Genomic DNA, 128,218 nt, shown 5'->3' with positions numbered 1-128,218 from the left:
TTGATCAGTGATATATATGGCTTGATCTTTCATACAGTTTCTGATCGAATTTGATCATGATGCAAAAATATAACATTTGTTCTGTTTATGCAACCATTTATCTTAAATATTGACTGAAACAAGATTCAAGAAAGATATAATGTTCGTTTCGTCTATATTACTCTCAGTATCCTTATTACAAGATCGATCAACGAAACTTTTTTGATCAGCAGCTTCAACGTAGTTACAAAAGAAGAAAATTAAGACTTAACTGTGGAAAAATCGCCAAGAAAAGATTCCAAAAAAAAAAAAAAAAAAAAAACCAAGAGGACGAGCCCATGCATGATCTTGATCATATCTTGATAGAAAACTAGGGTTTTGGGGTGGAGAAATCGCAGTAAAAAGTAACCGAGGAGTCAGGGTTCTCGTTATGGCACGGAGACGACCCAGAAGGAGGAACAAAACCCTTTGGAAGCATGGCTGAGAAAGACCTGGTATTGAAGTTCTTGGCGTTGTGTTTTCTCTTCATCATCTCCCATCTCTTCTTTCTGTTCTTGTTGAATTCTTTATTATTGTTCAACAAGAACGGTCTGGTATTCTTGGTGTACAAAACTTGGTACTGAGTGATGGGTGTGTTTGAAGGAGAAGAAGAAATTCTGGGTTGGATTTGATCAACGGAAGAGGAAGTACTGCAAGAAAAGAAAACAAGGAAGAAAAAGAGAAACATTAGCGAGGTGCTAAAGCATTTCAAGGTTTGATTTTGATGGAAACCCATGAGAGCTTAGAGTTTTTGGATTGTGGTGAATTTGTAGTGAAAGTTATAAGCACCGAGATTGACAATCGGTAATCCCAACAGTTTTTGGCTTGAGATCGACAACCAGTAGGTGGAAGTATTTATATATAGTGAATGACTGTAGGTGAAAAAACTATATCTTAAGTGTTAATTTGGTATTAAAATAGGTGTCTCAATTTCAAATTTTCATTTACACTAATATGTATTTGGTATGTATTTCACTTATTCTATACTGTGTATAATCTTATGAATTAGAATATTTTAATTAATAGCATAAAATCAGTATATTTTCAAGAAAATATCAAAGATATTGGTAGAATTTGAGGCGAGCCTGACTCCTCACCCAATAAGATCTTGTTGAATGGAAGGATTGCCTCCTCTTATAAACTAGTAGGTTTGAACGTGTCTAGTCGGTGTGAGACTCCAATACTCCTCCTCACAGTCAAGCCCATATGTTGGGTCATGCCTGTTGATGGAGGTAGTTGCTAGCTCTAACCCCTCACTTGTTAGTCAAGCACTCAACTCAATTGAACCTGGGCTCTAATACCAAGATAAAATTTGAGACGGGTCTGACTCCTCACCCAATAAGACCTTGTTGAATGGGAGGATTACCCTCTCTTATAAACCAGTAGGCTTGAGCGTGCCTAGTCGATGTGGGACTCCAACAGATATAACTGACTACTTTATACATGTGTGATCTCATATTGTAGTATATATATATCTATGATCGAAAGTGTCCAGGTCAGTTTGCACACACCTCGATTAATCCCTAAAGATCCTGAAGTTAACGACTGAGTAAACCCTCCAGTGGCTACTCTTATTAACAACCGAGGAAAATCGAAACTCAAAACCTCTTGAGTAATATATGCAAAAGTCTTTATCGTCCCACCTGGACACCTAGTAGATGGTTAAAGGTATATTGTTGCATACATTTAAAAAAAAAAAGTTTCATTCACATTCAAATCTTTCACCGATCAATGATTACTCCAATTTGAGTTCGGTCTCTTGTAAAGAATATTTTAAAATCAAATTCATGTTTCACGTAAAAGGATTTGAATACTAATGTTGATCGTACATATTATTTTCCAACGCTTCGTTTGTTATATTATTATTGTCAATTAATCAATCACTCGAATCTACATCGATATCTTAGATCTAAAAATTGAGAGAATTTGAATACTGATATCAAACCACATTTAATAACCTAAACATTTTTGTCAAAAACGTATTCAATATACTTAAATTTCTAATCAATCATCCTAAAAATCTACATCTTAGATCTAAAAATTAAAGAGATTTGAATACTTATGTCAAACCCATATTTAATAACCTAAATTTTTGGTTAAGACCATATTTAATACCTTAAATTTTTTTGTTCAAGTGATTATTTAACTTCCAATGGTTGTTAGTACATTTTAGTTTAGGATAAAGGTATTGGAATAGAGTTTTGAAAGGAAAAAGAGGTTGGTGAAGAGAAAGTTTTGACCCAACAGAAAGAAGAATTTCGATTGGGTCTTGCTTGAGGAGAGTGTAGGATCTTGTAGGTGTTTGTGTGATGGTTTTGTATTGGGGGTTGGATTTGGTGAGTGGAGAGTGAAGCAAAAGAGCGAGAGAGAGCTACGGAAAAAAGGAGGGAAGTTGTTTGATAATTGTTCTCAACGACATTTTGCCGGTTAAGTGATTCACATAGGTCATTCGAATGTGTTTTTGGCGAAAATTGGTGAGCGTGAAACGCAACATGGATTTTGAATCTACTGAATAGACCGTGAGTTTGTTCGTTCTGTACGATTGCTCCATCAAATTGGATTATGGGGCCGTCGGTGGAGAGCCCACATGCGAGCATGGAAAAGTGAGGCTGAGATTAAAATAAGTCTGAATTTTTCAGGCCTGGATTTATTCTAATTCTTATTTGAAAGTTACAAGGTCAAGCCTTTCTCATGCCCAATCAATAATTGCCCCAACCCATCGGAATAAGTTTGGCTTTATTTGACGTAAGTCATTTTTAAACTATTATATCCTCCAATTTAAGCAAATTCCTTTATAAAATGAAAATGAACAGATTTTTTATTTTTCTTTTCTACTTTTTTATCTTTTATATGAGGATTAGAGCTAGTAACTGCTTATGAAAGTCTGGCTCTCACATTTTATATATAATTTGACATAATTTTTAAATCATTATTTGTGCAGATCTTTTGGACAACCAGATTCGTGTCACTTGTCCTTACGCCATCTAAGATCTGACGATTAAGCTCAACCCATGTGTCCCCCCACAGGCAAATGACATCAGTAAGCTCATCAATACTAAGCATGGGTGTTGAGACTTAAGTATGGGGGAGTCTGACTCATATCCGAATTACGTGGGATAGCATGTAATCCATCTTTAAAACACCACTCCCAACCACTGTCAGAATGAGTGTAATAAAAGAGATGTCCCCTTCTTTTTGGGAGATCAATTATTCACACAAGAATTTACTTGTTTTTCTCTTTGTTTACTTTGTGTGTAACAAATACAAAACAATAATATAGCAGTGGACGTAGGCTTGATTCTTATCGGTCGAATCACTTTAAAAATCGTCTATGTTCTCTTATCGCCTCTTTACTAATCTATTCCTAAGCTAATTATTCTTAATCATGACACATCTTGACCAATCCCTTCAAAGGTCGACTAGACATCTCTAGTTGTTGCGTTTTGCCTAACAACACATAGATTGATGCATGAATTGGTATTAATCTAAATGGTTTTATCATTTCTAACATATATGGGTAATAAATGCAAATACATTCAATCTTAGACATTTAAATTATTTTGACCCAACCTCTTAAAACTTACCCTTCTTTGGTCCACCTTTATCTACTATATGCATGTAAATATGATTTCCACGTAAAATTTGTTTCTTTCCACCCTTGAAAGATTATCATTATAGTATTATTTTTGTATTTGACTAAAGAGGGCTACTACCTTTGACATAGATCCATTTTATTGATTCGTGTAAACAGATTACAAGAAGAGGTAGCTAGCTCGTTTCATAAATTCTACAACATTGCATGCAATGGAGTACACGCACGAAAAGATGCGTAATACATAAACAAGAGCCCTGCAAACGATGCAATTTCACATGCTTATGACCAATTTTTTCGCCCCAAGTCTCCTGCAAGATCAATCGATCATCACCACATACAGCTCCAATTGAACAAGCCAATTAAGAAAGCTTTTTATTAAAGATGTCAAAAAACAAACATCTCTATGACATATCTCTCCATTCGTAGTCTGCCCTTTATAATTAATGCATTGAACTTAGATTTTTAAAAGTAAATTAATCATCTTGATCAGTGATATATATGGCTTGATCTTTCAATACAGTTTCTGATCGAATTTGATCTGATGCAAAATATAACATTTGTTCTGTTTATGCAACCATTTATCTTAATATTGACTGAAACAAGATTCAAGAAAGATATAATGTTCCGTATTCGTCTATTATTACTCTCATTATCCTTTTACAAGATCGATCAACGAAACTTTTTTGATCAGCAGCTTCAACGTAGTTACAAAAGAAGAAATTAAGACTTAACTGTGAGAAAATCGCCAAGAACAGATTCCAAAAAAAAAAAAAAAAAAAAAACCAAGAGGACGAGCCCATGCATGATCTTGATCATAGGAAGAAAACTTTCAGCTCCTAATGAATGTCAATTCTCTTTCTTGGTTTCCTAGTCCAAACCCTCAGACATGACTGTTATCTTAGAGAAATGAGCATGTCAATTTCATTGGTAGCAAGTGTGGAAACAACATTAATTTTACATTGAAATTTATGTGTGAACGAGTAGAAACTTATTAGAGAATTTTTATCAAATCTACATAAAACTTAAACCAGGCTCCTTTTGTTAGCTCCATCTGAATGTCAATTTGTATTTTTCTGTGTCTGATTATCTACCTCAGGCATAAAAATCTCGTCCCAGAGAGTCTTCAAGTTGATTTGTAATATCTGACAGAACATTGTGGAGAATTTATTATCCCACATCATCAATCCTGTCACTTCTAAGTTTTAGCAACTAATGGATGAATGATTATCTCAAAATTCTCTTCTGGTCTGGCCAGTCTCCCACATCAACACCTTCATTGCAACTGAGCAGATGTCACAGTCTTCATTCCATAAGCCAAATGCTGAACACTCTGTATATTTAGCTATCTATTAAGTTAGTATTCCTGTCAGGAGAATAGCCAACTCCTATAATGGTTGATTATCCATGAAGTTTGACTCCAGAAATCATATCAGTCCTCAATGAATTCAAAGTGCCCCTTCTATTTTTTCTGAATCATCTTTTGATACTTTGCCATCACTAGACTGATATCTCCAGACTCCAAGTGTCTTATAATCCCAGACAATCTCAGATATCTGATCTTGAGGCAAGCTCAGGCCTTTACATTTTATTGACTTATGCAGGTCACAAAAGAATTTTGGGTCTTGTAGTCTGATATACTCGTGCAATATCCGCTCATGATCCGGGATCCAGTTCCTAGGAAATGGTGTGTAATCGCATGATGGAATCAATGACATGTGTGAGAACTGAACACCTTCAATTGCATCAACAAGTCCTATCCTCAAAAGATCAGAATACTCAGGCGCAGAATTGTTAGTGCTCTCCCTCAGAGGATGGCTAAGATCACGAGAAGCTATCTTGTAAACTTTGGCACGAGACTTCAGTCTATACCTTGCAGCATAAAGTTTAGCCAAAGAACTACGAATTACATAAGCACAAAACCCAACAATTTTCTTTCTATTATCAGCATACCGGTACCAATCAGCCATTGTTTCAAGAAACTTATTCATCTGTGAATTACTATGAGCTTGACTTGAGTAAAGCATAGGATTACAAGGCAATGGCTCAGGATCCTTATCACCCTTGACAAACTGAAGTGACCTAAATCGGCGAATACATTGCTGCAAACTAGCAGTAACCGAAAGCAAAGTTCCTACACCCTTCTCGCTCACAATTTTACCTCCATTCCCTGTGTACCTAAGTGTAGGGTGTATCACTCTCCTGCAAATTATATGATCCAAGAACTGAATTCCCCTAGTTATATGTTCAATCTCTAGTTTTGTATTATCCAACCTTATTCCAAATTTTCTCTCACAGAACTCAATTATTTCCTTCCTGATTTCCACAGCATCCTCTCTGGGCCCTCGAATACCAATCAGAAAATGACCCCCATATCTAATATAATCCATTTTCCTTGTCTTCTCCCTCCCACTCGATGGAACAAACTCCGGCCAAGCGGGGTTATGACAACCATCATTTATCGAATCTTTCCATATTGAATCAAGCTTATTAGGCTGAAAAAACTCAAGTATTTTCTCCTCCATCATTTGATCCAATTCATTAAGACACACATTAGCAAGTAAAGGACTCAAAATCCCACAATGACAATAAGACGGTACCTTAGCAGCCTCCTCTGGCGCAAAATTAAAAAACGTTCGTAACCAATAAGGGTCTGGTTTTGGCTCATTGTCTTTCAAAATCTTCTTCTTCGTAGCACCCTTTTTCTTCTTCTTCTTCTTCTTCTCCTTATGCAAATCTTCATTACCATCATCACTCCGAATCCGATACTTACCCGATTCTTTAAGTCCCAATTTGACTAAATTCAAGATTTTCTTATCTTTAACAGCCTTTTCAACACAACTTAAAATAACATCAGATGGAACATAAGCAAGAAGTTCAGTTAAATCACCTCTCAAAAACCACAAGTAACCAGCAAAGTTACCCCTAATAGTTCTTATAACCGTATGAGCATTTCTTCCTGGCCGAAACGCGTGAGATTTCCCCGAAAATCGGGGCTCAAAAACCGGTTCAAGCACCATAAGCAAGACCTCCTGAACCACCCGGTCCTGAAAACACGGCTCGTCTGACTCAAGAATCGCTTTAAGTTTCGTTTTCGAGACGGGTTTCGTAAACGGGGCGTCGTTTGGATTCCGGATGAGTTGGTGAGTTTTGTCGTGCCATTTGAAGGATGAGCGAAGTACGGATCGTTGGAGAGAGAGGAGAGAGTGGATAGTCTGGGAGTGAATGGCATTACGAGGAGGGAACGTGCCGGTCACGTGAGCGCAAGCTCGTTGGTAAGCGAGAAGCCAGATATCGAATTTGGAGAGGAAGCCTGAGAGGTTTGGAAAGGAAAAAGAGGGTGGTGAAGAGAAAGTTTTTACCCAGACAGAAAGAAGAATTTCGATTGGGTCTTGCTTGAGGAGAGTGTAGGGATCTTGTAGGTGTTTGGTGTGATGGTTTTGTATTGGGGGTTGGATTTGGTGAGTGGAGAGTGAAGCAAAAGAGCGAGGGAGAGCTACGGAAAAAATGGAGGGAAGGTGTTTGATAATTGTTCTCAACGACATTTTGCTGGTTAAGTGATTCATCATAGTGTCATTCGAATGTGTTTTGGCGAAAATTTGTGAACGTGAAACGCAACATGGATTTTGAATCTACTGAATAAGACCGTGAGTTTGTTCGTTCTGTACGATTGCTCCATCAGAATTGGATTATGGGGCCGTCGGTGGAGAGCCCACATGCGAGCATGGAAAAGTGAGGCTGAGATTAAAGAATAAGTCTGAATTTTTCAGGCCTGGATTTATTCTAATTCTTATTTGAAAGTTACAAGGTCAAGCCTTTCTCATGCCCAATCAAATTAAATTGCCCCAACCCATCGGAATAAGTTTGGCTTTATTTGACGTAAGTCATTTTTAAACTATTATATCCTCCCAATTTAAGCAAATTAACCTTTATAAAATGAAAATGAACAGATTTTTTATTATTTCTTTTCTACTTTTTTATCTTTTTATATGAGAGATTAAGAGCTAGTAACTACTTAATGAAAGCCTGGCTCTCACATTTTATATATAAATTTTGACATAATTTTTAAATCATTATGTTGTGCAGATCTTTTGGACAACCAGATTCGTGTCACTTGTCTTTACGCCATGCTAGGATCTGACGATTAAGCTCACCCCACCTGTCACCCCCATAGTAGATGACATCATCAGTAAGCTCATCAATACTAAGCATGGGTGTTGAGACTTAAGTATGGGGAGGTCTGACTCATATCCGAATTACGTGGGATTATGCATGTAATCCATCTTTTAACAACCACTCCCAACCACTGTCAGAATGAGTGTATAGAAAAGAGATGTCACCTTCGTTTTGGGAGATCAATTATTCACACAAGAAATTTACTTGTTTTTCTCTTTGTTTACTTTGTGTGTAAAACAAATACAAAACAATAATATAGCAGTGGACGTAGGCTTGATTCTTATCGGTCGAATCACTTTAAAAATCGTCTATGTTCTCTTATCGCCTCTTTACTAATCTATTCCTAAGCTAATTATTCTTAACCATGAACACATCTTGACCAATCCCTTCGAAGGTCGACTAGACATCTCTAGTTGTTGCGTTTTTGCCTAACAACACATTAGATTGATGCATTGAATTGGTATTTAATCTAAATGGTTTTATCATTTCTAACATATATGGGTAATAAATGCAAATAACATTCAATCTTAGACATTTAAATTATTTTGACCCAACCTCTTAAAACTTACCCTTCTTTGGTCCACCTTTATCTACTATATGTATGTAAATATGATTTCCACGTAAAATTTGTTTCTTTTCCACCCTTGAAAGATTATTCATTATAGTATTATTTTTGTATTTGACTAAAGAGGGCTACTACCTTATGACATAGATCCTACTTATTGATTCGTGTAAACAGATTACAAGAAGAGGTAGCTAGCTCGTTTCATAAATTCTACAACATTGCATGCAATGGAGTACACGCTACGAAAATATGTGCGTAATACATGAAACAAGAGCCCTGCAAACGATGCAATTTCACATGCTTAATGACCAATTTTTTCGCCCCAAGTCTCCTGCAAGATCAATCGATCATCGCCACATACACCTCCAATTAAAGAAAGCTTTTTATTTAAGATGTCAAAAGTAACAAACATCTCTATGACATATCTCTCCATTCGTAGTCTGCCCTTTAATTAATTAATGCATTGAACTTAGATTTTTAAACGTAAATTAATCATCTTGATCACTGATATATATGGCTTGATCTTTCAATACAGTTTCTGATCGAATTTGATCATGATGCAAAAATATAACATTTGTTCTATTTATGCAACCATTTATCTTAAATATTGACTGAAACAAGATTCAAGAAAGATATAAAACTCAATGCGTGATCTTCAATTTCAATCTTCCGTATTCTTCTATTATTACTCTCAGTATCCTTTATTACAAGATCGATCAACAAAACTTTTTGATCAGCAGCTTCAACGTATTTACATAAAGGAAGAAAATTAAGACTACTGTGAGAAAATCGCCAAGAACAGATTCCAAAAAAAAAAAAAAAAAAAAAAACCAAGAGGACGAGCCCATGCATGATCTTGATCATATCTCTGATGAAAACTAGGGTTTTGGGGTGGAGAAATCGCAGTAAAAGTAACCGAGGAGTCAGGGTTCTCGTTATGGCACGGAGACGACCCAGAAGGAGGAACAAAACCCTTTGGAAGCTGGCTGAGAAAGACTTTATTGAAGTTCTTGCGTTGTGTTTTCTCTTCATCATCTCCCATCTCTTCTTTCTGTTCTTGTTGAATTCTGATTATTGTTCAACAAGACGGTCTGGTATTCTTGGTGTACAAAACTTGGTACTGAGTGATGGGTGTGTTTGAAGGAAAAAGAAATTCTGGGTTGGATTTGATCACGGAAGAGAGTACTGCAAGAAAAGAAACAAGGAAGAAAAAGGACATTAGCGAGGTGCTAAAGCATTTCAAGGTTTGATTTTGATGGAAACCCATGAGAGCTTAGAGTTTTAGGATTGTGGTGAATTTGTAGAAAGTTATAAGCACCGAGATTGACAATCGTAATCGCCAACAGTTTTTGGCTTGAGATCGACAACCAGTAGGTGGAAGTATTTATATATAGTGAATGACTGTAGGTGAAAAAACTATATCTTAAGTGTTAATTTGGTATTAAAATAGGTGTCTCAATTTCAAATTTTCATTTACACTAATATGTATTTGGTATGTATTTCACTTATTCTATACTGTATATAATCTTATGAATTAGAACATTTTAATTAATAGCATAAAATCAGTATATTTTCAAGAAAATATCAAAGATATTGGTAGAATTTGAGGCGAGCCTGACTCCTCACCCAATAAGATCTTGTTGAATGGAAGGATTGCCTCCTCTTATAAACTAGTAGGTTTGAACGTGTCTAGTCGGTGTGAGACTCCAATACTCCTCCTCACAGTCAAGCCCATATGTTGGGTCATGCCTGTTGATGGAGGTAGTTGCTAGCTCTAACCCCTCACTTGTTAGTCAAGCACTCAACTCAATTGAACCTGGGCTCTAATACCAAGATAAAATTTGAGACGGGTCTGACTCCTCACCCAATAAGACCTTGTTGAATGGGAGGATTACCCTCTCTTATAAACCAGTAGGCTTGAGCGTGCCTAGTCGATGTGGGACTCCAACAGATATAACTGACTACTTTATACATGTGTGATCTCATATTGTAGTATATATATATCTATGATCGAAAGTGTCCAGGTCAGTTTGCACACACCTCGATTAATCCCTAAAGATCCTGAAGTTAACGACTGAGTAAACCCTCCAGTGGCTACTCTTATTAACAACCGAGGAAAATCGAAACTCAAAACCTCTTGAGTAATATATGCAAAAGTCTTTATCGTCCCACCTGGACACCTAGTAGATGGTTAAAGGTATATTGTTGCATACATTTAAAAAAAAAAAGTTTCATTCACATTCAAATCTTTCACCGATCAATGATTACTCCAATTTGAGTTCGGTCTCTTGTAAAGAATATTTTAAAATCAAATTCATGTTTCATGTAAAAGGATTTGAATACTAATGTTTATCGTACATATTATTTTCCAACTCTTCATTTGTTATATTATTATTGTCAATTAATCAATCACTCAAATCTACGTGATATCTTAGATCTAAAAATTGAGAGAATTTGAATACTGATATCAAACCATATTTAATAACCTAAACATTTTTGTCAAAAACATATTAAATATACTTAAATTTGTAATCAATCATCCTAAAAATCTACATCCATATCCTAGATCTAAAAATTAAAGATATTTGAATACTTTTGTCAAACCCATATTTAATAACCTAAATTTTTGGTTAAGACCATATTTTTAATACCTTAAATTTTGTTGTTCAAGTGATTATTTAACTTCCAAAGGTTGGTAGTACATTTTTGTTTAGGATAAAGGCATTGGAAGAGGAATTGGGTTTTGTCCTTGTACCATATAAGGTGGTGAGGGTCGAATCTAGACACATGGTAAGTGATAGGGGTGTTCAAAAGAACCAGTTGGAATCGGAACCGGCGGGTACCCGGTTCCTACCTAGAACCGACCTTCAACGGGTAGGTTCCAGTTCCAAAATTTTGGAACCATTACTATGCGGTTCCGGTTCCAGTTCCTATAGTTAGGAATCGAAACTGTAACCAAGAACTGAGATTAATATAAAATAAAATTAAAGATTAGGGGAGTTAATAAAAACCTTTGTAGAAAAAGTAATGTGAATTTATTTATATTTATATTTCATAACATTTAAAGTAAGTTGGTTTGACTTTTGAGAATCTACCTTTACAAAGTAATGGAGTTTGTAATTTTAAATTTTAAATTTTATTTTTGTTAACAATTGCCAGGGGGTATTTGTAAGTTTTTAAGGGTTTTTTTTACCATTTTAAAGACTTTTGGGTGGTTATGAAATTTATAGGGTACCTAGAACCGGAACCGAAATTGTTGTTACAAGGTCTGGTTCTGGGTACCTAGGAACCAGAACTGTCGGTTCCGGTTCTGGTTCCAAATTTCAAGGAACCGTCAGTTTCGATTCCGATTCTGATTCCTTAAAAAAATACAGGGTACCCGGAACCGAACACCCTTAGTAAGTGGAGGCATTGGAGTTTGGACAATTTTGTCCTGAAAATGCGTCTCTAGATGATGACGGTATCATTGCATTATATAAGCCATCAAATCTTTTCTCTTAATCCATATAGGACTTTGGCACCAACATAGTGCATTGAGTGAAAATTGCACAATATATTTTTATAGGTTTACAAATACAATATAACCCTTTGACTATTGGGCGGTGGCGAGTCTTCCGATGTCATCGAATGTCAAACTACGTCGTAACAACTCATGTAGAAAAAAACAAAAACGACAACGTGCGAAGAAAGTGCAACCAAAAACTCTCGCTTCGATCTGTTTACTAATTTACTTTACATGAACAGGACTTTGACTTGAAAAACGAACCAAACAAACCGCCGATTCATTTCATCTCACGCAATTGGCTCGCGTGTTTTTCCGCAATTCACGCGAATCATTTCCCCGCTCGAAGTAATTTTCCCTCACTTTCTCGCCATCAAAATTTTCCGTCAAAACTCTGATCCAATAGAAATTGGATCAGCAACATTAACATTTCTCATTTCGTGCCGTCTTCGCTCTGCCTCTAAATTCGTTAAAAGAGCGGAGCAGAGCAGGTCCACAAACCCTAGCTTGATAATTTAATCGAATATGTCGAAGCCTCTGCCATATTCAATGAAAGATGTTCACTATGATAACGCCAAGTTTCGTCATCGATCTTTCTTCAAGGTTTATAACCTGATCTTGATCTTCGTTTATTGATAGGATTTTAGTTAATCGAGTTTGATTTAGTTTTTTATTTTTATATTTGTTCGATGATTGATTGAATTTTTTGAATTACGTTATTGGTTAGCTTAATTTTGATTGTATTGTATGATTGCAATCGGTAAATTTGGATTTTGAGTCATTAAATGCCGTGCGATCGATCGATTGACACAATGTGAGGTAATGGAGTTTATAGATTTATTAGATTTCAGGTTTTTATTTTTTCCGGTATCTAATTTTTATACTGATGAATTATCTATCTAGCTTGCCTTTGTTCAAGAACTAGAGCTTATAAGTGTTAATCTCAGTTAAAAGTAAAACATCTCCAATTAAATGTGAAAAAAAACATCTCCAATTAAGTGTGAAAAGCTTTTTCTCAACAGTCGGTGTCTGCTGCAAAACTTATTATGAATCAATAATATTAAAGAGCTTGACATTATCTTTCCAGGAACTTTTGAGCCCCATTTTGGATCTTAATTAGTTGCACCTTCTAAATATTTTGCTAAGATTTGACTAAGAGGTTTTAAGTCTACTGACCTTAATGCTATGGTGTGTTTACCAAAGCTGTTGTTGCTACTTTTAAGCCGGACATGAAGTCAATTGGTCATCAAAAGGCATGAAATAAAGGCCTCAAATTGCAAACAAATCCCCAAAGTATAAAGGATACTTTTAGCTTCGCTTTTGATGTTTTTTTATCCTTTTTCCCCCCCTTAAGAAGTCACTCTTATTGTTTTGATGTATTTGCAATACTTTAAGGTTGTGTGACAATTAAACTTTTTACATTGAAATGACTCGTCTCTTACATTTTTATTTTTAAAAATCTCAGGTGATCACTCAGAGTTTGTTTACCAGTAACTTAAAGCGTGATTGTGTTAGTTGTAGTACAGGAAAGTTTCTCATGGTGTTAATGATTTTTGGTTTAGCTTATCTTATGCTGACACATGCAAGTCCTGCCATTTCTGTTTCAAATGGAGTAGCAAAACGTATTACAACTAATGATGAAGCTCAGGTCACAGTTGGTAGCACCAGATTTGAAAGATTTTGGAGAAAACCACCAAGGCTTCCTCCACGATTTTCACCAGATGAAAAAGGTAAGACTAAGAATACAAGTGTGAGATCGGAGTGGATAGATCAACAACAAAAAGTGAAGGAAGCTTTTGTTCATGCATGGTCTGGTTATAAAAAATACGCAATGGGTTATGATGAGCTTATGCCACTGAGTAAGCTGGGAAATGATGGGTTAGGAGGTCTGGGTGCCACTGTTGTGGATGCTCTTGATACTGCAATGATAATGGGTCTTGATGAAGTGGTTTCTGAAGCTGGTTTATGGATTGAAAAACACCTTTTAGATAGAATTACTCATAAAGGCCAGGTTAACTTATTTGAAACTACCATACGTGTTTTGGGTGGTCTTTTAAGTGCATATCATTTAAGTGGGGGAGAGCAAGGGATGAATCGGACTAGTACAGGACCCAGACCAACTGTTTATCTAGAAACTGCAAAAAATTTGGCTGATCGTCTCCTATCTGCATTTACTTCTAGTCCAACTTCTATTCCCTATAGTGATGTTGTTCTACGGGATTCTTCAGCACATCCAGCTCCAGGTGGATTGAGTAGTACGTCTGAAGTCTCCACATTGCAGCTTGAGTTTAACTATCTCTCTACTGTTTCTGGTGACCCAAAGTATGGCATGGAAGCCATGAAGGTTATGGAACATATTAAAACTCTCCCAAAGGTGGAAGGCCTGGTTCCTATCTTTGTAAGGTATAGTCATTCACTTTTAAGATTTATCATTATCATTACTAATCCCTTCTTTGTTTTTAGAATTGGATTTTCATTTGTCATTTCTTTCTAGATTTTCTGAACAGTCCTTTTCAGTTTTCCATTGGCAGTGTTCAAACTATATTATATTATAAAATATGACTAATGTTCAATCTCATGTTTAATGTTTTATCAATTATGAATAACTGTTTACATTTGTTTCTTGTGGTGCATGTTATTAGTTAATGAAATTTTTTGTTTATTGATATCAACACTTATGAAATGCAGCCCTCAGTCTGGGGAATTTAGTGGAGAAAATTTTAGACTGGGATCTCGTGGTGACAGCTACTATGAATATCTAATCAAAGTATGGCTTCAGCAAGGGACCAGTCGTAACATTAATTTCAAATATCTACATGACATGTATGAGGAAGCAATGAAGGGTGTCAGACACCTCCTTGTCCGGAAATCAATCCCAAATGAATTGGTTTTTGTGGGGGAATTGCCCTATGGATCAGGAGGTTCTTTCAGTCCAAAAATGGATCACTTGGTAAGTGCTACTTAGTATACAGTTATTCACGTAGCTGGTTAGTTCTAATACCTATGCTGTAACCCTTTGAACATTTAAAATTAAAAGAAGATGGCTATAGTTATTCTTTTCTCATTAATTGGCTCTGGTTTGTGAACTCAACTTGAAGTTCCTAGAATTCTATAACTGATGTGCATTTACTTAAAGCATTCATGTTGGTGCTACCGGAAGATGAAAGCAAATAGCAATTTCTCAGCCATAGGACATAAGTTGTAGCTTGTACAATATGACACATGTTGAAATTTTGTATGAATTATAGTTTCTATTGTCACATTGTCTGTGTTAATACACACACACACACACACACCGGAAGATGAAAGCAAATAGCAATTTCTCAGCCATAGGACATAAGTTGTAGCTTGTACAATATGACACATGTTGAAATTTTGTATGAATTATAGTTTCTATTGTCACATTGTCTGTGTTAATACACACACACACACACACACACACACACACACCCGCACACAGAGGATATCAGGCCATGAACCATGTTGTAGCCTTTCCTGCTCCTTAGAACCCAGGCTGTCCCAGTGAGGGTGGGATTTGACGTAAGTATTTGGTTAGACACCAAGAGACCTTACCAGCTAAAACAGCTAGCTTCTTCCATCAGTGTATCATATATATAACCAAGAGTATGCTTTCTAGATTTCTACCATGCTGTTTCTGCCTTACTGATTTGCAAACTGTCTTCATCATGATTCATGAATTTCGCAAGAGATTTAAGATTGAGCTGCTGCAAGTTGTTCTAAAAATTTGTTCTTGACAACCCAGTGTTCTTATTTTTTTATTTTTTATAGTTTTGAAGTTGCTGATCATTGTCACTCCTCCCTGAAAGTAACTATTCACATTTTTTTCTTTTTTTCACATTTGAGATTGTGAGAATAATATTTCTTGCTTGCCACTTTTACTGATGGAGTACTATGAGAACCTAAAGAGTGGTTGCATAAGCACCTCTTCTTGGAGTGATCATAATTAAGATTTAAGTGGAGAAACAATAAATTCATTGTTTGTTTACATTTTGTTCATTGCTAAGAAGCTTGAGCAATAAATTCTCCTAGAGATGAATAAATTTTGACATCTGCATTGCATCATATTGTTGTGAAATTATCGTACTTTTTAATTCGGCGAAAAAATTATTTGGTGGTATAGAATCCTTTTTGGTGTTTTTTGATTTATGGCAAGCATAATTGTTTCCATATATATACTAATACATCATAATATTTATATGATTATTGTTGGCATTGTTGGTAAACATGGTACGTGTCATTGGAATGAATTGTAAGCAAGCTTATGCCTTCCTAATTTAAATACTTCTATTGTCCTCTTCAGGTGTGCTTCTTGCCTGGAACTTTGGCACTTGGTGCTACTAAAGGCATCACAAAGGAAAAGGCTATGAAAGACAATTTGCTTACCTTTGAAGACCTGGAAAATTTGAAGCTTGCAGAAGATCTGGCCAAGACTTGCTTTGAAATGTATTCAGTAACTTCCTCTGGCCTTGCTCCAGAAATTGCTTATTTCCACACAGAGGTTAGTTTTATATGCATAATTTGGTTTGTCGTAATTGTTTTAGGATCTTGTTGATATGCATATGCTTCATGAATCTTTACACCTCTTCTTTTACAACATTTCAAACTGTTACAACTTTGCATTTTCTTTCACAGTTTCTGATATCTGATTCTAAATTAATCAGGAATATTATGAAGGTGGTCTTGATGGTGGGAATAAGAGCTCGGAGTACGTGAATGATATAATAATTAAACATCTGGACCGACATAATCTATTGCGTCCTGAAACTGTTGAATCACTGTTTGTCTTGTATCGTATAACAGGAGATCAAAAGTATGTTTATAAGATTCTCAGGAACTACATTTTCGTGTATTATTCAAATTGATGCTGCAGACCACACAACACACGTTATTGTGTTTGTCTGTGTATAGCAGGGGTTTTATTTAAGTTACATTTATTTTTTGATCTAACCAAATATATTATACCGCAGATACCGAGAATGGGGTTGGCAGATTTTTGAAGCATTTGAGAAATACACAAAGGTGGATTCTGGTGGATACACTTCTTTAGACGATGTTACTGTACTTCCTCCTCTTCGAAGAGACAAGATGGAGACATTTTTCTTGGGTGAAACACTCAAGTATTTGTATTTGCTGTTTGCTGATAGCTCTGTCATACCTTTGGATAAGTTTGTTTTTAACACAGAAGCTCATCCCTTTCCAATTAAAGGCACTGTTTAGTGGGAACGGCATACCCCCTGCTGCTGAAGCTTTCATGTGCATGCACAAGGTTGAGTGTGTCATACCTGAACACAGACATAACTGGTCTTTTTGGACTCACTGGTGTTTCTTTTACATGGTCGTGTTGTTTATTTGACTCTGAAGGCCCCCAGATTATTCAGAATGCAATCACACTTCATTTGCAAAGCACCAGTGACTTGTTTCACCCTCAAAAAGCCTGTGGAAAGAAGTTTTATAGACAGCTGTATCTGCATGGCCCAACAGATATGTCGAGACTGTAACATGTAATTTTGTGATAATTCTTCATTGGATGTTTTCATTAATTATACGTGGATGGGTTTTCTCCTCCAAAATATTGAGTTAAAGTACAAGCATTTGTATTTGACTTCTCCATTTTTGTAGTATTATTGACAGTTTTAGAGATCTAATTGATCAACTTATCTAGTCAATTTCTTTTTATATCTATATCGGTATACATGACCTAAAAGTTACAAGCTTTCTGCATGTCTACATCATAGGCTTTCAATAATCTTATGTCACATTATAATTCATGTTCACAGACTTGTTTTGAAGGAGAAACAGATGATCACCATCTCGAATGACACATGTATCATCTATTTCTGCATTCTCGGCATTGATGACTTTTGTAAATTTGTAGCCTCCGAACTTTTCACCTGCAGTTTTACAAGGATTTGGCATGCAATGGTTAGATGCAAAATAAGGAATAGATGATATGATTAAAGCAGTTAGTTGACCTCTCTTCAAGGTTAGAAAATCTTGTTTGTCTTGGTTTCATTAATTATTCTCTGTCTATTGAACTTGAAATTGATTCATAATTATTTTCCCAAATATTCAGGTTTATCTTCAAGTGTTCTTTCGAAGTCAAACAGTGCTTACCAGCAATTCTGAGGAGCTCGTCTATTGAATCAGGTAGGACAATTAACTTGGCAGGCTGCTTCTGTGATGTGCTTGTGCTTTCAAATGGCATGTGAATAGTAACTCTCTTTTTGTTTGATTTGTTCACTTCTCTGTCACTCGCAGAGCTAGAAATGCATGAGCCGAAGTGTATGGCTTCTCTTTTCAAGTGAGAATTTAAAAAACTGGGTCCCCCTTGTCTTCTATGTTTGCTTTGACTATTTACGGTGTTATCTGCTATTTCTGGTCCAATGATCTCTACCTTATGTTCATCTGGTGTTCTATTTTCATAACTTAATAAGAGGTCATATATATTTCTGTTTCCTTGCTGTTCTGCTAGAGCTTTTGGTGACCATCCTCTGGCATCGGGTTTATTTACATTTGCACCTGCTTCCAGCAATAGTTTTACCATTTCAAAATGCCCCTTTCGAATTGCAGAATGGAGTTCTGTTTGGCCATCTTCAACTTTTGGATTTACATCCATGGCATATACAGTGCAGTCTTGACCTTTGTTTGTTTCTTTCATCTCTGTAGCTTCTGATCCCAGGATATTGAAGTCTTTTAATTCCTGCAATGACGGATCTCTGTTTGGGGATTCTTGGCATCCAGCATGTAAATTGCTCCCTCCCATCGGTTCTCCATCTAGCCATTCGTTGAGGATTAATCCCGGATCTGTAGTTGGGTATTTGAAACCCATGCTTTCTAGCTGTTTCAGTTTCTGTGCATTTGTACACAAAACATCAGCTCTTGTTATTTGAAATTGAAAGTTAAAACCAATAAATTATTTTGTTACTCTAGAAGCTGTTCAATATTATACAGACCTCAGAAAGATTGTTCATTATAATGCGCCCATCTTCAGTATTTACTTGGATGGTGTTGATCAGTGAAGTTCTATTCAGTCGTAGAATTTGAGAAAGTTCAGTGGTCCTCACTGTGAAGGGCTGTGGCCTGTAACATAAAACTCCAATCTCTCCAAATACTTCTCCTGCAACTGCCTTTGCCAGGACCTGCATAGTTCACATGGAATTTTTCAGCTAGGTTTGTTGTTTGTTTTTCTTTTACAGTAGTCTGAAAGAAAATATCTGAATGTTACAACTATTATGAATATTACAACTATACATACTTGGTCTTGGCCGTTGACATAGGATATGAATTCCTGCAACCGATATTTATTACAGAATCAGATTTTAATGTGCTAAATTTGCATCTATTTTGATTTTATAGAAAAAGAAAACTCAGGTGCACTCACCACTCTTCCTGAGACCAGTATATAAAGATCTGTTGGAGCTTCATTCTGCAGAATAACCTCTTCCTTTGGTGGAAAATACTCGGCATCCATTTCTGAAACCTTATAAGAAAAGAGTGGACTCAATATTGTCTTCTGAAGGTAATATTCACATCAATGCTGTAGGACAGGCATATTAGGTAAATAGGAGCCATATATACTTATAAGTGTCCATTGATGTATTACCAGTTGAAAAAGGAAATCATGGGAAACCCCTTGGAAGAGATAGATATTTTGAGTGATGGGAAAGAAGAGATGTTGTGCAATGCTCGAACGAATGGCTTTTGGAAGACCGTTCATGGTTTCTTGCTGCTTGAGTCCTTGCGTTTTAAACCCCAGGCATATGTGTGACAACATTTGGTCCCGTACGTGAGGGGGCAGTTGATTCCGTGTAGCAAATTCTGAAGCAGCTCTGACTGTATCCCTCTGTAACACCAAAATCCACTTTTCATTAGCAATTTTAGGTTAAAAAACAGCATCCTTCTCTTTTAGAGATTTAGAACTTAAATCCAAAACTGCCTATGAACTTCTGCAATTAGGTGCTATACTGAAGAGTTAAAAAACTTCTGTACTTTTTTGAAAATAATGGGGTTCTTTTAGCACTACTGTTAATGTGACTTATAATTTGTTTTGTCATTTAAATCTATGTTTCTTTTCTTTCCTTTTCATGAAGTCTTTTTGGTGTGAGTTCGATATGTGGAATTCTTTAGCAGGTTAAAAATTTGGAAAAAGAGGAAACGTAAGTGAAAGATAACATACAAAATTCCTGGTGCGGCTGGTCCAGTGAACCACAAGGTTGGTCATGTTTCCAATGAGGTAGGATGTCAATCCCAAGTTGAATAGCATATAAAATATGTCAAACAGCATCTCCCTGGTGTTCTCAGCATGCAAGTCTCCATAACCAGTTGTTGTCAGAGTTGTTATAGACCAGTACATGGCAGTTACATATCTATTCCAAAGGCTTTCATCTTTGAAATTGGGGTTCACTGCACCAATCCAGGTTTTCTTTGGATCAGGGTATCTTTCTGCAATCAGATAGTTAAAGCATCCAGCACAGTGTACTGCAAACAGTGTTACCTGAAGTCAACCAGAAAGGGAATAAACCCATGATTTAAATGACTGAGAGGAGTGAAGAACATTTATATTATCTTGGAAAGAAAAGGAGTTGAAGTTCCTGATGACTTACAGAAATAAGCTTCGTGCACCGTGTCCAGAAATAGTTGAACCGAATGTCCTTCTCAAGTCTGAATAAAAGCCAAGTGGTTTGGTAAGTATAGTGATTCTTCCACTATAGCAGTTAAAAAATATTTTTTAGGGGAAAAAAAGATGCATGTTTGGATTAGTTATCAACCTTGCAAAAAGAGAGCTGACTCTTCTGAGACGCCAGAGTCTAAGCATGTTGAGAAGTCTGAGACCAATTTCACTGCTGTGATTTCCGAAGAGGAGGCTGAAAGACTGAAATGGAGCCGTCGAACAGACATCAAATATAAACCAGGTTGATATGTACCTGTAAGTTGGATTTGATCATGTTATGAAAGTTCAGTCTCCGTAGAAACCAACGTTATCATTTTTATCTTTTACATTTATTTAAATGAAGAAATGTTTGATTAAAGGCTGCGAAACTCTTAATCACCTGATTGCAATTTTCTTGGGATTGTCAACAAGAAGATATGATTGGCTATCAAGATATGCAACGAAGAAGGTCAGAATGATATCAATGGCAAAGAAGCCATTTACGATGTTATCGAAAATGAAAAGGGCATCTTTCTTGTAAGTTAGAAATGAAAACTCGAATGGACAGATCCAAGCTGAGTAAACGACTAGAACAACCAGCCACAGCTCCCAGGCCCTGAAATGAGTAGTAGTAGGACATGAGGAGCAGGTATAATACAGAAAGAAATATCTGATTAAACTATGAGAAGGATCATCACCTATAATGGGGATTGAAAGGGGAAATTATGTGTTTTCGTAGCTTGGTTGACTGGTTTATTCGAGCTCCAAGGGATGGTAGGAGATCGCTAGAGAGGAAACTGCCATTATTAACACTCTCCACTTGGAACCCGTCGATACAGAATCGTTTGAAGAAGTTTCTGTAACCAGAAAATGACATGTTTGGTATTTGAATTCCTCAAGTCTATAATAGTGTTAAGACTTTGGTGGAGTTTAAGACCCTTGAGAATGACTATATATAAGGAGAGCCTGTGACCGGTGACACGAGTTAAGGTGCCTTTTGATAACCTTTATCTCAATAGTTTCCTGACATGTTTCAAAAAATTGTGTGGAAGATTATGCAACTAGCAGTTCATTAAGGAAGGAAAAGGAAGCGGGAAATCTTTCATCCAGTTTGCACAAGAAAAGGAAGCTAGACACAAGAGAAGTAGAGGAAAAAACTAGAAGCCAGAGGGCAGTGAAAGTGAAAGTGGCAGACATGAATCTTGTACAATGCAGTTGCAGTGATGAATTTCTGAGAGAGAGAAAGAGAAGATTGAATAAAGATGAAAAATGACAATGGTGGTGTACTGGTGCTTCTGGTGGGCGCTCCATCATCAACGCATGTGGAGATTGAATGATATATACAGAGAAGGGCTTGGTTTGCTTGGACAAATTTGAGTGAAAATGTATTGGGGTGTTTCTTTTCAATTTCCGTAAATGGGCCAGAGCCAGACATCCCTTAATCTAGTAGATTTAGAAAGGAGATTTCATTCATGGATGCCACCTGGACCAATTGCACCTTTGTTTAGAGGTATGACACTCTTCTTTCTTATTTGATTTTTATCATGAAACCCTCCCAACTGTCCAACAAACTCAATTTTAAGTCATCCTCTCTTTCCCTCTTCACAGTTAGTGAGAGCCAAGCCTTGTTTTTTCCTCAACGCAATTAGAACCATAAGTGTGAAATGGATTCCCGCCATATATCCATCAAACTCTCTCTCTCTCTCTCTCTTTCCCCTTCTCTTTCCATATGATTAAATCAATGCTTTATTCTTTTTAATTTCACCGACTTCTCTCTGATGGCCCGCGTAGCTTACTTATCCTTTTACCAAAATCTATCCAAATTAGACCAAAATCTATCCAAATTAGACTTTTCTTGGTTCTGATAAGCTTTTCTTCCCTGTAGAATGGTCACCTAGATTGATAGTATCTCCTTTTAATTAACGCGGCTGAGTGTGGAGACAAAAATTAGAAGTATAATAATTTTCCAGGAAAATACAGGTTGTGTAATCAAGGTATTATGTGAATAGGGTTAGCCCAGAAAAAGTTCTCATTTATTTTACATGTGATCAAGTTGGGACCCAAGATTATTTGTGATGTCCCCTTAGGTTTCCCTTGAAGATTCTTTCCGTGTCAGTTATAGATTGGCCGCTTTAGCCACCCACTTGCATAAATTTTAACAGATGGGATTCGATTTTCCGCCATTTTTGATAAGTTTCAAGTTATTGAATTGAATTGCTCCATCAATTTTTAAACACTGAATATGGTGGCAAAGTGATTTGGGAAAATTGGTAGAAGAAAGATTTGCATGATGAGCACATGTAGGAAATGACCCACACCGACAGTTAGACGGAAGAGTCTTTGGATATTGAATAATGTTATATTTACATCACTTTTTTACACCATTTTTATTACACTATGATGTAGTATGTGTTATAACCACACAAATTTTTAATTATTTTTAATTTTTAATATTATAATAAAATTTATGTGGTTATGACATATACCATATCATGAAAATTGTGTAAAAAAATAATATAAATATAGTATTACTCTTAGATATTTATCTACTGTTTTGAAAGGGGTTTACGGGAGTTAGGGTTGGGGTTTGGTCGGCTGAACTCCAGTGCTCATGACTTGTTCTAGATTTGAGTTTGACAGTGCCTTCTCATGAGGCTCGTGACAAATCCTACACTCTTGGAAACCTGACGTGGACAAATCAATGATCATACTCATCTCTTTCTACTACTACTGCCACCCACACCCACACTCACACCCATTAGTTTCTAAATATTTCATTGAGTTTTATAATCAAGTCAAACCCATCTCCTTATTTCATGAGTATTCAAGAACTCACCAAGAAACTAATAAAATTTATTATGTAAATATTCCTAAAGTAAGAGATGCTTAGTGGAGGCTTTGCATTGATTGCGTCTTTGCATTGTATTATCTCTAATATTAAATGGAGTATTTAATAACATCAACTTTGATAAAGTAATAAAAAATAATAAAAACAACACAATATAATATGTTTTTTCTTTGTTCAATCAAATAATTCAAATTGGAAATAGAAAAGAAATACTGGGTTATCTAATAACTTTTTTGACAATACTGGAAGTGGAAAGATTTAAATCAGGCTAGTGATAAAAAGGAAGAGTAAACTACTTTTTCTCACTTAAATAATGGTTTAATGACACTTTTTCACCCACAAATTTTTAAAATATTATTTTATTTATGATTCCGGTTTTATCTCACACCATCAGTATTCTCTTCACCAATCATTACTCACTAAAACCTCTCAAACTTTACTCTCGTTGACCTCATCAATCGTTGACAATCGAGCAATTAGGGTTTGCACAACCTCCCCTCCCAAGTCAAGTTCCGATCAATCTCAACCACCAAAATCTAACATTCCACCACCAAAAGACTTAGCAACTTCCCATTTTTAAACATCTCAACAGCTTGAACCGAATTTATTCTTTATTTGTCATTGGAACATAAATTTGGATAGTATAATGATATTTTAAAAGTTTGTGGGTGGAAAAGTATTATTAAGTTATTTTTGGGTGGGAAAAAGTCATTTAACTCTAAAAGGGAACCCTTTTTTAAGTAGGAAGATATAATGGACAAAGTAGCTTTCAATTAAATTGGTGATAAATCTTGCTTTAAAGGGGAACATCAAATTTCCTGTGACCACTAATTCACTAAACACCAATTTAGTTCAACTGTTTCTCACGGCCTCTCTGTCTAGACAATTTCATGCCACTTATATAATAATGTTTATTAATGGATTAAAAAGAAATTAAAAAAGAGAAAGATGGGTACGAGAATTCCCGTGATGGTTGAAACGCCACGGCTGAACCCATTAAAAATTTTATAACAATAGAGCAGTGGTCCTGTAAAATCTGGACCTCTATTTTCCCCATTTCTTTNTTAAGTTTTATAATCAAGTCAAACCCATCTCCTTATTTCATGAGTATTCAAGAACTCACCAAGAAACTAACAAAATTTATTATGTAAATATTCCTAAAATAAGAGATGCTTAGTGGAGGCTTTGCATTGATTGCGTCTTTGCATTGTATTATCTCTAATATTAAATGGAGTATTTAATAACATCAACTTTGATAAAGTAATAAAAAATAATAAAGACAACACAATATAATATGTTTTTTCTTTGTTCAATCAAATAACTCAAATTGGAAATAGAAAAGAAATGCTGGGTTATCTAATAACTTTTTTGACAATATGGAAAGTGGGAAAGAGTTAAATCAAGTTAGTGATAAAAAGGGAAGAGTAAACGATTTTTTTCCACTCAAATAATAGTTTAATAGTATTTTTTTACCTACAAACTTTTAAAATATTATTTTATTATTTAAATTTATATTTTATTTTCGATTTCGGGATCATCTCACACCATTACTATTCTCTTTACCGATCATTACTCACTAAAACCCTTCAAATTTTACTCCTGTGGACCCCGTCAATCATTGACAATCGAGCGATTAGGGTTTACGCAACCTCCCCTCCCAAATCAAGTTCCGATCAATCTCAACCATCAAAATCCAACATTCCACCACCAAAAGACTTATTAACCTCTTCTCTTTAAACGTCTCAATAGCTTGAACCGAGTTTATTCTCTATTTGTCATTAGAACATAAATTTGGATAGTAAAATGATATTTTAAAAGTCAATGGGTGGGAAAGTGTTATTAAGTTATTATTTGGGTAGGAAAAAGTAGTTTAACTCTAAAAGGGAACTCTTTTTTAAGTAGGAAGATAAAATGGACAAAGTAGCTTTCAATTAAATTGGTGATAAATCTTGCTTTAAAGGGGAACATCAAATTTCCTGTGACCACTAAACACCAATTTAGTTCAACTGTTTCTCACGGCCTCTCTGTCTAGACAATTTCATGCCACATATATAATAATGCTTATTAATGGATTAAAATCTTACCCTTAAAAAAGAGAAAGATGAGTACGAGAATTCCCGTGATGGTTGAAACGCCACGGCCGAACCCATTAAAAATTTTATAACCATAGAGCAGTGGTCCTGTAAAATCATGGACCTCTATTTTCCCCCATTTCTTTACGTGGTCCTTCCTTCATTGATTAACCAAATTCAAACCTCTATTACATTCTACTTATTTGGTCCCTCCTATTAATGAAATAGTAAGACTACTACGGGGGCTTTTATTTTTGGTGATATGTTTCAATAATGAAAGGATTAACCTAGTGGTCGAAAATGTTTGCTCTTTTTATTGATTTCTTAAGTTCGAACTTTAAGATCACCTATCACATTTGTAACTTACCATAGAATATTGAGTTTATAAGGTATTCAATGGAAGGTCCAAACACCCTTGTCATCGGAAAAAAAAAAAAAAATTGGTAGGTTTTATTGTATTATGTTAGGTCTGGAGAGCTATCAGCATTATAACCAAATCCGTGTATAGTCTAAAGCATGGAATCTTGGGCATAATTGCCTGAAAGTGATCTAGCAGGTTCCAATGATGATAAAGGAGAAGCTTATAATTATCAACACGAAAAGTAATTATACATTTCAAAATGATATTGGAGTTGTTTGATTTGGTCAAAGAATATAATATATAGTTTTGATTCTCGTCTTGAAATCTTTTTATTAGTCACATTTGAACCCCCCCAAACTGTAGACCCCAGTTTGAGTTTAGCTTTAAAAAAATTGAACTCCATTAAAACTTAAAATCATATGAAGCTCAAGGGAAAATTCTATACCTATCCAAAAACAACACGTGCAGGGCACATGAAATGGGAAATTGGCTTTTGATGCAAGGAAAGGTTTTTTTATTGATATATTTTAAATTTTATGAAATGGGAAGAGGAAAAAGACGAAGTGTTCACATAGAAATATACGGCCTTTGAATGAGGGTCAGATACATCTCTCTATCAAAATCCTCATCATTTTATTTCCCAAAATTTTCTTTACCAACTCAATTTTGTAGGGCCATTTCCCAACTCAACCCAACCCCAACTCAACCAAAACCAGAATCAAAATCAAAGCAACAAATATAACTAACCAAAGCTAAGGCTAAAATGATTGGAGTGAGTCAATAAGCTCTTACTATTTGTATCAAACTCGTTTATTTTATGGTGGTTAGGTTGGATATGGGATAGTGACCAGGCTACTGCCTTTGGCTTCAAAGGAATTATAATTTTGGCCAGACCCGAAAGCCAAAGGTGGACCAAATAAACTTGAACATAATTCAATCTCCTATTGGGATAAGAATGATAAGATGGTAGGTCTATATACTGTTGGAATAAATGATAAAGATATGTCAGGTTAATCTCTAGAATATTAGGAAACTTAACAACATGGTTTTGCGAAAATGATATGCATTGAACTTCGAGGGATTGACCTGACAGTTAAGGAGGTTTGCTCTCTTCCTTGAGTTTTTAGGTTCAAATCTTGAGGTCACCTATCACAATAACACTGTAACTTATTTGGTCCTTTAAGCTTGTAAGGTGTTCAATAAACCTTGGAGATTAGTTGAGGTGCGTGCAAGCTGTCCCGGATACCCTGGTTCCCAAAAAGAAAAAAAAAAAGAAAAAAAATGATATGCATTGCATATAAATTTAATGAATACAAAAACAGTATGATTTGGATGTTATATACATATTAGTATTTTGTTTTTCATGTATTCATCAGTTATTCTAGAAACAAATGAAGTGATTGGCCAGCTCAAGATTACGATGATCCATGGATGGAGGATACCAATAGGACCAATGAAGTTAAGAATGAACCAATGAAGCTGCAATAAATAAGCCAATGTTGGTTTGATCTCTACTCTATATAACAAGTGAATGAATGGCAGTTGCATTGCATTTGCATTTGCATGTAGAAATTTATTAGACATTCTAGTGAACCCTTTTTTCTCAATCATCTCATGTGCATTTTTCATGGCCTACAATTTCTTAGTGGTTGGTTGGCACTTCCCCTTCTATATTCAACATCATCGCCTACCCTTTTTTTTTTTTTTTTTTTTTNATATTATTGTGCTTAGTTTAATTGGGATGTATTAATAATTAATGTGTTTGGTTGACAGTAATAACAGATGTCCTGAAATACCTTTTTACTAGAATGCCCTTGGGATGATTACTTGTATTACTAATTAATCTATTTGGTTGGCTGTAAGAGCAGGTGTCTTGATTATATTTTACTAAATGCCCTTTAGATGATTACTAGATATGAATAATTAATGTGTTTGGTTAATAAAAGAAATGATCAATTAACAAGATTCTTTTTCTTATATTTCAGCCAATTATTTTATTGTTAAGTCATTGTCGGGAGCAAACAGATAGAGATGAAGACCCGAGGTTGCTGCGACGAAGATGGTCGACCAACGATAGAGGGAAGAGGGAGAAGTTAGACTATCGAACGCAAACAAAATAGAAAACGAAAAATACAATGGAAAGAGCGCGAGGGACATATAGAAAATGGCGAATGGAGTGTTGTCCAGATCAAACAAATGAAGACCCGACCCGAGGCGAAGATAGTTGACCAACGGCAAAGGCAAGAGCGAGATCTTAGACTAACGAATGCAAAACAAACCCAAAATAAAAAATACAATGGAAAGAGGGCATTTGACTTATTAGAAAATGGCGATCGGAGTGATGAAGTCACGAACGAGATCGAGAAGAAGAAGACCAGCGGCGATGATGGAGGTTTAGGGCAGAGTCTCAGTTGAAATGTGTATTAGGGTTGATAATTTTTTTTCTCTTTATATTGTAGTTTTAGTGAAATAAAAGGGTAGATTGGTCACAATATGCAAATATGTGAGGATAATATGGGCACACCAATATTTTGTGGCATTTATGAAAATATTGATAATAAGCAAGACAATTTTGTCCGAAAAATTAAAAAACTGAGGACAAATCCATCTTCTTGTGCAAATTGGGTGTTTTATAATTATTAACAAAGTCAAGGATATTTTCGTCCACATTGTACACTATTTTGGGGCAAAATTGGACAGAAATTTGGATTACTGTAATAATATTTTAATAACACCCCCAGGTAATATTATTCCCGGCAATTTACCCCCATTTTGGCACTGTTTGACATTTTTTTTCTAAGAATGTTTTTTTACACAATAACCAAACATGGTTATCTACCCAATTGAAAATAAATTTCCCTTGTTATATAATATCAACCCGATCCAAACGACCCCTTAGTATTTTGTTTTTCATGTATTCATCAATTATTCTAGAAACAAATGAAGTGATTGGCCAGCTCAAGATTACGATGATCGATGGATGGAGGATACCAATGGGACCAATGAAGTTAAGAATGAACCAATGAAGCTGCATTAAATAAGCCAATATTGGTTTGATCTCTACTCTATATAACAAGTGAATGAATGGCAGTTGCATTGCATTTGCATTTGCATGTAGAAATTTATTAGACATTCTAGTGAACCCTTTTTTCTCAATCATCTCATGTGCATTTTTCATGGTCCACAATTTCTTAGTGGTTGGTTGGCACTTCCCCTTCTATATTCAACATCATCGCCTACCCCCTTTGTTTTTTTGGGTATCGGAGGGGTGTCCGGACCAACTTGTGTACATTTTGACTATTCTCTAAGGTTTTGAAGTTAACAGCTAGGTAAGCCTCCAGTGACTACCACTTATTAGTAGTCGTGAAGATTCGAACTCAAGACCACTCAAGTAATATAACTAAGAGTCCTAAATGAACCGTTAAGCTATCTAGAGGTAGTTTCGCCTACCCTTTCATTTGTCTTTGCTTTGTAAAATTAGTTTTTTACTTCACTAATAACAAAACATGTTATTTCATGTTGTCAAAGAGTTGAACAATATATAGTTTTTTGTGTCATTAAAGAGCTGAACAATGAAAACAGATGGCAAGTGCCTGATCGAATTGATATCGAATCTTGTAGAAAAAAGGTTTACCGATCTGTTAGGGTGCCTCAACTACATTCATGATTATACTTCCACTTTGACATCTATCATAATGATAAACAGTTCATCCAGTCGTTCTCTCGATTGTGCTAATGAAATCAACACTATTCAGAAAGATTAACATCATGTTAATTATTAGCGAGTATCTTTCAATGATCAGTTAGTTGAGAAGTAAAAGTAATTAATGAAAAGCAAATAAGTGGGTAGATTTTCATGAGATTTATGGCATACCCACTTGACATCTCCTTGTCTATTTGGTGGGAGGAATCCCATTTGCAAGATTGAAAAAAAAAAAAAAAAAAAAAAAAAAAAGAGAAGAAATAAGAGCCTTTTGACTTTAAAAATAATAAAATAATAATGATCATAAAACACATGATTTTACAGATGAAATTTTCAAGATGCATGCTCTTGGTGGTGTTGTTGAGTGTATTATAAGTTGATAAGTTGGTTAAGAGATTTATTAGATACGACAAATATATATATATATATATGATGAACAATCTCTCAAATCCTGGCTGAAGGACTGAGGAAGCATTAAAGTTGAGTGGTCTTTCTCAGTGAATGAGCCAAACTTTTGGCAGCTGCGTGGTCCATTGAATTAAATCAAATCAATTATAACTTGTAATTGAGAATGTCTGATGAAATGGGACCATTTCAGGAATGATTTCATTTTCATCCACTATAAGTTTTCGTGTACCAACTTGTTCATATTGTAGCAGAAGTTTCCGGCGAGTCTTCCTCTCAGCCAATTAATTTGCTCTTCAATATCACCATTTTCATATCTATCAAATCTGCTGTAATATTTCCAAAGTATATTCCAATATTCAATTTTATTCTTTTTTGGCTGAATCATATTTATAACTGCACATGTATTTACTAGTTTTAGAAATGTTTTCAGAAAACAAAAATGTTTTACTTTTATAGCTTATCTTCAAACGAATAAAGACAGGCTCAATAGCAACAACAGAAAATGGGATGTAAGGTTCAGGTGCAATTGGCGGTTTTGATATTTCCTGTGTCTTTATACACATAGTTCATCCAAGTACTTCTACACAGTTTCTTTTTTTATTCTTTTTTAGTTTTCAATTGCTTAATATTTTTTAGTTATTTATATTTCATTCAAGAGTTCCAAAATAGATTGTTTAAAACTTCTTAAGTACTCAAAACACGTGTCCACTGAAAGCATAATTTGTACTCAAATTTCATGGAAGATAAATTAATGTTGTATACTGTCTTTTTTTTTTTTTTGGATCACCGGGGTATTCAGGTCAGTTTATGCGTACTTTAACTAATCTCTTAAGATTTTAGAACTACCGAACGAATAAGAGCTTTAGTGATTACCCCTATTAGCAATCGAGGGGAGACTCAAACTCAATACCTCATGAGTAATATACTAAAGAGTCTTTATTGAACTGTTCGATCACTCAGAGATAATTATGTTGTATACTGTATTTCGCACTTGCAATTGCTCCCCACAAAGAGAAATGTTTTATCTTGGGTACTTAACAGTTAACATAATTAATAAGAAAGGGTTTTATTATGTTTAAATTCCATTAATGAGCTGAGCCATGTGTCAACGTTTCCACTAATTCTCTTTGAAAAAGGGTTCGTAGAATACCCTTGGATGAGAGGTTATGACTTTTTTTAGCAGTTTTCGAGGACAGAAAACATATAATTATCGTAAAAGATAGGTAAATAATCTTGTTTTCAAAGCCAATATCATAACATTTCCTCAGAGGATAAGATAGTTGAATAAGTGCTGCGACTTTAAGGATATTTGTTATCTGTATGCATGTTCCAATGATGAATACGAATTAAATTGTGTATTCCATTTCTATTTGCCTGGCCAGAAGTGGTAATCAGATTAAGAGTAATGCATTAATTTCATCATTCAAAATATATATAATATATTAAGTTAAAGAATAATACATTTCATTGATCAAAAGATAGTACATTCTATTATTATGATTGTAGGTTGAGAAATTATGTATATATATGTCACTCCCCACTTCTTTTTACAAATCAAATCAGGTTTTTTTAAGGCACTCAGATTGCCGTTTTATAATTAGACGACTTATCCGACCACATTCTAGATATTTAGTGCTAGGTTTCTCCAAGATAATTAACATCCTCCAGACTTCAAGAGAATTAATTTACCAGTTATTAATTATCTTGATTAAATACTATTAGAATTGTGAGAAAGACTCTGATACCATATCAGAATTGAGATGGCAAGAGAGACAATTGAAGAGAGTTAGAGTATGCCCAAGAGATATGCTCTGATACCATATCATAATTAAGAGGGCAAGAGAAGCAATTGAAGAGAGCAAAAGTATGTTCAAAAGATATCTTTGAGAGGGCAAAAAAGACAATTGAAAGGGTCGGAGTATGTCCGAAAGATACCTGAGAGGAATTCAATTTAAATTGTGTTGAGTTGTTGTGAATTGTATGTGAATATACACAACTTATTTATACAAAAATGTGATAGCCATGTAAAGATAGAAAATATTACAATAATGATGCAATCTCAGCAATAAAGAAAATATAATATCTAAAATACAATAGGGTGAAAATAATATCATATATTCTCGTTCCATTTTCGCATGTCAATAAGTACACATTTTGGATAAAAAACACTTGCATAAAACCTCGAAACAATTCATATCAGAAATAATATCTCCTTTGAATGAGTTAAACAATTACAACAGGTATCAAAAGAGACGCCGTATAGGTAGGATTAAGAGGAAGGAAGGAAATGAACTCCCAGACCACATTATATGCCCTATTAGGTGGCAAAACACACAACACCAACTTTTTATTAGTGGTCTTTCATTTCATCTGGCAACTGCAGCTGGAATGACGATTCATTGGATATATTTCGTTCATTTCTTGGATGTGGCTCAGATCATATAAGCCTTACAGCACGAACTAGTACGGACAATCATGTTTCATGCCCAATAATGGCGAGCTAGTGGGTTTTGCCTTGTTGAATGCGTGGTCTTATCAAGCATATTCGCTGGTTTATTGATGGTGGTGTACTGGTGGAGGTAGCATTTAGCAAAAAGTCTTTGATCAGTGATCTTGCAAGGTTAAATTTAGTGGTGGCATTGCATTTTTGATCGAGTGTTGTTGCTAAAGTTTTCAAAAGATTATATGATTAAAAAAATGATGATAATTTCACGTGTTTAATAACATTATAATATTATCATTATTTCAACATTACTCATATTGTTTGCTTCCTTGCAAGATATATATACGGCCACTTTGAGATTCATATTCATATTCCTCATCATCAACTTATCTTTCTAAAATCAATCTCAAACTTATGTATTACATGTTAATTTGGTTAGATATATTCATAAACACTACAAGACAGTTCAAAATAAATTGGGAAATACCTCTCCCCTTGTGGCTAGGCAAAACCTTTAGCTATTAGGGTTAGTTATACTAAGCAGATTTTGTGTTCGAGTTGCAGGAAAGCTATCTACCATATTTTGTGTAATTATCATGGTCTATTAGACTTATGGGGTGTTTCATGACCTTGAGGATTAGATAGACTCCAATGTAGACCTAAATACCTTAGTTACCTAAAAGAAAAAGATAAGATGGGGTGTTTCATGACCTTGAGGATTAGATAGACTCCAATGTAGACCTAAATACCTTAGTTACCTAAAAGAAAAAGATAAGATGGGGTGTTTCATGACCTTGAGGATTAGATAGACTCCAATGTAGACCTAAATACCTTAGTTACCTAAAAGAAAAAGATAAGATGGGGTGTTTCATGACCTTGAGGATTAGATAGACTCCAATGTAGACCTAAATACCTTAGTTACCTAAAAGAAAAAGATAAGATGGGGTGTTTCATGACCTTGAGGATTAGATAGACTCCAATGTAGACCTAAATACCTTAGTTACCTAAAAGAAAAAGATAAGATGGGGTGTTTCATGACCTTGAGGATTAGATAGACTCCAATGTAGACCTAAATACCTTAGTTACCTAAAAGAAAAAGATAAGATGGGAAACAACTCAGTGTTGAAACTAAGTGTCAACATAAACATAATGCACTCTGCCGACTGAGGCAACAAGCCTTGCAAATTTTATTATCTTTGAGATAAGATAATATTAGTGCCTAGATTTGCGGGCTATGCTTGTTTATGATGTATGAATCTGATCCGACGAATATGGTTCAGCAAAATCTTGATTTTGAACCGTATCAGCAACCTGATAAAGAAGGAATTAGTACATTCTATTATGCATAAAGTCAAGAGATACATGGTGGCATGCTGCCCATTTTGGACACAGCCCATAGCAAAATCTTTATTGTAACTAACACAAAATATGGATCATTCCTGGAGTTTGTTCAATTTTTTATTGATGATAGCATCAATGTGCTCGACAGCGTGTGTGTTACCTTTCACTTTCACCCTTCAGGAGCTCTTCATTATGTCTTTGATTAGGCCGCGAACTGCCCGCCCCAGAATGTGCTTATTGCCTCTCGCTCAAGGCATATCTGCTGGCATCATTTTTATATTTGATTCTGTCTATCGCCTCCTACCATACCGGTCTGGTATCCTTATTACATTAATAAATGTCTTTGAATCATGGTCAAAGGGATGATTCTTTTGAATCCACCAAAGGTGATTGTTCAATCCCCAGAACTATTAGCAACTGTTATGTTTGGACAGTCAATTGATAAAAAATGGTTTTCATATCAATTTGAGATACTAATCTTGCATTTTCATGGTTCATTTATTGGTGTGCGATTGTAATATGTATAATATGCATTTGCTTTTATATCTTGTAACCTTGGGAATTGAAATTCTAAATCCTGTTTTAGTGGAACCATCATTTAAGAACGTAAAGTTTTTTTCTAATCATCGATACAACTTTTAGAGAAATTTTAATGTTATGACAAATGATACTCCCGATCAATGCTTTAGAACCCAGTCCGGCCCAACCCGACCGATTCAACCTGGACCTAGGGCCTTCACCGAGCCAGGTAATCAATTTCCCTATTCACTGAAAACCAAGGCTATCTCAAGAAGATTTGTAACCCTAGGCAAAAGTTACTTTGGGGGTCTTTTAATAATATAAACATATATTAAAAAAATTATTTCAAATTTATTTTCTTGCCTTTTGAGATGCAAAATTACTAGGAGAGGTGGACGATGACCAGCCGGCTAACGGGGTTAGGTTGGTGGGGGGTTTTGGAGAGCAGATGCTAGAGAAGTGATGGGTGGTGAAATGGGTGATTTCTAACGCTAGGATTGACCGAAAAAGACTTGAGAAGTCGCGGCCCAAAAGGTATTGATGGCCAGCTATGGCGGAGTAAACGGATGAGCTATGATAGGGGTTTTGGTGAGAAGGCTGAAGGGAGGAAGATGGTGGTGTTAGGGAAGGCCAACAATGTCAGGTACATGCCGAAAAGGTCGGAAATGGCTATCACACGTGGTGGAGCTAGGTTGTGATATTCGTAAAAAATCAGTCAAATTGAGGGCTATCAAGGTTGGGTAAACACTTGGAAAATGAAAAAATGATGGTTCCAGTCGATTTTGGTGAGAAAATCGATTGAAATCAACTCTAAACGGCTGGCGGCAGAAGAGGGGTAGAGATGATTTATGTGAATGTCGAATTTTGGGATTGAATTGGGGGTGAGTAATTTGAGACATGTAAATGACCATTTTAGTCTTTCATTGTTAAAAGAAATTCAATGTGTTAATTTAGGGGTGTAAATTAGAATATATGAAACTAGAGTTACAAACTTGCTATCTTGTCAAACTTGGGTGGAAATATATGTAAAAAGTTCATAATAAATTCGGGCCTTTTCGTTTTTTTGGAGACCCCTTGGATTGGCCTAGATAAAAAATTATACACTATTTTTATTTTTGTAATATATTCAAAACAAAAATTATTAAAAAATTGGCCCTTTTTTACCCTATTTTTTGGGGGCCTTAGGCAGGTGCCCCACCTGCCTACCCCTTGAGCCGACCCTGCCAAAAACCCTAAAAATTGGGATGATAATAGGCAAACAATTGAAAATCGAGATGTTGAGTTTTAAAGAGGAAAGGCCGACGAGTGCAATGGGTGGCAACAGAGGTGATTTTCGGTGGGTGAATCGACTGGAAACATTGTTTTAAAACTCGGACTGGAGGGCAACCCGCTCTGTTGCCCGGGTCACGGTTTAACCGGTTGGACCGTCGGTGGACCGGTGACGTCATCACATAGCATGATGACATCAACACATTTAAAAAAACCTTTTTTTTTTTTTTTTTTTTTTTAATATTTCCATTTTTTAATAAGACAAATAGACAATAACAACTTAATTACTATCCAACATGATTCAAATTATTTATGTGCTAAGTTTTTCTTGGACATACAACAGAGATTGCACTGTATTTATAATTTCTATATCTAAATCTCTGTCTCCAATAAAAGGCGAATTTTTAATTAAGAAATTAAATAACACTCGTGCACTATTTATACAAGAGACGATTATCAAAAAGAAAATTCAAACCAGATTATTTTAGTTAAAAAAAACAATTAAATTCAGGTGCTAACGAAGCTAGACTCAGAGGTAGAGCTCTTGGGCAACTGATGAAGAACGCTTGTTGGTGAAGAATTAGATGTGGAGGATCGCAGAGCCTCTCATTGAAGCCACCTGATTTGTGGCCCAATTTAGTTGGGATTCCACTCTTCCACCACCTTGGTGTTGGTGATCTGTTTCTTCTCCATTGCCGGTTGACAGTTTCAAGGAGACATCTAATGATGAATTTCCAAGCATTGAAATAGAGAGGCAAGTGCTGGCATTGCTTGAAGAAAAACTCAAAGCAAGGAATGGAGCTTTGCCGCAAATTAAAAAACAGCCCCAATGTCACGTTGTTTTCCTGATTACAAATTAAATAACCAAAAAAAAAAGTCACATTATAATTAATAACAAAATCATTTGCAGTATATTCCAGAATGAACAACATTTGCAAAATAAAGTTTAACTATTTGAATACCTTTTGCCCAAAAACAACATAAGCACATACACACAGAAAATATAACAAACAATAAAAGGGCAATATTCACACAAATGAGCCACCACTCACCAGACCCAACAATCTAAAATTCTAAATCGATAAAAGGGCAATATTCACGCAAACTAGCCACCAGTCACCAGACCCAACAATCTAAATATCTAATTTGTATCCTCGAAATTCACCTGACCTTGTAAGTTGTAACTTCAGATATTTAGATATTTGCAAAATCTCTTCAGCTGCTTTTGTAATCTGTATTCTGTAATCAAATATTTGTAAAGAACAACAAATAAAACAGCTAAAAATGCTAACTAAATGCAGAAGAAGACAAACTTCAGGACAAAGAGCAAAGTAAAAAAGCATTTTAGTTTAAGGAAAAGAGAATAAACCTGCAAAATCAGTGAAGAAGACAAAGAAGTACAGGTTTTGTCTGAGTTTCGCTTGCCATTGAAGTTGAAGAAAATGAAGAAGAATCGATTTCGATCTTCTTTAGACTTTAGAGTTTCTTCACTTTGATCTTTGTTTGAAGTTGAAGAAGATGCGATTTGTCATAAAGTCAAGAGATACATGGTGGCATGCTGCCATTTTGGACAAGCCCATAGCAAAATCTTTATTGTAACTAACACAAAATATGGATCATTCTGGAGTTTGTTCAATTTTTTATTGATGATAGCATCAATGTGCTCGACAGCGTGTGTGTTACCTTTCACTTTCACCCTTCAGGAGCTCTTCATTATGTCTTTGATTAGGCCGCGAGCTGCCCGCCCCAGAATGTGTTATTGCCTCTCGCTCAAGGCATATCTGCTGGCATCATTTTTATATTTGATTCTGTCTATCGCCTCCTACCATACCGTCTGGTATCCTTATTACATTAATAAATGTCTTTGAATCATGGTCAAAGGGATGATTCTTTTGAATCCACCAAAGGTGATGTTCAATCCCCAGAACTATTAGCAACTGTTATGTTTGGACAGTCAATTGATAAAAAATGGTTTCATATCAATTTGAGATACTAATCTTGCATTTTCATGGTTCATTTATTGGTGTGCGATTGTAATATGTATAATTGCATTTGCTTTTATATCTTGTAACCTTGGAATTGAAATTCTAAATCCTGTTTTAGTGGAACCATCATTTAAGAACGTAAATTTTTTTCTAATCATCGATACAACTTTAGAGAAATTTTAATGTTATGACAAATGATACTCCCGATCAATGCTTTAGAACCCATCCGGCCAAACCCGACCGATTCAACCTGGACCTAGGGCCTTCACCGAGCCAGGTAATCAATTTCCCATTCACTGAAAACCAAGGCTATCTCAAGAGATTTGTAACCCTAGGCAAAAGTTACTTGGGGGGTCTTTTAATAATATAACATATATTAAAAAAATTTTTCAAATACATAATTAATAAGAAAGGGTTTTATTATGTTTAAATTCCATTGATGAGCTGAGCCATGTGTCAACGTTTCCACTAATTCTCTTTGAAAAAGGGTTCGTATAATACCCTTGGATGAGAGGTTATGACTTTTTTTAGCAGTTTTCGAGGACAGAAAACATATAATTATCATAAAAGATAGATAAATAATCTTGTTTTCAAAGCCAATATCATAACATTTCCTCAGAGGATAAGATAGTTGAATAAGTGCTGCGACTTTAAGGATATTTGTTATCTGTATGCATGTTCCAATGATGAATACGAATTAAATTGTGTATTCCATTTCTATTTGCCTGGCCAGAAGTGGTAATCAGATTAAGAGTAATGCATTAATTTCATCATTCAAAATATATATAATATATTAAGTTAAAGAATAATACATTTCATTGATCAAAAGATAGTACATTCTATTATTATGATTGTAGGTTGAGAAATTATGTATATATATGTCACTCCCCACTTCTTTTTACAAATCAAATCAGGTTTTTTTAAGCACTCAGATTGCCGTTTTATAATTAGACAACTTATCAGACCGTATTCTAGAAATTTAGTGCTAGGTTTCTCCAAGATAATTAACATCCTCCAGACTACAAGAGAATTAATTTATCAGTTATTAATTATCTCGATTAAATACTATTAGAATGTGAGAATGGCTATGATACCATGTCAGAATTGAGATGACAAGAGAGACAATTGAAGAGAGTTGGAGTATACCCAAGAGATATGCTCTGGTACCATGTCATAATTAAGAGGGCAAGAGAAGCAATTGAAGAGAGCAAAACTATGTTTAGAAGATATCTTTGAGAGGGCAAAAGAGACAATTGAAAGGGTCGGAGTATGTCTGAGAGATACCTGAGAGGAATTCAATTTAAATTGCGTTGAGTTGTTGTGAATTGTATGTGAATATACACAACTTATTTATACAAAAGTATGATAGCTATGTAAGGATAGAAAATATTACAATAATGATACAATCTCTGCAATAAAGAAAGTAGAATATCTAAAATACAATTGGATGAGAATAATGTCACATATTCTTATTCCATATTCGCATGTCAATAAATTCACATTTTGGATAAAAAACACTTGCATAAAACCTCGAAACAATTCATATCAGAAGTAATATCTCCTTTGAATGTGTTAAACAATTACAACAGATATCAAAAGAGACGCCGTATAGGTAGGATTAAGAAGGAAGGAAATGAACTCCCAGACCACAATATATGCCATATTAGGTGGCGAAACACACAACACCAACTTTTTATTAGTGGTCTTTCATTTCATCTGGCAACTGCAGCTGGAATGACGATTCATTGGATATATTTCGTTCATTTCTTGAATGTGGCTCAGATCATATAAGGCTTACAGCACGAACTAGTACGGACAATCATGTTTCATGCCCAATAATGGCGAGCTAGTGGGTTTTGCCTTGTCGAATGCGTGGTCTTATCAAGCATATTCGCTGGTTTATTGATGGTGGTGTACTGGTGGAGGTAGCATTTAGCAAAAAATCTTTGATCAGTGATCTTGCAAGGTTAAATTTAGTGGTGGCATTGCATTTTTGATTGAGTGTTGTTGCTAAAGTTTTCAAAAGATTATATGATGAAAAAAATGATGATAATCTCACGAGTTTAATAACTTTCACATAATATTATTATTGATTCAACATTACTCATATTGTTTGCTTCCTTGCAAGATATATATACAGCCACGTTGAGATTCATATTCATATTCTTCATCATCAACTTATCTTTCTAAAATCAACTCAAACTTATGTATTACATGTTAATTTGGTTAGATATATTCATAAACACTACAAAACAGTTCAAAATAAAATGGGAAATACCTCTCCCCTTGTGGCTAGGCAAAACCTTTAGCTATTAGGGTTAGTTATACTAAGCAGATTTTGTGTTCGAGTTGCAGGAAAGCTATCTACCATATTTTGTGTAATTATCATGGTCTATTAGACTTATGGGGTGTTTCATGACCTTGAGGATTAGATAGACTCCAATGTAGACCTAAATACCTTAGTTACCTAAAAGAAAAAGATAAGATGGGGTGTTTCATGACCTTGAGGATTAGATAGACTCCAATGTAGACCTAAATACCTTAGTTACCTAAAAGAAAAAGATAAGATGGGGTGTTTCATGACCTTGAGGATTAGATAGACTCCAATGTAGACCTAAATACCTTAGTTACCTAAAAGAAAAAGATAAGATGGGAAACAACTCAGTGTTGAAACTAAGTGTCAACATAAACATAATGCACTCTGCCGACTGAGGCAACAAGCCTTGCAAATTTTATTATCTTTGAGATAAGATAATATTAGTGCCTAGATTTGCGGGCTATGCTTGTTTATGATGTATGAATCTGATCCGACGAATATGGTTTAGTGAAATCTTGATTTTGAACCGTATCAGCAACCTGATAAAGAAGGAATTAGTATATTCTATTATGCATAAAGTCAAGAGATACATGGTGGCATGCTGCCCATTTTGGACAGAGCCCATAGCAAAATCTTTATTGTAACTAACACAAAATATGGATCATTCCTGGAGTTTGTTCAATTTTTTATTGATGATAGCATCAATGTGCTCGACAGCGTGTGTGTTACCTTTCACTTTCACCCTTCAGGAGCTCTTCATTATGTCTTTGATTAGGCCGCGAACTGCCCGCCCCAGAATGTGTTTTTTGCCTCTCGCTCAAGGCATATCTGCTGGCATCATTTTTATATTTGATTCTGTCTATTGCCTCCTACCATACCGGTCTGGTATCCTTATTACATTAATAAATGTCTTTGAATCATGGTCAAAGGGATGATTCTTTTGAATCCACCAAAGGTGATTGTTCAATCCCCAGAACTATTAGCAACTGTTATGTTTGGACAGTCAATTGATTAAAAATGGTTTTCATATCAATTTGAGATACTAATCTTGCATTTTCATGGTTCATTTATTGGTGTGCGATTGTAATATGTATAATATGCATTTGCTTTTATATCTTGTAACCTTGGGAATTGAAATTCTAAATTCTGTTTTAGTGGAACCATCATTTAAGAACGTAAAGTTTTTTTCTAATCATCGATACAACTTCTAGAGAAATTTTAATGTTATGACAAATGATACTCTCGATCATTGCTTTAAAACCTGGCCCGGTCCAACCCGACCGGTTCAACCTGGACCTAGGGCCTTCATCGAGCCAGGTAATCAATTTTCCTATTCACCGAAAACTATTGTTTTAAAAACCGGACCGGAGGGCAACCCGCTCTAATGGCCAGGCCACGGTTCAACCGGTCCAACCGGTTGGACCGTCGGTTGAACCGATGGTTTAACAGGTTTAAAATCTAACAAAAACACCCCTGATAAATACCATCAGACCCTATAGGTTTGAAATCTAGCAAACGCAACCCTGGCCAAATGCAAATTGGGGATCGATTGGGAAAGCAGCGGCAACACACCAGGGAGGGTAGATCTGATGATGGGGAGGGCGAATTGGCAACTAGCATGTAGAGCCATCATCGGAAAATGGCAGATCGATGGTGGAAATCAATGGTCGCGGTGGCTTTTTTCGGTGAGATGACTGGATCTTTGTGAACGACGGCAAGAGAGCTTGGGAGAAGGTAGATCGGTGGCTGAGGAAGCCTGTCGATGCCGGAGAAGGTCGATCGATGCCGGGAAATGGAAGAAATATCACGCGGCAAAGGTGGATGACGAAACATCACGCGACGGCTGGAGATGAAGTGTGACAGTGCCGGAGAAAGTCAGAAATCAGAAGGTGGTTTCCGACAATAAGGGAAGGTGGAAGGTCACCGAAAAAGGGGAGGTCATTGTCGATTTGCATTTGGCCAGAGGGTGTGTTTGTTATATTTTAAACTTGAAACAGTTAAAAAGAGTGACCCGACCAGGAGAAGGCCCCGGGTTCCGGTCCAACCGGTTGGACCGGTAGGTCCGGTCCGATTTTTAAAACATAGTCGAAAACCAAGGCCATCTCAAGAACATTTGCGACCCTTGGCAAAAGTTACTTTGGGGGTCTTCTAATAATATAAGTATATATTAAAAAAATTATTTCAAATTTATTTTCTTGCCTTTTGAGAAGCAAAATCACTAGGAGAGGTGGACGATGACCGGCGGGCTAACGGGGTTAGGTTGGTGGGGGGTTTTGGAGAGCAGATGCTAGAGAAGTGATGGGTGGTGAAATGGGTGATTTCTAATGCCAGGATTGACCGGAAAAGACTTGAGAAGTCGCGGCCCAAAAGGTATCGACGGCCGACTATGGCGGAGTAAATGGATGAGCTATGACAGGGGTTTTGGTGAGAAGGTTGAAGGGAGGAAGATGGTGGTGTTGGGGAAGGCCAACGATGTCAGGTACATGTCGAAAAGGTCAGAAATGGCTATCACACGCGGTGGAGCTAGATTGTGACATTCATAAAAAAATTGGTCAAATCGAGAGCTATCAAGGCTGGGAAAACACTTAGGAAATGATAAAATGATGGTTCCAGTTGATTTTGGTGAGAAAATCGACTGGAATCAGCTCTAAACGGCTGGCGACAGAAGAGGGGTGGAGATGATTTATGTGAATGTCGAATTTTGGGATTGAACTGGAGGTGAGTAATTTGAGACATTTAAATGACTATTTTAGTCTTTCATTGTTAAAAGAAATTCAATGTGTTAATTTAGGGATGTAAATTAGAATATATGAAACTAGAGGTACAAACTTGTTATTTTGTCAAACTTTGGGTGGAAATATATGTAAAAAGTTTATAGTAAATTCAGGCCTATTTCATTTTTTTGGGGACCCTTTGGATTGACCTAGATAAGAAATTATACACTATTTTTATTTTTTTAATATATTCAAAAAAAATTATAAAAAATTAGGCCTTTTTTTGACCCCATTTTTTGGGGGCCTTAGGCAAGTGCCCCACCTGCCTACCCCTTGAGCCGGCGCTGTCGAAAACCCTAGAAATTGGGATGACGATAGACGAACAATTGAAAGTCGGGATGTTGAGTTTTAAAGAGGAGAGGCCGACGAGTGCAATGGGTGGCAACAGAGGTGATTTTCAGTGAGTGAATCGACCGGAAATCAAAAAATACTTGTGGCAACAACAGCTGACGGTTGGCGGTGATTGGCAAGGCAAACGAGGGTGAGGTCAAATGGGTTTTGGTCAGGAGACTGAGGGAAGTATTTTCGTGGTGATAGGGGAGGGTTGTCGACGCCAACGGTGGTGAGAACTAGCATGGATTGTCGACATTGGCCGTGGTGAGATCTAACATGGGTTGTCGACATTGACAATTGTGAGATCTAGCCAAAATTAGTTTGATTTCAATTAAATCTTGGATAGATTTTCTAGGGAATGGCTCAAAGAACAATTGGGATTGCATTTAATGTGTTGACACTGCCAACTAGTCAATCACCAATTTGTATATTTGGTAAGTTTGCTAAATTTCTAACCTATAGAGACGTAATTGTAATTTTCTTGGGTGTATTTGCTAAATTTTAAACTTATTGAATACCCGATTAGACCTACCGATCAAACCTATCAACCTGGGACCTGACAGCTTTGCCAAGTTTCAACCCAGGTTGGTTATTAAAAAATTGCTCCCGAATGACCAATTTAAAATCTTGCACGCCCGATTCACCCATTGGAAAATCGAATCAACCACAATCTGAAAGCACTGCTAGTTCTGGCTCAAGGTGTAGGAATTGTATGATTCGCTGATAAAGACCTTGATATCCTGGTAAAACTTGATGAACTATTTTCTCATTTAAAGTCAATATATTCCTTTCTTCAGAAATTTAACAAAATATGTTAGGAAATGCAAATAGACACATAACTGAATCATTTCTGCAACGATAACTTAGCATCCCACAAAACTGCAATAACAATTATTATAGGCTGTTATGCACACTGAAGCTTCAAATAGTAACAAAAAATACACCAAAATCTCACATGCCAGTCAAGGGGAAGGAACAGCTACAAACTGAACACATAAATGAAGTAAATTATGTCTTTGCTTTTCCAGCCTGAAGTGATTGAATCCTCTGTTGTACTTTAAAGATCTACAAGACAACGAAACAATTTGAAGCAATTAATTCACATTGAAAAATACGATGCCCAATGAAAAAGATAGCATATTCATCAGGTAGCCAATTTTGCAGCAGTGTAGATGGTTTCATTATGGACTATTTGCCACGAGGCCCACAACCCAGGAGTGGAAATTTATACATCAGATTTTTTCAAGCACAAAAAATTAATAAGTCACACTCTTATCATCCCCAAATCTATTAAACCTAAAATCAGCTCGGGTCTAATACCAAGAAAGCAAATACACATTAAGTACTGAATGTCACTCTTTTTCTGAAGGTGAGTTATGACCAATAAAAGTTCTCTGCATGAAGTTTCAAATGTTTCCTCTCTCTTCCTACTTTGTGATGAATACTATTCATACAAAGGAGGTGGTGAGAGACAGGCAGAAGGATTGAAACAAAGAGATTTGAGGTACAATTATATATGATAGGATAGTCTACTTCACAGCTTCTCTCATAGTACAATCCAGTACCTGCCAATCTGATCTAATAAACTTCTATCATACTGGCGGAGCTGTATCTTAGCTTTTATTAAGTTTAACATTTAATCCTAATAGCATTTGACAATAAATTTGCTAAAGAACTTCAAACGATAACAACAGAGAACAAACGCACTAAGGAAATTTTCATTATAAGAACAAAAGCAAGCATATAGAAAGGTAGAACACTAACCGCCTCTTTTTGGCTATTTTGCTTTTCTTCCAAATCTTGAAGAGTTGCATCAAGTCGCTTCCTATTAGTCATACAGACAGATTAAAAGTCAAGGCTATGCAATAGCAAAGACAATCATACTAATAATGGTAATGACAAAAACAATAATAAAGTATTAAAAAAAATGAAGAGGAAGGATATAATGATACATGGAATCATAGAACACACTGTAAATAGTTGTTGCATAAGCACCTATAACATAAAGAAGAAAGACAGAAGACACACCAATCCATACAAACATTATTGCCTAGAAGAAAAGGTACTTCAAAAGCATATCTCACTGAAAATGTAGTTAATCACAAGCTAACAAGTATAGTAAAGCTGAAAAACAATCCTTAAGTTTATAACAATTAGTTGAAGTGAAGTAGTTCATTGGAATAACAAAAGTTCCAGAGAATAAATGCTTTGATTGGTTTCTGCATCCTAGTAATTAATCAAGGAAAGTTACAATAAAGATTGCTATCCATGAGCTTCACAAAAATTCTCCCCATTGCCTCCCTTCCCACCCGGACAAGAGATGTTCAGATGTAGCAAATTTTCCTTCTCATTAATTTGGCTCTGGCATTCACATAATCACATTGGAGCTTAAAAAAATTTGAAAACCAGACAATAATCAACATGCATTTAAAAAATATTCTACCCTTCATTCTGTATGGGGCTCAACACCTCCATTCCATCTTTGACAAGTAGCTGACAGAGAAAATGCCACCACATCTATGGACTGGAGGAAATACCAAAAGCTACAACTTAACTAAACCCAGAAATCTATTATTTCAGAAGTCTAACAGAATTCCAAAAAAAAATCTAAGTAAATCGTAACTTTAAAACATTGCAAGAAATATAAATGAACCAAGTAGCAAACACATACAATTCAGCAGAGATGTACTCAATTCTCTTGCGCACGTTCGCATTAGCCTCGGCTAAATCTTGCTTCACTAGTACCGGACCAATCAATTTGTATACATTTGCTCCTTCATTTAAAAAACCCAACTCCTACAATAATACACGTAAAATCATAACCATAGTAAAAACAAATCAACAAAACCAAATCACAATGACTTCAATGCCTTGTTTGGCTACTAAAAATATATCAGCAAAAAAATAAGTAAATCAATTTCAAGCAAACACTAATTGGAAAAACAAAAATACAGACCTTGAGGACGAGTTCGTTCTCTCCAAGCTGTATGGTGTACTTCTTTCTCACTTGGTGATTCTTAGCTATATCTGATACACAACAAATCTTTCATGTTAGGGTTTTTAATCGAATTCCTTTACAACTAAAAATTTGTATGAAGAAAACGAATATGAGACATAAATGAACTTGCCTTTTTGGTGTTTACTGAGATCATTAACTTTGTTTTCGAGTTCACGCTGGAGGTCTCGAAGTGCTGCCGAAGATGCCATTGCTGTCTTCGTGTTCTGCTGCTTAGTCGTCTCGAGCGAGTGTCGTTTCGGAACCAGTTTATTTAGGGCCAGGCCTATGTAACGTAATGGACTTGGGCCTTGTGTTAAGCCCTGACTGGATTTTATTTTAATAGCGAGTTTCTAATCTTTATTTATTAATTTTGTGAAATTATAAAATATATATTTTAAATGAAATTTCACAAGGACATATAGTAGGTTCCCTTCTTTATTGGACCTTAAATATCACTACTCTTTAATGGAATCTAGTACGTTTCCCTTCTTTATTTGAACTTTACTTAAAACGTGCTTAAAATCTATAGTATTTTTGAAATATCATTTTAAATTTTTTAATGTATACATATCAAATTATCTAATTATTAGTAAATATACACAAATGTAATCAGTTGTTATCGAGCCACACAAGCCTTTATCACTTTTGGTATTGAGTTAGTCTCCATTTGGTCATTGTAATCAAACCATAATTAGTGTATTATTGGACAACTTGGTCAACACACCCTCTCCCGAAAAAAAAATTTCAAATTGATATTTGATTAACTACTCTTTGATAGTTGGGTGGGACGATAAAGACTCTTAGATGTATTACTAAAAAAATTTTAAGTTCGCTCAATTGCTAATAGAAACAGTCAAAAAATTTATCGAAGTACGTAGAGGTGGGCAAGCGACTGGTCCCAAATGGGACCAGTCACTTATGGGCCTAGGACCGGTCCCAGGCCTATGAGAAAAACCAGAACCCAGACCAGGCCCTAGGCTAGTTAGGACTGGTCCCATGGGCCTGGGACCGGTCATAGGACTGGTCCTATGGGCCTTGGATAATTTCATTTTCCCCTCTCAATTTTTTTTATATTTTGGGGGCAAAATAAAATTTTATAGGGGGTTTTTAGTATTTTTTAGGGGTAAAATTTATAAATTTTTTAGACCTGGAATATTTTTTTTTTAATAAATTTTGTAAAATTTTATTTTAACCCTCGTAATTTATATTTATTTTAAAATTAACAGGAAGTTTTATGTAATTTGGCAGGAACTACATTAAAAAAATACAATTTTTTTTGGGCCCAGGCCTAGGACCGATCCCAGGTCCGGGCCTTGGAGGAGGGCCCAGTGGAGGACCCGGGCCCTCCTTCTTAGGCCTGGTCCCATTTTGGGACCAGATTTCCTAGGTCCAGTCCTCTTAAGGACCGATCTTAGGATCGGGTTTTAGAGCTAGGCTTTTAAACCCAATCCTAAATGCCCAACTTTAGAAGTACGCATAAACTGATCAAAACAGTTTTAATCACCAAAAATAAAGTTCTAATAGTGTAAGGTGATACTGTTCGTGCGTTGGATTCGGGGCAACGTTGATTATAATATTGTATTTATTTTAAAAAAGCATGTTTTGAATGTGAGGGTGACATGTGTTCTATTTTTCTCTGTTAAATAAGACCTAACCAAATTAACTTGGGGAACTCAAAAATATCTTCAAAACGCCCTCCCGAATTTCTGCCACTCAAATTTTGTGTCTAGGTTAAAAAAGTATTAGTCTTTTTATAAATAAAAATATGTACAACTTTCCATAAACGATTCTTTTATAATTCCTGCTGATGAATAATCAATAATTCACGAGTAAAATTGGACAAAAATCAGTACGGTCATACTCATACGACTCATACCGCGGTGTGCTGGGGCCTGGGCCGGTCGCGAGCCCAGTTCTCAATACACGCAATTAAAACTTAAAAATAATAATAAAATATAAAGGTGGTGGGAACACTATGCAGCGGACCTTTTACTTTTTCTGGTTCACTCGCGGCGGAAATTAAACGGAGTCGTTTTTGTCAAATTAATCATAGATAAAGTAGCTAATAGTAAATAAAGTAACAGCTACAAGCAAAGACGACAAAGCTGGAATCTTGGATAAAAGCCACATTGCCTACTCTTCTTTTCTCTGTCCAAGAGCAATTTCTGCTCACTCAAACCAGCTACTAAGAGAGAGAGAGAGAACTCTGAAGATATTATTACCCAAAACAATGGTGCAGAGCTCTGCAAGAACCAGATGGGTCTCTTTGTTTATGCTTCTTCTTTCTCATATGGCTACTACCAGAGCCCTTGTTGAAGATGGTATGTGTATTTACTTCTAATCTACTTGCTTTTTAGATTTATGCCTTGTGGGTATCGTTATTTCTGAGATCTGATGCACTTTGTGGTGGCTCTTTTCTGCTTCCTTAATCTATCTTTCAGTGTGTGTTTTAAAAACTCTATAGAATGCTGAAACATGTGAGTAATATATATATATATATATTTTTTTTTTTGAAGTTAAAATTCTTGCGATTATGTTACTAGGATTTACTTATAACAAGTTGAATATGGTCATTGGCCATGTTAATTTGCTCTTGTTTCTTCTGATTCAAGAACATCAACAAATGTAGGACTTCGTACTAGGGCTCTGCTTTTAAGAACCCAAGAAAAAAGTTTAACCTTTCTGTTAAAAATGAGCATTATTTAGTTAACTACTGTTCTTATTTATAGAGGGAAATTTTTCAATATACATAGAAGGAAGCAGGCTTTGTGCTAAATGTGCTTTCAGAAGTTATATTAGAGAGAAAGCTAGATTTTGTTTTGGTTAAGTTTACAGATGGGGTTTATTTTATACTTTGATGAGAAGTCTTATAGGGGCCCCTAAATGATACTATATTTTTTTAGTTTAATCTTGTGTTGAGTGTCTGTGGTTCATTATGCTCTTCGAGCCAGCAAAAACTTTTGTTGGCTCCACCCACCATCGAGTGTTTCTCGGTTGGAGAATTCTATTCTCACTGTAATGACTACTCCATTCATGCCGTTTATTCCTCTTGTTTTGTTGGAACATTTCTCTTTCTTTATTACTAAGAATGAATTCTTTAATGGCTTTATGATTGTTTTTGCTTGCTTTCTCTCAATGGTCATTGTGAAAATACCCATTGGGTAAATAATGTCAATTCTTAGTAGGAACTGTTGTTACCTAACAGTTGTTGCATCTTTTTGCTGCAAACACATAAAAAGAAAAGAGGATGATGCCATTGAAGAAGTTGGTGGATTTATGGGCCAATGGGCTATCTCCATTCATCTTTTTTCTTCATTCTTAAGTAGAGTAAAATGACTTTATTGCATCATTTTCCCGCCAAAATCGGTGCTTTTTTACCTTGATTCAACAAAACGACAAGGGCCCTTTTCGTAAAAGCGAGTGGCTCCATATATATATATATTTTTATTATTATTATTATTTTTTTTATCACCGAATTTCACCCTTTTGTTTTGGAATTGATGCACCGTTTCATACAAATTTTCTTCTCTGCGATGTGTAACGTAATTGTAAAAAGCACTTTTTCAACTTTAGTCATATGGAGAGGACTGCCGTTGAAAATATGGACCAAAGTACCAAACGGTGGGGACTGGGGACTGTGAGGACCCACGCCCGCGGCTTCTGCGTCCAATTCGGATTTATACGGTCCTTATGAGTTATGGCCTTATTTTGGTTCGCAATTTCACACCACGTCACTATTTTGTCACGTAACTAACGTGAAAGACTATTTTTTTTTAAAAAATTTTCTTGATAATGCTTTCATATATTTATGGCATGAGCTTCCTCTTTTGTGAGGTCTGAGGCCTGTACGCAGATAAGATTATCCACTGAGCTTATTGTATTCGTAAAATGGTTTTATATAAGTCGCTTTTTTCATTAAAAATTCAAAAAATAATTATAAGAACTTGAATGTGACTTGTCATATTATTATAAGAAGCTCTTATCAATTAATTGCTTTATCAATTTCTGGCACTATTAATTCATTAATTGATAAACTTGTTTATTATAAGGAAGTTGATAAGATTTATTGACTGTTGCAATTATTATAATAAATATCAAATAAAATCATTAAATATTTTAATTTACAGGTCTGCTACCAAACGGCGATTTTGAGGCAGCCCCATCGAACGGCTCTCCAAGCGAGAGTCTGGGGGGCGTTACTGAGATTCCGAGCTGGAAAGTAAAAGGCACCGTTGAGCTAGTCTCATCAGGGCAAAAACAAGGTGGGATGATCCTCATTGTGCCACAAGGTTCTCACGCCGTTAGATTAGGCAACGACGCGGAGATCAGCCAGGAACTGAATGTGGCAAAGGGATCCACTTACTCCGTTACGTTTAGTGCGGCGCGCACGTGCGCACAGCTGGAGTCACTAAACGTGTCCGTGCCACCTGCATCACAGACCATAGACCTTCAGACGTTGTACAACGTGCAAGGATGGGACCCTTACTCGTGGGCCTTTGTGGCCCAAGACGATACTGTGGATTTGGTTTTTAGGAATCCGGGTATGGAAGATGACCCCACATGTGGTCCCATTATTGATGACATTTCTATCAAGAAGCTTTTCAGTCCTGATAAACCCAAAGGTAATTTTATTTTATTTGTCTTTTTTTTTTTTTTTTACTTTTGTGGGTCCAAGTGTAGGTGTGGTTTGATGCTTTTTTATCAGCATCCAAAGCATTGATTGAAGATTTTTCTTCAAGGGGTCTCTGCTCTTGTCAAAAGTCAAACTGAGAGCAAAAATTCAACTCTTATCACTCTAAAAGTCTAATCTCTTAGGAAAATAAATAAATATGGTATTTGTTTAATAATTTATGATAAAGACCGGTTCACTTATAATTTTTTTCTCACTATCTCAACCTAATAACTCGAAAATAGACCGACGAGACCTATACTGAGTTGATGAGACCTATTTACAAACTGGTTAAATATGAATTGTTAAGAAAAGTTTTATGAAATTGGGTGGTTGTAAGTATAGTGGTATCATAATTTATTATTTATTAGTTCACATACCTTCTGCAGAAATTCATTATGTGTACGGTGTACCTGGCCAGATATTAAAGTATTATGCCCCTTTAGTTGCACAACTTTTCCTTCATAATTAAAGAGTCGCATTATTGGTGGGAGAGAGAGACCTTCCTTACAGGATAGGGCAAGAGATTTTATAGTATTAATTTGCTTAGCTATAAAGGGGAAATGGGGCAGGAGATTTATTGTGATTAAAGAAGATGCAAGTGTTTGGTTCTTGAGAAAGTAATGTATATGGTATTATCATTATCAATTAAGAATCACAAGTGGGAAATCAATATGATCTTAAATTATAAGTTTATGTCACAATTTTTGGTCATAGCCAATCTGAGATTATCCATTGGTTTGTGCTTTAATTTGTAAAAAAAGATGGTTGAATGATCTCTCTGCTATTGATTGAAACTGAATATTTTGGCGGTAATCTTGCAAGGTTTTAAAAAGTTAATGCTCGGAACCATTATGTTGATCGGTTTTCATCTGCTATGTTCTTTGCAGACAATGCTGTTGTCAATGGTGATATGGAAGAAGGCCCGTGGATGTTCAGAAATGTGTCACTAGGGGTCTTAATTCCAACCAACCTTGATGAAGAAACATCCTCATTGCCCGGTTGGATTGTTGAATCAAACAGGGCTGTCCGCTACATAGACTCCTACCATTATGCAGTCCCACAGGGTAAACGAGCTGTAGAATTACTCTCGGGGAAGGAAGGTATCATCTCTCAAATGGTTGAAACCTCGGCAAACAAGGATTACATCATGACTTTTTCTTTAGGCCATGCTGGGGACAAATGCAAGCAACCTCTTGCAGTTATGGCCTTTGCCGGAGACCAAGCCCAGATAGTCCATTACACGCCCAATTCCAACTCAACCTTTAACAGTGCCAATCTGAATTTCACCTCCAAGGCGGACAGGACACGCATTGCATTCTATAGTGTGTATTACAATACAAGAACCGATGATTTGAGCTCACTATGTGGTCCGGTGGTGGATGATGTGAGGGTGTGGTTTTCAAGTTCCATCAGAAATGTGTTTGGCAGATTGGGGTTGGGACTTGGGGTTGGATTTTGGGTGGTTGTTTTTGTTTTGTTTTAGAGTTTGCTTTAATGTATTGTTTTAAGTATGGTCTAATAGGTTTGACACGGGGAGTGTTGGTAAACCAAAATCCCATGTCTACTATGTTTGTACGTAAGCTTTTGCTTCATAGTTTTGTTATGAAAAAATGAGCTTGCCTTATCTTATTGCACTTTTCTTCTCATTAACTTCATCCACTCCAATGTTGTTTCCCCTTTTATGATTTTACTCAATTGAATGGGGGATTATTTTACTTTCAAATAAGTTTTTCTAACTAGAATTCATATTAAGGTACTATAATCATGGATTAATTATTTGAAGTAATTAGATGTGTTGTTGCGCAACAATTCTATTTTTCTCTATTAAATAAGACCTAACCAAATTAACTTGGGGAACTCAAAAATATCTTCAAAACGCCCTCCCGAATTTCTGCCACTCAAATTTTGTGTCTAGGTTAAAAAAGTATTAGTCTTTTTATAAATAAAAATATGTACAACTTTCCATAAACGATTCTTTTATAATTCCTGTTGATGAATAATAAATAATTCACGAGTGAAATTGGACAAAAATCAGTACGGTCATACTCATACCGCGGTGTGCTGGGGCCTGGGCCGGTCGCGAGCCCAGTTCTCAATACACGCAATTAAAACTTAAAAATAATAATAAAATATAAAGGTGGTGGGAACACTATGCAGCGGACCTTTTACTTTTTCTGGTTCACTCGCGGCGGAAATTAAACGGAGTCGTTTTTGTCAAATTAATCATAGATAAAGTAGCTAATAGTAAATAAAGTAACAGCTACAAGCAAAGACGACAAAGCTGGAATCTTGGATAAAAGCCACATTGCCTACTCTTCTTTTCTCTGTCCAAGAGCAATTTCTGCTCACTCAAACCAGCTACTAAGAGAGAGAGAGAGAACTCTGAAGATATTATTACCCAAAACAATGGTGCAGAGCTCTGCAAGAACCAGATGGGTCTCTTTGTTTATGCTTCTTCTTTCTCATATGGCTACTACCAGAGCCCTTGTTGAAGATGGTATGTGTATTTACTTCTAATCTACTTGCTTTATAGATTTATGCCTTGTGGGTATCGTTAGTTCTGAGATCTGATGCATTCATTTTGTGGTGGCTCTTTTCTGCTTCATTAATCTATCTTTCAGTGTGTGTTTTAAAAACTCTATAGAATGCTGAAACATGTGAGTAATATATATATATATATATATATTTTTGAAGTTAAAATTCTTGCGATTATGTTACTAGGATTTACTTATAACAAGTTGAATATGGTCATTGGCCATGTTAATTTGCTCTTGTTTCTTCTGATTCAAGAACATCAACAAATGTAGGACTTCGTACTAGGGCTCTGCTTTTAAGAACCCAAGAAAAAAGTTTAACCTTTCTGTTAAAAATGAGCATTATTTGGTTAACTACTGTTCTTATTTATAGAGGGAAATTTTTCAATATACATAGAAGGAAGCAGGCTTTGTGCTAAATGTGCTTTCAGAAGTTATATTAGAGAGAGAGCTAGATTTTGTTTTGGTTAAGTTTACAGATGGGGTTTATTTTATACTTTGATGAGAAGTCTTATAGGGGCCCCTAAATGATACTATATTTTTTTAGTTTAATCTTGTGTTGAGTGACTGTGGTTCATTATGCTCTTCGAGCCAACAAAAACTTTTGTTGGCTCCACCCACCATCGAGTGTTTCTCGGTTGGAGGATTCTATTCTCACTGTAATGACCACTCCATTCATGCCGTTTATTCCTCTTGTTTTGTTGGAACATTTCTCTTTCTTTATTACTAAGAATGAGTTCTTTAATGGCTTTATGATTGTTTTTGCTTGCTTTCTCTCAATGGTCATTGTGAAAATACCCATTGGGTAAATAATGTCAATTCTTAGTAGGAACTGTTGTTACCTAACAGTTGTTGCATCTTTTTGCTGCAAACACATAAAAAGAAAAGAGGATGATGCCATTGAAGAAGTTGGTGGATTTATGGGCCAATGGGCTATCTCCATTCATCTTTTTTCTTCATTCTTAAGTAGAGTAAAATGACTTTATTGCATCATTTTCCCGCCAAAATCGGTGCTTTTTTACCTTGATTCAACAAAACGACAAGGGCCCTTTTCGTAAAAGCGAGTGGCTCCATATATATATATATTTTTATTATTATTATTATTTTTTTTATCACCGAATTTCACCCTTTTGTTTTGGAATTGATGCACCGTTTCATACAAATTTTCTTCTCTGCGATGTGTAACGTAATTGTAAAAAGCACTTTTTCAACTTTAGTCATATGGAGAGGACTGCCGTTGAAAATATGGACCAAAGTACCAAACGGTGGGGACTGGGGACTGTGAGGACCCACGCCCGCGGCTTCTGCGTCCAATTCGGATTTATACGGTCCTTATGAGTTATGGCCTTATTTTGGTTCGCAATTTCACACCACGTCACTATTTTGTCACGTAACTAACGTGAAAGACTATTTTTTTTTAAAAAATTTTCTTGATAATGCTTTCATATATTTATGGCATGAGCTTCCTCTTTTGTGAGGTCTGAGGCCTGTACGCAGATAAGGTTATCCACTGAGCTTATTGTATTCGTAAAATGGTTTTATATAAGTCGCTTTTTTCATTAAAAATTCAAAAAATAATTATAAGAACTTGAATGTGACTTGTCATATTATTATAAGAAGCTCTTATCAATTAATTGCTTTTTCAATTTCTGGCACTATTAATTCATTAATTGATAAACTTGTTTATTATAAGGAAGTTGATAAGATTTATTGACTGCTGCAATTATTATAATAAATATCAAATAAAATCATTAAATATTTTAATTTACAGGTCTGCTACCAAACGGCGATTTTGAGGCAGCCCCATCGAACGGCTCTCCAAGCGAGAGCCTGGGGGGCGTTACTGAGATTCCAAGCTGGAAAGTAAAAGGCACCGTTGAGCTAGTCTCATCAGGGCAAAAACAAGGTGGGATGATCCTCATTGTGCCACAAGGTTCTCACGCCGTTAGATTAGGCAACGACGCAGAGATCAGCCAGGAACTGAATGTGGCAAAGGGGTCCACTTACTCCGTTACGTTTAGTGCGGCGCGCACGTGCGCACAGCTGGAGTCACTAAACGTGTCCGTGCCACCTGCATCACAGACCATAGACCTTCAGACCTTGTACAACGTGCAAGGATGGGACCCTTACTCGTGGGCCTTTGTGGCCCAGGATGATACTGTGGATTTGGTTTTTAGGAATCCGGGTATGGAAGATGACCCCACATGTGGGCCCATTATTGATGACATTTCTATCAAGAAGCTTTTCAGTCCTGATAAACCCAAAGGTAATTTTATTTTATGTGTCTTTTTTCTTTTTTTTTACTTTTGTGGGTCCAAGTGTAGGTGTGGTTTGATGCTTTTTTATCAGCATCCAAAGCATTGATTGAAGATTTTTCTTCAAGGGGTCTCTGGTCTTGTCAAAAGTCAAACTGAGATAGCAAAAATTCAACTCTTATCACTCTAAAAGTCTAATCTCTTAGGAAAATAAATAAATATGGTATTTGTTTAATAATTTATGATAAAGACCGGTTCACTTATAATTTTTTTCTCACTATCTCAACCTAATAACTCGAAAATAGACCGACGAGACCTATACTGAGTTGATGAGACCTATTTACAAACTGGTTAAATATGAATTGTTAAGAAAAGTTTTATGAAATTGGGTGGTTGTAAGTATAGTGGTATCATAATTTATTATTTATTAGTTCACATACCTTCTGCAGAAATTCATTATGTGTACGGTGTACCTGGCCAGATATTAAAGTATTATGCCCCTTTAGTTGCACAACTTTTCCTTCATAATTAAAGAGTCGCATTATTGGTGTGAGAGAGAGACCTTCCTTACAGGATAGGGCAAGAGATTTTATAGTATTAATTTGCTTAGCTATAAAGGGGAAATGGGGCAGGAGATTTATTGTGATTAAAGAAGATGCAAGTGTTTGGTTCTTGAGAAAGTAATGTATATGGTATTATCATTATCAATTAAGAATCACAAGTGGGAAATCAATATGATCTTAAATTATAAGTTTATGTCACAATTTTTGGTCATAGCCAATCTGAGATTATCCATTGGTTTGTGCTTTAATTTGTAAAAAAAGATGGTTGAATGATCTCTCTGCTATTGATTGAAACTGAATATTTTGGCGGTAATCTTGCAAGGTTTTAAAAAGTTAATGCTCGGAACCATTATGTTGATCGGTTTTCATCTGCTATGTTCTTTGCAGACAATGCTGTTGTCAATGGTGATATGGAAGAAGGCCCGTGGATGTTCAGAAATGTGTCACTAGGGGTCTTAATTCCAACCAACCTTGATGAAGAAACATCCTCATTGCCCGGTTGGATTGTTGAATCAAACAGGGCTGTCCGCTACATAGACTCCTACCATTATGCAGTCCCACAGGGTAAACGAGCTGTAGAATTACTCTCGGGGAAGGAAGGTATCATCTCTCAAATGGTTGAAACCTCGGCAAACAAGGATTACATCATGACTTTTTCTTTAGGCCATGCTGGGGACAAATGCAAGCAACCTCTTGCAGTTATGGCCTTTGCCGGAGACCAAGCCCAGATAGTCCATTACACGCCCAATTCCAACTCAACCTTTAACAGTGCCAATCTGAATTTCACCTCCAAGGCGGACAGGACACGCATTGCATTCTATAGTGTGTATTACAATACAAGAACCGATGATTTGAGCTCACTATGTGGTCCGGTGGTGGATGATGTGAGGGTATGGTTTTCAAGTTCCATCAGAAATGTGTTTGGCAGATTGGGGTTGGGACTTGGGGTTGGATTTTGGGTAGTTGTTTTTGTTTTGTTTTAGAGTTTGCTTTAATGTATTGTTTTAAGTATGGTCTAATAGGTTTGACACGGGGAGTGTTGGTAAACCAAAATCCCATGTCTACTATGTTTGTACGTAAGCTTTTGCTTCATAGTTTTGTTATGAAAAAATGAGCTTGCCTTATCTTATTGCACTTTTCTTCTCATTAACTTCATCCACTCCAATGTTGTTTCCCCTTTTATGATTTTACTCAATTGAATGGGGGATTATTTTACTTTCAAATAAGTTTTTCTAACTAGAATTCATATTAAGGTACTATAATCATGGATTAATTATTTGAAGTAATTAGATGTGTTGTTGCGCAACAACCAGAGGTATCTTGTCGACCTTACTGGATAAGATGTGTGCATAGTTAAGAATAACCAGTTTGTAATGAGGTAGGAAAATGGTAATGGGATGACAAGAAACAATTTTTAAAATGGTTCAGTGAGTAAGAATCAAGCCTACGTCTATTGTTATATTATTGTTTTGCATTTGTTTTATACACAAGGTGATTACAAGATGGAAACACTTTATAGCGAGCTAAAACTCTCTTTATGTGGTTTCTTATGCTTGTATGAATGGTCGATTTCTCAAAATAAAGGTGAATCTTTCCTTTTATACGCACTGTTTAACAATGGTTGGGAGTGGTTGTTACAAGGTGGATTATACGTATAATCCCTCGTAATTCGGATCTGAGTTAACTATGTCCATGCTTAAGTCTTAGCATCCATGTTTAATACTAACAAGCTTGTTGGATAAGTCATCAACTGTGGAAGCAACACGTGGGACGAGCCTGTTCGTCGGATCTCGATATGATGTATAGACAGGCGATACAAATGTGACTGTAAAAAGTATGCTCAACAAGATGTAATTGTTTAATTGTAACATAATTAATTTAAAAATTCGTTCTAATTATCTAATGATTAAATCAGTTGTTGGAAATTCGTCTAAGTCGCTGTAGAAGTTGTAACTGACTAACCGTGATTCTACTAGAAGTTGTCATGAATCACGAATATAAGTAGTGCCCTATGCTAAGCTCCAACTTCAGAAACGGTTTGTCGTTTGATTGACGAGGTATAAAAGCGAACGTCGTTGCCTCAGAAAGTGCATTAAAAAAAGAAAAAACATTTCAACACGAGGAGAGCAAAGGACCGAAAAGCCCACACAAGTTTTGAATCTTATTAAAAAGACCCTTGTAGGGGAGATCAGAGAGAGAGAGAGAGAGGCGAGACGAGAGAGCGGGCGAGAGAAGAACAATGGGCGGGAGGGCTTTTTAACGAAGAAAAATCTTTAATCATTTCTTGCCTTAATAGTCTTCTTCTTTCTTCTTTTTTGTAACTCTCCACTCTCCTCCTTTCCTTTTCTCCTAATGGACGGCGTTAACGGTTCCACCTCCACCACCGCCACGGTTGTCGATGAAACCGTTGATGTTTTACTACCGTCTCCTCCGCATGATCCTGATTTCTCTCCTGTTGGATCACCCGAGTCCGTTGATGTTCCTATTCCACCGTCTGATGATGATCCTGATCACGTTCCCGCTGAAGATCAAGCGAAAGAACCCGAACTCCCATCTACTGCACCCGTTCTTGCCGACGATCTGAAACTTAAGATTATTAAGCAGGTAATCTTTTTCTCTCTTTTTCTAATTCTATTAATTCGAATAATATGTTCTCGAGGAATCATAGGTTTATGCGAACTGAAGAAATGAATGGTTTTAGTTTAATTTTTGGTTGGTTGTTTGGCGTTGCAGGTCGAATATTATTTTAGTGATGAAAATTTGCCCACCGACAAGTATATGATGAGTTTGATTAAGAAGAACAAAGAAGGGTTTGGTAAGTACTTTGCATTATGGAGTTGTGTTCTGAATGTTCTAGAAACGACTGATAGATAAACCGCTAAAGTATTTGTGCATTGTTTTCGATTTATATAAGTCTATGCATTTGTGTTGGTCTTGTAATTATGCCCAAATAAGAAATAAACCAAACTCATGTTTATTTAAATTCATGTTTCTATGAGTTCCATGGGCAATTGCCTTCTTTGCCAATATAAGTTACGGGTAAACTGGAGAATAGATTAAATAGGGAGGTTTAGAAGTAAGACATATGATCTACAAGGGAGTTATTATATGTGACTGGAGTATAATTTCTTGGGGGAATCGGTTTTTCCTTTTTCATGGTTTGCCAACCAATAAGTCAGTTTGGTTGCTAACTTGCCAACTAATATGGGGCAGAATTGAGGGGACCTTGCCGTATTTGTTAGAAGAAATTGTTGATACTCATGCTGTTGTAGATTTCTAAACCTGAGAATATTTCTAAACCTGAGAATTTTCAAACTATAGAATATCTGTTCTTTTGTGATTTCTTTGGCAAGACTGGGAACTTTTATGATAATTTATGATTTTGAATAAATTTTGGACCAACATAAAAAAACAATATGCTATTTAATCAACAGTATATCTTGAAAGTATCTCTATAATAGAGATGATGAAGGTGATGAATTAAAGCAGGTACTTATGACAGGATGACTAGCCTGGATGTTTTCCTGGTGCAGCAAATTTTGCTGTGCCGAGCTTCGGCGGTCAATCTGAATGGCTATACAACTGACTGCTGGCTGATTCCTTCTCTATTTGAGAACCTTTTTTATAGTTGAACTTCTTCCTAGGTTTTTGCTTTGTTCTTATGTAATTTCTTGTATGGTCATCTAAAGTCATGGTTTGAGTTGCACCTGAATGTCTCTGGGAACTGATGGTTGCATAACTTGATCTAAGGTCTTCAAGGTTTGAAGGTTATCTTATTTTCTAATTAAAATATCAATCATGTAACTTGTTATACGACTCAATCTACTTACTGTGGAAATTTTGCTTGCAGTTCCTATCTCGGTTATTGCTTCTTTTAGGAAATTGAAGAAGCTTACCCAAGACAACAAATCAATAGTGGCTGCACTCAGGGAATCGTCCTTGCTTGTAAGCTTTCATTTTTTCCTTTAATAATGACAATGGTGTTGGTAGTCTTTACATGCTGCAATATTTTATATCCTAAGCTTTATAAAAATGCAATGAATTTAATTACAAATTGAAAAGGTTCTTTGTGCTTTCGTTAGTTTCTAATTTTCATAAACCAAAAACTATAGGTTGTTAGTTCAAATGGGAAGAAAGTGAAACGCCTTAATCCTCTTCCAGTCACTGAGGTCAAGGATTCAAAGGTATTTATTTGAAACAAACTTGATTATTTCTTCTGATATGTTCTTTCAAAAAAGTAATTTGGCATCTTATTTCTGGACCCTAGTTATTCACTGTTTTGGTAGAAAATCTGCCAGAGGATCACTCGGTGGAGAACATCCGGAAAATATTTGCTCAAGCCGGAAAGTATGTTTATTATCTTTTTGAATATTTGTTTTCTTTATAATACTATTGTATTTTGAGTCTGCACTTTCTGCATTTTTTTATTGATTTTAAAATTCTTTCTGAATTTCAGTATAAGAAAGATATGCATCCGTGATCCACATGCCACGGAAGAGTCAAAAAAAGGCAGCAAGGCTGAGTTTATGATCAGTAATAAGGTATGGACTGAATAAGAAAATGTTTAAGGTGGGAGGTTTTATTGTACATGATCATGACTGATTATTTCTATTGACCAAACTTGGCTTTGATTTGTTTTTCCCGCTGGTCTCTGGGCTGGTGGTAAAGATTAATGTAATTAAGTGGAAGGAGGATGTCATATATTCCATTGTTATCACTTGACAAGAATTATTTTTATTGAATTATTAATTTGAAGGAGAGTGATATAATTATCAGCTTGATTTTGTTGATAAAAAAAGAGAATCAAATTATTTTCTCATCAGTCAGTTTTGTTGATCCATAATCATTTAATTTTCTGGTGCCTGTATGCAGTTGCATGCACTAGTGGAGTATGAGACCGTGGAGGCTGCTGAGAAAGCAGTGAGTATCAAGGAAATCCCCACATTACTGCATTTGCTTTATGATGCTTTTATTAGTGATTTAAGGTCTTGATTTTCTGGTAATTGGATCAGGTGGTAACATTAAATAATGAACAAGACTGGAGAAATGGCATGCGGGTTAAGCTTCTTAAGCGAGTGGTAATTGATACTTATTATTATTCTTAGTTACTATTGGCAATAACAAGCGCTGATGTTGGATTATCTGTTACAGGCCCAGTATGGCCACAGAAGGCAATGCTGGAGGGTTGATTCCGAAAGGAGTAACACTGGGCGAACATCTGATCCTTTGGGTGATGAAGAGAACAATAACTTAAGTGAGAATCAGGATGATACCCCTGATGAAGAGGTAAATGTTCTGACATTTTCCATTGGTTTAGAGTCACATTGTTGATTGAATTAATAGAAACATGATCTTTTTTACGATTTCATGTTGAACTAAAGCAAGTTGGTAGGAAAATGCCCAACGATTGTACTTTAAATAAAACAAAATATATTGCCCGCTGATATTGTAATTATTGGGTGAGACAAGATAGAAGAACTTGTGTGTGTGTGTATATAATTATTTGTTGCTCCTTTTCAGGATGGGGACCGTATATCCAAGGAGAAAAATGGGCAGAAAGGCAGAAATCGTGGACGACCAAGGAGACAAAGATACCGTGGAAGCAATGGGCTGGGTATTTAGATTAATCACTGCATTTACTTTTGGTTCTTCTTTTCCTTGACCCATGTAAATAAAAACTTGAACATTGATTGACTATACTCTGTCTTCTCCAGGCCATGGAACAATTTCCTCCAGTTATGAAGCTGCGAAGCCACCTCCTGGCCCAAGAATGCCCGATGGAACCAGAGGGTTCACCATGGGACGTGGTCGACCTCCCGTTTCTATCTAAAATTAGCCAGTGATTTGATCTCTACATCTATTGTAAAATCCTTGTGCTATATTTGTATAGATGTGGAAAATGGATGTGGATGTTTGAATGTGCTTGCAATGACTAAATGTTGTAAGACAAAGGTGTTTTCTAGGTTGTAACACCTGGGCTTTGATGCTGCTGTTTAGTTTACGAATGAAGCAGCATTACGAGTAAAACGGGCTCGTATTTGGGATGTGCTCTCCTCTTTGAAATGATATTTTATAAATATAATTAAAGTTTTAACGTTAAAGTTTACATTACAGGAATCTACTCTTGATTTCTGCGACGAGAGATGCAGAAGAAAATAGATTCGGATTAGATTGGATTTGGGTTTTTATTATTAGATGAGTAAATAGTATTACTATCTTGACAAACGTCTCTTACTACTTTCTCTCATAAACACTTGTCGTGGCACCGAGTTGACTTTACATGTCAAATTATGAACTTTGATTAAACATAAACGGTCGTTACTTAAGGAGGAACGGTCAGTCATTCATAAGGAACAACTGTTTCATTCATAAAAAACGGCCGTTTTCATAAATAATGGTTGTTCCATAAGATGGAACCTCCATTCTATAAAGACGGAATGGGGGTTCCATAAGCCCATTTGGAATGGTCGTTCCTCATCTAAGGAATGGTCGTTCCTATTTCATAACGACTGTTCCTTATAGAAAAACGATCGTTTTTTAGGTATAGTCGAAATCATTTTATGATTGTTCTGGTGGGAGTTGCCAACTCAGTGTTACGTGTGTGGTTTGTGAGAGAAATTAGTGAGAGACGTTTGTCAGGCTAGTATTATTGTTATTAGATAGGATCGAATCATTTATAGCTCTGAATTGTATCTATTTTAGCATTCGATTGTAGTAAGTTTATACGTAGTATGTTCATTACTATTTATTTATAGTAATTTCATTATTACCAGTTAAATTCTCAATCTAAATGATTGATCCAAATCTGTTAGCATTTGGATGTGGTATTATATTAAAATTTTCATCTCCATTATTAAAAGAAAAATACTACATCCATAACTTCTTCTCACAATTCTGACGTGATAGTTTATAATTAGTCAGCGGTCTCTCCTAGGTCTTACCTGCAATTGGATAGATCGTATCATCTAGGCCCCATCTAATTAAACCTGGCAAAATGGGCGGACAGATTGGGTGCGGGTCAGGTCTAAACGAGTGCGAATCTCATGGGTACGGGCCCAAAACGGGTCAATTTAAATGGGCCCAATATTTAGGGCCCGCACCCAACCCTATGCAGGTATGGGTGGACCTGCGGGTGCCCGTACTGTTCACTCTAGTTTTAGATTTTTGTAGTTACACCCCCAAATCTTTTCTCCCAAGTTTTCTCACCAACCAAAACCAAACAGAAACCCATAACCAAACGGGTGCCAATCATGAACCAAAACCATACACACAAACATTATTTTCTCCCAAGTTTTCTCACCAACCAAACAGAAACCCAGAACCTAACAAAGAAAAAGATAAAAAACTTGTATCAAGCTATAAGTATATTGATTTTCAACAAACTAGTACCAAGCTAAAGTTGAAGATAAATTGACTTAACCGGTATCAAAGCAAAGGTCAAATTGCACACAAAAGCCTCAAGATATGGTAAGAATTTACATATCTAAAGTCATTAGGAAAAATGGCCTTCACACCCTCGGTGGTTTAGGATTTCATCCAGATCACACTTTCCTTACCCTATACTCCATTGATTCATACACTATTTTTTCTAAGGAATTACTCTACATGCTCGGGTACTCTTATGCCAGTATGATATTGGTATTTCCTTCCTTGTTGAATAGACCTTAAATTACCTCTCTGACCTTCAGCAACCTTGGACAGACCAAAAAGATGGTGCTCTTCAATGGTTTCATTCCCTATCGTGGTGGTTTTCTTCCTTCAAGATTTACTCCAACCTTCAATGTTGCTAGATTGTGAAAGCTAAAGACGCCGGAGAATCGACTCCAAGAATTGTAGCTGCTGAAGAGTGAAAAGTAAAGACGAAAGAGATGAGATCAAATCGGTGACGGTGATACACATACCTTGATGCGCCGACAGTGGAGACTAAAAATGTGGCTGATGAGAAACAGAGACAGGAGAAGCGACGACGGTGGAGTTAGGGATTTCGATGATGATGAGTTTGAGAGAAGGCTGATGAGTGAGTGAGTTTGAGGTAGGTTATGGATTTCGCGATTTGGGGCAAAATGAAAAGGGGAAAGGTTTTTTTTTTTTTTTTTTTTTTTTAAAAACACAAACGGGTACCCCGCGGGTGTACCCGCTTGACCGTTGGCAAAATGGGACGAGTCAGGTACGGGTTGAAGAAAATGGGTCCAAATTAAAGACCCACACCCTATATTTTTACCTGGGTTTAGGGTATCCCACCGGTCCAGACCCGTTTTGCAAGTTACGTCTAATAAATTATGGAACCAGTTGTCAAATGTTATGTCGAGATTGTGAGAAAAGTTTATGAGAAATGTTGTGGGGAGCATTACTCTTATTCAAAGCAATAATTGACCACTGCAACCCTCTCCAGCCTAAATCCGTTCTCCTTTTAATATACAAGGATACGCTGCACTAAACAATGAGATGCACCATTTACAAACTCTTATTTAAAGCAATAATTGACCACTGCAACCCTCTCCATCCCTAAATCCGTTCTCCTTTTAATATATAAGGATACACTAACCAATGAGATGCACCATTTACAAACTCTTATTTAAAGCAATAATTGACCACTGCAAACCTCTCCATCCCTAAATCCGTTCTCCTTTTAATATATATGGATACACTAACCAATGAGATGCACCATTTACAAAGCTCCCATGGCTATGGTTATACACTTATACTAAAACTTATAATTATGATCACCATAAGGATAATCTTCAACTTGCTTCCACGTACTCAATCTCAGACCGTAACCACTAACTTCATCTACGACTAAAAATAAAGTGACATGAGCGAATGGTTGCGAGTTAAATAAAAGGGTTCCTACAACATTATGAATAAGGCCTTTGTGTGCCCATTTTCCATACTTCTAGAATTACTGAAAAATCTCCCTTCTTCTACCATTTTCCAAACCTTTCCTTGCATAAACCATTCATAGTTTTCTAGCATAAAAGCCAGTGTTCCATTACTGCAGAAATATAACACTGATTCTTGGCAGGCTTGCAAAATTCAAGAGTATCCAGGTTTGCTCTCGTCAGTGCACAATGCAGACAAACATAATAATGCTTTACTGTATCTGGGAGGCGTATTTGCAAGACCCGGTGCATCACACAATTGGTGGGGGCAAATAACGTCTTCCTTGAAGCAAACTTCTTTCTACACAGTTTGTTTACTACAGAAGTTGTATCCATCAGTTTGTCTTTCTTTTACACTCCATCCGTTTCAATATATATATCGTTTTAAACTTATTACTTTTTTCTAGAATAAATGTCATTTGATAAAAAAGTTGAGCAATCCTCTCTCTCTCTCATTTTATGACCCCTATCTCCTCTCTTTTTCTTTTTTTCTAGTCCTTCGTCTCCTCTCTCTCTTTCTCTTTCAGTCTCTTGGTGTGCCTTTTATTTTCAGCAAATTTAAAATCCCTCATCTTAAGAATCTGTCTCCATAGCTTTAACTGACATCGATCGTAGCTTGTTATAGAGATTAAAAAATAGTTTGTCTTCATTCATTTGTGAGGTTTTTTTGGCTCACATGCGTATTAACTTTCTGTCATCAACTTCATTCATAGCTTCTAATGTTGGAAGAACATTCAAATCAATTTTCTAAAGCGCATATCTTCTACTGTGACATTGCTCACCCATGGTGATTAGCGAAAAAAAAAAAAAAAGATGGAATAAGGTGAAAAAGGAAAAAATACTGTAATTTAGAAGGTATTATTGCTATAATGGCGTAATAAGAGAAAGAGTAATACCTCGTAATGAGGGGGGAAATACTGTAAAACCAAAAATTTTCCCACCTGACTTTGAGAGAGAAGAGTAAATAAGAGCCCGCAAAATAGGAGAGAGAAAATTTGAGTGAGCTTTTATTAATATAAAAGAGTGCTAACAAATTATTGATGATGATTTATTTACATTCAAAAATTACTTTCTCTAAAACAAATCTTCTAACTTTTTAAATTACCTTGAAAATGGATAGAAAAATATTACAATAATTCTGACGTGGTAGTTTATAATTGATCAGCTCATAATGGTTCTTATTATATAAATTATGATTGATTAATTACGAACTATTATTAGAGGTGTTCAAAAGAATCGATTGGAATCGGACGGGTACCCTGGGTTTGGTTTCGATTCCTATCTAGAACCAATCGTTAATGGGTAGGTTCTGGTTCCAAATTTTTGGAACCGTTACTGTAGTTAGGAATGAGAACCGGAACTAGGAACTAGGAACCAGAAACCAAGACTAATATAAAATAAAATTAAATATTAGGGGGGTTAATAAAAACTTTTGTAGAAAAAGTAATATGAATACATTTATATTTATATTTCATAACATTTAAAGTAAGTTGGTTTGACTTTTGAGAATCGACCTTTACAAAGTAACGGAGTTTGTCATTTTGAATTTATAATTTATAATTTTATTTCTGTTAACAAGTGTCAGGTGAGGGGTATTTGTAAGTTTTTAAGGATTTTTTTGTCATTTTAAAAACTTTGGGGGGTCATGTGATTTTACAGAGTACCCAGAACCGAAACCGGAACCGTTGTTACATGTTCTGATTCTGGGTACCTAGGAACCGGAACCGTCGGTTCCGATTCTGGTTCCAAATTTCAAGGAACTATCAGTTCTGATTCTGATTTCGATTCTTTCAAAAAGTGTAGGGTACCTGGAATCGAACACCCTTAACTATTACGATAGGGCGGTAAAAAGAAATTGATGAGAAAAGGTTACAAATGTTTATTACTCATCCATGAAACATGATCATAAAAAGAATACTGCGAGGCAACCCATTAGAAGAACCAACTTTTGGACAAAACAATATTTTGTAAGAGTCAACTTTTGAACACTTCATTGGGTTTAACGTCCAAAAGCACTTCCTTCCACGCGCTTTGCCCACGCGTGTATCAGTTAAACGTACAAAATGTTCCGGGAATTTCCAAGTAGGTAAGCAAAGCAAGCACCTGGATTTCTTGTCCCGCCACCATGTTAACACCATTTTAATGATGAAATTATTATTTTTTATTTATTTTATTTTTCTTCGAGTATTAAAAAAAAAAAAACCGTTTTTCTTTCGGATATGCCTCTCCCATTTAATGGACTCAACCGCTCTCTTACGATCTTAACTTATGATGATTGATGAAGGACTCTCCAGTTCATTTTCAGAAATATTTTTGTTAGTGAGTAGTCATGCAATTCATCATCGTTCTGAATCTTCAGAATCTACGCCATTTCCAACTCGCAAGAGGTTGTGTTTTCCTCGATTCGATTTGGTTCCTCGGCGTCGCCATCTTATATCTTTTACGGTGTAAAGGTACGCTTCTCTCAAGTTCACGCGAACACTGTACAAATTGGATATGAATTATAATAGATACAGATTTTTATGTGGATCATTAGAGGAAAATAAATAGCATAAGTTTTTTTTTTTTTTTTTTTTTTTTAAGGTTGGTATTAGAGATTCCAAAGTTGTGTCGATCGTATTAATGGTTGTACTCTGATATAGTCATTATGTTTATTATGGCTGCTTATCTGTTTTTGTAGTTAAATGGATCAAATATTCGGAAATGTGGGTGTCGATTGCGGCATAGTGTTGTTCAAGTTAAAGCCTTTGATGAGGTATTTTGTGTTTCTAAACTCAAATGGATTTTTTTTTTTTTTTTTTACATTTTTGCGTATATATTTATTACATTGGATAAAAACAAAAACTTAATACTGTAGTTTGAATTTAAACAAGGACAATTTCATGGATGATCTTCTTAGTTGCTAGTAGAGATAATGGACTTTTTTTTTCCCCTTGAATTGCATTCATTAATGCTTTTTATTTTCTTGCTTTATAGGATTTTGGTTTTTCTTCACTTGACAACTGGAGTGACAATGAGGGGACTGCGGGGTACATGTTTTCATCTAGTGACGGAGAAGACAGTGATGGAGAAATTGTACTAAACCCAGTGAGTGATATTGATTTGCCTACTAAGTCGGCGTCAAGTGATGAAGCTCTGAGAGTAACTTCATACAGGCTTGCAATGATGGGGAGAATACGCAAAAGATACAGGCAGGTGTATTAATGAACTGTGTATTTGTTCGACGTTGTACCATTTTGTTCTATGATGTGGAAAGTTGGCATTGCTTTGTTCACCATATATTACCAATTCTGTTTGTGCCATTTGCGCTTTTGACTTAGTAAACTTAACTTTCATTACAACGGTTTGAGTCATTTTTCTTTATGGCACAAATTTCATATTGCACTAGAGTTGAACATGTATTGGCTCTAGAAGCTTGTGCAATTTTTATAGTCTAGTAGACATTTGAATGTTCCACTCTCATATTCCTCAGATGGGGTTCTTAACGGTGGCACTCATAGTTGCAACCAACGAGCCCAGCAGATTTTTGGCATCATTTTGCCAGGGTTGGTAATCAAGTCATAAGGGAAAGATAAGATAATATCATATCTTGTGGCTTATACCTTCATTTTTAAGGCCAACAAATTCTCGTTATGAAGCTTACTTTAATGGCTCTGATTTTTGTTATATTTTGTCACACTTACTGATCAAACTCTTTACCTTTTAATAAGTTATTATTGATAGCATTATTTGGATATTTCCTATATTACATTGGAGGGCTATTTTGGTGGTTTGTGATAAAATAGATATTATGATCAGTGTTTTCTGAAATACCTATAAAATAATAATGTTGAATTTTGTGATTTGTGATTTGTTCTTCAAGAGTGTAGTTTCCTTAATGCCAGAACCTCTTCCTCATTGAGTAAAAAAAAAAGTTTTTTTTTTACTCTCAGTGGTGCTAACTGATATGCTAGTAATCGGTTTGCGTCATTTGTCTGAATTGTAAAACATATAGGATGACTTAATTTGATTGTTTCAGTGAGAAGCAGCACTTAAATGGGCACTATTTTCTTTTGTTTAACTTGTTCTTTTACTCTCTGTAATTGCAGGATCAAACTTGGATTGTTTAACAATCTTGGACTGATAACTTTCTTGACGGTGCTGCTTTTATTTGTGGATTGGTGGGGATGGAAGATCGTCAGACTGCCCTTGGCACCATTGTACATGACCCGCCCCTTTTTTATATCAGCAGCTTTAGTCGCTTGTGCGGGTTATATATGTGTCCCATTGCTTAAAAGTCTAAAGATTCGTCAAGTCATCAGGAAAGAAGGGCCTCCTAAGCACGCCAGGAAAAAGAGAACTGCCACAATGGGTGGATTGTTTTTTGTTCCAATTGGGGTGGCTGTAGCAAAAGCCACTGCAGGTTACTTTTCTATTGAAGTTTCTGCTGCATCAGCTGCAACTCTAGCATTTGCTGTAATTGGGCTAATTGATGACATGTTAAGCTTCATCAAGAATCATAATAGTGGAATATCTGCATGGTTAAGATTAATTTTGGAGGTAAAAATTTTTGTCATTACTTTTTTGTTTCCAAACTTTCTAGGCTTACTGCTTCTTATGTAAAAAGTTAATTGCTGATAATTATGTGAGTAACTCTGAGTAATGATTCTTTACAGATAGCTGTTGGGACGTGCTTTTCGTTTTGGTTGAATACCACAAATATATCGTCTCCATATGGCATGTATAGCTTCTTGTAACTAATCTGATCAACATTTTTCTGATGGTAACTAACATATTTGCAACAGAATACCAAGTTTTAAGTACTGTGCGGGAATTCAGTGTTCTAGTAATCTCATTAAGGATTGTTTGATGTTGGAGCAGAGCATGTGTAATATTTTATAAAATTACTATAATAAAAGAAGTGAACAGAGGTTCTGAAAGTGGGTTTAAAAGTGGACTTTTGCTGGAAACACGGTGGATTTTTGAGAAAAACATAGTTAGTAGTTCCATGATGAAGAACATCTCATTTCATTTTATTCTGAAAATGCTGTATGGGCAGTTAAGTTTGTTAAAGGTGTAAGAACATTGACAATGTAAGTAAAATAAAAAAATTGGCACCCTTCTGAAGACCTATTGAATCAATTGTTAAGCTTTCTTTTTTAGAAATTGATGTATAGTTTCCTGTAGAAAATATATCACATGACAGACATCTCTGTAATAAGTGCCCAAATGTTACTTTGCAGTTTGGATTTTCTATGAATATTTTTTTTCTTGAATGTTGCTTTTACTCAGATAATCTTCATTTCGTATGCAGGAAAATGTTGGTTCCTCTACCTGCCCCACTTGGCCTTCTGTTTTTGGGAAAATTCTATCTGTTGTTGACTTCCTTTACTTTTGTTTCCATGGGAAATGGGATTAATTTGACAGATGGTCTTGATGGGCTGGCTGCAGGAACTGCTGCACTGGCTTTTATTGGAATGTCAGTTGCAGTGCTTCCAATATGTCCAGGTTAGAATTATTTTCTTTGAACTAACATTTTGACATAAAAGAGGATCTTCTTCTTAGAGTTTGATTAAGACACTATAATTAATTTATCCTCTATTGTTGCTTTTGCTTATATCTAATAAAATGCTGAAGATTTGTATTATGCCTTGTGTATAGTGCTTAAAGTTTGAAAAAGACTAAGAATCTGGCCTACCTTTAAGTTTTGGTTCATGGCATGAATGTGGTGTTGTTCTTGTACTTATACTGCAAAAAATTATAATTTGTAGACAAAATTTTCATTTTGTCAATCTTTTTTTGATAAAGCACGTAACTAATGCAAAAGCAATTGTCTTGACCTGCAAAATTTTACTATCACTTTTAAATGACTTGTATGTTTAATTACACCTCAGTTTCATCTTATTTGAGCTGTGCGGAACAATCAATTCCTGCATAACTAAACTCCTGCTAAATAATTGCAGTTTTGCACCTATACCATTATGCTTCCTGATGAAGAATCATTCTTAAAACAATAATAAGGTGTGGGTTCTTGGTTCTGTATCACTTCTCCATTATGCTACTGTAAACACTATAATGCGGTTCATGATGGTCTGAGACATGATATTGAAATATTGCCTTGATGTTCAATATTTGGTTATTTTGAAGTTTGATGTCCAAATGATACAATCGTTTGTTTTTCTTTTTGTAGTACAATTATAATTGTTTGTAGTCCATGAGTTACATACTTGAAGACCTTTACTGGATTGTTCTTTAGCACTAACTGCAAATTTATATTCCAAACCAGAGCTTTCTATATTTGGAGCATCAATGGCAGGAGCATGTGTTGGTTTTCTATTGCACAACCGATACAGAGCATCTGTTTTTATGGGTGATACTGGATCCTTGGCCCTTGGTGGTGCGTTGGCTGCAATGGCCGCTTGTACTGGAATGTTTTTACCATTATTTGTTTCATCTGGGATCTTTGTGGTAGAAGCTCTGTCTGTTATTATGCAGGTATGCTCCATTCATGAGACTTCTACAAAATTTGTACGAGTTGATGGAAATATGCCCTCTAGTAGGGGTAAAAGCTTATTGATCTTTATAATGATTATGTTCTTTTCTCAGTTTGCCTAGAAGGGTTCAACACATATATTACATTGACATGATACAGCTTGAACTAAGAAATGAATGGTGGTAACTGTCTCTCAAATGCACAAATCTCCTGGGTCTGATTATTGACTGTAAATATGTTTTAGGTATTGTACTTCAAAACAACAAAGCGCTTGCTTGGAGCTGGTCGTCGATTGTTTAGAATGGCACCCTTTCATCATCACCTGGAATTATGTGGTCTCAAAGAGCCGATAATCGTTGCAGGCGCTTATGTTATGTCATCAGTGTTGGCTTTATTCGCTGGATACGTAGGTCTTATATCAGCATAATTCTGGAAGCATTTCCCCTTCCCTCATTTGATTTTGTAGTTAGGCAACGGCAAATCACAGATTAACTTAATTCATTTTTTGATCTTTAACAAAGGAAAGCAATAGAACAGTGTACACGGTGAGTATTCCTGTCGATTACATTTGTGGATGAAGGATTGTTGTAATTCCAACTTCAGCCTAGGAGCCATATTAATACCAGCAGTTATGCTCCACGGATTACAGTAAATCAATTTCAGCAGTAAGCAGCTCAGTCTTATATGTAATTTTTTGACAAGCAAATGAACAAGGAAAATTACTTTTATGGTCTGTTAGAAGATGTTCATAATTCCCATCTGGTTCTCTTTTTATTACCAGATCTGCGTTTAAATAAATGGATTTCTAAAGGTCCATGTCACTTAAACTTTTTAGGATTGGCGTCTATAAAAATTGAAGCTCAAAACCCTAAAGGGTTAGCCGGTCAAGAATATTTATTCCCATCATCGATTTTTTTGGATTCAAACCACTTTGAGGTCACTTATCATATTTTACCTGAAACATTGAGTTTGTAGGGTATTCAATGGGTCTGAGGATCAGTTGAGGTGTGCACTCACAAACTTGTTTGGACACCTGGTTATCATGAAAAAAAAATTGAGTCTCAAAAGAAGATTGGAAAAAAATCCTAAGGTCATATTTTCTTTTGTTGGACATTGCAGTGATGATACAATCAAGTCAACTACGTGAAGGAGGAACTGAAAGTCTGAAACCAACAAAATTAGAATAAAAAATAGTCACAGAATGGAAACATAAAATGAAAAAAGGAGCTAAACAAGGGAAATACAAGAATTAGTAAAAGAGTAGGGGTACAAAAGATAAAGCCGAGGTGCCTTATAAAATTTAGAGAAAAACTAAGGACTAACATGTAAATTCTTGACAATCTGCAAAAACCCTAATCTTACTCACGATATAAAACCTAGTAGCCACCACAAACTTCACTCTCTTCCATAGGGTTTTCGCATTTGGTTACGCACTCCGTCTTCTAAAGAACCCTAGCTTTCTCAGCTAATCTTTTCGCAGCCATGGTAAGCAAAATTTCTCAGACTTTGTTACTTTATATTCTGCTATGTCATTTGAATCTCCTTTTCCACCCTAAATCTACCGGTTTGTATCTGATGGGTAATATTTGTCTTTCGCTTTTTCTATTTTTGTGTGTGTTCGATCTCATTGTTTGCGGTAAAAGTGATGCATTTTGTTGATAAATTAACATATTTACTCTGTTAGGTTCTCTTTCGTAAGAGGAGAATAGAAAATGAAAAGTTTGTTAGATTAACATATTTTCATTACTAGCTTTAGTTTGTTAGATTATTTGTAATGTAAATGTTTTACTCGTAGCCTATATGAATGAATATGGTATTAAATCGATTTTATTAATGATTATATAAAATGTGGTGTTATGTCTGAAATAAAATATGTAAGAAATAGTTCAGTTTAGATTTAATATATATATATATATTTTGGGATGAGTTGTACTCTCAATTTGTTACTTCAGAATTTTCGATATAATTGTAAGATTGTCTTAACATTTTATTTGTTGGTATAATTTTGGTTCTTTAGTCGAAGAAGAAGACTAGAGAGCCAAAGGAGGACAATGTGACGCTAGGACCTGCTGTGAGGGATGGAGAGCATGTTTTTGGAGTTGCCCACATCTTTGCATCATTTAATGATACTTTCATTGTAAGTGTCAAAAGAATTTTTTTTTTTGTTTCACTTAGTTAATAAAGTTTTTGGAAGTCCTGTGTTAATACTTTCTGGTTTTTGGAACTGCAGCACGTGACTGATCTGTCTGGCAGGGAAACCCTTGTTCGCATCACTGGTAAGTGAATATTTTTGGTTCTATTTCAATTGTGTGCATGTTTAGAATTTCTATTCTAGTTTTTATTAAATGAAGGATTTAGTTGTGCTTGGATACTTTTTGTATGCATAAGAACAAGAAAAGAAACACTAAAGCCCTGTACATTTACATCTATAATTATGATGGATAGGGAAATGTCTTGTGAGGTTGCTAACTTCAGACATGATCGTATTGAACTCCAATCTTAGTCAATATTTCTTTGTTGGTTACTGTATAGCCATGTCATTTCTCTGCTATAATGTTTCATTTGACTCTCTTGGAGTCACATGAGCTACTTTGGAGCACGAAATGCTTTGTACTTTTTGCTGGCATTGAGTAGTTCATTCACTGTTTGGATATTGTTATTTCAAATTTTGATAGATTAACTTCTTTGGTGCACAGGTGGTATGAAAGTGAAAGCAGACAGAGATGAGTCTTCCCCCTATGCTGCTATGCTTGCAGCACAGGATGTTTCAAGCAGATGCAAGGTCTTAATTTTTACTTTGATGCTTTCATCTGATTTTTACTAGGCTTCTACCCTTTTTCCTTTCTATGTGCCTTTTAGTTTTCTTTAAATACGGATATTTTGTTGTTAGATATTGGCCGTTGTGCTCTTTAATGATGGGCACTTAGGATTCATCATAATGTCATAGTGATTTTTTTTTTCTTTTCCCTTTTTTATTGCCTAGTTCCCAGACTCAGTTCAATCTTTTTGAATCAGGAACTTGGAATTACTGCTCTTCATATTAAGCTCCGTGCAACTGGTGGTAACAAGACCAAGACACCTGGTCCAGGTGCCCAGTCGGCTCTTCGTGCCCTTGCTCGTTCTGGAATGAAAATTGGTCGCATAGGTAGGAGCTTTGCTCTGCACTGACTATTACTGCAAGATTATATATTAGTATAACAACCTTTTCTTATAATTAGTTCATTCATAAGTTATGCTTATGTTTCTTATGTGTGTTAGTTGTGGGGTTGCATGCTTGAAGTGTGCAAAAATGCATGTTAAATGAACTTTTGAGAGTAATAGAATTCACAATGTTACATTTGTCTCTGTAAAGCCTTGAACCTTAAAATGAATAACTGGTGATGAAGTGTTTCATATTTTGTCTTACTTTTGGGCACCAATTAAGTAATATTACATTGCGGTGGTATAAAAACTGTAGATGAATTCAATTGAAAAAATTATCTCCTCTAAATCTGGATTTACTATTTGGCCAATCTTGATAACCGTAGACGAGTTTGCAGTATATCGGATAAATAGTTTATGTTGTGCTTGCTTTTTATGAACTCAAAAATCTGGTGTTATTGGGTTTCTTCTTGTTTGTCTTTTGTTAACCTTCTGAAGAGTGACTTAAAATCACTTGTCACCCTATGTTAACCTTGAGATTACACTAGCTGCTGATGAATATAAATGAGTTGAAATTTGTGAACGCATGTTCATAGCTTTGGAGGTAAATTGATTTTGTTCTCATCTCATGTTTCAGAGGATGTGACTCCAATTCCCACTGATAGTACTCGCAGAAAGGGTGGTAGAAGAGGAAGAAGGCTGTAAGCAATATCTGTTGTCAGAGTGGCTGTGTTTTTATGTTATCCCTATGGGATGGTTGTTCCTTAATTTTAGCAGCGGTTACTTTTCAGTTTTGGAACTAATTTATAGTTTTTATCTGTCTGGATGAAAGATCTATTTTGAGCGTTATGTAAAAACAATAGGCCGTAAGCAGATTGGGATAATTGTTTTCTTGCACTACATATAATGTCATGAGTCATTCGAAAATTTATTCGATTGTTTCTTGCTGAAAGAATAGTTGATCTTATGTGGGATTTTGTTCTTAGCTGAAAAGCTTTAAAGATTGCGGCAAAGAATATTAATAATCTATAATGTTATGTTTACTCACGAGTCACGATTTTACTAATTGTCTTACTATCTTTGTTAAAATTATATATGGTAATTGTATTATGTGTATGGTATCTATATTATTTGTTATATTTACAAAGGATAATAAGATGGTTAATAAAATTGTGAGTAAGTATAGCATTATTCATTAATAATTGCATAATAAGGATCTTTGTTCACTATTATCACTCTATCCTATTTTATTATTTATTCTCAAAATTAAATTTTACTTTACTTAATTCTTAAAATATTATTAATTATCTTTCTGAGTTGAGTTTTACTTTTTCTAGAGTACTATAAGAATAAGAATAATAAACGAAGTATATTTCAGCTTAAGTTGGGCAATACTCCCAAAATACGTTGTTATTACATAATAAGCTATGTAAAATATTGCTAAAAAATATTTGGATTTGTGCTTAAGTGTTACCCAATGTTTTAAAACTTTGGTATTGTTTTAAAACTCGGATTGGACTGGTCGGTTCAATCGATTCGATCGAGAATCGATTGTGCGTTCAGTTTAGGTTAATATAAAACCCGTTTATACTTAAAAGGTCGCTTTAACTTGCTATTAGACCAGGTGAATAGTTTAAAATGCCCAGTCCAATCGGACCATCTAATAAACTGATTCACTATTTCACAAGTTAAAAAAGCCCTAAATCTATTCATTTTTCAGTTTTTCTATGCAACCACTCTCTGAAATTCACAGCCACTCTTTGAAATCACCCATCAATCTCAATCAACTCTATTCTCTGAAGTCTGAAATCGCAACCATTGTCTCAATTTCAACTCCACTCTCTAAAATCGACGACACCTCCCTCCCTCACTGGAAATCAACGACAACGCCTCCCTTCTTGCTCGATAATGACGACAATGCCTCCCTCCTTGCTTGACGACGATGATAACGCCTCCCTCCTTGCTCAACGACAACGACGACGCCTCCCTCCTTGCTTGACGATGAAGACAACGCCTCCCTCTCTCGCTGAAAATCGATGACGTCGACAATTTAAGATACATCTGGTTTATTTGATTCTCTTTTTCTGGATTCTGAAGTATTGTTTTGATTATTTGATTGGAAGTTGACTTTTTTTTTGGCAGAATCCTCTAGATTTGGAAGTTTGTTTTGATTATTTGATTGAAAGTTAAAGAATTATTTTCCTCGAATTTGGAATATAATTTGAAGGTGCTCATATTATTTGTGTTTTCGCCCTGTGGTTGAATAACCCAAATTTACCCAAATTTGAGAATAAAGAGATATAATGCTTAAATTAAAAGTTAAGGTGCCTTTTTGGAATAGCATTTTGTTTCCACATTTCAAGCATGTTGTAATCTACAAAAGTTTTTGTCAATTGTAATTTTTTCTTGGAGCTATAATATATTATATTGTATGTTGGGACTGTTTTTAAATCATATTTGGATGGTTATTGAACTTGAATTATGTTGGTGCTCTAATTAAGCTATTATTGAAAATTTGAAACTTGTTCAAAAAAGAAAAATCTGAATTTTTTTTGGAAGCGTTGACATCATCATGATGACATCATCGATCCAACCAACCGATCCACCGGTTGGACCAGTCGACTCGTGACCTGAGCAGCAAAACAGGTTGTCCTCCAATTTGAGTTTTAAAACAATTAACTTGGCTCATCCGGTTGAACCGATTCAATTGGGACTTTGTGCCTTCATCAGGTCAAGTTAGCAATTTTCTTCTTCACAAAAAATCCTAGAAATTAGGACGATGATCGGCAAACAATTTAAGGTTGGAATGTTGAGGGTTTTGAAGAGGAAGGGTCAATGAGTGCAATGGTGAAGACGGGGGTGATTTTCGATGAGTAAATCGACCAAAAATTGCAAAATTAAATCGGTGGCAATGATGGGCTATTGTTGGCAATTGGCGAGGCGGGGAGAGGTGAGATGGGTTTTTGCTAAGGGGAGTGTTTTATGGGAAGTGTTGTAGTAGTCAGAGATAGACCCTATTTGCCTTGAGTTGTTGATGTAGGTGGTGGTGTTTGGGGTGTGTTCAAGATTTAAAATATATAAGGACTTATATATCATTTTTAGGGATGTTTATGTTATATTTTAAAAAATTTAGATACTGGTTTGACCCATCAGTTAGCCCAGGACTTGGCCACTTTATCAGGTTTCAACCCGAGTTAATTATTAAAACACTGGTGTTTCCTTAATAACTTTAATATGCCTAGAATATGAAAATGGCGATTAACAAACATGAGCTATACATTGATATAAATTGGAACGTGGTGGGCGGGCATAATAGTTTGAAATGATGGTCGGCTTTACTTTCTGCTGAATTGTAAATTGGAAGCAAATAGTAGCCGAGGTTCGTGGCCTGGTAAACCATTAATGCTAAAATCCCATTTCTTCTTCGTCTTCTGTGGAATTATTGGGATTAATCAATACATGAATGAATGAGTGAAGCCATCTCTTCGAAGTCTTGGGTGGACTCCTTGATCTTATGATTAATCAATTTGAAAAACATGAATGTAAAATTCTTCTAAGTCAAGGGTGGAAATTCCTCACAATCATAAGTATCAGCAGTATTGTTAACAAACTTCATTGAACTTCTGCTACTACTTTTTAGTATACAGATCGTACGGAAGGAGTAGAAGCAAACCCATTATAGAATGTGATTAAAATGGAAAAATACGATTAAAAATTTGTTGAAATCAAAGATCTTGACTGCTAAACTGAAGTAATCGTGATAGAGGACAGTGATGTAACCCTGCATCACAAAAATAGTTGACCACATGTTTCCTACTATTCTTTGGTTTGCTCTGACCGTTAGTAACACCGAATGGACTCTCATTTATTGCCCTAGATTTTTTCCTGGCGTGACAAATCTTCTATTCTCCTTCTCTCTTTTCGCTTCTGAATTGACTGACTTCATGCCCAAATAGCGGCTCCTACAACTGTTCAACTTTCAGATTCTAATTATCTTAGCCCATTTTGACGCCACTCAGATTTAGTCTTTTCTTCTCAGTTGAACTATAACTTGCCGTAGCCACCGTTATTGATTAACAAGTTTGGCAGAGACTGGCATTATCCGGAATCAACCCACAATTTGACTGCACCAAAAGATTCCGAATCCTTTGCCCAAATTGTGTTGGGGAAGCAACGGGCATCATCGGTGTTATGCTTAAAAAACAGGACTAACGTTAGCCTATGTCAGCATACACCATACACTAATCAAAGTTCATGAAGGCTTTGTGCTGTCCAAGAGTTGCTATGTTGCTCCATGACAGAAAAAATATGGCTGTCACCAACTTAGCAGATTCAAGTTTTATCTATGAGTGACTAAGGACCACACACTTGTCTAAGCTCCAGATAATTTGAGAATATTTCTCAAGTTATCAGAATGACTTGCACGACACCTATCCATTTGCAGATTTGTAATCATTATCTTGAATTCCTCTACTATAAATAGAGGACTCCCTCTCTCATTTTCGGGATTCTGAGATTACACTCTTATTCTGATTGTAATATTTATTTTCAGAGTAAAGATAACCTACAGAAGAGAGACTGATTTGATATTATCTCTTAATACTCAGTTACTGTATATTTGTTCGATGTTTGCTATACGCGACCTCTTGTAATCTCTCATATATAAAAGAAACAGTGAACGTATGATTTGCTTTAAGCATCCGAACTACTTTAAAAATCATCTCTTATTTATTATTCAGTCTTTGTATTTGATTATAATCATTCACGTATAATTTCTAAAAACGCCTTAGAACTTTGCACACGCGAGTCATTAGTGTCAAAATCATGCATCAACAATCCACAAGGAAAATTCATTTAAATAACATGGGCATTCTCTCTCTCTCTCTCTCTCTATGATATCTTCATTGAGGTTTGTCTTCATTCCACAAACACCGCCAAGTAGTTCTGGAAAATGCGCTTTGTGTTTAATAAAAATTAATGTCGAAATCTGTCTTAGTGAAATAACAATTGGGTCCACTTGATCACAATTGGGTGGTATGATGATAAAAGAATAAAAAAAGATTTTATGAACTCTTGAGTTCGAGTCTCCCTAAACACTAATAGAGGTGACAACTAGAGTTCTTACCTAATTGGTAGTTTCAAGACTTGAAAATTAGCTGAAATGCAAACAAGTTTGACCAAATAGCCCCAATGATCACAAAAAAATAAAAAATAAAAAAAATTGGGTCTACTTAAGTATTATTGTTCATAGTATTATTTGCATACATGATGATTGAAATTATACCAAATCTGTGGACTTATCTATCTAAAATATTTATCAATGATTTTTGGAAAAAAAAAAATCTGACTTATCTGATCTAAGTATACAATGTGGGTCTGAATATTAATGTTTAGTTTAGTGGTTGGTTAGTTACAAGTAGGGACAAGAAGACCCAAACAAGGTCTAGTTCAACGAACTCAAAGAAGGAGACACAACAATTTAGTAGGTTTTGTAATATAATGAACAGAGGTGTAAAAGCAAAAGTTAATTAAATTAAAATTAAATATAAATTAGTCATAATCCAAGCCTTGTCCTAATCGATCTTCGCTGTAACTGCCACGTCACTTCCTTGCATTCACGGCTGGCCCTGAATCACAGTCTCAGCCCCATTTTCCACCGGCCGGCGCCGTATTTGGGTCTTTGTGTCGTTTGCTAATATGTGTTGTGTGGTGGTTGTTTTCTGACTTGTAAGTCAAAGTTTTAAAATTGTTGAAAACAAACCCGACATATTTAGGCGTCGATTTTGATTATTTCCTCATTATTCCACCAGAAGCTGCTTAGAAAATATTATGATTTATGACTGCACTCTATACCAGATTTTAACTAAAAAGCCGTTTAAATTATAATTATAGTATATATTTTATATACATATTGATTGATGCTATCGTAAAAAATTCCCCTCTCATTTTTACCAATCACAGTTGGTTCTCTTCGGACATGCCACCATTAATATTTCTCTGCAACCCCTATATATATATTTCTCTTCAACTTACCAACCACAAGCCACACTCCTCTCTCTGTCTCTCTCGCCCTCACGATAACGTTAACATGGATTTTCTCTTACTCTTATCTTCTCTCACTCCTCGAACCCTAACCCAATACTTCTCCTCCTTCCTTGCCCTTTTATTTTTGATTCATCAGATTACTTACTGGATTAAGAAAGGCCGCGCTCCAGGGCCTGTGTTTGTGTTGCCTTTTATTGGTAACGCTATCCCATTGGTTCTTAATCCTACCATTTCTGGAAGAGCAAGCTGTTATTTCCAAACCTCTTGGCTTCTCTGCCAATTATCTTTGGTAACTTCATGGTCTTCATCGTAACACTGAACTGTCTCATCGTATTTCTCAAATGTCCGTCCTGACGCTTCATGTTGGTGGTCCTCCCTTTGGAAAAAAACTCTTTGGTGAACATAATCTGATCTATTTTTTGGACAAGACCATAAAGATCTACGTGGTCGTATTGCTCCTAATTTCACCGTTAGAGCTCTCTCTACCTACACCTCGTTGCAGCAGATTTATATTCTTAACACTTGAAAAAATGGTTTAATATTCGAACTCGGATGTTCGCAGAAGCTCATCACTCTCCGTCTACTTGTTCGTGATATGAATTGAGACGTCTCAAACGGTTATCGTCGGACCTTATTTGAATGAAGAAGCCAGACGCAAATTCAACTACGATTACAACCTTTTCAACGTCGGAACGATGAAATCCCCGTGGATCTCCGGGTTTTCGCGTTTCGAAACGCCAGGCTGGCGGTTCAGCGATTAGTGGACACTTTGACTGTGTGTACTCAACAGAGCAAAGCAAGAATGGCAAAGGCAAGAGCCATCGTGTTTGATTATTTTGGATGCAAGAACACATCAAAGAGCTGGCCGCCGCAAAGGCCGCGGTAAACCACCGCCACCGCACTCCGGAGACCACAAATCGCCGGCCACCTCTTTGACTTCCTCTTCGCGGCTCAAGACGCGTCCACTTCGTCACTTTGTGGGCCGTTTCACTTCTCGACTCGCACCCCGAAGTCTTAAGCAAAGTTCTAATGAAGTTCTTAACTTTTGGTCACCTGATCGACGAAATGATAACGGCCGATCAGGTGAGAGAGATGAAGTACACGCAAGCTTGTGGCGCGTGAGGTTCTAAGGTATAGAGCACCGGCCACATTGGTCCACACATTGCTGTCAAAGACTTCCCGTTGACTGATTCGTACAACCCTCCAAGGGGACAATGTTTTCCTTCCGTATATGAATCTTCCTTCCAGGGATTTACTGAACCGGACCGGTTCGACCCAGACCGGTTCAGTGGAGAGAGACGGAGGATCAGTTATAGAGGAACTTTTTGGTGTTCGGAGCGGGGCTCATCAATGTGTGGGCCAGAGGTATGCGTTGAATCATTTGGTGCTTTTCATCGCGATGTTTGCCACGTTGATTATTTCAAAAGACTCAGAACCGACGGTTGTGATGAGATAGTGTACAATCCGACGATTAGTCCCAAGGGGTGTAAGGTTTATCTGTTTAGGCGTTGCTCACGTTATCCCAACCTCTCGTTCGACTGACGAAATCACCCTTAAAATAGTATTTTGGTTGAAAGGTCGGTACGGTATTGGAATTGTTTAGCACGGTGATCGAGGGTCGATTGGTCTTGTTTTTTTTGTTGATGTATCTAAATTTTTTCTGTGGGTGTGCATAATTTTGAGAGACGGTTTAAAAAGAAAATCGGTTTGGCAGTTGACAACAATAATAATTGTAATTGTTTTTTGTTTATATCATTACATCTTTATTATCTTTTTGGTTTAATATCTTTGAAATATATACAAGATTTGTGTATATTTCATCTATCTTAGGATTTTGTAGTATTTATAAAGGGTGTTTTTGGAATATAATTTTTTGTTGTGTGTGACAGTTGGCGATGATTGGAGTTGGGAAAACTTAACATGTCCTTTTTATCTATTTCTTTAATAATCATCTTTTCATAATTGACGTCATCTATCTTACACATATAATAATATATAATAATATAATAATATATAGTAAATACCACCACTGGTAACCTAACATAGGTTTTTAGTTTAGTTACGCAAATACTAATAGAGTGGTCATTAGGGAATTTATCTGACGCGGTTAACTTTAGGATCCGAGGTCTCGAGATGATTAGTTGGTCCGAACACTCCTGGTAAAAAACTCTTGGTAAAAAAAAAGTAGTTGAGGTGTGCGCAAATTGATATAATATTCTTAGTAAAAAACAAAAAAATATATATATATAGTAAATATTGTTAAAAACATATTAAAGGCATCACTATTTATTTAAAGAAAACGTAAAATTTGATTAATGTTACATGTAAAGAGTAAGTTTTCAAGTGGGTATGAGTTGTAACGGAAAAAAGTGGCTATCATAATTTTGAATATTTAACTTGTTTGGAGGCACATGATAAATGCAGTTAAAATGAAGAGCATTTATATTATATGGACCACTTGTTTTTTGATGATTTAATTCTCGTGCCACATTAAATAATACTACAGAAATCGAATAGTATTATCGAGTTTGGACCACTACTTTTAGGTGACATGATTTTATTTCTTCCAAATTATTGAATGTGTAATTATATATGTTAATAACAAAAAGATTAATGTAATAATCAAATGGAGAGGCGGCCGATTGATCACTAACTATTTTCAATTAAATGTTAATGAATAGAAAGTGCAATAATTTAAGATATTCTACAAAAATTATATGGGGGATTCTGGTTCGTTTCCTCTTTTGATTTCCTTGTAAGTTTGGGTTTGTATTTATTTAGGAAAACCTGTCAGAATAGAAATACAATTATATAAGGAATAAGAATATAATTCTACTAAGTTTAGGAAGGTATTTCCTAATAGGAATTTTATGAATCAATACCAAAATATTATCGTCACAATTTGCATTGATTCATACAATTTCTATTAGGAAATACCTTCCTAAACTTATTGTTTGGGTTTTTGTCTTTTGATACAAATTAATTAACCTTTGAAGCAAGCCAACGTGATTTTTATAGGTAAAATTTTGGCCCATTTATTTTATTTATTTATATTATATATTGATATCATATATTGCCAATTTGTTCTTGAATTTCTCATCCAGCAAAGACTTAAAAGATATCAAATATTAATGCTCTAATAAACAATTTCATCTCCAAATATTATATAGCACAAGAGTGACGTTTTGTAACAATAAATTGGGATTAAAAGAATAAAAAATAAACCATGATAAAAGTAAGATATAGTACAAGATTATTTTGTGTGAATTAAATATGAAACTCAATTTAAAGTTTTAAAATTAATTTGACCTTTAATATATGCATACCTACTATTATGTTATATTTAATAATATAAACATAAATCTCATAAATTAAACGCTGTGTGTGTATATATTTTAATACACGAGATGTAAATAATAGATGATTCGTAAATTCTGATGAATGTTTTATATAAAATAAGATCAAATGCAAATAGATTGAATATAAAATATAGATTTAATAGATACGATAACGTGAAACTCGAAAGACTTGAAGATGCAGCCAAAAAAGACTTGGAAATGTTTATTGATTTGTTCTTTCTTTGTAAAGCATGATCTTAAGTGGATTTGCAGGAAGAAATGGAAAGAAATCGGAGATTTGCAGAGCCTCTAGTTGGTCGAGAATATGATGTGATGCATGCATGTATGCCATTTGTCTGAAGCTGTGGAAGGGGTTTACAGAAGTAACAGAACTCAAGTATAAAGTTCTGGTTTTTCAGATTATGGAGATTTAGCAAAATAATGGGACTCCATTGGCGAGGGAGCTTTTGCTTGGAGAAGAAAATAAACATGCAGCCAATGCATACGGCTATGTATTGTATTTCCAAGAGTGGCTAGGGGCTAGGGCAAAGCCAATCGAATTCTATTGGGCAATGGCAGCAATGACAAAGACAAAACACATCACTGTCTCTCTGTTTAATTTCCTCCGAGAAATTACAATTAGATTATTATTAATTGGTTCATGGATTGGCCAGTTCTGGTCAAAGCTTTTCTGGTTTAGGCGACACACACTATGCATTTATACATTTTCTATTTCCCTTTTTATTTTTTTTGTCTTTTGTATAAGACAAATAAATTATTCACTGCATTTTCATAAAAAGTTAGATTTGAGTATAATACTTTTTCCAACTCAAATAATGGCTTAAGGTAATTTTCCATTCACTGAGCTTTTAAAAAATTATTTTATTATCTAAGCCCAATTCTATTAGTAAATTTCGTTTTGAAAAAGGTTACAATAACCAAAACTATGTTATAAGTAAAAGCATGATGGTCAATTAACAAAACCCCATCACCCTCACTTGTTTCGCCAACCAATCATCGACCCCTCACTTTGACACCTAATTTCTTATTGGTGAGTAGAGACAATAAAAAAAGTGGTCTCTAGCAGGAGGAAATGCCTATAATTATAACCCAAAACAAACACTAATCGATAATACAACCAACAACAATAAAATTCTCGTTCAATTTGAACCCAATCAACAAACAAAATAAAACAACAAACGTTGCAGGTAATGAAGTCGTGATCAGTGTTCGACAAGCAATCAATTTTCGAAGTGATGGTGGTTTTGTAGGAGAAGGGCTGATGAGTTTGTGGGTGGTGATATAAACGATTTTGGTTGTCAGAATTGGTTGGAATCTGGCTTGAACAAGAAATTCTAGTTCTTTGTGACGACCGACGAACAATGGCTGCAAACGATGAGGGTTGGGGGGTTTTTTGGTGATATGAGGACGTTGAAGCTGATGGTGGTGCCACGGAAGACCAGTTCCATTGGGAATTGGCCAGATTGAGCCCGAGAGTGACCATATTTAACTGGTCGGAAAACAGCGAAAAAGCTAGTGGCAATTACCAACAGCCATAATGAAGGCTAAGAAGAGAAGAGAAGAAGAAGAGTAAATAGTATTTTCATCTTCAAAATGAATATCGTTGTATTTAATTAATTATTAACGGAATATAAAGTTTGAATAATAAAGTGATATTTTAAAAATTTGCGGGTGAAAAAGTGTTATTAAGCCATTATTTGGATGGGAAAAGCCATTTGCTTATAAAATTTTTCAAAATTCAGACCACCTTAACAATGTCATCTTAATTTAAAGAAAATCAAACCTCATTTTAACTTTATTTACTTTTAAGGAAAAACTAAAAGTTCGTGCGCATATATATATATATATATATTAAAATCCAGAATTTTTTATACAAATAAATCAAGGTAGTTGTTAATTGTTACTCATGTATAGAATTTTATTTTCATTATACATCACTATGATAAATTTAATTATAAATTTTTCCAAGTGACCACTTTCTAATTAAATAATTTGTTATATTGTAAGGCTTTGCGACGGTTTCTACTTAAGATTATACATACCATTTTTTAATTTGATTTGTGAGTTATAAAATATGTTTGGAAATCTACTTTCGTACAGGCAAAACATGTTTGAAAACTTGTCAGACAAAATTCCACATTTTTAACGTTTCTCAAATGTCAAATCAACTTAACTTTTTTCTTCATGCAGGTATTTTATTTTATCCTATATCGAAAATAATATTTAAGGCTCCGTTTGGTTATCAATTGGGAATACTATTTTTAATATTCTCAAAAATATTAAACAGTAAAATACCCAAAAATTTTGATTTTTGGGAATACTACTNATATATATATATATATATATATATTAAAATCCAGAATTTTTTATACAAATAAATCAAGGTAGTTGTTAATTGTTACTCATGTATAGAATTTTATTTTCATTATACGTCACTATGATAAATTTAATTATACATTTTTCCAAGTGACCGCTTTCTAAATAAATAATTTGTTATATTGTAAGGCCTTGCGACGGTTTCTACTTAAGATGATACATACCATTTTTTAATTTGATTTGTCAGTTATAAAATATGTTTGGAAATCTACTTTCGTACTGGCAAAACATGTTTGAAAACTTGTCAGACAAAATTCACATTTTTAACGTTTCTCAAATGTCAAATCAACTTAACTTTTTTCTTCATGCGGATATTTTATTTTATCCTATATCGAAAATAATATTTAAGTATTTTTACAAATATAAACTGATCTAATACGTTACTATTGAATAATATATTATAAATAAAATAATACCCTTTAACCACAGTTATAAAGCAGTCTTTATATCCGTCTTTATGCCCGAATCCATTAGGTTTTGGGCCCATTTTATAACCCAATTACTCGAGGACAAGTAGATGAAGTGAGCTTTCTCATGAAACTAAAATAGGTAATTGTTCAAGCAAGAATGTTTGACGCGAAAGATTGACAGACATGAACAACCTGCCACGTACTCATAATTATAAATATTTATTTATTAATTTAAATTGTGTGAATAAACAATCTAGATGATGTTGATATCTTATCTTCTCTTCTAAAGTAATGTCACTCTGTAACCTAATTTTACATATTTCTTTTATAATCTCAAATGTGATAGCTGAGTTGACACTATCATATCAGCTCTATCACACTAAGACACAAAATTTTTAACTAGACTTAAGAAACGACTATTTTTTTATAGGAAAACGGCCATCCTTCATAAGGTGTGGCCATTCCATAAGAAAGGAACCATACCTTCATAATTAGACCTAAAAAACGACTGTTTTTTCATAGGAAGACGACCATTTCTTTATAGGAAATTATCGTTCCTTATGAATGAATGGTTGTTCCTCTCTAAGGAAAGACTATTCCTTCTTTATGGAATAACCACACCATATGGAATGACCATACCTTCATAAGGTATGGCCATGGAACCATTCATTCATTAAGTGTGCCCATTCCATAAGGAATGAACGATCATTCATTCCGAGAGAAACGATTGTTCGTGTCTAGTTAAAATGCCTTAGATGCAGTGGAAGCTAATGTGACAGTGTCAACTTTGTTATTATATTAGGGTTGTAAGAGAAGGTTATGAAATTGGGTTATAAACGTAGTATTTTTTTACGTTATAAGGGTATGTCCGGGCGTTACATCATTGCCCTTATAAGGGCAGGTACCATGTCGCCTAACAGACTAGGCTTAGCGCCCGGCCCGTGACATAAGGAACTGCATTAAAATCAAAGATCCTATGAAGCCCAATCCAGACCGGCCCATCCCCAGATATAGAATTCGAGTCGGGTCTCGGGTCAAAATTTGCGGCATAATGACCCAGAGGCTCCGATATGGCCCTTTTTGGCCATATCAGGCTAGATCTGGCCATTTCCGGCGAGATCGATGGGTATGGCTGTTAATGGCCAGATCCCTAGCCATTATCGGCCAGATCTGGGCGAGATCTGGTCGGTAACGGCTTTATCTATTAGGTCATAATAGATATGGTGGGCAGATCTCGCCCAGATCTAGCCGTTAATGGCCAGGGATCTGGCTGTTAACGGCCAGTTCCATTGATCTGGTCAGATGATGGCTGGAAACGGCCAAATCTGGCCTGATATGGCCGTTTTCGGCCATCAATATGGCCAAAAACGGCCATATCGAAGCCTCCCACCGAATCTGTTCTTTTTTAGGACTCCAACGACTTTTCGACGACGGTCCGTGCTGGTTGGCCCGCTGTCGGTGGTGGTGGGGGTGGCAGTGGTGGTGGTGGCTGGGTGGCAGTAGTGGTCTGTAAATTGTTTTAAATATAAAGACATATTGTCCAAAATTTTAATTAAACAAAGGTAAAATTGAAATAGGATATTAATGTAAATATTTTAAAATGAGGGCAATATTGTCCAAATTTTATTAATAAGGGATAAAATTATAACAAAAAAAGATAACTGGTAATCTTAGATATCTAAGAAAATGGAGGTAATCTAATACCTCCAATATTACAATAGTAACTACTATTGGTATTTGAATATTACCGGAATCTTTTATTACTTGACAACCAACGTGGTAATCAAGTAATATAAGTGATATAACCCCATTATCACATTATGCCAACCAAACGCCCCCTTAAGTAATTACGTTTACAACTAATCTTACATACTTCTCTTATAATCTTAAACGTGGTAGCTGAATGACACTGTATGTCAGCTCTATCACACCAAGACACAAATTTTTTGACTAGACCTAAAAAACAACTGTTCTTTCTAGGGAAATGGTCATTCCTTATAGCCGCACCTATGAAATGGTTAATACTTTCATAGGTATGACCATGGAACCATACCTTCATAAGGTGTGACCATTTATAAGCGAAGTTTTTTTGGTCTTTTGTATAAGACAAATAAATTATTCACTGCATTTTCATTAAAAGTTAGGAATCACTTAGATTTGAATATAAGACGTTTTTCCTACTCAAATAATGACTTAAAGGATACTTTTCCATTCACGAGCTTTTAAAAAATTATTTTATTATCTAAAGCATAATTCTATTAGTAAAATTCGTTTTGGAAAAGGGTAGAATGACAAAAAATCTGTTATAAGTAAAGACATGATGGTCAATTAACAAAACCCTGTGAACCCCACCTGTTTGCATCACCAATCATCAGCCCCTCACATCGACACCTAATTTTTTGCTGGTGAGCAGATGCAATAAAAAAAGCAGTCGCTAGCAGGAGGAAATGCCCATAATTATAACCCAAAACAAACACCAATCGATAATACAACCAACAACAATAAAATTCTCGTTCAATTTGAACCCAATCAACAAACAAAACAAAACAACAAATGTTGCAAGCAGCGAAGTCGTGATCGGCTTTTGGCAAGTAATCAAATTTCAAAGTAATGGGGGTTTTGTAGGGGAAGGGCCGATGAGTCTGTGGGTGATGACATAAACGATTTTGGTTGTCATAATTGGCCAGAATTCGACTTGAACAAGAAATCCTAGTTCTTTGCGGCGACTGACGAATAATGGCTGCAAACAATGAGAGGGGGGGGGGGGGGGGGGGGGGGGGGGGGGGGGGGGGGGGGGGGGGGGGGGGGTGTGGGTGGTTTGTTTTGGTGATATGAGGACGTTGAAGCCGATGGTGGTGCTAGAGAAGACCAATTCCATTGGGAACTGGCCAGATTGAGCCTGGGAGTGACTATATTTAACTGGTCGAAAAACAGTGAAAAAGCCGATGGCAATTACCAACAGTCATGATGAAGGCTAAGAAGAGAAAAGAAGAAGAAAAGTAAAGAGTATTTTCATCTTCAAAATAAATATCACTGTATTTAACCGAAATTATTAACGGAATATAAAGTTTGAGTAATAACGTAGTATTTTAAAAGTTTGTGGGTGAAAAAATGTTATTAAGTCATTATTTGGGTGGAAAAAGTCGTTTACTTATAAAAAATTTCAAAATTTTAAACCACCTTAACAATGGTCAACTTAATTTAAAGAAAATCAAACCTCATTTTAACTTTATTTTTTTTTAAAGAAAAATCAAAAGTTCGTGCACGGTCGCATACACACACGCACATATATATATATATATATATATATTAAAATCCAGAATTTTTTATACAAATAAATCAAGGTAGTTGTTAATTGTTACTCATGTATAGAATTTTATTTTCATTATACGTCACTATGATAAATTTAATTATACATTTTTCCAAGTGACCGCTTTCTAAATAAATAATTTGTTATATTGTAAGGCCTTGCGACGGTTTCTACTTAAGATGATACATACCATTTTTTAATTTGATTTGTCAGTTATAAAATATGTTTGGAAATCTACTTTCGTACTGGCAAAACATGTTTGAAAACTTGTCAGACAAAATTCACATTTTTAACGTTTCTCAAATGTCAAATCAACTTAACTTTTTTCTTCATGCGGATATTTTATTTTATCCTATATCGAAAATAATATTTAAGTATTTTTACAAATATAAACTGATCTAATACGTTACTATTGAATAATATATTATAAATAAAATAATACCCTTTAACCACAGTTATAAAGCAGTCTTTATATCCGTCTTTATGCCCGAATCCATTAGGTTTTGGGCCCATTTTATAACCCAATTACTCGAGGACGAGTAGATGAAGTGAGCTTTATTAGGAAACTAAAATGGAAAATGATAGACTTACCGATTGGTGTGTACCGATTTTATGCACCGAATGACGTGACAAAATCCTAGCTGTTGATTAATATTAACTGATAATAAATAAAAGGTCAGGATTGTGCCATGTCATTCGGTGCACAAAATCGGTACACACCAGTCGGTAACTGTAGCATTACTCAACTAAAATAGGTAATTGTTCAAGGAAGAATGTTTGACGTGAAAGATTGACAGACATGAACAACCTGCCACGTACTCATAATTATAAATATTTATTTATTAATTTAAATTGTGTGAATAGACAATATAGATGATGTAAAGATCTTACCTTCTAAGGGACGTTTGATTCAGCAATGTTAGATTATTGGAAAGATAGATTACCTTGGAAGATTACTAAGAATCTTTGAGAAAATATATTTGGTTAGTTGGTGGGTATATTATACTAATACGTTTGGTTATAAGGAATAAATTGGTGGGTATGTTATTTAAATTACTAAATTTTTTCTTTTCAAATATTAATATAACATTATTTTTATTATTAATTTTTGAATAATTTCTTTAACCCCCAATATTTCAGATTTAGTTAAAACACCCCCGCTTATATAAAACTTTAATTTATTACGAAATCACCCCCACCTCCTGCCGCCGCTGTAGCCACTGCAAACCACCGCTGGAAGTCTCCAAAAGTCCCCGTCAGTAGCTCGCCATGACCCAGAGGCTCCGATATGGCCCTTTTTGGCCATATCAGGCTAGATCTGGCCATTTCCGGCGAGATCGATGGATATGGCTGTTAATGGCCAGATCCCTAGCCATTATCGGCCAGATCTGGGCGAGATCTGGTCGTTAACGGCTTTATCTATTCAGGTCATAATAGATATGGTTGGCCAGATCTCGCCCAGATCTAGCCGTTAATGGCCAGGGATCTGGCTGTTAACGGCCAGTTCCATTGATCTGGTCAGATGATGGCTGGAAACGGCCAAATCTGGCCTGATATGGCCGTTTTCGGCCATCAATATGGCCAAAAACGGCCATATCGAAGCCTCCCACCGAATCTCGTTCTTTTTTAGGGACTCCAACGACTTTTCGACGACGGTCCGTGCTGGTTGGCCCGCTGTCGGTGGTGGTGGCTGGGTGGCAGTGGTGGTGGTGGCTGGGTGGCAGTAGTGGTCTGTAAATTGTTTTAAATATAAAGACATTATTGTCCAAAATTTTAATTAAACAAAGGTAAAATTGAAATAGGATATTAATGTAAATTTATTTTAAAATGAGGGCAATATTGTCCAAAACTTTTATTAATAAGGGATAAAATTATAACAAAAAAAGATAACACTGGTAATCTTAGAATATCTAAGAAAATGGAGGTAATCTAATTACCTCCAATATTACCAATAGTAACTACTATTGGTATTTGAATATTACCGGAATCTTATATTACTTGACAACCAAACGTGGTAATCAAGTAATATAAGATGATATAACCCCCATTATCTCACATTACTGCCAACCAAACGCCCCCTTAAAGTAATGTTACGTTTACAACTCAATCTTACATACTTCTCTTATAATCTTAAACGTGGTAGCTGAATTGACACTGTTATGTCAGCTCTATCACACCAAGACACAAATTTTTTGACTAGACCTAAAAAACAACTGTTCTTTCATAGGGAAATGGTCATTCCTTATAGCCGCACCTTATGAAATGGTTAATACTTTCATAGGGTATGACCATGGAACCATACCTTCATAAGGTGTGACCATTCTATAAGGAAGGAACGATCATTTTTTTCGAGAGGAACGATCGTTCGTATTTAGTAAAAGGGTTTTTGATGCAGTGGGAGCTGAGGTGACAGTGCCAACTTTACTACCACGTTAGGGTTGTAAGAGAAAGTTATAAGATTGAATTGTAAACGTAGTATTTTTTTACCTTATAAAGGTATGTTTGGGCGTCACATCATTGCCCATATAAGGGCGGGTGGCATGTCGCCTAAAAGACTACGCTTAGCGCCCGGCCCGTGACATACGGACGGGCAGTAAAATCAAAGATCCTATGAAGCCCAATCCAGACCGGCCCATCCCCAGATATAGAATTCGAGTCGGGTCTCGGGTCAAAATTTGCGGCATTGCTTGAGAAATCCTCCAAAAAAGTAACGGAAATAAGAACTGCATTTTCGGCATCATTTACCGCCTCCTCCCTAACCTTCGTTACGTGGCGGGGAGCGAAAAAGAAAAAAGAAATTAAAAAGAAAAATGAGTGAAGAAGGAAAGGGCGAAGGTGCCACCAGCAACGCACAGAACCAAATTCACTACGGCACCTTTCAAGGCGTCGCCAACTACTACCCTCCTTACCGGCCGCCACTGCCTCAGACGGTAATCGGTATTCCTCAGCCCAGTCGTCCTCCTGGATCCGTCCTCAGTACCCCGTTATTTGCCGCTGGATATCAAACCATTTCAGGTTTTAAATTTATTTATTTAATGAGCATTGCTGATTGTTTTGTTAATTGCTGATTGTTTGGTTAATTAAAACGAAATAATTTCAAATTTGTCAGTTTTTGGCGTTTAAATAAAGGATTAATTTTTTTGAATTTTTTGTTAAATGGACGTTAATTGCTTGTTTTGGTGTTGATTAAGGTTATGATATTGCTGAGGGAACTCCTGTAAGAGAACGCTGCTTACCTTGCTGTGGTCTTGGCATGGGCTGGTTCTTGTAAGTTTCACATTCATTATTCGTTTATTTGATAATTTCAGTTATAGTTAGACAAACTCACCTTTGATGTGGAGAAGACAACTTAACAGAACGAGGACGGTTGATGCGACAATAAAAGAATGATGTTATATAAGCATAGTGATAGTTTGTAGATGTAGATTTATTCTTTATCTGAATCTCGGCGGAGGACAATGGAATTTAACCTTAGTGTTTATCTATATGGGCTCCTAGCATTGTTATTAGTGGTATTTTTTAGCATTTGAATGTAAGATTGAATTTGTTTATATCCAAGTTGCATACATGTAAAAATAGTAAAAGAAACTTGACATGGTCTCAGTTTTTTTGGTGTCAAATTCAAAAAATGGGATAAACAATACATCTTTAAGCTCTATAGTCTCTGCCATTTCAGTGTATTTGATGTAAATGTATTTCACTTGACTAATGTTTTGTGTGATCGGAAAGTACAGAACCATTTTATATGGTTAGTGGCATGCTTTATATAAATGTTCAAACCATCAGTAGCCATCATTTACTTCATAGTTGTTTACTTGTGAAATAAATAGCCTTTACAGTCGGCTACTTATTTAGCCAAATTTTGTGTTTTTCCTTGAACCTTGGTGACACCCCTTCTTTTGTTTCTCTTCTTGTTTTATTAATTGTTTCTTTATTTTCAAAAGGAAAAGAGTTCAAGGTTATTTACCACTTTTACCCTAATCATCACCTTCAAAAGAAAAAAAGAAAAGAAGAAGAAGAAAGAGAGAACTTGAATTTGGGGCTAATTCATTTTTTTTTTATTATTATTCTTTTAATGATTAATTATAATTTTTAAGGTGACTAAATTAGAGAAAAAGAGTTACACTTGAAGTTATCAAGTGTGCGATTATTAAACATTGGTAGAATCATGCTCTTCATGAGATCAACTAGATGAAGACATTGACCTGTTACCAATTATGTAATGCTCTATTTTAATTAAAGTCTTGTCCATGCTATCGGTTAATGAATTTGAGTTCCAGGTTTATTGTTGGTTTTTTCCTTGGTGGCATTCCCTGGTATGTTGGAGCTTTTATTGCACTATGTGCACGAGTGGATGTTCGAGAAAAGCCTGGATATGTTGCATGTGCTGTTGCTGTAAGTGCTCTTTGTCTGTCATTTTATTTTCACTTGCATGAGTATGTGTTTACTATTCTTGTGTTACTTAATGGTCCAAACTACTCAATAATGAAGAAGGCTTAAGACAAAGATTTGGTTGTTGGATTACTCTTTTTACAGGGTGGTCTTAACATGTGCATTGTTTGTGTTTTAGTCTCTTAATGTGTGTGCTTAGGAGCACATGTGCATTAATGAACCTTGTGTAGTTTAGAGCTTGGATGATTCAAGCATGCTTCTTAGATCATTTAGTGGTTAGTTTCCAGCATCAGATTGTTTAAGTTTTTGAGACAATATGTATATGACATTTATGGTTGATAGATCCACTCCCTTTGGAACTGTTTGTGAATTTTTATTCTGATACGTAACTGTTCACTAGGTAATTTTGTTGTGCTCTTTCTTCCACCATACAATACTAATAGTGCTTCCCTTTTTGGTTATTTTTATCTTCTTTTTTGAGCAAAATGTCGCTACTCATTTAGTTGCTGAGAATTATATTATATTGTCTTCGCTTGTGCTTAGATAGAGGGCTTATTTTTTATTTTTTATTTTTTTTTTGTACTTTTATTTTTTATCCTTATTATTTTTCTCATGGTGTACAGTCAATTCTTACTATGATTGCTCTAGCTCTTGGCGTAACAAAGGGATCTTATTCTTGGGTGGTTTGGCAAGGGTAGTGATTGTAAATTCGTCAATAATGTTCCAAATATAAATGGTTGGTTATATTATTTTTAGTTGGAAGATCTCATATTCTAACATGTAAAGGTAGCTGATGAAATTATTCGGTGTTCATATTTATGCACATAGTTGGTTTTGTTCAGCACTGCAGACCATCCTTGCTGGTAAACTACACCAGAAATCCTTGATATTCCAAGTAAAATTTGATTCATATTTAGCTTCTCTTTTGTACTGAAATAAGTATGGAAGCTTTCCAGACTCTGGCTACATTTTCGTTAGCAAATGTTAGCAGTAAAACTTCTCTATAGTGATACCTTATATAGGAATAATTTTTATATAGTCATAAAAAATTCTAATCCTAATTTGGGATAGTTATAAATAAAAATAAATTCTACATTGTAATAAGTTATAATTTTTCTATTTCCCGTCTTAAGAAAGTCATCTCTACATAGTAATAATTATTTGTATATTACAAAAAAAAAAAAAAAAAGTTATGTTATATTAAAGGTTTAAGATGAAATAAAATATTTATCTAAAATTGTTTGGGACAATGATTTATGTTTTAGAGTTTACCACATCGTTTAACTTGTGGATACGTAATAACTCGCTAGCATTGGTACCTTTTTATTGAAGCTAAAATATTTCTAGTTTTTTAGGTATGTTTAGAACTTCTTAACACGAACCTTTTTATATTTTAGTACTATCATCTTTATGATTATTTTTCTTTTTTTTCCGTTTAATTGCAACAATAATTACTAAAACAATGAATTAAAATCCTAATACATATTGCTAAAACCTGAATTACAAAATGAGAAATTAAATCAGTAATTTTTATAACTACATTTATATTAAGTTATAATTTTTTTATAATAATAAATTAGTTTGATCCTTTTATTATGATTATAGAGAGGTTTTACCATAGAATCATAGACATTCCAAAGAAAATGAAAAATTGCTTTGCTCAGTAGCTGTAACTTGTTATGATTTGATGAAGATAAATGCCAAACTCTAGTGAACAGAAGATGGTTAAATGCTCAAATGGAGCTTCTATCGGTACACTTATTTTCTGGTACAAATGGGTCTGATAGTTACAAAATAACCTGATACAAACCAACCCATAACTAAGAATTATAAATTTGAGCCTCGAAGAGGAAGCATAGGAAATATTTCTGCAAGATCTTTCATTTTGAAATTTATTAACAGTGCTTTCTGAAGATATTCAACCATAATTTGTTCCTTAAAAAGAAAGAAAATGATAATATTCAAATACATAATCCCAAAACTTTCTTTGACTTGGTTGTTTAGAAAAACAAACATACCCAATTTACTGTGTTTTTAAAAATATGACAAATGTATATGATTATTTTTTACTCAATTCTAATATATGATTAGTTTATCAATATAAGCAAGTGAATCCCATTATTTAAGAAAAAAGGTTCCTTATTGAAACTATCTTAGGGTGATTGAGTGGTTTGATATAAACTCTTCCGTGTATTATTCAAGAGGTCTTAAATTCGAATCTTCTACAGTTGCTACTAGAGATAGCCACTAGAGTTTTATTCGATCGATAGTTTCAAAGTTCTAAAGGATTAATTGAAATATGTATAAATTGGTCCGCTCACTATCGAACATTAAAAAAAAAAAAACAAAAAAAAAAGTTCCCTTACTCAAGACCATTTTAAATAGTGAAAGGAACTTCTGTATTATTTGGCCTAAATATGTAAAAATAATGATTTTATATTTTTATTTTTTTCGCCACGTGTACATTTTTAATTTGGTTTCACCGATTCAGTGTCCAACGCACCGTCACTTTAACGTACTATTCATTTAGGGTTTTCATACCTATAAAAGCGAAAGAAAACCCTAGTTTCGTCTTCTTCATCACATAGAGGAAGAGCGTGGCTGCTTAGATCTTCACATCTTCTCTTCCCTTGAAAATGGTCACCTTCAAGGTAAGTTAATAACACTTGCTACAGAGATCTACTCCTAGCGCGGAACTAAATTTATTCACCGTAACTTTTTATTAATTTTCTCTTTTTGGTTACTGATACAAACACTTCTCATCTTTGATAATGAATTTAAACTAGCTCTTTAGAGAGCCTAATAGGGAATTAACTATTTCTTTCCGAATACTGAACTAGTGAGCAGCTAGATATTTTTTTCTTCTTATTATTATGTTGTTTAAATTTATCAGAGGATCAGAGTTTTGAGGTTTTTATTAGTAAATGGGGTTTTTGGTTTTGTAGTTTCACCAGTACCAGGTTGTTGGGAGAGCTCTCCCATCTGCGTCCGATGAGCATCCTAAGATTTACAGGATGAAGTTGTGGGCCACCAATGAGGTTCGGGCCAAGTCCAAGTTCTGGTTAGTGATATGATTTGATTGATGGTCGTTGAGCTTGATGATTGAAGTGGGAATTAGATGGTAAGATTTGTGGTGTTTTGTTTGTATCAGGTACTTTCTGAGGAAGCTGAAGAAGGTAAAGAAAAGCAACGGTCAAGTTCTCGCTATTAACGAGGTATATTTCTTGTTTTTTTATTTCGCATGGCAGTACATGATTTAAATTTATTAAGTTTTAGCATAGGTCTTTGGGTTTGTTGAGTGTCTGTGCTGTAGTTGATGCATTTATAGTTCAAGACCCTGCTGTGTGACGTTATTTGATTGTTTTACTTAGTTATTGGTAATAGATTCTGTAAAACCCATCTTTTAGTTAGTGCATGTTTTTTTCGGGGTTTATATACTTTCTGTAATTTCAACGTTGAAACAATTATTTGCTAACCTAGTTAGATTTCTTAGAGGTTGAATTAATTATTGTCTAATTTTTGTACTGAGTCGTGCATCCATTGGATAGTAATTTTGGATGCTGAATTTGATCTCCTATATCAATGCTTGTTCCTGTCATTTTATTGTAAAATCCCAGAGGGGAGGCATAGTGTTTGAAATGTAGAAACTTGATGAATGACCAAGTCAACTCGTAGGGTCTGTATGAATTAGATCTCGTGTGTTTGAGGTTGATTAAAATTGTTTTAAGAAGTATGAATGTCCATTGTTTTTTACTGGACCATGGCCAGTGGCATATTTTGGTTGTATCTGATGATTTATAGAATGAAGTAGTTTTGGTTTGCATGCCATGGTTTTCAGAAAAGTCCCTTATATGTTATCCTTCTGTACTTCTCTTTGGCTTTATTGTTTGTGTTTATGGTATTAGTTTTGGCAGCAGATATTAAGTGTACCCTTTTAGGGCTGGTATAATATGATTTAATTACATGCAGATCTTTGAAAAGAACCCAACCACGATCAAGAACTATGGTATTTGGTTGCGTTATCAAAGCCGAACTGGTTACCACAACATGTACAAGGAATACCGTGACACCACTTTGAATGGGGGTGTGGAACAAATGTACACTGAGATGGCTTCTCGCCACAGGGTTAGGAGTCCTTGCATTCAGATTATCAAGACTGCAACCATACCCGCCAAGCTGTGCAAGAGAGAGAGCACCAAGCAGTTCCATAACTCCAAAATCAAGTTCCCCTTGGTCTTCAGGAAGGTTAGGCCACCAACTAGGAAGCTGAAAACTACATACAAGGCAACAAGGCCCAACTTGTTTATGTAATTCTCAAATCATTTGATAATTGAAGAGTCAAGGCGTACTATTCAGAGGATTTTTTGGTAGTAATCTTGTCAGTTGTTTTCTTCACTGGATACCTGTTTTTTGTTAAGAATTTTAGGTTATAAGACTGAGTGAAATTTATTTTTTGGGCATTTTGAACTTCATGTTCTTCTTATCTTTAATATTTTCTATGGTATGTTATTGTTTGTCAGGTATTGTTATTTAAGTAGATTCTCCAGTATTAAGTTTTGATGATTTTGCCATCGTTTTCAAATTATGCTTAGTATTATGGAAGCATGAAATTTGTTAAAGAGTGCCTTGGCCCATTAGAGGTCGGCATCTGACTGATCCGATTGTATTAACAATTCAGAATCAAGAAGTTCTTCAGACTCTTTGATGGTGGTCCTGGTGGGATGTATACTTGTTATGTAGCACCCTGGGACCCTTGGAAATTCTGTGTTTGTAGCTGATAGGCACTCATTTGGTAACGCTTATTTAGGCCCTTGTTTGGTTACACTTACTCTAGAGAGATCCACTGTCCTTCGCATTCTCTTTTATGTTGCAGAGCCATTAATTTCTGAAGTTTCACATACGCTATCAAAGTGGTAGTTGCCTAGTTCTTTGTTAATTGTTATATTATATGTTTAATTGGGAGTGTAGACTCACCCACTCATATTATCAGATGATCAGAGTTGGGCTTTTACTATAAATCGATGCGCAAGGGTTATTATGTTCTTGATAATAATGGGTCCAATTTGCTGGCACCATGGATTTGGAAATTTCGTTGTGTAAGCAATGAAGACATCTGGGTTGAAACTTTGTTTTATTAATGTTAATTTGGGGTTAATTACATGAGTCCCCTGAGATTTTAATGATTAACAGAGCTATAAAAAAGATGACTTGGGACAAGGTAACACATAACCCCACCTTATTTGCTCCCGTTATACCGCTATTGATGGAAAAAGGTTAAATAATTGAAGTAGTTGAAATAGTAGATATCTTTTATCTTTATAATTTTGAAATTAAAATATTTTATATTTTAAACTTTTAATACCACCGACTAGATACCGTTATGACAAGAAAAAAGGGAAGGAACGAATTTTTTCTGAAAAAGAAAAACATGAAGTCTCCAATCAATTCATTAGTCAAGCTGCTTGAGTGTGTGGTGCGACAGTGACCATAAGGTGAGGCATATCTTGAGGGGAGGGTTGGGATGGAGTGAGGTGAGGCTGAGGAGGTCCAGAAGAAGAAAGTGTGATGAGATTGTGACGGATGGTCTTGCGACGGGGAGAGAAATCTGGGGGTTGGGTGGGGTGTGGCCGTGATGGGGAAGAGGTGGAGGTGAGAAAGTGCCGCAATGGGGAGGGAACGTAAGGGTGAGAAAGATGCCGCAAGGGAAGGAGACCACCAAGGGTCGGTCAAGGAGGTGTACTCCCTTCCTTGATTTATTGGGTTCAAATTTTGGAGCCACCCATCTCAATGCATAATCGTGATTTACGAGGTTCATTAGGTTTGTAGGGTATTCAATAGACCTCAGTGATTAGTTAAGGTGCGTGTAAGCTGACTCAGACACCACGGTTACAAAAAATAAAAATAGAGCAATAGGGTTGCATTTGATTTAATTTTCAATTTTAAGGGTAAAATAGTCTTTATATAATCATAAACCTTACTCAGTTAAAATTGTCCTAACTATTGTCAGGGGCTTGTCTATTACCCTAATTATCTTCTCTACCCGCTTGTTAAAGGTAAACCCTTAGGGGGCGTTTGGTTTAGGGAATGTTGGAATTACTGGAAAGATAGATTATCTTGAAGATTACTGGGAATCTTTAGGAAAATATGTTTGGTTAATTGGTGGGTATGCTATATTAATATGTTTGGTTGGGAGAAATAAATTGGTGGGTATGTTATTTAAATTACTTAATTGTCTTCTAATTAAATATTTTTTAATATTGATTATTATTTGTATTATTTTATAACCCCCCTAAATTTAAAAACTTAGCAAAAATAACCCCATAATAAAAGTTTGAAAAATCAACAAAGCACCCCCACCAACCCAGCCAGTGCCGGCCGCCGGCAACCACTGTAGCCCCGACAGCCGGCAACCTAACGGCTCATGAAAGGCAGGAAATGGCCTCCGTGTGCCGTATGACCATTTCCGGCCAGAGATTTGGCCGGAAATGGCTAGACTTAACAGATCTAGCCGTTGACGGCCATATCAATGGCATTAATGGCCACAGACGTGGCCGTTAACGGCCAAATCGATGGCCATATTAGATTTGGCCATATCGGTGCACGACGGCCATTTTCGGCCTTCCGTGCGCCCTTCTGGCGGCGACTGCCGCTGGCCGCGGCAGTGGTTGCCGGCGGTAGGTGGGTGGGGGTGGTGTCTTGGGTGGGCTGCAATTTGTTTTGAATTCAAGGGTAATTTTGTCCAAAAAGTTAATTAATTTGGGTGAAATATTAAAAGCCATATTCATGTAAATAAATTTAAAAATAAGGGCATTATTGTCCTAAAATTTTATTAATAAGGGATAGAATTGTAATAAAAAAAGATAACACTAGTAATCTTAGAATACCTAAGAAAATGGAAGTAATCAGATTACCTTTAATATTATCAATAATAACCACTATTGATATTTGAAGATTACCGATATCTTATATTACTTGATAACCAAACATGGTAATCAAGTAATATAAGATGACTTAACTCCAGTAATCTCCAATACCCTGCAACCAAACGCCCCCTTAGGGGGGTCTGTGGTAATTAACTCTAATATTTTAGACTTACCTAATTTAAGTATGGTTTTAGCGTCAAGCCTTTCCTTGGGATTGTTATGATTCTTTTTTACTTTTGCTTAATGAGAAGTAAATAATTTAATCACCATGAAGAATATCAACTATTTTCATAAAATGTTGTCTTGAGGTATGTATTAACAAATGCTCAATGTTTCAATTCCATTTTGAAAATCCGAATACAGAATGACCTTTGCTTGATCGGTGACTGCTTTAACGTATAAATTAGAATATTAAACGAAAAGAAAAGCAGTTGTTTTCAGCAATATGAAGAGAAATGATTACTTGCATGTTTTTAGTATGGCAATCCATGTTCTCAGATTTTTGTTTTCACTTGGTTGACACTTGAATCCATTTTTTATTGAAATTAACATTACTATATTCAATCAGACAGAAATTGACTGCCTACCAAATCTGTGATTATCAGTTTTGGTCCCTTCAAAAAACTACTCATTCATTATAATGCAAGGGCTATCATTACTACGACTTTCAATGTTTGAAATATATTATCCTCTCCATTGTCTTCCTCCCGGATTAAAGCTTTGTACATGTCTTAATCCGAATCTCGTTTTCAAGATATGAACCTTTCATCTTTTTCAACCTTCTGCAATTCTCATTTTGTTCATAATTTTGCCAAGTTTAAAGTTCTCAACATGCATGCAAATGTGAAAACTGGAAGTTGTGTAGATTTTGATTATCTATTGTTAAGTAATTGTGAGTTTGTGCTTTTAAGTAGTATATGTGAAGCAATCATGTAATTAAGCTCACAAAATAAGGCCTATGGAGATCTACCTTTGAGATCTGATCTGTGTCACTATCATGAATACGAGGATATTAATTAATTGCTTTAATCAATTGCGTATGGGACCAATTTCGATCACTATTTGTCTGATCTCAAAGTCTTTGTCTAAGCCCACAACTAGTATAAAAAATTATATGCTTTAAGATTCATGAAGCTCCTGTAAAGTTGTGTTAATACATGTGGCTCCAGAAAATTAATTGGTCATGGCATTGTTCTCCTCCACTCATTACAAAAGAATTATTGCCTACTGGATCAGTCACTGATCGATGTTTCTATATACACACACACATATATATGCAGGAAATTAAATTTGGTGGTAAATTTTTGTGAAAGAATTGAAGAATGATCCTGTAGTTTACCCTGTCTACATTATATTAACTTTCCTATGGTGAAACTGATAAGGTAAACCAACTCATAACAGCGATCACTTGGGCACAAAAGACTAATCGGTTTTTGTCCAATCCTATGAGAATTAATGAGATTACCAACTTTCATCATGGTGTCTGGCATTGTATTATATGTGTTGAAGCAATCCAGAATTTCATTCTCTCTAGACTTAGTAGAGTATCTTCATTTTTGATAAAACTCCAAGCTATGGCACATGAATAGATACTTACATCTTAACTAACTAGTTTCTCAGATCTTGGACTTATTATTAATTGGTAATTTGGAGTTATATAAATATGATGAGGCTTGTATGATTCCATATTTTACAGATTATTCATTTCGTTATTGTATATTTTTTTTTTGGATAATCGAGGGTGTTCGGGCTAGTTTGCGCATACGTTAACTAATCTCTCGGGATCTTGAAGTGAATGACCGGGTAAATTACTTTAGTGGCCACTCCTATTAGTGCCTGAAGGGATTTGCACTCAAGAATCCAAGTTAGACCCATTTGCTCTTTTACCATCAGGCCACCCCCAATGGCGGTTTTTTTGGTTATTGTTTAGTCCAATTCATTCCTATGAAATGGTTTTGAGCACATTATAAACTATAGCATGCCAAACTTGATTAATTGTTTGTGTTTGAGGAAATTAATTAGAATTTAGTTTTAGATCTGAAATAAGGGTTACATCTAGATGACATGTATTCGGCACGTATAATACATAAATTTTTAAGTTTATTAATTCTTAGTGCCCACTATATAGCCATCAACTTTCTTCAAGATGATCATCAACTTCTAATTCATTCAAAATTTGACTCCTTTGGGCATTGCCATCCCACATTCCTCTTTATGAAACCAAAAAGCCTAGCAATGTCAACCCCACATCGTTGAAAAATCTGTGGATTATCAGCAATTCATAATTCATTCCCACTTTGTTTACTCCTTTTACAGTCCTTAATTTCTCTTCAAAAAGACTACGACCTCCGTGGTCACAATCTACAACTCATACAAAATTGTATCTTAGCAAAGAGAATAAGGGAAACACTGATTGTAACTTGTAGCTTTTCTTTTTTATTCGGTAATCATAGCACATTGGCTTCTTTATGCAAAAAGAAGGTGCATTTTATGGAGTGTTAGAATAAATAAATCTTTTCTCAATTTATAAAGCTCGAATGTTCTTCTTGCCATCCAATAAAGTGTATTTGTATTCCAACAGGTCTTTCTCACTACATAAAGAATGATGAAAATATGAAAAGCTGAGTGTTTCTCTGTGATCAGTGCGGGAGAAAAAAATAGATATATTGCTGGGTTTGTGTTGCTCTTCCTATTTTGTTTTCGAGATTGAAGAATGCAAAAATTTCATTCTTTAGCATCTTTTATTCTTCCTTCATGTTATGTTATTCTTTTACCATTTGTTGGATGCTCATCCCATGAAGAGTTTAGTCAATCTTCCAGAAATCACAAGATCAGTAAAGAAGAAAATATACACAAGGTAATCAAATTTTGTTAAAGTATTTTGCCTTTCACAACAGTTTAGTTTCAACATCCTTTCTCCTTCTTTTGTCTGTTAACATTAATATTTATTTGCAGTTGAGTCCTCAGATGGCATCAAATATTACAGTTCATGGTCTTCTCTTGTGGACTTCAATAGGGTTCTTAATGCCTGTTGGGATACTAACTATCAGAATGTCCAGTAAAAAGGAAATTGGAAGCAGAGAAGCTAAAGTGTTCTTCTATCTCCATATTATTTTGCAGGTACTCTCACTTCTTCACTTTTCTAGTCTTCTGCAAAATTGGCTAGGATAATCTATTTTCATGATGCAAAATTAGGAAATTCATTTTTACTTGAAAGAAAATTAAACCCTTCTTTAGAGTCACAAGAGATGTAATCATATGAAATCTTGATAGTGGTGTAATGCATCATTAAAACCACTTTAACTTTAATCATAGTGTCCATAACTTTCTATTTCTTTTTCTCAAGTAGCCTGCAACTGATTGCTATATGTATAGTTAATTAAATAAACCAATTTTAACTAATCATATCTATCATTTAATCTTGAATAACAAGAAAAGGGAGTGATTATTTTGTTTTTATTCAATCTATTACTGCAGAATCTTGGTTTGTCAATTTTCAAGATTTTGTTTGATGATCTATGCCAACATGAACTAAGCAGAGTTCCATATGAGATTGGTCATTCGTAACTATTCAACAATATATATATATTATTTTCCTTTAATGATGTTACAGATACTTTCAGTGGTTCTAGTGACAATTGGAGCTGTCATGTCCATCAAGAACTTCGAGAATTCGTTTGATAACAGTCACCAAAAGTTAGGTCTAGCACTTTATGGAGCCATGTGGGTGCAAGCCTTGATTGGATTCTTCAGGCCTCCTAGGTAATTCATTAAAGATATCCATTTTGATTCAAACTAATATTGTAAGTACTGCATGTTTCACCAACTTAGATTGATGTTAATTAATTTACCAGATAATCTCTCTCTTCTTCTGCAGAGGAAATATAAGAAGAAGTACATGGTACTTTCTTCATTGGTTATTTGGAACAATGATTTCTCTTGTGGGGATCATCAACATCTACACTGGTTTAAAAGCTTACCATGATAAAACTTCAAGAAGCACTACAATTTTTACTATACTTTTCACGGCTGAGATCTGTTTCTTGGCTTTCTTTTATCTCTTACAAGACAAATGGGATTATATGCAAAAGCAAGGACTGATTTTAGGCGATAATGTTGATGCAGTCGCTTCCTCCATTCAAGTTATTACTCAAAGGGAAAACGAAAAAGTGTTGCCGCCAGAACCATGCGGAAAACGCAACGCATTGAGGAATTTGTTTGACTAGCTAGCTAACGTTGGGTTCTTAAATAATTTCATCTTAATTTATTATTTCGTTGTTAATGTGGATTCATGGTTTTTCATAGTCCACGTTTTGATGCATGTCCCATCCTATTAGCTTATTTATTAAACGGCTATTGCGGAAATGCATCAAAACGTGAAGTATGAATGGGTATTTTGTCATATCTTGTCTCTTAAACATCGATGTTCTCTTGTTATGACTTGGACTTTTATCAGGCCCAATGTACCTTGCATTAATGGCCATTAGGTGATTGTTTAGAGGAATGATTTGTATGAGAGTATTTATCAAGTTTGTAATGAAGCTTGTAAATAATGATTAAATATATGAAAGAAATAATGCTGTTTTCTTTAAGGGTTTAATTTGTTTAAATTCCTTTTCTGAATGCTTTGTTGAGTTGAGAATTAAGCTTGATACGGTCCATATATTTCTTATTGGGTTTCCTGGTCACAATGGACCTACTTAAAAACACTGTTTTAAAAATCAGACCGGACCGGCCAATCCAACCGGTTGGACCGGGACCCGGGGCCTTCTCCGGGTCGGGTAACTTATTTTAACTATTTAAAGTTTAAAATATAACAAACACACCCCTTATTATTACCATCAGTTCCTGAAGATTTCAAATCTAGCAAACACACCCTCTGGCCAAATGCAAACCGGCAATGACCTCCTCTTTTTCGGCGATCTTCCACCTTCCCTTACTGTCGGAAACCACCTTCTGAGTTCTGACTTTCTCCAGCGCTGTCATGCTTCATCTCCAGCCGCTGCATGACGTTTCGTCGTCTACCTTCGCCGCGAGATTTTTCTTCCATTTCCTGGTGTCGATCGGCCTTCTTCGACATCGACAGGCTTCCTCAGCCACCGATCTACCTTCTCCCAAGCTCCCTTGCCGTTATTCACGAAGATCCAATCATCTCACCAAAAAAAGCAACCGCGACCAGTGACTTCCGCCACCGATCTGTCATTTTCCGACGATGCCTCTACTTACTAGCTGCCGATTCGCCCTCCCCATCATCTGATCTACCCTCCCTGGTGTGTCGCTGCTGCTCTCCTAATTGATCGCCGATTTGCATTTAGTCAGGGTTGTGTTTGCTAGATTTCAAACCTATAGGGTATGATGGTAATTATTAGGGGTGTTTTTGTTAGATTTTAAACCTGTCAAACCATCGGTTCAACCGACGATCCAACGGTTGGATCGGTTGAACCGTGACCCGGCCATCAAAGCGATTTGCCCTCCGGTCCAGTTTTTAAAACAATGCTAAAAAATAGCCCAATTTATTATCTGTGACCCATGTTTCTAGTCCAAGTTCGCCTTTTATCTACAATTATTTTTTCTAAATAAATTAAGTGAAAATATGTTATTTGAAAAGGAAATTGTTAGATGTAAATTTATAGAGACAGATGGTAAATATGATTTAATGACAGCTCTCCCCTGCTATTCCTCTTAAAGTATTCTAAAGTTAGAAACTCTCTTCTTCCCAGCTTGCTCAGCTGTCATGGAGGCATAGTTACATTTTAGAAGACGTGGTTCCTTTTATTGGTCCTAATTTATTTAAAGTATATATATATGTTTGGACTAGCTTACATACACACCAACTAATCTTCGGGGTTCATTAAAAACCCTATAAAGCTAAAAGACCAGATAAATTACAACAATAGTATTGCAGTAAGTGATTCCAAGGTTTGAATCTAAAAACTCAAGAAAGAAAGCAAACATTTTTATCATCAGCCAACCCCTCGATGGTTGTATGAATGATATTTTGATTATGCTAATTTCTCATTCCAGTGATGTATGTATACTCTTATACTAATGTTTGTTTCACTGTGTATAAATGAAGGGACAAACTTGAGTTGAAAGCGCGGTGAAGGATGGCACTGGAGAGTAAGGCCGACTCATATGAAAAACTGGTGAGGGGAGAATTGTCAGATGAGGAAGTTTATATATTTTATTATTTTTAAAAATATATTATTTAATTTTTGTGACACATGGCACAAGCTGTGCTAGCCTAATTTCAGACTTGTCAGTTACCGTTCTCATTCCTTGCATTATTTTTCATTGTTCTTAAGATTTGACTTAGATAGAGATAATTCTTTGTCGTGTCCCGGGCCCTACAAACAGCCAAATCTTTTAGGATTGAGTTGCACTAACTGACAGTTGCATCTACGATATGTCTCGTAACATGTGTAAAAAAAATAACGCACGTTTATTTCATTCATATTTGTTTTTCTATTTTTAAAATCCAATATAAATTAAAAAATTATTTAAACCCCCTAAGTTTATTGGTCGATAAAAAATACTCTCAACAAAAAATTTATAAATTAATAAAAATATCTTTACCTATTTATAGTTATCAGATTCTGACAACCACCGTCGATGTTGACCAGAATCTATCACAACAACACACTACCAGTCAAAATTGATCGGTAATACATCGATTTGGTCTTTCCCAACTAGATCCACGGTGGTATATTAAGTATAAACTCATTAAAACTTTTTCCTAAAACCGGTCACAATATATATATATTTTAATGAGTCATTAGTAAGGAATTTATTGGTAAATGTATACATTTTTTATGAGACGTCCTTAATAACTTTGAAAATTGTTATATGAGAGTATGAGTTTTGTTTTGAAAATTATTATATGTAATGCTTTAACCTGATTAATTATGCTATTAATAGTACATTTATTAAGTTAATTAGGTCTATTATCATTTAGGGAATAATAGCCCCCGCTTGGCTTCCCTCTTTTAAATCATTTGTTTATTATCATATTTGGATTAAAAAGCAAAACATGTATTTGTTTATTTATTGGAACCATTAGTTTGAAAATTAATACGAATCAAATAAGATTTTTTTCTATTGAAAAATTTCGGCCAGGGTGGGGGAGAACGGCTTGATTATGGTCGTAGAGTAGATTTAGTCGAAAAAGGCCAGGTCGACGCACGACTAACCAAATCTAATTATTCATGTATTGTTCCAACGACTATTAGCTGCTGTCCGGTGGTGGTGGTCGGCGATAGACAGTGACTTGGGTGGAAAGGGGTGTTTTTATTAATTTTTAAACTTTTATTGGGGGGGAGGGTGTTTAGCTAAATTAACAAATGTAGGAGGTTAAAAAATAATGTAAATCTGGTCAAATTCTGGTGTAGATCTGGCCGAAAAAGGTCAGATCGGTGTACAACCAGCAAGATCCAGCTGATTGTGCACTATTCTAACGACTGTTGGCCACCGTTCTGTGGTGGTGGCTAGCTACCGGTAGTCGGTTGGGTGAGTGGGGGTCTGCTAATTTATATACTTTTATTGCTAGGGAAGGGGGGTGTTTAGCTAAATTAACAAATGTAGGAGTTTAAAAAATAATCTAAATATTTTTAGAAAATGTTTTCAAGAAATGTACCAAACACAATATTAAAATCCTATCATGTTTGATTTAATCATATTCTATCATATTCAGAATTGTTTATCAGAATATCATCCCTCCATTTGTTTCCTTATTTTTTCACCATCCTATCCTATTATCCTATTCAATCATATCCTAATACACATTTGTTTTAATATTCTCAATTCTCTCCTATTTTATTCAACTTAACTCAAAACATTAACAATTACCTTTCTCAATAAGAGTTTTAAAATTAACGAAAACACTCTCACCCATCCAAGCCATTGTCATCCGCTAGTAGCCACCGTCGCTGCCGTGCCACTATCGTCTGCCAGAATCATAACGATGCACAATCGGTTGGATCTGGCTGGTCGTGTGCCAATCTGTCCAGTTCTTGCCACATTTGGCTGTTGAGACTTGTTTTCTATTGAAAAAAAAGGCCTGATTATGGTTGTAGATTGGGTCGGAAAGGCTAGATCGGTGCACGAACGGCCAGATCCAACTGTTCATATACTGTTCCAACGACTATCGGCTGCTGTTCGACAATGGTGGTCGACGATCGGCAGTGACTTGGGTGGATAAATGTGTTTTTGCTAAGTTGTAAATTTTTTTTTTTTGGGGGGGGGGGGGGGGGGGTTGTTTAGCTAAATTAACAAATGTAGAAGGTTAAAAAATAATCTAAATATTTTTAGAAAATGTTTTAAAAAAATGTACCAAACACAATATTAGAATCCTATCTTGTTTGATTTAATCATATTCAGAATTGTTTATCAAAATATCATCCCTCCATTTGTTTCCCTATTTTTCACTATCCTATCCTATTATCCTATTCAATCATATCCTAATACACATTTGTTTTAATATTCTCAATTCTCTCTTATTTTATTCAACTCAACTCAAAACATTAACAATTAACTTTCTCAATAAAAGTTTTAAAATTAACGAAAACACTCTCATCCAACCAAGCCATTGTCACCCACTAGTAGCCACCATCGTCGCTGTGCCACTGCTGTTCGCCAATGTCATAACGACGTATGAACGATTAGATCTGACTGGTCGTGTGCCAATTTGTTCGTTTCTGGCCACATCTGGCCATTGACGATGGCTAAACGACAGCCAAGATATGACCGTTAATGATGATTAGATCTGGCCATATTTGGCTGTCAACGGCCAGATCTGTGGCTGTAGATTTGGAAGTTTCTAGCTAGATCGACGCATGATCGGCCAGATCTAACTGGTCGTGCGTCATTCTAGAAGATCCCAACCACCTTTGGACGATGGTGGCCGACTACTGGCAATATGTGGGGGTGTTTTTATCAATTTATAAACTTTATTATGGGGGTGTTTAGTTAAATTAATAAACTTAGGGGGTTAAAAAAATTTAAATATTTTCAGAAAAGGCTATTCAGAAATGTACCAAAAACTTGTTAGAGTCCTATCCTATTTTTCAAAAATGTTATTATAAAAAATTTATCAAACAGAGCCATGATATTTCAAATAATGTACCAAAAGGGCCCCTAATTTAAAATATTTTATTGTAAACCAATAAATCCGACGCAATCAAAGAAAAAAAATTGAATATTTAAGTGTGATTTTGTTATAAATATGATATTATTTAAAAAAATTAAACCACTCAATCGACCATAAAATATGGTGAGTCACGCATCAATTATATGACTTGCGTCTTGTGTGACTAAGCGAGGAATAATGCTACATGGATAAATAAGCTTTATAAAAATTTGTATATAAATTTAAGTAACATAAAATAAATGAAAGAGTGACTTTGATGAATATCTCAAAAGCTACTCGAAATAGTGAGTGTTCATTTGCTTCTTCCTTCAGGAACTTACTGTTGACTTTAACTTATGTGGCTATCAATCTCTCGTACTACCATTATTAATCAGATTTTCAACAATAACCGACCATAAACTTTGACATTTTATCCGTTGAGTTGAAATTACAATGAATTAGAACCACACAAAATTCTGAAGCCCAGATTTTGAGATCACGTGTCGTCGAAGAAAGATCTAGTAACATTTCACCCTCTATATATTTACTTTCCTTGGCACACAAGCGTGAATTTAACAGAAGTCACGTAGTTTGATATAGTTGCATTAGTATTAGTGCATAAACAATAGTTTCTGAGCTTTCGTGCTTGCAGCATCCTTGCTCTTTGTTCCACAAACCTAGTACATTTTATGCCCCACACAGTCACAAGTAATCCTGCATCTACTTTCACCATTAAAATTTACTTTGACTTTGAAACCTTTAAATCAAAATATGGCTCTTCCCCACCTCACTTCACTCGCTGCTACTACTTTCAGCAGACTGCCGCCTACAAATTATCGCATCTCAATTGCATCATTTAGCAAAAATGTTGTCTTTCCTAGTGGAGTTCAATGCAAGGCTTCCATTAAAATGTGTGATGAAACCATTGTCAGGCGATCAGCCAATTACCAACCTTCCATTTGGAGCTTTGATTATGTTCAATCGTTGAAGAGTGAATATGTGGTCTATGTCCTTAATCTTTTCTAAGGATTATAATTCTATTAATTTTTTTAATGTTATAGTAGTATGAAATTAATTGCTGCGGTTGCCTGACAAAAGTTTAATCATGCAGGGAGAATCATGGGCCCAGCGAGTGAAAAAGCTGAAAAAAGATGTGAGGCTGATGCTGGACACTATGGTGGATCCTTTACATCAACTGGAGCTCGTTGATGATTTGCAAAGACTTGGAATATCGTATCACTTTGAGTATGAAATTAAGAGCATTCTGAATAGCATATATAAAAAAAACCAAAAACAGAAAAGTTTATATGCCGTAGCTCTTGAATTCAGACTCTTGAGACAACATGGCTACGACATATCAACAGGTATTTAAAATGGATAAAGAAGAAACATTAGAAACAAAAATCAATAATAGTCAAATATTAAATCTTGGAAACATCATGCCAGACATTGATTCTTTTAAATCTCGGAAACATCATGTGATGGAAATAATAATGTCATGATTTTTTTTTTCTTTTCAGAAATTTTCAATAATTTCAGGGATGAGAAGCGAAACTTCAAGTCATGCCTCAAAGATGATTGCAAAGGAATTTTATCTTTGTATGAAGCTGCATTTCTTTTAAAAGAAGGAGAGAATGCGATCTTCCATGATATTAGAAGTCTCACGACCTCATACCTTAAGGCATATGTGAAAGATAACAAAGATCAATATCTCTCCACTCTAGTGAGCCATGCATTGGAGCTTCCACTGAATTGGAGGATGCTAAGATTGGAGGCAAGGTGGTTCATAGATGTATATGAGAGAAGACCTGACATGAACAATGCCGTGCTTGAGCTTGCTAAACTGGATTTCGACATGGTACAAGCAACGCACCAAGATGATCTAAAATATTCATCAAGGTACGTTAAGAGCTACGAGGCAAGCTAATTCAGAGCGTGTATATTAGTTGATTTGAGACTAGATAGATCTAATTTGTCTGATCTTATATGAGTTGATGTATTTAGACAGATATAATTAAGAATGCTTCTTGTCTTATGAAGGTGGTGGGGAAATACAGGTCTTCCGGAGAAGTTAAGCTTTGCAAGGGACAGACTGGTGGAGAATTTCTTATTGAATGTGGGATTCATGTTCAAACCTGAGTTTGGATATTTTAGGAGAATGGCCACAAAGGTCAATGCTTTCGTTACGACCATTGATGATGTCTATGACGTTTATGGTACCTTGAATGAACTTGAGCTCTTTACCGATGTTGTTGAGAGGTTGGTGGTGATGGGTAGTTTTAATACATATTTAACTCCCTGCAGTCTGCTATTTCTAACATGAAATTAATTTCAAATTTTGCACTGTAATTTAGATGGGACGTCAATGCAATGGAGCAACTTCCGGAGTATATGAAGATTTGTTTTTTAGTTCTCCACACTACCATAAACGAAATGGCTTTAGATGCTCTCAAAGCACACGGAGTTGATATTATTCCTTACCTAAAGAAAGCGGTAATTTAATTAATTTTTACAGAATATTTACATAAATTTTCATTATAATTAAATATATTAACATTAAATTACACCAGTGGGCAGATATATGTAAATCCTATTTGTTGGAGGCAAAATGGTACCATAGCGGATACATCCCAACACTTGCAGAATACATTGAGAATGCATGGGTTTCTATATCAGGTCCTGTGATTTTAGTACACGCTTATTTCTTCATTACAAATCCAATTACAAAGGAGGCGTTGGAATGCTTGGAAGAATATAACAACATAATTCGTTGGTCATCAATGATTTTCCGACTTGCAGATGACTTGGGAACATCATCTGTAAGCAACACGACAATTTCTAATTGATTTTAGTTATAGTTTTCAATTATTCTTGATTTAATCAATGAACTTTTTCTTTTTTCTGTTTCTCTGATTTAGGACGAGTTAAAAAGAGGGGATGTTACTAAATCTATTCAATGTTACATGCACGAAACTGGAGCATCTAAAAGAGCGCGTGAACACATACTAGAATGATTACAGTACATGGATGAAGATGAACAAAGAACGACTAGAAAATCCTCACTGTCCAACACTGTTTATAGAAATTGCACTGAACGTCGCCAGATGGCTCAATGCATGTACCATACGGAGATGGGTTCGGTATTCCAGACCATGAAACTAAAGATCGTGTCTTATCACTACTTGTTAATCCCATTCCATTGACATATGAATATATAAGTGATATAACGAATTAAAGATCACTGTATTTAGTATATATATGCTTGTTGCACGAACCACCTACCTTTTTTTTAAATCTCATGTAATAAATAAAAGTTTATGAAATAAAGTCAGTATTTCAATCCCCAATCCTAAAAATTTCTGAAATATCAGTATGATTCAAAAAACAAATTCGTATCACACAATTGATTTCTGAATATTCTATGTATGTCGTTTCGTTTTTAGCAATTTGCAAGGCATTGTGTTGATTGAGTTTTGATTTTGAACGAACTTGAAATAATAATTACTTCGATTTGTTGCGTATTTATGGGGTTTAAGCATGCTTTAATAGTTTAGATATATATATATGGATAATATTTCATATACAAATTTCTCATATAAATTATGTGTTTTTAGATAATTGGATAACTTTAATTGTAGAATATATTTTTTAAGTGAAGAAATTTCATGGTTTTAGCTTTTTGAGATTTTTTGCTTCAAATGATTTTAGATTCGTTGTTGTTGTCATTTTTCTTTTGACTTAATTGTTGGGGGATTGGGATTCATTGAGTTTACAGATACTTAATTATTAATGATGTTTACAAAGACATTGGTGGGGCTAAAATAACACCATGCTTATTTCACGAGCTTTTACGGTGCTGAGATCCGGCCCAAAGTGAGGCCGTTATGCCAATTGGGGCAGGCCTCGAAGTGGGGTCGCCATTGGCTACTGCATGGTTTCTACGAGTTCTTAGCTGATGACGTAGAATATTGAAGAAACTGGCCTATTATGTACTTTGGAGTTAAAACATGTATCCAAAAATAATTTTAAAATTTTGAAATGAGGTATCTAAGGTTTCTTTAATCTATTAGTGAAATGTCAATAACTCCAGTTTTACTTTATAATATAACTTTCTTAGTAATATTAATAACTTTTATCACATCATAAAAGATTGCAATAAATATAATTTTTTAATTCCCGTCTAAGAAAGTTACATCTTACATAGTAATATTATTGTAAAAAAAAAAAAAAAAATATATATGTTATGTTACATTAAAGGTTTAAGATGAAATAATATGTTTATCTGAAGTTGTTTGAGACAATGATTTATACCTTAAAGTTGTTATCGCATCTTTAAACTTCCATTCGATTTATTTTTCAATTAAAGCATACATGACTTGTTACTCATTTACATGATTAAGGAAAACATTAACATCCATTCGATTAGTATAGTGAAGTTGTTAAATTTGATCACTTAATTCTGCAATGACTCTTTGATATTTCTCATCAACTTCATTTGTAACTTGTAATTCATTGATATCAAGGGTCCTAATTTTGCAATGCTTAAAACAATTGACAATTGTCTGTGGCTTCACATCAATTGACCATACAACACTTCCATCAATTATACTTATCTTTATTGGTTTTAAGACACAAACTTCTATCCTTTTAAAAAATAGGCAATTGAAATACTAAATTAAAATCCTAATATACTAATAAAATATGAATTATAAAATAAGAAATCAAAATAATAATTTTTGTAATTATATAATCTCATTATAATAATAAAATTAGTTAATCCTATCAATTATAATTTTTTTTACTATATAAAAATCCAGCCCACTACCAAAATCAATAAGCCCAATATTTTAAAACAGCTCAGAACTCATTAAAAAGCTAAAAAAGACGCAGAGACCACAGTGAAGACAAAGTGCGAAAGAAGAGGAAAGTGGCAGTGGTTTAAGAAAACCAAATTGACTTAGGCCGGAGTTCTACGAGATAATCAAAGGCGTCGATATCAGTTTACTAGCAAGGAAATTGAAAGTCCAAAGTGGCCGCTTCAAGATCAAGAATAGCGATTTCCTTCAAACTGTTTAATCACTAGTGAGTAGTGATTAATCTTCATTTCTTCAATGTGAACTTGGATACTTCTCATTCATTCAACTTAAAAGCTATGCAGTTCTCTTGTAGATTGATTATATTTAATTGTTAAATGAATCTGTAATTACTTTAATGTTACCTATATATACAAAGATACATTCTTTTTTCTCTCTACAATTCCATATTTTTTAAAAGCAGTTTTCTTGATTACTTAATTGGCCACACTTTATTCATGAAACAGCTGGAATTGTATTAGTTGGATCGCTTCTCAATTTTGATAAAATAATACGCGTGTAGATTGTTGATGCAAGAATTATATCAACTAGAGTGATCTGATTGACTAGAGTGATCCGATTGACCTTAGTGGAACCGAAAACGATGTGTGAGTGATTAAAGATAATCAACAAAGTAATATGAAAGTCAGAACAGTAATGTAAAGAACATAATTAATTTTTAAAGTAGTTCGACAAGTTATAATCTTGAGCCTACGTCCACTATATTTCTTTTTTCTTAGAGAGCTTACAAGAAAATAGTAATATGCCTAGAATGATTTGCTAACCCCTTTTTCATCGTTGGGGGGGTTTATAGACAAGTTTCTTACAAAGGAAAGAGCGAAATTAAAAGAACTACAATCAAGGTGGAAGTGCAACTTTGATATTCTCATGATTGAGCGCTAAGATCGCGCTATCATTGTTGTTGATCTGATCTCTTCCGAAATATCCGGGATCTGAGCTTATCTGTGATTTGCTTGAATAACTGTCAGGATTGGTAGTGACTAGCTTATGCTAGGTCGAGCTATATCTCGATGGGCTTATGCTGGGTCGGACAAGTGTTGAGCCGAACTGATTCTAGGTCGAACTATAACCTCGCAGAACTCTCACTTCTCCGCTATGCTCTTTTCGAGCTTCGAAGACTTTTTGTTTGATTTGATATTAAGCTTGAACTTTAAAAGTTGTATGTTGAATGCAGGTTTGGCCAAGCTTCATGAGTTGGACTTAATCTCAGTCGACATTAACAAGACTTAGCCTTTTTTTCTGCTGTGACATTCACGATAAACCTGGAATTTGAAATGAGGGGCATGCGAGTAATTTTCACACAGTCATGTCACATTAAATGCAACTAGCTTTTGCAATTACTTTTTGTTGCGTGTGGGCGACTACAGCTGTCCACGCGTGAAGTGTGCGACGACGGTTATGATTGCAAAATTCTGACGGTTGATCGCCCTTTGTGGATGGTTGACACGTGACATGTTGAGCAATTAGGATTGTTCAGCGAATGGAGGGCTAAGATTTTCTACAGATCGGCGGTTACAGTCGAATCTCACCTCTTCGTCTCCCATGCTCACCACTATAAAAGCGGGCATCCTTCATAAAAAATACACACTTGCAATACTTCATAGCCACTTTCTTTTTATTCCGTCGTTGCTCTTTCGAATTTACGACAACTTTCCGACGAACTCGCACCACGTTTTACACTCCAGTAAGGCTCTTGTCTTCTCCCTTATTTATTTCAAGCTTTCTGTGTTGTTGAGGGTGGCCATTGTCATGGCCACATTAGCTTTTTTAGGGTTTTTTTTTTTTTTTTTTTTTTTTTTTTTTTTTTTTTTTTTTTTTTTTGTGTAGACTCACTAGTTTGGGTTTTAGGAGGGTTTAAGGAGGTGGCTGCAGGAATCGTGGTAGCTCGCTCGTATCTCTTGATCGATGCAAGCTATCCTGGATGCTTGAACTGAAAGCAAAGTGTGGATAGGTCGTCAAGATTTTGAGCTTTGACACTTGGTCACTTTTGTTTTAGGTATCCAGAGGCACGCTTCCACCATGTTTTTGTCTAGCAGCCATAGTATAGATTGTCTTTTAAATTCCTTGGCACTTCGGCTTTTACAGGAAGTAGTCCCAGAAGTTTTTGAGGACTTTGTTGTAAGGAGCTTGGACAGCGATGTTATGGGCTCCTCGGACAGCGATGTTGTGGGCTCCTCAGACAATGCTTCTGCGAAGACTCCCCCGCCAAGGAGATCTCTAGTTCCTAGGCCTCGGAAGGAACCAAGTTCCTCGATTGGGGCCGATGATCTCGAGCACATAAAAGACTTTTATGTGACTCGAATTCCATTAAGGGGTTCGAGAGACATCTCTCGAAAAAATCCCCTAGCAGGTTAGGCAGCAATTTCAAATACACTCTTGTGGTATATGATGTCCATTCCCCTCATTATTTTTTCGCCAACATATTGAATAGGTTTGGCATTGCTCCCCTCCAATTGATGAGGAATTCGTACATAATTATTGTAAGTATGTACACAACATATATGATAGCTGAGTTAGGCTAGCTATCGGTGGAAAGACTTGTCCACCTGTATAGGTTGAAAAAGAGTTAAGACCAAACATACTATCTCTCTAACGCAAGGATAGTACACTTTAACGGTTTGGTCGGAGTCCCAAGAGGGTTTCGAATTGGGACTCCCATTATTTTTTCTATGAGGTCGGGGAGGTTAACACTTTTGCCTTGGAAGCTAGTAAGAAATCCAATCTTTGTGCGAATAAAGAGGGTTTCCTAGTTCGACAAGCGAACTAACCCTACATTTTCTTTGTTTTGCAGTACACGTCAAGTAGAACTTCGTCTCTGAAGTGAGCTTAGAACGACTTCAATGTTTTAGCAGTCTTCCTAGCAGTGAGCACGACGTTACTGAGCTCACCGCGCTCTCTCGTTTGACATCGTACCGCTTCTGTAACGACTTAGCGAAGTTTTATATCGTTTTTGAAAAAGGTAAGTGTAAGAAAATGATCAGATTAGTGTAGTGGAAAAACACAATAAAATAATTTTAAAAACTGAATCTATCATTACTCCAAACCTAAAAATCCGGGCAATGATTATAATGTTTTTACATGTTAAAACGAAACCAGTGTTCAAGTATTTTGCTTTTCACAACAGTTTAGTTGCAACATCCTTTCTCCTTCTTTTGTCTGTTAACATGAATATTTATCTGCAGTTGAGTCCTCAGATGGCATCAAATATTACAGTTCATGGTCTTCTCTTGTGGGCTTCAATAGGGTTCTTAATGCCTGTTGGGATACTAACTATCAGAATGTCCAGTAAATAGGAAATTGGAAGCAGAGAAGCTAAAGTGTTCTTCTATCTCCATATTATTTTGCAGGTACTCTCACTTCTTCAATCTTCTATTCTTCTGCAAAACTGGCTAGGATAATCTATTTTCATGATGCAAAATTAGGAAATTCATTTTTACTTGAAAGAAAATTAAACCCTTCTTTAGAGTCACAAGAGATGTAATCATATGAAATCTTGATAGTGGTGTAATGCATCATTGAAACCACTTTAACTTTAATCAAAGTGTCCATAACTTTCTATTTCTTTTTCTCAAGTAGCCTGCAACTGATTGCTATATGTATAGTTAATTAAATAAACCAATTTTAACTAACCATATCTATCATTTAATCTTGAATAACAAGAAAAGGGAGTGATTATGTTGTTTTTATTCAATCTATTACTGCAGAATCTTGGTTTGTCAATTTTCAAGATTTTGTTTGATGATCTATGCCAACATGAACTATCTTTGTCAGCACTAAGCAGAGTTCCATATTAAATTGGTCATTCGTAACTATCCAACAATATATATATATTATTTTCCTTTAATGCTGTTACAGATACTTTCAGTGGTTCTAGTGACAATTGGAGCTGTCATGTCCATCAAGAACTTCGAGAATTCGTTTGATAACAGTCACCAAAAGTTAGGTCTAGCACTTTATGGAGCCATGTGGGTGCAAGCCTTGATTGGATTCTTCAGGCCTCCTAGGTAAGTCATTAAAGATATCCATTTTGATTCAAACTAATATTGTAAGTACCGCATGTTTCACCAACTTAGATTAATGTTAATTAATTTACCAGATAATCTTTCTTTTTCTGCAGAGGAAATATAAGAAGAAGTACATGGTACTTTCTTCATTGGTTATTTGGAACAATGATTTCTCTTGTGGGGATCATCAACATCTACACTGGTTTAAAAGCTTACCATGATAAAACTTCAAGAAGCACTACAATTTTTACTATACTTTTCACGGCTGAGATCTGTTTCTTGGCTTTCTTTTATCTCTTACAAGACAAATGGGATTATATGCAAAAGCAAGGACTGATTTTAGGCGATAATGTTGATGCAGTCGCTTCCTCCATTCAAGTTATTACTCAAAGGGAAAACGAAAAAGTGTTGCCGCCAGAACCATGCGGAAAACGCAACGCATTGAAGAATTTGTTTGACTAGCTAGCTAACGTTGGGTTCTTAAATCATTTCATCTTAATTTATTATCTCGTTGTTGTGGATTCATGGTTTTTCATAGTCCACGTTTTGATGCATGTCCCATCCTATTAGCTTATTTATTAAACGGCTATGGCGGAAATGCATCAAAACGTGAAGTATGAATGGGTATTTTGTCACATTTTGTCTCTTAAACATTGATTTTCTCTTGTTATGACTTGGACTTTTATCAGGCCCAATGTACCTTGCATTAATGGCCATTAGGTGATTGTTCAGAGGAATGATTTGTATGAAAGTATTTCTCTAGTTTGCAATGAAGCTTGTATATAATGATTAAATATATGAATGAAATAATGCTGTTTGTTTTTTAAGGGTTTAATTTGTTTCAATTCCTTTTCTGAATGCTTTGTTGAGTTGAGAATTAAGCTTGATTCGGTCCATACATTTCTTATTGGGTTTTTTGCTCACAATGGACCTACTTAAAATAGCCCAATTTATTATCTCTGACCCATGTTTTTTGTCCAAGTTCGCCTTTTATCTACAATTATTTTTCTAAATAAATGAAGTGAAAATATGTTATTTAAAAAGGGAATTGTTAGATGTAAATTTATAGAGGAAGATGGTAAATATGATTTAATGACAGCTCTCCCCCTGCTATTCCTCTTAAAGTATTCTAAAGTTAGAAACTCTCTTCTTCCCAGCTTGCTCAGCCTTCATGGAGGCATAGTTACATTTTAGAAGACATGGTTCCTTTTACTGGTCCTAATTTATTTAAAGAGTATGAATGATATATATATATATATATATATATAGTTTTTTTTTGGGTACTCAGGGTATCCGGATCGGTATGCGCACACACTAATTAATCTTCGGGGTTTATTGAACACTTTATAAGCTTAAAGGACCAAGTAAGTCATAATAATAGTATTATGGTAGGTGGTTCCAAGGTTTGAACCTAAAAAGTAAGGAAGAGAGCAAACCTCTTTCATCATGATATTTTGATTATGCTAATTTCTCATTCCAGTGATGTATCATCGTTACATGTCATTGTCTCTGAGATGGAAAACTTTGGGGATGTATACTCTTATACTAATGTTTGTTTCACTGTGTATAAATGAGGGGACAAACTTGAGTTGAAAGCGAAGGATGGCACAGGAGAGGAAGGCCGACTTATATGAAAAACTGGTGAGGGGAGAATTGTCAGATGAGGAAAATAAGGAGAAGTATTGCATAGACTTTTTTCGTAAGGGTATGGAGCAGGAATCAGAGCAGCCTCAAGCTTCTGATGCTTCTGTCACCGTAGCAACACAAGACGAAGCAAGAGAGAATGATGCTCCTATGCTCTTTGACATGAAATTTGTAGCACCTGGACGAACAGTTGGAACAATGGATAAAAATGACCATAAACGATTTGTGAGGTGAAGGTTTTAATTTTTTTCCGTTATTGTGTTGGTATACTGCTGTTATTATTTAGCATTTGGCATGTTTTTGGTTTTTTAACTGATGGATGGGGTTGAGCAAACAGGACTTGAGTGACTCAAAAGTGCAGATTCTGACAGTTAGAATTCTGGGAGAGTGTAACATATCTGTTGGTGCTTATGTTTAATTTACAGCAACCCTTTAGTGAGCTCAGAATAGTTTGTGAATGTTTTCAGCGAGATTTCGGCTGTAATTGTGTATGGGCTCACTGCGTTTGTATTAGATTGTTTAGAAATTTCGTTGTAATATGCAGTTAAGAAGAAATTTCAATTAATGTGAGTATACTTGATCTAATGATAGGAACTAGAGAATATACTAATGGTAGAGCTTTAAGCTAATGTATTAGGTGTTTTTTTTTTACAAGAACAATGTAATGTTAGTAGAGACAGCAGGAGAGGAGAAGGAACATTTCGTTAGTGCCTAAGGGATTGCAGTTTGAAAGTAGGCAATGATAGAAGGAATCGAGGAGGTATGCCTCGTCAAGCAAAATGTACACTGGGATCTAGACCTGGCAAACGAGCTGGACAAGCAAAATTAAATAATATATTTTAAAAAATAATAAAATAGGTAGAAAAATAAAACAACTTATTAGCGAAATCTCAAGTTAATACCTCTCCATTTATTTTAGATTTATTAAGGCAACGTCATTTATTTTATTTTAATCGATTCTAAACTTTTCATTATAATATGATGCATGTTAATACGTTAAAATGTGTCAACGCCTTTTTTGATAGAAGATGATCCATGTTACTATGTTAGTAAATAATGTTTCATATTAACAGTGTTTAAATTGGCCATTTTTAGTTTTTTTGACTGATTCTAAAGTTCAAAATCATTTTCGAGACTACCGTCAGACTTCTCATAATCTTTTATATAAAATTTATATCTTTACTTATCGATCTCACTCATTATTTTTTATCATCTTTAACAGTCATGAATAGTGTTAGTATTAGGGTAAAAATCTGGATTAAATACAATGGTATAAATATTAAGTTAAGATTTCGCCAAACCTTGGGAATATGAGTATACCACTCTTTTATATATTTTATTATTTTTAAAAATATATTATTTAAATTTGGTGACACATGACACGAGCTGTGCTAGCCTAATTTCAGACTTTTCAGTTACCTTTCTCATTCCTTGCATTATTTTTCATTCTTCTTAAGATTTGACTTGAGATAATTCTTTGTCGTGTCCCGGGGACAACCAAATCTTTTAGGATTGAGTTGCACTAACGACAGTTGCGGATATGTCTCTGAACATGTGTAACAAAAATCATAGAAATATTAGTATATTTTTTTACTTTATTTTATTAAAAAATATCATTTAATTTTTGTGACACAATCACTGTCGCCCAATAACTTTTTCATTTATTTATTCTCAATATATATTTTCAAATATATAATTAAAGAGCAAACAGAATAGATAAAAGAAATGTATATTTCTTGGGAATTTACTTTTTTTCAAAATTATAGTCTAGCAGGAAACAGTTTTTTTTTTTTTTTTTTTTTAAATTATTATGTCTCGATAGTATATTTGTTTAATATAAAATTGTAGGTATGTGTTAGATATATAAAGTATAAACTCATTAAAACTTTTTTCAAAAACCAGTCAACATATATATATATTATGAGTCGTTAGTAAGGAATTTATAAACTCATTGCGGTGGTGACCAGCTATCGACAGTCGGTTGGGTGGGTGGGGGTTTGTTAATTTATAAACTTTTATTGTTGGGGAGGAGGTGTTTAGCTAAATTAACAAATGTAGGAGGTTAAAAAATAATCTAAATATTTTTAGAAAATGTTTTCAAAAAATGTACTAAACACAATATTAGAATACTATCTTGTTTGATTTAATCATATTCTATTCTATTTAGAATTGTTTATCAGAATATCATCTCTTTGTTTGTTTTCTTATTTTTTCACTATCCTATTCTATTATCTTATTTAATCATATCCTAATACACATTTGTTTTGATATTCTCAGTTCTCTTCAAAATCTAATCCTATTTTATTCAACTCAACTTAAAACATCAACAATTACCTTTCTTAATAAAAGTTTTAAAATTAACAAAAACACTCCCACACACCCAAGCCATTATCACCCACTAGCAACCACCATCGCCGCCATACCACTACCGCCAGTTTGCGTCATAACGATGCACGACCGGTTGGATCTAGCTGGTTGTATGCCAATCTATCTGTTTTTGGCCACATCTGGCTATTGATGACGATCAGAGATATAACCGTCAACGACAGCCAAGATATGACCGTCAATGATGATTAGATCTGGCCAGATTTGGCTGTCAATAACCAGATCTGTGGCCGTAGATTTGACCGTTTCTAGCTAGATCGGCGCATGACCGACTATATCCAGCCAGTTGCACGCCATTATAGCATATTCTGCCCACCTACCAGCGGTGGTGGCCAACTTCCGACAGTATGTGGGTTGGTGGGGATGTTTTTGTCAATTTATAAACTTTTATTGTGAGAGTATTTAATTATATTAACAAACCTAGGGGGTTAAAAATAATTTAAATATTTTCAGAAAATGCTATTAAGAAATGTATCAAAAACTTCTTAGAATCCTATTCTATTTTCCAAAAATGTTATTCTAAAAAATTTATCAAACGAAGACATGATATATATTTCAAATAATGTACCAAAAAGGCCCCTAATTTAAAATATTTTATTGTAAACCAATAAATCCAACGCAATCAAAGAAAAAAATTGAATATTTAAGTGTGATTTTGTTATGAATATGATATTATTTAAAAAAATTAAACCAATCAATCGACCATAAAAAATGGTGACGCCGCATCAATCACATGACTCACGTGTTGTGTGACCAAGTGAGAGTACTGTTCCATTGCTCTTTACTTCAGGAACTTATGTGGCTATCCATCTCTCGTACTACCATTACAAATCAGATTTTCAACACATAACCTCGACCATAAACTTTGATATTTTATCCGTTGAATTGAAATTACAGTGAATTAGAAGCACACAAAATTTTGAAGCCCAGATTTTGAGAGATGTAGTCGAAGAAAGATCTAGTAACATTTCACCCTCTATATATTTACGTTCCTCAGCAAACACATGCAGTATCCAAACACGCATGAATTTAACAAAACTATATAGTTTGATATATAGTTGCAATAGTACTAGTGCATAAGCAATAGTTTGAGCTTTTGTGCTTGCACCATCCTTGCTCTTTGTTCCACAAACCTAGTACATTTTATGCGCCACACAGTCAAAAAGTATCGCATCTATTTTCACCGTTAAAATTTACTTTGACTTTGAAACCTTTCTGTTGTGAAGTGGCATTATCTTATACCTTACGTGGAAGTCAACTTAATTACTTTGGGTAGTCAAAGGTATTCTATTAAAAGCAAAAGGGCATCTGTGGCTTTTCCATCATCTTATGTAACCTAATATGAATTAGGTTTTGTTTGGGTCGATTGTGAGTGCTCCATTCTTTTTGATCTTTCTCTCTTGGTTCCAGAGAGAGAAAGGTTGTTACAAATCTTAGTGTTTGATTTTCTCTATTGTTTTTACCTTATTATTTACTTGTGATATTATTTGCTACTGATTAGAATCTAGGTCTGCATAATTTTACTTTCGGATGATCTCATGTTTAACACTTTCAAATCAAAATATGGCTCTTCCCCACTTCACTTCCCTCCCTGCTACTACTTTCAGCAGATTGCCGCTTACAAATTATCGTATCTCAATTGCATCATTTAGCAAAAATGTTGTCTTTCCTAGTGGAGTTCAATGCATGGCTTCCATTAAATTAAATGTCTGATGAAACCATTGTCAAGGCGATCAGCCAATTACCAACCTTCCATTTGGAGCTTTGGTTATGTTCAATCGTTGAAGAGTGAATATGTGGTATATGTCCTTAATCTTTTCTAAGGATTATATATAATTCTATTAATTTTTATTTTATTTTATGCACTGTGGTTTAAACAGTGTTAAATCAACGGGAGCTCGTTGATGATTTGCAAGGACTTGGAATATCGTATCACTTTGAGGATGAAATTAAGAACATTCTGAATAGCATATATGATAAAAAACAAAAACATGAAAGTTTATATGCCGTAACCCTTGAATTTAGCCCTTGAATGGATATGGGTACGGACGTGTTTTGCCTGGTCTACTAGGATCTAATCTCTAGACGATATTTTTACTAATTAACTACTTATTGTGTATATTTTATTATTTTTAAAAATATATTATTTAATTTTTGTGATGGAATATTTCTCATTATTCTTGGGATGTGACTTGAGATATTTTTTGTCATGTCCTCTACAAACAGCCAAAATCATGTGTCAGAAAAATAATATTCTATACAGAGAAAAAAACATGTGCCACAAAAATAGTATTTTATACAGAGAAAATGAGAGGTTTAACAAAATCTCATAACTTATTTCCGATTCTCTTAAAATAACGTTATTTTTTTTTATTTTAATAGATTTTTAACTGTCATTATAACACAATTTAACATATTAAAGTGTGTCAGACGTTTTCTTTAACGAAAGATGGACTCATGTTAGAAAAAAATATTATTTAATTTTTGTAACATGCATCGGGAAGTATACAATCAATGGTCGCCCAATAACTTTTTCATTTATTTATTCTCACTATTATTTTTATAGATATATATTTTCAAATATTTAATAAAAGAGCAAACATAATAGATAAAAGAATTGTATATTTCTTGGGAATTTACTTTTTTAAAAATTAATCTAGCAGGAAACAGTTTTTTTTTTTTTAAATAAATTATTATGTTTCGATAGTATATTTATTTAATATAAAATTGTAGGTATGTGTTGGATCTATAAACACATAAAAACTTTTTCCTAAAACCAGTCACAAGATATATATATTATGAGTTATTACTTATTACTAAGGAATTTATTGGTAAATATATACATTTTTTATGAGACGTCCTGAATAACTTTGAAAATTGTAATATGAGAATCTTAGTTATTGTTTTGAAAATTATTATATATAATGCTTTAACCGGATTAATTATATGCTATTAATCGTATATTTATTAAATCTGAAAATCCGTTTGTTTTGGGGAATAATATATTTTTACTTTTTGTTCGTTCAAGACCCACGTGATCTAATTTCTTCGGTTCCTCTCTGTGATAATGACTCTACCGACACCTGTTAATTTCTAGATCATAATAATATAAGGTCTGTGGTCCGTCCTCTGTACGTGACCATAACCTTTTACACTGCTAATTTCTTCGGTTCCATCTCGGCCATAAACCTTCATATTTTATCCGTTGAATTGAAATTACAGTGAATTAGAAGCACACAAAATTTTGAAGCCCAGATTTTGAGATCAGGTGTAGTCGAAGAAAGATCTAGTAACATTTCACCCTCTATATATTTACGTTCCTTAGCAAACACACGCGTGAATTTAACAAAAGTTATATAGTTTGATATAGTTGCATTAGTATTAGTGCATAAACAATAGTTTCTGAGCATTCGTGCTTGCAGCATCCTTGCTCTTTGTTCCACAAACCTAGTACATTTTATGCGCCACACAGTCACAAGTAATCCTGCATCTACTTTCACCATTAAAATTTACTTTGACTTTGAAACCTTTCAAATCAAAATATGGCTCTTCACCAACTCACTTCACTCCCTGCTACTACTTTCAGCAGATTGCCGCCTACAAATTATCGCATCTCAATTGCATCATTTAGCAAAAATGTTGTCTTTCCTAGTGGAGTTCAATGCATGGCTTCCATTAAAATGTGTGATGAAACCATTGTCAGGCGATCAGCTAATTACCAACCTTCCATTTGGAGCTCTGATTATGTTCAATCGTTGAAGAGTGATATGTGGTATATGTCCTTTATCTTTTCTCAGGATTATAATTCTATTAATTAATTAATTTATTTTCTGAACTGTGGTTTAGACAGTGTTAAATCTTATTGGCTTGCAATTTTGCTGTGATTTGCTTACTTTGCTTAATAATTTTTAATGTTATAGTAGCATGAAATTAATTGCTGCGGTTGCCTGACAAAAGTTTAATCATGCAGGGACAATCATTTGCCCAGCGAGTGAAAAAGCTGAAAAAAGATGTGAGGCTGATGCTGGACACTGTGGTGGATCCTTTACATCAACTGGAGCTCGTTGATGATTTGCAAAGACTTGGAATATCGTATCACTTTGAGGATGAAATTAAGAGCATTCTGAATAGCATATATAACAAAAACCAAAAACAGAAAAGTTTGTATGCCGTAGCTCTTGAATTCAGACTCTTAAGACAACATGGCTACGACATATCAGCAGGTATTCAAAATGCATAAATAAGAAACATTACAAACAAAAATCAATAATAGTCAAATATTAAATCTTGGAAACATCATGCCAGACACTGATTCTTTTAAATCTCGGAAACATCATGTGATGGAAATAATAATGTCATGATTTTTTTTTTCTTTTCAGAAATTTTCAATAATTTCAGCGATGAGAAGCGACACTTCAAGTCATGCCTCAATGATGATTGCAAAGGAATTTTATCTTTGTATGAAGCAGCATTTCTTTTGAAAGAAGGAGAGAATGCGATCTTCCATGATATTAGAAGTTTCACGACCTCATACCTTAAGGCATATCTGAAGGATAACAAAGATCAATATCTCTCGGCTGTAGTGAGCCATGCATTGGAGCTTCCACTGAATTGGAGGATGCTAAGATTGGAGGCAAGGTGGGTCATAGATTTATATGAGAGAAGACCTGACATGAACAATATCGTGCTAAACTGGATTTCAACATGGTACAAGCAACGCACCAAGACGATCTAAAATATTCATCAAGTTACGTTAAGAGCCACGAGGCAAGCTAATTAAGAGCGTGTATAGTAGTTGATTTGAGACTAAATAGATCTAATTTGTCTGATCTTATATGAGTTGATGTATTTAGACAGATATAATTAAGAATGCTCCTTGTCTTATGAAGGTGGTGGGGAAATACAGGTCTTGCGGAGAAGTTAAGTTTTGCAAGGGACAGACTGATGGAGAATTTCTTATG

General features: G+C 35.2%; 14 protein-coding genes and 2 pseudogenes across 15 annotated transcripts in view; 13 read left to right on the top strand and 3 right to left on the bottom strand.

The window, feature by feature from the left end:
* Positions 1–4,436: 4,436 nt before the first annotated feature.
* Positions 4,437–7,155, bottom strand: LOC116114745 (nuclear intron maturase 1, mitochondrial). Its single transcript, XM_031400880.1, has one exon. It carries the CDS (start codon positions 7,153–7,155, stop codon positions 5,059–5,061), a length of 2,097 nt encoding a protein of 698 aa, XP_031256740.1. The 3' UTR covers positions 4,437–5,058.
* A 4,943-nt stretch (positions 7,156–12,098) lies between these two features.
* LOC116114769 (mannosyl-oligosaccharide 1,2-alpha-mannosidase MNS3) lies at positions 12,099–17,550 on the top strand. Its single transcript, XM_031400907.1, has 6 exons — positions 12,099–12,456; positions 13,319–14,256; positions 14,542–14,803; positions 16,175–16,372; positions 16,536–16,684; positions 16,842–17,550. The coding sequence occupies exons 1-6, from the start codon at positions 12,379–12,381 to the stop codon at positions 17,089–17,091; spliced, it is 1,875 nt and encodes a 624-aa protein (XP_031256767.1). The 5' UTR covers positions 12,099–12,378; the 3' UTR covers positions 17,092–17,550.
* Positions 17,551–17,592: 42 nt separating this feature from the next.
* LOC116114770 (potassium channel KAT1) lies at positions 17,593–21,892 on the bottom strand. Its single transcript, XM_031400908.1, has 11 exons — positions 21,223–21,892; positions 20,925–21,140; positions 20,643–20,798; positions 20,478–20,535; positions 20,051–20,368; positions 19,478–19,717; positions 19,256–19,354; positions 19,130–19,162; positions 18,828–19,013; positions 17,989–18,724; positions 17,593–17,765 (listed from the first exon to the last, which is right to left on the bottom strand). The coding sequence occupies exons 1-11, from the start codon at positions 21,399–21,401 to the stop codon at positions 17,623–17,625; spliced, it is 2,364 nt and encodes a 787-aa protein (XP_031256768.1). The 5' UTR covers positions 21,402–21,892; the 3' UTR covers positions 17,593–17,622.
* A 21,774-nt stretch (positions 21,893–43,666) lies between these two features.
* On the bottom strand, positions 43,667–46,177 carry LOC116114763 (prefoldin subunit 6). The gene is made up of 5 exons (XM_031400898.1): positions 46,026–46,177; positions 45,854–45,924; positions 45,569–45,693; positions 44,662–44,722; positions 43,667–43,962 (listed from the first exon to the last, which is right to left on the bottom strand). Exons 1-5 carry the CDS (start codon positions 46,102–46,104, stop codon positions 43,906–43,908), a joined length of 393 nt encoding a protein of 130 aa, XP_031256758.1. The 5' UTR covers positions 46,105–46,177; the 3' UTR covers positions 43,667–43,905.
* Positions 46,178–47,994: 1,817 nt separating this feature from the next.
* On the top strand, positions 47,995–52,201 carry LOC116114760. The gene is made up of 3 exons (XM_031400896.1): positions 47,995–48,216; positions 50,023–50,517; positions 51,455–52,201. Exons 1-3 carry the CDS (start codon positions 48,126–48,128, stop codon positions 52,048–52,050), a joined length of 1,182 nt encoding a protein of 393 aa, XP_031256756.1. The 5' UTR covers positions 47,995–48,125; the 3' UTR covers positions 52,051–52,201.
* A 641-nt stretch (positions 52,202–52,842) lies between these two features.
* Positions 52,843–57,053, top strand: LOC116114757. The gene is made up of 3 exons (XM_031400893.1): positions 52,843–53,064; positions 54,873–55,367; positions 56,307–57,053. Exons 1-3 carry the CDS (start codon positions 52,974–52,976, stop codon positions 56,900–56,902), a joined length of 1,182 nt encoding a protein of 393 aa, XP_031256753.1. The 5' UTR covers positions 52,843–52,973; the 3' UTR covers positions 56,903–57,053.
* Positions 57,054–58,096: 1,043 nt separating this feature from the next.
* Positions 58,097–61,963, top strand: LOC116114759 (la-related protein 6A). Its single transcript, XM_031400895.1, has 11 exons — positions 58,097–58,523; positions 58,653–58,734; positions 59,770–59,864; positions 60,032–60,103; positions 60,187–60,266; positions 60,376–60,460; positions 60,792–60,839; positions 60,932–60,997; positions 61,071–61,205; positions 61,440–61,533; positions 61,634–61,963. The coding sequence occupies exons 1-11, from the start codon at positions 58,272–58,274 to the stop codon at positions 61,747–61,749; spliced, it is 1,125 nt and encodes a 374-aa protein (XP_031256755.1). The 5' UTR covers positions 58,097–58,271; the 3' UTR covers positions 61,750–61,963.
* A 1,885-nt stretch (positions 61,964–63,848) lies between these two features.
* LOC116114744 (phospho-N-acetylmuramoyl-pentapeptide-transferase homolog) lies at positions 63,849–71,979 on the top strand. The gene is made up of 9 exons (XM_031400879.1): positions 63,849–63,940; positions 67,158–67,251; positions 67,479–67,553; positions 67,775–67,989; positions 68,887–69,337; positions 69,454–69,518; positions 70,092–70,285; positions 71,064–71,272; positions 71,515–71,979. The coding sequence occupies exons 1-9, from the start codon at positions 63,849–63,851 to the stop codon at positions 71,695–71,697; spliced, it is 1,578 nt and encodes a 525-aa protein (XP_031256739.1). The 3' UTR covers positions 71,698–71,979.
* A 654-nt stretch (positions 71,980–72,633) lies between these two features.
* Positions 72,634–75,366, top strand: LOC116114756 (40S ribosomal protein S14-3-like). The gene is made up of 6 exons (XM_031400892.1): positions 72,634–72,755; positions 73,288–73,407; positions 73,501–73,546; positions 73,967–74,052; positions 74,286–74,415; positions 75,049–75,366. The coding sequence occupies exons 1-6, from the start codon at positions 72,753–72,755 to the stop codon at positions 75,114–75,116; spliced, it is 453 nt and encodes a 150-aa protein (XP_031256752.1). The 5' UTR covers positions 72,634–72,752; the 3' UTR covers positions 75,117–75,366.
* A 5,133-nt stretch (positions 75,367–80,499) lies between these two features.
* On the top strand, positions 80,500–81,998 carry LOC116114743 (annotated as a pseudogene).
* Positions 81,999–92,665: 10,667 nt separating this feature from the next.
* Positions 92,666–95,219, top strand: LOC116114755 (60S ribosomal protein L18a-like protein). Of its 2 annotated transcripts, XM_031400891.1 has the most exons (5): positions 92,666–92,926; positions 93,103–93,178; positions 94,192–94,306; positions 94,927–95,024; positions 95,060–95,219. In XM_031400891.1, exons 1-4 carry the CDS (start codon positions 92,722–92,724, stop codon positions 94,999–95,001), a joined length of 471 nt encoding a protein of 156 aa, XP_031256751.1. In that variant the 5' UTR covers positions 92,666–92,721; the 3' UTR covers positions 95,002–95,024; positions 95,060–95,219. The 2 variants fall into 2 exon arrangements, with proteins under 2 accessions (XP_031256751.1, XP_031256749.1); XM_031400889.1 differs by having other exon boundaries at positions 94,927–95,219.
* A 1,620-nt stretch (positions 95,220–96,839) lies between these two features.
* LOC116114754 (60S ribosomal protein L18a-like) lies at positions 96,840–98,826 on the top strand. Its single transcript, XM_031400888.1, has 4 exons — positions 96,840–96,954; positions 97,249–97,364; positions 97,455–97,518; positions 98,273–98,826. Exons 1-4 carry the CDS (start codon positions 96,940–96,942, stop codon positions 98,612–98,614), a joined length of 537 nt encoding a protein of 178 aa, XP_031256748.1. The 5' UTR covers positions 96,840–96,939; the 3' UTR covers positions 98,615–98,826.
* Positions 98,827–103,721: 4,895 nt separating this feature from the next.
* LOC116114761 (cytochrome b561 domain-containing protein At4g18260-like) lies at positions 103,722–105,802 on the top strand. The gene is made up of 4 exons (XM_031400897.1): positions 103,722–104,083; positions 104,182–104,346; positions 104,840–104,988; positions 105,104–105,802. The coding sequence occupies exons 1-4, from the start codon at positions 103,940–103,942 to the stop codon at positions 105,450–105,452; spliced, it is 807 nt and encodes a 268-aa protein (XP_031256757.1). The 5' UTR covers positions 103,722–103,939; the 3' UTR covers positions 105,453–105,802.
* A 5,319-nt stretch (positions 105,803–111,121) lies between these two features.
* LOC116114742 (terpene synthase 10-like) lies at positions 111,122–113,585 on the top strand. Its single transcript, XM_031400878.1, is given in 9 exon segments — positions 111,122–111,352; positions 111,462–111,714; positions 111,871–112,249; positions 112,391–112,609; positions 112,705–112,843; positions 112,921–113,169; positions 113,269–113,358; positions 113,360–113,469; positions 113,471–113,585. Coding segments are annotated over 9 exon segments (1,785 nt in total).
* A 3,658-nt stretch (positions 113,586–117,243) lies between these two features.
* LOC116114740 lies at positions 117,244–119,690 on the top strand (annotated as a pseudogene).
* Positions 119,691–126,622: 6,932 nt separating this feature from the next.
* The window catches only part of LOC116114766 (terpene synthase 10-like), a 2,775-nt gene continuing 1,179 nt past the window's right edge, over positions 126,623–128,218 (top strand). Inside the window, 5 exon segments of the mRNA XM_031400905.1 lie at positions 126,623–127,026; positions 127,215–127,480; positions 127,637–127,939; positions 127,942–128,002; positions 128,144–128,218. The exon segment at positions 128,144–128,218 is cut by the window's right edge and continues 147 nt beyond it. Of these exon segments, the coding sequence (XP_031256765.1) occupies positions 126,800–127,026; positions 127,215–127,480; positions 127,637–127,939; positions 127,942–128,002; positions 128,144–128,218 (932 nt within the window). The 5' untranslated portion in view covers positions 126,623–126,799.

This window comes from Pistacia vera, unplaced genomic scaffold (assembly GCF_008641045.1).
Source record: "Pistacia vera cultivar Batoury unplaced genomic scaffold, PisVer_v2 Contig722, whole genome shotgun sequence".
Lineage (NCBI taxonomy): Eukaryota > Viridiplantae > Streptophyta > Magnoliopsida > Sapindales > Anacardiaceae > Pistacia > Pistacia vera.
Note: the sequence above shows the minus strand (reverse complement) of the source record. Positions and strands in the feature narration are given on the sequence as shown.

What these genes read in the sequence shown, in the direction of transcription:
- LOC116114757 (XM_031400893.1), top strand. Translation starts at nt 52,974, where the DNA reads ATGGTGCAGAGCTCTGCAAGAACCAGATGGGTCTCTTTGTTTATGCTT. An exon ending in CAGAGCCCTTGTTGAAGATG is followed by an intron (nt 53,065 to 54,872) that starts GTATGTGTATTT and finishes TTTAATTTACAG; the next exon opens with GTCTGCTACCAAACGGCGAT. An exon ending in CAGTCCTGATAAACCCAAAG is followed by an intron (nt 55,368 to 56,306) that starts GTAATTTTATTT and finishes TGTTCTTTGCAG; the next exon opens with ACAATGCTGTTGTCAATGGT.
- LOC116114759 (XM_031400895.1), top strand. Translation starts at nt 58,272, where the DNA reads ATGGACGGCGTTAACGGTTCCACCTCCACCACCGCCACGGTTGTCGAT. An exon ending in AACTTAAGATTATTAAGCAG is followed by an intron (nt 58,524 to 58,652) that starts GTAATCTTTTTC and finishes TTGGCGTTGCAG; the next exon opens with GTCGAATATTATTTTAGTGA. An exon ending in TTAAGCTTCTTAAGCGAGTG is followed by an intron (nt 60,998 to 61,070) that starts GTAATTGATACT and finishes TATCTGTTACAG; the next exon opens with GCCCAGTATGGCCACAGAAG.
- LOC116114760 (XM_031400896.1), top strand. Translation starts at nt 48,126, where the DNA reads ATGGTGCAGAGCTCTGCAAGAACCAGATGGGTCTCTTTGTTTATGCTT. An exon ending in CAGAGCCCTTGTTGAAGATG is followed by an intron (nt 48,217 to 50,022) that starts GTATGTGTATTT and finishes TTTAATTTACAG; the next exon opens with GTCTGCTACCAAACGGCGAT. An exon ending in CAGTCCTGATAAACCCAAAG is followed by an intron (nt 50,518 to 51,454) that starts GTAATTTTATTT and finishes TGTTCTTTGCAG; the next exon opens with ACAATGCTGTTGTCAATGGT.
- LOC116114763 (XM_031400898.1), bottom strand. Translation starts at nt 46,104, where the DNA reads ATGGCATCTTCGGCAGCACTTCGAGACCTCCAGCGTGAACTCGAAAAC. An exon ending in TCTCAGTAAACACCAAAAAG is followed by an intron (nt 45,925 to 46,025) that starts GCAAGTTCATTT and finishes GTTGTGTATCAG; the next exon opens with ATATAGCTAAGAATCACCAA. An exon ending in AAAATAGCCAAAAAGAGGCG is followed by an intron (nt 43,963 to 44,661) that starts GTTAGTGTTCTA and finishes GTTGTCTTGTAG; the next exon opens with ATCTTTAAAGTACAACAGAG.
- LOC116114761 (XM_031400897.1), top strand. Translation starts at nt 103,940, where the DNA reads ATGCAAAAATTTCATTCTTTAGCATCTTTTATTCTTCCTTCATGTTAT. An exon ending in AAGAAGAAAATATACACAAG is followed by an intron (nt 104,084 to 104,181) that starts GTAATCAAATTT and finishes ATTTATTTGCAG; the next exon opens with TTGAGTCCTCAGATGGCATC. An exon ending in GGATTCTTCAGGCCTCCTAG is followed by an intron (nt 104,989 to 105,103) that starts GTAATTCATTAA and finishes CTTCTTCTGCAG; the next exon opens with AGGAAATATAAGAAGAAGTA.
- LOC116114745 (XM_031400880.1), bottom strand. Translation starts at nt 7,155, where the DNA reads ATGTCGTTGAGAACAATTATCAAACACCTTCCCTCCATTTTTTCCGTA.
- LOC116114744 (XM_031400879.1), top strand. Translation starts at nt 63,849, where the DNA reads ATGTGGCTGATGAGAAACAGAGACAGGAGAAGCGACGACGGTGGAGTT. An exon ending in AAGTTAAAGCCTTTGATGAG is followed by an intron (nt 67,554 to 67,774) that starts GTATTTTGTGTT and finishes CTTGCTTTATAG; the next exon opens with GATTTTGGTTTTTCTTCACT. An exon ending in CTCTGTCTGTTATTATGCAG is followed by an intron (nt 71,273 to 71,514) that starts GTATGCTCCATT and finishes AATATGTTTTAG; the next exon opens with GTATTGTACTTCAAAACAAC.
- LOC116114770 (XM_031400908.1), bottom strand. Translation starts at nt 21,401, where the DNA reads ATGTCATTTTCTGGTTACAGAAACTTCTTCAAACGATTCTGTATCGAC. An exon ending in CCTTTCAATCCCCATTATAG is followed by an intron (nt 21,141 to 21,222) that starts GTGATGATCCTT and finishes TACTCATTTCAG; the next exon opens with GGCCTGGGAGCTGTGGCTGG. An exon ending in TACTGGTCTCAGGAAGAGTG is followed by an intron (nt 19,163 to 19,255) that starts GTGAGTGCACCT and finishes TATCGGTTGCAG; the next exon opens with GAATTCATATCCTATGTCAA.
- LOC116114755 (XM_031400891.1), top strand. Translation starts at nt 92,722, where the DNA reads ATGAGTGAAGAAGGAAAGGGCGAAGGTGCCACCAGCAACGCACAGAAC. An exon ending in TGGATATCAAACCATTTCAG is followed by an intron (nt 92,927 to 93,102) that starts GTTTTAAATTTA and finishes GTGTTGATTAAG; the next exon opens with GTTATGATATTGCTGAGGGA. An exon ending in ATGTTGCATGTGCTGTTGCT is followed by an intron (nt 94,307 to 94,926) that starts GTAAGTGCTCTT and finishes CATGGTGTACAG; the next exon opens with TCAATTCTTACTATGATTGC.
- LOC116114754 (XM_031400888.1), top strand. An exon ending in CGGGCCAAGTCCAAGTTCTG is followed by an intron (nt 97,365 to 97,454) that starts GTTAGTGATATG and finishes TGTTTGTATCAG; the next exon opens with GTACTTTCTGAGGAAGCTGA. An exon ending in AAGTTCTCGCTATTAACGAG is followed by an intron (nt 97,519 to 98,272) that starts GTATATTTCTTG and finishes AATTACATGCAG; the next exon opens with ATCTTTGAAAAGAACCCAAC.
- LOC116114756 (XM_031400892.1), top strand. An exon ending in CATTTAATGATACTTTCATT is followed by an intron (nt 73,408 to 73,500) that starts GTAAGTGTCAAA and finishes TTGGAACTGCAG; the next exon opens with CACGTGACTGATCTGTCTGG. An exon ending in AACCCTTGTTCGCATCACTG is followed by an intron (nt 73,547 to 73,966) that starts GTAAGTGAATAT and finishes TTTGGTGCACAG; the next exon opens with GTGGTATGAAAGTGAAAGCA.
- LOC116114769 (XM_031400907.1), top strand. Translation starts at nt 12,379, where the DNA reads ATGTCGAAGCCTCTGCCATATTCAATGAAAGATGTTCACTATGATAAC. An exon ending in GTCATCGATCTTTCTTCAAG is followed by an intron (nt 12,457 to 13,318) that starts GTTTATAACCTG and finishes TAAAAATCTCAG; the next exon opens with GTGATCACTCAGAGTTTGTT. An exon ending in GTCCAAAAATGGATCACTTG is followed by an intron (nt 14,804 to 16,174) that starts GTAAGTGCTACT and finishes TGTCCTCTTCAG; the next exon opens with GTGTGCTTCTTGCCTGGAAC.